Source organism: Lygodium microphyllum, chromosome 30, assembly GCF_053477565.2.
Source record: "Lygodium microphyllum isolate KBCC chromosome 30, Lygodium_microphyllum_v1.1.10, whole genome shotgun sequence".
Taxonomy (NCBI): domain Eukaryota; kingdom Viridiplantae; phylum Streptophyta; class Polypodiopsida; order Schizaeales; family Lygodiaceae; genus Lygodium; species Lygodium microphyllum.
Window position 1 is genome coordinate 20,844,643 of NC_141164.1, and position 144,179 is coordinate 20,988,821.

General features: G+C 40.5%; 1 protein-coding gene across 3 annotated transcripts; it reads left to right on the forward strand.

Annotated features, from left to right (window-relative positions):
• The first annotated feature begins 4,698 nt into the window (after positions 1 to 4,698).
• Positions 4,699 to 106,182, forward strand: LOC148009612 (putative plastid-lipid-associated protein 4, chloroplastic). Of its 3 annotated transcripts, none has more exons than XM_087673155.1 (9): positions 4,699 to 4,832; positions 22,282 to 22,362; positions 22,546 to 22,698; positions 22,843 to 22,887; positions 56,617 to 56,707; positions 104,328 to 104,428; positions 105,575 to 105,638; positions 105,714 to 105,871; positions 105,950 to 106,182. In XM_087673155.1, the coding sequence occupies exons 1-8, from the start codon at positions 4,746 to 4,748 to the stop codon at positions 105,839 to 105,841; spliced, it is 750 nt and encodes a 249-aa protein (XP_087529281.1). In that variant the 5' UTR covers positions 4,699 to 4,745; the 3' UTR covers positions 105,842 to 105,871; positions 105,950 to 106,182. The 3 variants fall into 3 exon arrangements, with proteins under 3 accessions (XP_087529281.1, XP_087529280.1, XP_087529279.1); XM_087673153.1 differs by having other exon boundaries at positions 4,701 to 4,832; positions 105,724 to 105,871; XM_087673154.1 differs by lacking the exon at positions 22,843 to 22,887 and having other exon boundaries at positions 4,700 to 4,832; positions 105,724 to 105,871.
• The last annotated feature ends 37,997 nt before the right edge of the window (positions 106,183 to 144,179 follow it).

Consider the following 144,179-nt stretch of genomic DNA (forward strand, 5'->3'; position numbering starts at 1 on the left):
TGTGGCTTGTGTTTGATCCCCATGGTAAAGTGATCACCCCTTGGGATCGTCAATATCCAAGGGCTACTTCGAAGTAATGAAATGATCCCTCCACATCCAAAGTGGAGCATATGGAATTAAACTCATTTCAATATTGGCCGATTTTCTTAACAAGGGCACTGTGATATTTTAGCTGCAAAAGTACAATCGATGAAAAATTAGCCTCAACGTTGAAAGCCTTTTGTCATGACATATGAGGCTCACCACCTGGAATATGCATGGAATTTATTCGATAAAATTGTGGTCTACCATGGGTTCCATTTTCTTTATGCAATAGAGGGCTCATCACAACACTATCCAGGTGTGCTCCTGGTCGTGCATGGCAAATTTGATCTAGTCCTTGTCAAGAATGATGTCCATGTCTACTTTCTAGTTGTTGAAATTCTATTTAAAGGGGAGGTACTATGGTTGGTAAGCCTCTATGCATTGAATGATTCTTCATCTAGATGAGATTTGTAGGACTATCTGGAAGCTTGCTTGTCTCTTGGTAGACCAAGAGTATTGATGGGAGATTTCAATGTGTGTTCATCATTTGGAGTCTACCTCCGATTAGTTGATGATGGATGCACCTGAGTGTCATGCATGAGATAATGTTGAAATATTGTTTTGAAGCAGGACATTTAGTCTTGGTTCCACCCATCAAATTAAGGTTTTACTTTTCAATTGGCATAGTGCTCTACCACATGGTCTCACTTGGATCATATATATGTCATGCACAATGATGCTTTCCTACCAAAGATTGTGGACATCCAAGTGTTGCAACAATATGCTTTGTCAAATCATTTCCCTTTGCACTTTGACATGCTTGCTCATCCTGTCACCCCTTTTGTGAAACTTAGGGAAAGGCTGCCATTTTGTTTTAATTCTTCTTATTTGAAGCACCTAGTCTTTAATGGTTATATGGAGTAGCTAGTTGATAGGTTTTTACTCAATTTCCCCTCTAGGGACAATGACTCTTTTGAGCAATTGCTCCATCATTTGTAGAGGGTTGCCATTCATCATGGTATCCATCATGCTTTTCTTTGTAGGTAGCATTGGTAGGTTGCTAAAGCAATGCTAGTCTTGGTTCACTCTTTGATAATTGATTCTCTAGATAATTTGTTTCTGCTACCATTGGCTACAAGGTTGACAAATATCATTTACCTATTCTAGTTGAGATCATATCAGCAAGCCAAGTTGCAAAGATTGATTGAGAATTTACAAGATGCTTCATGTTAGTCGCATAAACATTTTTGAGGCTTGTATGCCTTTCCTACTTAAGAGAATATGGTTTTGTCTACACAATGCACATGGCACGATGGTTTTATAGATCCACAATCCATGTGCATATGTGTGGAGAGTATTTCCTTGACCCTTATTTGATCTTCTTCTCCTTCTACTCAATAGACCACCCAGGCCCGTGGCTTTCTATGCCCTGGTTAAAGATCAAGCATTGCTAGATATGCATGATCATTTGGATAGAGATATTTGTGCAAGAGAGGTCATGAATGTTTTGTTGCATTTGCCCAAGGACAAAAGTCTAGGATGGGATGGCTTGACTAAAGAGTTTTTTGAAGCCTACGTTACTAGTCTAGCGAAACCTTGGTAGCCATGTGCCAACATTTTTGGGAGTCTGGAATTATGTCTAGCATATGGAAGGTGGAAGTTATTAAGCTAATTTCAAAAGTGTTACCGCCCTTGATGTTGAAAGATTGCCAACCCATTTCTTTGATGCGATCTATGTATAAAATTTTCTCTAAAGTCATGACTAATCACCCATAAGCACCCTAATCATATATGGATTTATAAAGGGTAGGATTATTTTGCACAATGTACGGAATGTTCAACTAGCCATTGACTATGAAAAGCATTCTAAGTTGGAAATCATACTGGTTCAATTGGAACTTGAAAAGGCTTTTAATTATTTGTGTTAGTCTTTTGTGGCAGAGCTCATGTATACTATGGGTTTTGGTTCATGCACATCTCGTTTGATACACACTGCTAGCATGAATGCCTCTCGCAGGTCATGCTAAATGGTGGGGTCACTAAGCCATTCACTCTTGTTCACTCCATCAGACATGGTTGCCCTTTGAGCCCCTTATTCTTTACCCTAGCGACCCATTTGCTTTTCTCCATGCTTTCTCATTTGGTGGACATAGGACAACTAACTGGTCTCTCTCTTCCCTTTGACAACCATTTTGTGGGCCAACCATTAGCAAATGAAACTTTCATGGTTCTTAAAGCAGAATTAGAGAACCTCCACAAGGCTTTGGACCTATGGAAGCTTTTTGGACAAGCCTCTAGTCTTTGTATCAATGCAGCCAAATGCTCCCTCAATAGATATTTGTGGCCTTTATAATGGCAACGTATGGTGATTCACTATGCAAATGTTATGTAGCATCTAGGCTACCCCATGGACATTGATAGTTAGCCCAAGAAATTGTTGCAATGGATTTACCACAAATTGGAGGCAAAGTTTCTTTATTCGAAATCACAGGCATGGGCTTTCTATATCCACCTTAAATTGGCATAGTCAATTATGCTCCCCACACTCACTCGTTTTCTATCGCTCTTCCGTAGACAACCTCTACATTGAGGGTTCTTACTAGAAACATTTGCTTTATGCTATAAAGAACACTTTGCATGGGGATATCTTGGGGATCTCTTATAAGAGCCATGCTTGCACTCCTAAAAGTATGGGTGGTGAGGCTATTCTAGATGTGCACACTCACATGGTTGCTCTTCGATGGTCTCTCTTTTGTGCCATATGTATTGATCGACACCCCTGGGTCTTTATTGCTTGGTTCTTTTTGAAAGAGTGGGGCATGGTTCATGGTAATATGACCATTTGCGGTTCTTGGTGGCAGGTTCTTAATGTTGATGCTCCGCTTTCCTTATCTTCCTCCTTGTCAGTGACTTAACTTGTCTACTCTTGGAAGTTGGTTCTTCAAAAGGCCTAGTGGCACCTCATGGACAATTGTTTGGCCGCTAACTCATTTCAATGGAATTGCTGGCAATGTTCAAGTTGATTTTGTGGGATGGGAAGCAAGAGGCTTTTTGTCATAATTCAATCGTATGGCATAACTAGGCTTATCTTTTGTTTTTGATGTCACTTTGGTGAATCACCATGGGTTGATATATTTCCACACTACCACAAAGGCTTTTTCAAATCCCTCGAGGTTATAGGGACTTGTGGAACCAACATTTGATGCCATTGCAGTCAAGAGAGCCCTTGCTTGCCCTCAATTATTATTGTCCTTGGGGCAAGATTGGGACCTTCTAGGTGGTTGACTCCATTTGGAAAAGGCTTCAACTAATCGAGTGTATCACCTTATGATTAGGGACCACCATTGGCTGCTTGCTAAGGCCAATACTGTTTGGGGCTTGCATAAATCTTTAGTATGTCATGGTTGGTGGGTTGCCTCTTGTTGTAGCACTTGTAAAATGCTACATTTCCAATGACAAATATTTTTTCTATCTCACCAGTGCAGAATCTTCTTGCCACTACTTTCTTTCATGCCCCTTGGCACATAAAATTTGGACCTCCTTGTCTGCTATTTGGAGGATTGTGGTTGGTAGGCCATTGTGCCCCTTTGATTAGGTCTTTTGCTCAATCCAACCCATCCAAACGTACATTCCATATCCTCCCTTTTGTATGTGCATGCACGTTGCACATCACCCATGACCTTTTAGAGAGCATATTTCTCTACCCACAAGATGCTTGGCAATGGAGGGTTTAGTGTTGTGTGCACATGCATACTTTGAGATGCCTAAAAGGCCATCATCACAAGCTCTATCAAAGAAGGATGGAGGATTTCCACAACAAGATAAGGATCCTATTGCGTGGGCCATCTAAATCTTGTGTTGTATGGGATGAGAGGGAGCTTGTATTGGCATATGAGTACACCTCTCAAGGCATAGCAAATCATATGCATGACTAGTCAAAGGAGAGGTTGCCTTTAGGAGGCATCTAAACATAGTGATGGAGACAACACATTTGATTGCATATTTATTATAATGGTATGCATTGAAATAGGTTGTAGGTTCATGCTCTTCTTTTATAATACATGTGTGTGCATGCACGCAAGTCATATATACATTGAAAACACAAACATATCTACACATGAGCATAGTTTCACATGTCCAAACACATCTAAGCACAAAAGCAACCACATCCACATGTGTATATGAGATATTGTAGCATCCACATACAAATTGCAAAGTTATGTCATTTGTAGCGTGCCTCTCTATTTTTTGTGAGTTCCCCTTGTTTACAAAAGTGAGTGAAGCTCAACCTTACGAGCTTTGCAGGCTTGCAAGTTGCATAATGTTAACATGTGTGACTGGCAACAAACACTTATCATCTCTCTCTACTCCTCTCATAAAAACCGAAAACTTATAATGCATCTCAAAGCCTTGTATACACCTATCATCTTTTTGGCCTACTTGGACAAAAAGATGCCTAACGTGATGTTATCTTGGCTGTTGATTACTGATATTTTAGGATCCCATAAGCTTCTACATATTACTTTTATTTTACTTTAATACAACTTCAATGCCTTTGCTTGAAAAAAACCAAAGATGTATCATAATGGGACCCTTTTCTACTTCCATTCATCGCACTAGGTGGCGCATTTTCGAGCGGTCTCAGTTCCACCTCCCAGGTCGGCACATAACAATATAAAGTGGATAATATAAATTAAATTAAATCTAGCTTTATACACTAAATGCGACTACCGACCCTCAAGCTTCAACACTTGGGAATCGGGATGGCTGCGTCCGTATCTCGCTGGACGACGATCTTCTCGGCCAAGGTGACTCAGAAAATTGAGAGAGAGAGAGAGAGAGAGAGAGAGAGAGAGATGGCAGACCTGGTGGTCACGCATAAACGAGAATGCTCGCCTGTGGCGTGCAGTACAGGAGAAGTTTCGCCATATAATGTCTAGTTCTTGCACAAGAAGTAACACTTGACGTCGGTCATCTATGAGCTGCCACGGCCAGCTCTAGCCTGTCATTTCGAGGACCCTCTTCAGCACACAACAAAGAGAAACCATCCGTTTGCCCAGCCTTGTCGGTCTACCTGCACGCCTTCAGCGGTTTCTTCATCTAACAATTGGCCTTCGGGATTCTGATGCCTTCCCTATTCCAGCGACGAGAACGAGGATTATCATTCATAGATTATATCACAATAGATGTCTTATCTAACAATCAGAGGCTCTGGTCTTAAACCTGCATGCTTTGGTCTTAAATCGTGCATAGTATCTAACAATAGTTGTCTCATCTAACAATCAGAGGCTTTGGTAGTTGTTTTGCTCGATCGCTGGTCTGCAGAGTTCACGTTGACTTCAAGCCCCTTATTTTCTCAGGTCTTTTAATACATTGGATGGAACTATGGCCTGTGGTAAAGCACAAGATTGACTACTGTTCAGGGAGCCATGCTTAACAAGTAATATTTTTCCTCTATAAAGCTGACCTTTACTCAATTAGATCACCTAACCACAAAGTTCTGGTGTCAAACGGATCCTCAATATCTGTTACAAGTAAGTTAGGACATTGTTTAATAATCCTTGCTATTCAGCCAAAGGTTTAGAGAAGCAGGATTGTTGGGATTTTTCTTTTACTGCCATTATGTTTGTACTGGCTGTTTGCCGTGTGATTGGCTTGTTTATGAGGAAGATATCAATCGAGTCAAATTCTTCAACTTTAGGAAGGTATGAGCTTGTTTTTGTTGATCGGAAATTTCAATAAACTCACACCTATGGGGTGTTAGAGCTCCTAATGTCCGCATCTGACTCAAATTGAGATTCATAGGCAAGAGGCGAGGGTGTATGACACGCAAGACTGCTAACATTGCTTGTCAGTTTTCTTGGATGTGGTAGAAGCCCAAAGAAGATGGAATAGATCCAAGGGTGGTAAAAGAAGTACCAATGTTGAAGAAGTCTATCGATGAAGAAGCTCCTCATGATCTTAGGAATCCCCCTTTGAAACACAAGGGGCAAGAGAATCCATTTGCTTTATTGATATTGTTTTCTTCTAAAAGGGTTGGAGGGTACGGAACCACGAGAGGAGATGGAGACAGGTGGGATGGAACTTGTGGAATAGATGGTGTACAATTGGGAATAAGTGTGGCTATGGAAGACTGCTACGGAGGACCTTGACCTTGTACAACGAAAGGGAAATGGAGCGTGTGAAGTCCTTTCTCTTGCTAACTTGTCATTGCTAAAATGACTCTTGAAAACAAGATGGCCTGCTTGGTGAAGACAACTCGAGTATTGAGTCTAGTAAGGCTATAAACTAAGAGGAGTGGGAAGCCCAAGTATGATATATAGGACTTCTGAAACGGAGCTTGATTGATGGTTAGACAATAGCGGCAAAGTGCCAACACCGCTGATAGACACATTTAACAAATGTCACCAACATTGACTATACCCTTTGATGGATGAAGTTCTTGCAACAAATCTCCTTGAGGAGTCATATGACTCGAAGCTCCACTATCAATAAGCCAAGGTCTCGTTGAAGCCGATGAAGAAGACTCCTCCATCTCATGGATGTGAAGGAATATAGACTTATGTGGAACAGCCGTGGTGAAGAAATAGAGGAGGACTCATATGTTTTTGCTCCATCCTTCGCTCATGGACGAAGGTGAGGGTATTTCTTCCAACACCTCTCCTCGAGATGAGTGCCCTTTCCACAGTGTGGGCATTTAGGCTTCTTTGAATCTGTATCAGAGCATGATGAAAATTTTGAATGTTTAACCTACTTTTTATTCTTATTCTTGGTCTTCTTGTCATTCTTGTTACCTCCTTTGAAACTTGTAGTAAAAGCCTTAGTAAGGCTAGATCCACTAGTATCAATCTCCTGGAGTCACTTTTTGTGCTCCAAAACAAGCGGAGCTAGCTCTTTCCATAGAAGAGTTTCTTGAACCCTGGAGGTGAGCAAGTTGCGGTAGAAGACATCATACTTAGGAGACAGCAACTGAGTAATGAGAATCATGGCCATGTCCTCTGATGAAATCATCTTGCCACGGGATGCAAGCTCATTTGGTGCGTCCTTCATCTTGTTGATACGATCCTATATAGAAAGGGAATCATCAACAGAAAGCATTTGAGTTTCTTCTCTATGGTGATATGTTGGGTAAAGGTCTTCTGATGGTAGAGAGAAGAGAGCTACATCCACATCTCCTACGTCCGAAGTCTATGTACATGCACAAGGATAGAGTTCTGCAGACTCATGAAGATAAAAGATCATGCTATAAAGTTGAGCCAATCCCAAAGGGTTACTTGGTTCATCGTAGAATCCATGCAGGGACCCTCTAGATGGCAGATTGGGGTAGTAACAAAGTTTCATAAATTGAAGGTGTCAAAGATGCACTCCACTTTGTGGGACCAAAGGGAGTGGTTCACATCATCAAGTCAATCTTCTTTGGGGAGAAAAGGAAGCACAAGTACTTGAACAAAAGAGGCCAACATAGCCATAATAGGACTTGTAGCATAGGCACGATGAGATAGATGTAGAGAAGTAGGGGGAAAGGGGGGCTTTGATCTTCTCGACCTATTAGAGTGAGAACAAGGCTTTGAATCTTCGGGACTTTGATCTTTGGGTCTCTCTTCATGACAGTTTGATTGATGTGACCGTGTGTGGTCAAAAGATTGAATGGTTTCCACATTGGAGTCATCAAAATCATTGAACCAGTGGTAATCCATAACTCTTCAAGATCTACAAACACACTAAAACTCTGTGTTTTGGTGTTGGATTGCCTGAACAGAGGCCCTACAAGGGGTTGTAGATGTCCCGCACACTTCATGGAAGGCTCAAACAATGCAAAAAAGTAAGTTGAGTGTAGACTTCTCTTCGTAGAACCCCGAAATCCTCACTTTGGCGATGATACGATGTGAGAGTGAGCAACAAAAGAGGAAATACGAACATGGAGAGAGAAGGGAAGAGAAAGACGCAATAAAAGAAGAGAATGGAAGGAGAAAACTTGCACTAAATTGAATGAAAGTTGGATACAAAAGAGGACTGATTAGTCCTTGCACGCAGCCCAAGGTGTTAGTGAGGACACCAGATTAGGCTGATGATGGAAGGCAGCTCTGGAAGATGGAGAAGAGTCCTTGTATGTTGGAGTTGCTGAAATATGCAAAGAGTGAACTTGTGAATGATGAACCAACTAATTTGGCCTACTATAAATAGCCAAATAACCCAAAAATTTGGCTGACCTAATGAGTGGGGTGCCATAAATGCTGGCCAACCAGCTTAGAATAATAAAATAATCAAGAAAATGCAAATTGCCATCATAAATCTTGGTCACCCCATCTTGATCAATGTGAATGCCATCTAGACCCATTGAAAAAGAAATGCATTGAACTAGAAAACAACCAGCTAGTGTGAACACTCCTAAATCCGAACTAAAAGAAATGCATTCTCTAAATAGAGTTGCCTCCTTCATCAAAATATATAATAGATTGAGTGTTAGAGCTCCTAATGTCCTCATCTGACTCGGATTGAGGCTCATTGGTGCATGAGACACGATCGCTAAACAGATGGCGACGTGATGACATTAGCTTTTTGCACTTTGTAGAAAGCTAAAACATGACACACGACCACTAAACAGATGGTGACGTGATGACATTAGCTTTTTGCACTTTGTAGAAAGCTAAAACACAGGTTGGTTTGGTAGAACACGTAGTTGTAAAAGGTTGTGATGATGAACAACATGCAACAACTTTGAGATGGTGGTGATGGGCTGGGTACTAGGAAATGATGGTCCCTAGTTGATAGTAATGTCCTCCATGCAAGGTGGCAGCCTCCATATGATGGTGGCAGTAGAATCGCAGATAGATGGTAGCTCTTGATGGGATATGGGTGATAGAGGAGATAGGTGGTGGTTAAAGAGTGAAGAAGATATGATGATGGATGATTGGGGATAGAAAAGGATATCCATAGCATGCTCTATTTGTAGAGGATTTTGGAGCATTTGTTCTACTATTAAAAAATAAAGCCTTTTATTTTTGGTAATTAGTATTTAGTTACTTTTTGGGGCTATTTTAAGGAGAATAAGATAAGCATTAATGCACAATGATTTTTTATTAGTGTATGCCTTAATTTTTAGTGGCTCAACACTCCTTAGGCCCAAAAAGGTCCCAAGATGAGGAGAGTCACTTCTTTACCCTCTTTTGTACTTAAAAGGTCCCATCTCAAAGAAACCAAGGCATTGAACCAAGGATGCCTCAATGGGCTGCCCAAGGCCCTACCATGATCACAGAGGCAATGTGTATCCTCTTTTGAATAGCTCAATTGAATGGATCTTAAATTATTCTCTCTTTTCTTTTCTTTTCAAGGCAATATATGAACAATAAGACATTTAAAGAGTTATGAACCATAAAAAGAACTATTGTAAGGCAAGGGTATCAGTGATTAAATAGAAAAAGAAAGTGATGAGATATATGAGGGTAAGCTGTTGTGGAACTTTCCATAATGAGACAGCCATAGTGAGATTGCCAATGGTAATTGCATTGTATATAGTGGATCCAAGTCAACCACCCTTTGATGAGGTGAAAGGGAGTATGCTTACATAATGCCAATAGTTTTTACCTTGGATGGATGCTTGCTTTTACAACTTTCCTCCATTCCAAGGGCTTCATTTTAGATTAATACAATGCAAATGCATGGGAGATGCAAGGAACAATATAAGTGTTATGCAAAACAGAATGAAATGCAAAGTGTAGTGGCATCATGCGAGCAACTCTTTTATAGAGAAATTGTTTACTTGGCCAATCACCTTTTACAAGTACACCTTTTACAAGTATGACTATGAAGATCCAAACAAATAATGATACGAGTACTTTTGAATCAATGAAGAAGGTGACCAAAATCTTGTAAGCACCAAGAGAAGAAGCTGCGCTTGTTAGAACTCATGTTGTGAGTCTGTGCATGCCTGATGGGCTGGGCACATTTGTTAGGATTTTAGGCATTTTTATTGGGGGCATTTCATGTGGTTTTTTGGCATTTTATGCCAGTCGGCCAGCATTTAACGCTGGCCGACCAGCTGCTGGTTATGGCCTATTTTGGGCCTATTTATTGGGCGGCGGCGGCAGCGGCGGCGGCTGCTGCTGCTGCTGCAGCTTGTAGCTCCCTCACCCACGGTTTGGGCGTCGTGTTGATGCGCGTTGATAGCTCCACCCACCCTCCGTGACATGGTCCCTTACTGAGCCCATGCAAGCTTGTAAATGCTTTCTACTTATGAATATGACTTGAAGCCCCCAAGATGGGCCCTTTGGTAAACCTCGCGTCGTGTTCTATTCTGTGTCGCGTTCCTGACGTGTTGAGGTGCCCCGTGACGCGTTCCGGGGTCAAAATGCAAAAGTTCCAGAAAGGGTCTAGTGCCGCCCCGGGGCCTAGACGGGGTCCCGAAAGGGTCCCGGAAGGGTCTCTGAGGGTTGGACCATCACACTTGGTAGCTGCTGCTGCTGCTGCTGCTGCTGCTCCTCCTCCTCCTCCTCCTCCTCATCACATACAATCATCATTCTTTAGGTGGACTTCTATTGGAGAGAGGAGCCGGTGTCAATGCCCATGCAGCTAGTGATTCACTATTGTACTTGATTGTTTCGTGTTAGGTATATGGGTTCAATTTCCTGAGTTCATCTCTAAGTTCTGTTCTTTGTTGTGTTTTTCTATTTTCTTTCTCGTGTCTTGTGTTTAGCAGTTTATTTCAGCACTTGTCTATGCTTCCATTGCTGCACCGCTTCTGATATGGTATTGGATTGCAGGATTTGGGCTCTTGCTGTGTGCTTCTCTACTGATTACAGGTCCTTCTCCATGCTGATTAGGTGCCAGTTTGTTCCTGCAAATTGACTTGCTTGCTGCTAGTTATACCTGCGTTTTTCGCATCTATTGCAGTGATAGCATCCTCTTGAATTTGTGTTTTCAGGCTGTGCTGCCATTCCACCCCTTGGCGGTCCCTTTACTGTTACCAATTGCTGATTTCTGCTCAGCATCTTTGCAGTTTCAGATCTGATCTTGGTCTTGTGCAGGTCGACATTGTCTGATTGATTTCTTGTAATTAGCTTGTGAATACTACGTGTAAACTCTATTTTTGTGCAGTTTGTGCTGTTTGGTTGGCTGTCTTCTCTGTTTGTATACCTTCTCCCTTCTATCTTCTTTTCTTATCCTCTCCTAATGGCCCCTTCGTGCACTTCTACAGGTGTTAAGTTGCATGGTCTTGTCTATCTTACATGGAGTGTTGTGATGAAATCTTGGTTTATGCAAAAGCAAATTTGGTACATTATATGTGGAGCTATTCCTCGGTCTCAACGTCCTTTTCCTCTTCCTGAAGGTTTTGATGAGGACAACCATGAGGAAGCTGTGCTTACATGGGATCCGGATGATGCACATGTACATTTTGCACTGCTTTGGGTATTTCTAAAGAAGTCTTACCAGTAGTTATCTCCTGCAAGACATCTCCCGAAGTATGGTTGAAGCTTCAGATGTTGTATGAGGCACCTTCCACCATGTGTGTAGTGAACCTTTATGGACAGCTTTAGCAAATGAAGTTTAGGGAAAGGGACACCATTCAATTCTTTTTGCTTTGTGTTACACAGGTCCAGGACCAATTTCGACACATGCAATCTGCCATTCCAAAGGCACATCTCGTGGGAACAGTACTCTACAAGCTCCCCCTAAAGTTTAATGGAGTGGCGAATGCTTTGAGGGTACAGATGTCTACACATGTTAGCTTTACATATATGTCCTCGATGCTGCTTGAGCATGAGATATCTTTGTGTTTACAAGGGAGGCTTTTGTCTCATTATGGAGGTTCCAGTGAGGCCTTTATAGCTTCAAAGAGGGGTGATAGGAAGAAGAAGTCAAAGGCCTAGTGTTATCACTGTGGTAAGAAGGGACACTTGCGAAAGGATTGCAAAGAGTTAGTAGCCTCACGAAAGGAGGAGGAGAAGAAGAAGCGGGATATGGACTCCTCTGACAAGTCCTCTTTTCCTCAGACTCGGACTTCGATCCTCCAACTAAGGAGAAATCCAAGGCATGGAAGGAATCTGCTTCCTCAGATCGAGAGAAGGGCTTGGTGGCCCCTTCCTCTAATGCTTTCTAGTCCAAGTGATGCCATCATCCCTCACAACTCTTCAGTGCTAGAGAGAGAGTGTGCGAGAGGGCTATGAGATGGGGCAATTGTGCCTCATCTATACAGGTCTACAGGTGCATAGGTTCTAAAGAGGGACGTCCCTAACACATCAATCGAAGTTTGGTAGATTCAAATCCTAGAGTTGGGATTGATATCTAGGTTCATGATAGGTTGTTATTTGACATAGAGCAGGGTTGGCTTCTAGTCTTGTTCTCACACGATGGGACACTTTGGCGGCGGGGAATCCATGGTCATATATGTTCAGAACCATTTTTGATAGGATGGTCTTGTATGCTATTGCGAGACATTGATGACGGACATAGAGACATGCTATGGGTCTCCTCTATTTTCAAGGGCTGGTACGATTGATATCGACATTAGGTTCTCTTTGAGACAGCTTGGTGGTGGCTTGATCACCCACTACCTGGGTATCTAGGGTTCTACTCTAGTGGTTCTAGTTTGTATGGACTGTGATGAGACATTATCATTGTATCATTGTATTGTATTAGATTACCCATGATTTGAGAGAGGGTGTTAGCAGGATTGTTAGCTTTTCTGTGAGTTTGTGCATGCTTGATGGGATGGGCACATTTGTTAGGATTTTGGGTATTTTTATTGTGGGTATTTCATGTGGTTTTTGGCATTTTATGCCAGTTGGCTCACCGTTTGCTGATTATGGCCTATTTTGGGCCTATTAATTGGGCTCCTCCTTCTCCTTCAGACATATAGTCATCATCATTCTTCAAGTGGACTTCCATTGGAGAGAGGAGTCAGTGTTAGTACCCACACAACGAGTGAGTCACTATTGTATGTGACTATCTCATGTTTGGTATATGGATTTCATTTCTTGAGCACATCTTTGAGTTCTGTTCTTTTCAGTGTTCTGGTCATTGAGGGGCAGTCATGGGGGTCACCACTCCCCATCATCCCAATGTTGAAGGCGAGAGTAGACCAATGCCAATCTACTAATGAAGGTAATTAAGGATTAAGTAATTGAGTGGTTTGGTCAAGATGTCGTGTCTAAAGATGCCAATCATATCCAATGCAGTGTCATCTCCTAGTCTAACAAAACTTGTAACAGTACAGTAGCTGTGAAACCAATGGTGACGTGGGGTAACATGGAATGAAGCTCCTGAATCTAGAAGCCAACATTGAGAGTAAGTAGATGGAGCATTGGTCAATCGAGTAGCATTAAGTGAGGAAGCAACAATAATGGAGTCATAAGAACTGTACTCCAAGGCATTTATCGCCTCTATCTTCACATTGGACTTAGGTACAATCTCAGTGGACTTCGCATTTGCATGCACTTTCTCCTTGCCTTTCTCGTTGCGCCTATCATTGCGCATTTTATGGCACTATGGCGTAATGTGACATTGCTGCCCACAATAATGACATATCAAAGAGGACTTTTGATTTACTACAAGATTGCCCACAAGACTCAGAGTCTAGTTGGGCTGTGAGTCTTTACCACTGTTATTATTACTATTTCCACCATTACTACCTCTAACTGTAAGTGCATGAGAGGTACGGGATGTATCAATATTCTTCACGTTTACTTTTTCTATAAGTAAAGCACTCTCTATATCATTGCATTTAAGACCATCCTCAGGAAGATTAACACTCATAACAATATGAAATGTGTCCTATGACTCTGGTAGTGTGACAAGCAAGGGTAAAGACTTTATGTTCTCCCTAAACTTGATGCCCTACGAGATAAGCTGGCTAAAAATAGAATGGAGCTCATTCAAATGAGTAGACATAAGGGTGCCCTCCTTCACATGAAGGTCCACAAGCTGCTTTAACTAGTACAACTGAGATGTAGGACTCTGCTTGTCATAAAGATCACATATCTTCTTCCATAAATCGTTCGCACCACTAGAAGTAGAGATAACATTGAAATACACTTTCTTAGATAAAAGGAGTATGATAGTACACTTGCACAACTCATCCAGTTCATCCCAATCTTCTCTACTCCCAATTTTCTAGGTTTATGTCCCAAGCTTTCAATGGCCTAATCTGCTTCTTCTGCACCAATGCCTATCACATTTGCGTCTTCCAATATTGGAAGTTGTTACCATATAGCTTTTCAATGTTGAAAATAGCACTATTGGCTGATGCATTGGAAGTACCTGTGCCATTATGTTTACAAATGATTGCAAAGTACAAGAGTATGGGCTACTGTAATTACAGCAAAACAGCCCCAAAACAGAGCCAAAAGGGCAGGCAAGAGGTGGGGAACAAAAGATTCTATAGCTGTCCACAAACAATAGGTAGTAGAGTGCTCAAACAAGGCATCTGCGCTCAAAGAAACTGCTCATAAACAGTATTCAGCATTGCTGTCCGTAAAACTGCAGTAAATAACCATACATTAGTAGGCAAATGACCAATGGAGTAAGCTCCCATTGCTAGGAATATTTGGGTAGCAATCTAGGATATAGAGAATGCAACTAGTAGTGTAGCAACCGAGTACCAAGAATTGTCAAAGTATATAGAGTGTTAGATACGTAGATGTATACAACCAATGTGTGTCAAGCATCCACTACTAATAGGTATAGGGAATCCAAATGCTCAAAAGCAAATCAGCCCACAAGAGTCAGCATTTGCAAGAACAATGTATGCGTATATTAATTGATCATGTACATAGGTAGGAGACTCCCACTGTCTCTAAAGATCTAAGCTCTACAAGAAAAATACATGTCTACCCCATTGAAAGTGAATCTGGGATGTCCAAGAGCCAAGCAAAGCTGAATACATAATGCTTATAACATCTGGGCAACCAAGTTACATGATAAGTACATTTGGGAGTATATACATCTAATATGTCTCCAACCCACAAGTGAAGAATCATTGAAGCAAGTGCCCAAAGCCCAAATACATCCAACGGAGCTTGAATGCAAAGCTCAAAGTGCATCATAAGCATATCTGGGCACATAGATTAATGCCACAAGCATCCATATAAGTATGTAGAGTATATGAAGCACTTGTAGGCATTCAAAGCATAGACTTGTAACGTGTAAGCTTGCTGGTTACTATGTATTGCAGCAAGAGATCTTCAATGGATTGAGCAAAGGAAGCTCAAATCAATCCAAAAGAGCATCCACAATGATCTAGCAGGATCCTAGCATCAATACATAGGTGTATTACCATCAGTGAAGTTTTGAGCAATGAAGAATATGCTGGCCACAGGTAGTATATGGCAAATGTTTCAAACATTGAGGCAATGGCTGAGATCTCCTACTCCAAGTAGTACCCAAGCTGAAGCAAACGAGCCTTGAGAATGTTCCAACCCAAGTGCTAGGAGGCAATAGTTAGGTGAGGAGGCAGCTTGTAGATGAGGTGAAGAGGCTTGGAAAATATGCGCAGCCTGCATGTTTGCTGCTGGTCACTTTGTTACCAATGCTAAAGTTCAACAAGCACTCAGCAGTGCTCAAGACATCCGTAGTGAGGTCTTGGAACAAGGTAGACAAGCTGGGAGATGGAGGAACTCAATGCATACCTCGAATGAATGGAGCAATGGCAGAAAATGATCGATGATACTCTTGGAATGCCCACTTTGATACTAGTTGAAAGGTGGAGCGGAAAGTGGAAGCATGGGCGGAAGCAAGAAGGGAGCAAGAGCTATGGAGGTTCAAGCAAGAAGAGAGAGATCAGTGTGCAGGAACTCCAATAGTTACAATGTGTGACCTACATTCCTTTATTCTATTGCTACTAAAAGAATTAAAGAATAAAGAGATAGTGATAGGTGCTGGTCACTTGTAATGTATAGGTGTGGGTACTATATATAAGTAAATGTAGGCAGCTAGGCACATGCGGCCTTTAATCCCCAATAGGATAGCAAGAAACACCTTCCAAATGGTGACAATGGGGTGGGTGGCAGAAAAACTATGATCTCCAGCTGATTGTGATGCCCTCCATGCATGGTGGCTGCCTCTAGATGATGGTGGCAGTATAAACACAGCTAGGCAGCAGCTCTTGGTGAGGTATGGGCAGCAGAAGAGATGGACGGTGGCTGAATACTAATAATTGAAGATTTGATGATGGATAATCAGGAATAGAAAAGGATGCCCACAACTTGCTTTATTTATAGAGGATTTTTGGGCATTTTCCTTGCTAAAAAATAAATCCTTGCATTGTTGGTAATCAGAATTTAATTGCCTTTTGGGGCTGTTGAAAGAGAATAAAGCAAGCATTAATACATAGTAACTATTGACTAGTGCATGCCTTTACTTTAGTTGCTCAACACCTACAACATTGCTCAACTTCTTTGACTGGGGTGGTTAAGGATCCTTATAATACAAGAACACATGGCTCATTTGTGCCATATCTTGTGTGATCACCACACTTGAACTCTAGGTCTATAGGTTCTCTTGTGTGTACATTAGAATAATGTGGGCTGGTGGTATGGGACACCAACCCTTTTCATGGGACTTGGTCCATTATGTTGTTAGTCCTAGGCTTTAAGATGAGTATGCTTGGCTCCATGGCTAGGAGATGAGTTTGATGTCAATTCCTCTATGTTTCATATCTATGTATGATGTGAGTTTGGCATGTGTCATGATTTGTGTATAGGTCCGGATCTAAGTGCCAGGTACGCATTTTAGAGAGACCTAGTAGGAGTCAGATGTGGATGTATATATGTATTTCACTAGGTCTATAAAGTTCTTAGTTATGCAGTCTTTTCTTTTTGTAGACATTTGTGTCAAAGCTTTTGAATGGTATGGTACTTCTATCTTTTGTAGATGTGCAAGGCATAGAGGCCTCTTTGTGGGAGTGGGGCATGGAGTTAGATACCACTTACAAGGAGAGGGTGAAGCGAAGAAAGGACAGCACACCATAGGGTTAACTCATAGGACAACTCCCAGGACCATCGTCTCTTCCGTGCCCATCATGGAGAGATGATGGTCACTAGAAGAGAGAATGTGCTTGAAATGCAAGCTAGAAGAGCACAAGCATGTGAGTGATCTTAGTTGAGGCAAAAAGAGCAAGAGCTTCATATATGGTTGGTGCAAGGAGCTATTAGTGATGCTGCATTTGACTAAGTCAACCATGAGGACAATGGCGCAAGCTCAAAGTCATTAGATGCGAGATCCTTTTGGCATGTAAAGTACAAAACATGGGTAAGTAAAGAATGGGCCCTACATGGTCATTGGCTTAGACACACCCTTAGTGATGATAAACGTATACCAAGGCTAGATGGGTGTACATGTTTCTATTGTAGAAACCAATGAATACCATGGACTATGTCACTCCTGATGAAAGGCACATCCACAAAATCTTGACCCAAAACGACCTTACTAAACTTGGATTTGGATGTCTAATGAAATTAGATGAATGGTAAATCGCATTCCTCAATGGCCGACCATGGCCAAGAGTTGATGGCAATCTAGCTTATTGAGTGGCCTTCAAGGATATGACATTTGCTCTACCACTGTCAAGTACAAATGATGTTTTTTTGACCATTTAATTGACCATAAGCTAGAAGTAGAAGCACAAAGCCCAAAGGCCTTGCACTTTTGGATAGTTTCGTGAGAAGTTGGCCTTTCTTCTTTTGGTCAAGCCCATTAAGGAAGCATTGAATGTATAGGAGCTGAAACTATGTTGAGATGAAGGTAATTGGTGTAGCTGTGGGCTGGTTTGCTGCCTTGGCTGCAAGCTTAGGCATTGGGCCTTCCCATGTCCCTACATTGTGGCAAGAAAACATATATATGCTATTCTTGGTTAGTTCACCTTAGATATCCCCTTGTTTTTCCCTCCTTAGCTTTCTAGTTTGGCATTAAGTTGGCAATTGGAGACTTGCTCCCATTTCCTTATTGGGACGAGGAATTGTTTCCCAAAAGTGGGGTCTTAGCACGAATGGATTGTTGTGGCTTAGTCTTTAGAACATGTGGTGTATTGGATGGTGCTTGCTTGGGCTTGCACTCTTTTTTCCATCAATTCACATCTCAAAGTTTTGAGCTAGCTTAACAATTCCTTGATATGTCTTGGGCTCTAAACTACAGAGATTTCATTGGATTTGGTGGTCAAGATGAAACAGTCTTGTAGCCCAACATCAAAGCTTATTAGTAGTTTAAGTTGTTTGTTGAACTCACTTTAGCCATGAAGTATCCAAGAGGTCATAATCAAGAAACAACTAAAATAAGGCATTTGAATAATTCTCATTCTAGAAGTCCACAACTTCTATCATATTATGATGATAAGACAAGAAGTAGTTTTCAACGACACACAAAGGGCCTTAATCTTCGGAATGCTGCCCCCCCCCACATGGCTCCTTGTGCTAGCTAGGCTTTATTAGTTGAGAAACACAAAATAATTGTATAAAGATTTCCTATGTGTTTCATCTTCCTTTATCTTTGCACCTCCAAAAGTCTGAATCAGCAAAATATTGGTTTCTTGCAAGAATGAGATTGTGACTCATCTGCCTAGCACAACTTGAGATTTGCCGGAGGCCCGGACTCTAAAAAATGTTGTGTTCTAAAGCTGCTATAATACGGCAGCAGGTACACAAAGAACACTAGCACCACAAAGCACACTCAAATTCATTAACATTTGCCTTTTGCTGATATTATTGTAATATTGCAGGCCACAAAAAGAATAGTTCCACACAAAAACCTCAAAACTCAGGCTAGCAAACTACAATTTGCTGATGAGGAGCTCGAGAGCCAAGTCAACGATCTTGGCAAGAAGAATGAGAGGAGATCATGATTGCGGCTTCTCACTTTTTCATGCCTTGTCTCCTTTGGGCTGTTATCACATTAAAGACCTAAAGACCCTCATTTCTTCCCCCTTTCTCATTACACTTGTTCTTAGCCTTCATGTAAGTCCTGCATTTGAAACTAAGGAATATTCATGTATTAGCCATGGAAATTTTTAAGTGCCCAAGAAACTACTCTCTTTCACATGCATTTTTGATGAGTGTGACCATGCACTTGCAGTTATGACATGTTGCAGAAGTGCTATATTGAAGTGGGACACACGCCTATTTTTCTTAAAATAACTAAAGATAGGAGCAAAATTGCCACAAGAAGATTTCATAAAATGGTAATTACTGATTTTATAATGCCTTTCACATGGTGCCATATTTGCAGCTATGTGGCATGTCTTAAGCCTTATGTGCTCATGCTTTGCCTTCATTTCCAAGCTGATGCACTCTTGCTTCTTAGCTTTCTCTTGGTGATATCTAATCCCAACTGCTCTGTTACAGACTTCGGGGGTTTGGCCCCCTTTTTTTATGACAATGCCTTGAACAAGTTGCTCTCCTTCTGCATTTTCTTTACGCTTCTTCTAGAGCATGTTCATCAACTGCTCCATTTGTGCCTGAAGGAGTTGGATTTTTGTTGGTTATAGGGTTCTGACTGAGGGGATGAGGTTGTTGCTCTTATGTCCATGCTTGAATGCAAATGGAACATCTACCAGGGCGGCTTTTTTTTGTTCAGCTCCCTTTTTTTCTCTGCACGTTTTTTGCAGCTCTCTTCTTTAGATTGCCTCTTTCAAGCCTTGAAGCATGTTTGATGGCCTATCCGGCTGAAAATGAAATGAGTGTAGTTTTAGAGCATACTCATACACTGCATGAGGTCCCCAATAGCATGGAAGGATGCCCCCCCATAGGAGCATTTATTTATCTTTCTTTGTTGGAGAACTGGACACCACCATGACTGAAGCAGTTGGTCAACTAGAGTGGACAACAATCTGTTAGCAGACGTGTGTCCACTGTCTTGTACCATCATCTCCTGGTGCTTTAGGCTACTTTAGATGGAGGGCACATAAGTGCATTTCGAGGACCTACATTATGGGCGTTGCCACTTTATTACTACTTGTGGCCTCAGTCTGGCTACACACACACACACATTATCCATCGTTGATCCTTGGTGAGTGATTAGCCAGCCCTCCTCATTCTTTCACCCTCCTGCTCCTATCTGGCGCCGATATTGACGTGTATAGCTGCATGTTGGGGCTGACCTTTGCAGCCTTGTATCCTACAGCCAATGCAGTCAGATTGTTCCGTCTCTCACCTATGTTCTCTTTCTGTCTCCTCTTTGTGTTTGCTTTCCTTTCTGCTATGCACTCTCACACAATCAGCCTGAATGCTCAGGCTTGAGCTCAAGGTATGCTGAACACAAATGGAACTTTATTTGGGACTGTGGGAGTGAGGATCTGATCATGCAATGGATGATGTTGGACTGATGAAAAATGCAGTGGTTGGCAGCAATGAGGATGAAAGCTCTGCAGGATGGCAGTGGCAAAAATATGAGGCTGTAAGGGTCATAAACAGCAGGTACACCACCTCAAACAGCAGCAGCAGGTTGACAAACACACCCTTAAACCACTTTAGAAGGGCAACATCACACTTTCTGGCTGCGAATGAGTGCAGCTAGAGATAAATTCGCAATTGGGTGAAAGCTGGGCTGGGAAAGGCAGTAGGGGATGAGTGAAATTGTCAGAGAATGCAAAAATGAGTTGGCACCAGCTGCACAGCTACTGAAATGCTGCAGGGACAGCCACATGCCAAGCAACGAGCTCAGTGGAGCCTTCCAGCATAAAATAGAGCAGATGGAAGCCTAGTGCTGAATGGAACAAGGAGAGTCCTAGGTAGTTGCCAACGGATCCTTGAAGCCTTAAGATTAGCACACATCCTAAAGCACAAAAGTGCAGAAGCCTTATGTGGCTGCAGCAATGTCCTTTACGAATGGGGTAGCTAAGACCAGGGAAGATCAGAATGGGAGATACAAGTGTGTTTATAAATAGACAAATGTGGACTGCCAGGTGGGTTAGTCAATGACTGCTGCACAAGGACCCAAAAGTGTAAGTGGGCAAGTGCATTGGCTGCAAGCAATTGGTCAACTAGCCCAAAGTGGCAAAAGAAGTAGCCCTACCCTATATACTTGAATTTCCCCTAGAATCTAGTGGAGCTCAAAGGTAGAGCTTAATAGTCACATGCAAATGGAAATGGCAACAGCAACGGCCAACCTTGCTCTAATGTGATGGCAACAAGTCAGGATTAAGAAGTGGAAACTCTCAGGAAATGACCAGGAAAAGTTACACCTTTACGCTTCTTCAGACTTTGCTATACAACATGTGAAAGTGAAGAATTTTCGAAGCATATTGACTGAACTTGAGAAAGGCAGTTGGGTGACATGTATTGATGCCCTGAATCAAAATCCATGTAAGTCCAGGTCACCCTTGTCAAAAGGTCAGATCATTAAAATAAGGAATAACTCCAGGTTGCACTATAGACCTCCCAACTGGTTATTCATTCAGGCCTTAAAGGGCCTTAAAGGGCCTTAAAGGGCTGCTTAGCAAGATATCTTGGTTTTGGGTGGAGTGCTTAGGAAAGCACAAGAGAAATATTGGGCCTGGTTTCATATGGCCATATTAACTGTTTGACTGTGTCATCAATGTTGATGAAAATCTATTGTGCCACTATTATCCCAATGCATGTCCAATATATCATCCCAACTCCAACCGATTGACGTTCATTTGCCAGGTTTATTACCGTGGTCATACTGATGTGTATATACCACATGGTAAGGGCACTTTGTATTTTGCCTTGGGATACATTGTCCCTAGGGGATCTATTAAAATATTTTTGGCTCTCTGAAAAAGAAAGTAATAACACTATGCATTCCAGTTTGTTTGTCACCCAGTCCACAACATCCAATACCCACGATGCATCCTATGCTGCAACAAATTTTCACAAAGAAAATAAGCCTGATTCGATAAGCCAACATGGCATCCTGCCAGCCTGTTAAAACTGTACATATATGCTGCTTTCTCCAGCCAATCTGAGGCCCTTTATTGACTTTGTTTTTCTCTCTCTTGTTTCCAGTCATTTCCAATTCACAGGTGAAAAGTTGTTTAAAGACAGCCATATCATCTTTTGCCTTTATTCTGTAGTTGTTTTCACTAAATTGAGTCTGTGCCAGTCAGTTGGAACTTCAGTTTCTTTCCACATCAACAATTTTCAATGTAGACTTTGAAGGACATGGCAAATTATATGCAACAACTGGATTACCTTTTCTTTAGGTCACTTGCTAATGTGTCACAAGCATTTTTCCAGTTGTTCTGATTTGCTAACAGGTTACATGCATTTTTCAGCTTTCATCCTAGTAATATATTTTATTCTTTTTGTGAAGTTTGACAGTGACAAGGGTTTTTGTTCTCCATCACAACATACTGACTTGGTTTGCAGTAATACCAAGGATTTTAAAAACCTGGTAAGAGTTGTGATTGGAAACTCTTCTGGCTAAAATTTAGAGCCTTGAAGCTTTAAAATGTTTCCACTTAGCATAGTTTAATTTGATACTTTAAAAGGACAATGCTATGTCCTATATTCAAACACAAGTTAGTTTGAACATCTTTCAGACTTTTGATGCTCTTTCCTATTGCCATTGTTTAAGAAAATACTGAAGGACAGACTCTTGTCCAAAACTACAAAATTAGACCTCACTGCAGCAGCTGGAAGGGAGTTCACTGAACAGCTTCAGGTGCTGAGCCTGGAGGAGGCAAAGCAGTCTGTGATTCGTGCTGTTGCTAACACCAACCGTGGAAAGGTCTTTAACTATGCTCCCTGATTTGCTGCTGATTTAAGATATCTTCTCACTTAACAAGAATTATTTCAAGAGCTGCATATTTAATTGCATTTTTCAACAGTCTTAAATCGTCAATTCTTTCTCTGCTGTAATGATGAACTTCAGGACACCACACCGGAACAAAGGAAAGAGATTCTGAAATTGATTAATGTAAGGCTTTTATCTTCCATTTAAATTGTTGATTTGGACTCACATTGGTGCTTGATATAAGATAAACTCATATGATTCATTGAACAACTTTGCTTGCAACACTTCTCAACATTTTCAAGCTTCAAAAGATGGAGTTTAAAATTGAAGGCTAATGCTTGATTGGCATTGCAAGCAATTGTTTTTCATGAGTCCTCACACTGCAGCAGTTATGGCATTGACTTTTGCTTTGGAAAATGCATTATTTAATATCTAGAAATTGGATGGGACAAATTTCCCATATTGAAAAGGACATATTTACAATGTATTGTCGTAAAAAAAGTAGGTTAAGCCTATCGAATGCAAAGGAGAAAGGTGTGAACATTGTTAGCCTGCCTATTTTAGTGTTGTCAGTTTGTCATCTCCCGGTTGTGAGCTCCTATCAGAGTGTGATGGAGACATGGGAGCTCTAGCATTTTAGTGTGCATTTCTCGTGTTTTAGGCCCTTTTTCTATGTTTGTCAGTTGGTTTACACCTCTTGCTAGTGCCTACCTTTTCCAAACTATTCAGGATGCCACCTCATCATTTGTCAGATTTTCCTATGCAGTCGGACTGAATTTATTGTAGCCCCTGGATTATTTGCAGCAGGTTGGCCAGATTTAGGGCCCTTTTTAGCAGGTCAGCCAGATTTGGTGGACCTCAGCTATTTATAGCTGGCCACTCTTCACTTTGGCCATCATCTTTTGCAGGTTGCTCCTCTGACTTTCGCAGCCTCCTCCGTCTCCGGTGCTGCTGTTGCTGTTGTCATCATTTCTAGCCTGAACCAGTGTTTTGCTGATAATGCAGCCTATTGCTTGGAGGGGACAGTCTACCTAGTGCTAGGTGTTAGTTTTCATCATCGCTTTGTTGCAAACGTAGTCTCCTCTTGGTGGCGACAGCTTCTCAGTCAAGCAACCTTCCTCTGCTGCAAATGCAAGTGTATCTTGGCCAGGCGACAATCCTTTTCAGCAAAATGCAGCAGTATTTGTGAGGGTGACATGATATTTCCCCTAGGCGGACCCTCTACATTGACTCCATTGTGATCCCATAGATGATTCCTCTTGTTTCAGGGCTGTCTATAGGTAAAACATAGTTTTTTGTAGGTGTTTGCAAATTATTGAAGATGTCTCATCACCATTTTTCGGCTTTAATGACTCAGAGGATGAGGTCTCTCATCATTTCTTTGAGAGGTGGAGAGATTATTGTGCTAGTTTGCAGGAAGCTCTAGAAGAACGGAGGTCACCAAGCCTGTTTGTATGGAAACCTTCTCCTATTCCCTCCCCTCATGTTTCTCACAAGACCTGACATCATAGTCTTAAGATGCCCCTCACGGCACCCTTTGTGCAGGTGCCCGTGTTTCCTTCCTTGCCCAAGGAGGATTGATTGGATGGTTCCAACTATTATTTGTGGTCATGTAAGGTGGAGTGTATCCGCCACACCTTCAATCTTTGGGAGTTTGTGTCTCATCCTAATATCCCGTCCCATGGAGGATCTTGCTATTGGATTGACGATGGATTGCGTTGCCTTGTGGGATTGGCTCAACTCTCGAGCTAGATCCTCTCTATTTATGAGCTTATAGTATTGTATCCTTGTACATGTTTGCGGATTGAAGATTGCTGTGGATTTTGGAAGAAGCTTGTGTCTCTCTACCATTAGAAGACATTTGCTCACCGTTATCCCTTGAGAAGAAACTTCGGATGCTCAGTGTTGATGATTCTCCTTCCATGAAGGACCACATTCACAAATTGGAGGATATGAGAGATAAGCTTGCATCTCTCGGACGGACTAAATCTTCCGAGGACATGGCCATGATTCTACTGACTTAGTTACCATCTCTAAAGTTCGATGTATTCTACAAGAGTCTTCTTACTTCCAGGACCTAAGATACACTTCTCTAGGAGAATCTTGTCCCACTAATATTGGAGCATGCTGAGTGGCTCAGAGATATAAGTAACCATGGATCTAGCTCCATGAAGGCTTTTACTACAGGTTTAGGGGGAGGGAAGAAGAAGGGGAAGCCCTAGGCTAAGAAGCAGTAGGACAAGAAGGATAATTCCAAGGATGAGAAGAAGAAGCAACCCAAGTGTCCACACTGGGGGAAAGGGCACTCATCCTGAGGAGAAGTGCTAGCAGAATTCCCCCCATTTGAAGCCCAAGGAGGGGTCCAAGGATTCGAAGGTCACACCCCCTACGACAGAGTCTCTCTCTTCGGACACTTATTTGAGGTGGAGGATATGGTAGTTGCTTCTTCTTCGCAGGAGAAGCCTTGGCTTGTGGATAGTGGGGTCTCTTCCCACATGATTTACCACCAGGATTGGCTTCAGGACATGAGATCCAGAGCGGGATCCGTCACCATTGGTGATAACTCTTCAGTCCCTGTGAGTGTAGTGGGGACCATTCCCTTATTGTTTGATCGGCATTCTTCTTCGGCCGAAGTTCTCTATGTACCCGATTTGGGCTTTAACCTTTTGTTTGTTTACGGTCTTACACAGCTAAGTACTCGAGTCATCTTTACCTAGAATTCAGTCACATTGGAGGATGTATCTTCAAGAGTTGCTGTATGGATAGGTACACGAGAGGATGGACTCTACACACTCACAGCCCTTGCTGTGAGGTCTTCACACGACCTTGGACTGCTTTGGCATGCTCCTTATAGGTATTTGAACCTTGATGCTATTCAACAGGCTTCTTAGAAGAAGATGGTGGAGGGACTTTCAGATTTCCCTCTTATTCATACCCTATGTCCTAGTTGCTTGAGGGGCAAGCAACATAGGCAGCCCCATCCACAGGTTCTTACTCGAAGCACTTCTACCTTGCTTGAGTTGGTTCATACGGACTTTTGTGGACCTATGGGCACGGCATCCCTTGGGAAGGCCAAGTACCTTATGTTGATTATTGACAGCTTTAGTCATTATGTGTGGCCCTATTTCTTAGAGTACAAGAGTGAGGCGTACTTCCACTTCTACAAGTGGAAGGTGTTTGTAGAGAAGCAAACCTCCTTCAAAGTTTATGGTGTCCGAGTAGATCATGGCGGTGAGTTTTGTAGAGACCATGGCATTTGGGTGGAGTATTTCCATCCAAACACACCATTTGAAAATGTTATTGTGGAGTGTGCCAATCGGACCATGCTTGAAATGGCCCGATTGATGTTGGAGCACAAGAGTTTTCCCCATTCCTTATGGGGTGAGATAGTGGCTATGGTGGTACATATTTGCTATAGGTCACCTACTTTGGCATTGAAGGATATGACTCCCTACTAGGCTTTCTTTGGGAAGAAGTCTTTAGTTTTCCACTTTCGCATCTTTGGGTGCAAGGCATATGTCCATGTGGACAAGAAGAACAGAGGGAGCAAACTTGACTCTAAGTCTAAGAAGCTTATCTTCATTGGTTACAATATGACCACAAAGGGCTATAGGCTCTATGACCCGAAGACTCCAAAGATTGAGGTGAGTAGGAATGTGATCTTTAATGAGGTTGCGGCTTTCAAGGATCATATTGATGGTTCTTCAGTTACAAGTGGTTCTTCATCATCGATTGATCCCCCTTATCGGCCCAACCCCTCCCCTTTTTTCCAAGTTACCCCTTAGCACCCCTTCTTCGCTTGCGACTCCTTCCCCTTCCTCGCCTTCTCTCTCACCTTCTCCTCTTCCATGCTTGATGGCTTCTTATCTACTACTTCATCATTGATTATTTCTACCACTTCCCCATGTCCTTAGTTTTCTTTTGGGGGGATTGAGCCATTAGATGGAGAGTCTTCTAGCAAGGGGTAGTGTCTTCCAAAGACAGGTGCTTTATAGGTATTGGGGTTCTCTTGGTCTCCTTCATAGCAAGATGGAGCCTATTACCATTCCTTGATGATTAGATAATCATTGTATTACGAAGGCCTCATAGGTTTATGGGGATGAGTAGAGCCGGGGCTAATGCCTTGTCTCCTTAGGGGTGATGTCTAGCTGGATAAAATAATTAAGGATGGTTGGAGTGAAAATAAAAGTTACCGGAAGAAAAATGTTTAAGTATCACCTTGTGAGGCATTCATAGGTTCTTGGATACTGAATCAGGACTTGGGGTTGATATATTGTTCTCCTTGGATCACTACGGTCAACTCCCTCCTTTTTACATGCTTGAGTATCAAGTCTTGAAGTACATAAAAAGTGATGAATCAAAGTATCTGAAAATGAAAGACCAGACTATAGGAGTCCTTGCCTAGTAATTCACGAACTTATTTGCACATAAAGAAACTATAAAGAGCATCAAGCTGCTTCAAAAAATAATACATAGCAAAACACAAACATAGCTCTCACCCAACCCCCTGAAAAAATCAAGGCATGAAAATCTACAAAGGATAGACCAAGTATAATTTAATAGAGATCCAAAGCTAGTCGCTATAACCAAGTGCTCCAACACAGACAAGCTAAAAAGAACTACCAAAGAAGTCGTCCTAAGTGGTGGTCTGAACTACCTACCTACCCTAGGTCAAATGGACGACTGGGAGCTTAGAGGCTCATGCAAGATTTAGATATTACTCAATTTCTTGAGATGTCTCTTGGCCCACACAGTCTAGCTAGGCTTTAGGCCCGACAGGGTAGTTCACTCTGTGTGAACTATGCCCTTATGCCACTAATTCTTTAGGACCATGAGCCTACTATAGTTGATGAGGCTGTTGCACAGGATGTTTGGTGAAGTGCTATGCAGGCTGAGCTCGATTCTATCAAGCGGAACTAGACTTGGAAGTTGGTTCCTTGTCCGAACAAGCGGAAGGTGATTGGCGTAAAGTGGGTCTATAAGACCAAGTATCTTGGAGATGGGACATTGGATAAGCGTAAGCCACGTCTTGTTACCAAGGGATTATTTTGAGACTTTCACACCGACAACTTGGATGTCTACTATTCGAGCTATCTTGGCTTTAGCAACTCATCACCATTGGCTAGTTTATTAGATGGATGTGAAGCTAGCCTTTTGAATGACATCTTGAAGGAGGAGATTTATGTCTCACAGTCTCCTGGTTTTCTTGTGTAGCGAAAGAAGGACCATGTTTATTGGTTGCAAAAGGCCCTCTATGGCCTGAAGCAAGTTCCTAGGGCTTGTTATCAGTGGATTGATTGATTTTTCTTGGAGTGTAGCTTCTATCGATCATATGACAAGATTGAGGAGGATAAGTGTGTCTTAGTCATCTTGTATGTTGATGGCCTCATTATCACAGGGAGTGACATCCAGGAGGTTGATCGGACTCAAAAGATATTGAGACAGGAGTTCGACATGATGAAACTTGGGATAGCAGCAGGTCGGCTAGATTTAGGGCCCTTTTTAGTAGGTTGGCCAGATTTGGTGGATCTTAGTGAGCTCTTGTCAAAGTTTGATGGAGACATGAGAGCTTTGGCATTTTAGTGTGCATTTCTCAAGCTTGAGGCCCTTTTCCTATGTTTGTTAGTCAGTTTACACCTCCTGCTATAGTTGTCAGGTATGAAAGGTACGATATTGAAGAAATACAGTACTAAATGGTACCTTATGATTTTACAAGGTATGGTGCGATATTAGTACAAAAGAAAAATAACATGATTAAAAAAAAACCATAAATCATTAAATAATAGAATACATGTTTAAAGTGGAAATAGCCATTTCATTACAAAATAAGATGAATACATGAGGGTGGCCATCACAGTTGTATGGGTTGTGCACAACATGCGATACAACTAGAGTCTAGTACATAACATGGTCCTTGGATGATGCATCATAATGGCATGTGGAGTAGATACAAAAAAGAGAGAGACCTATGAATCTATGATGAGGCATCATCATCATCATTATGAGACACTCTCATACTCATCCTCATTGATGAGGTTACCATTATTATCAAATGATGGTTCCCTATGTGCCGGCTGTGTAGACAAGGAGGGGATGTCATCATGAGGTATGGGATGTGAGCTACTAGAGCCCTGCTTTACTTATGTCTGCAAGCCACTCGAACCATCTCTCCTCCATATTGGAGGGTGCTGAATGACCATGCCCTTGCTACCATCTACTCGAATTCTTTGCTTACAAGCACACTGATTGTGAATGTCACGAGTATCTATTGCTATAAGTTCTCTATAGAGTTTGCAAAAATCATCTCCTCCTTGTCTACCTCCTGATGTATACTCAAAAGAGTGTTGCTCGTCAACTTGAATTTATCAACATTCACCTACACAATGCACATAAGATTGTAAATGCTAAAGTCTAAATTGTAAAGTATAAACTTCAAAGTTTAAAACAACAAATTTTAAATTTTATGGCTAAGTGTTTACTTGCTTTGGACTACCCATGCTCATCATAGCCCTCATCATGCGTAATTTAGTGCAACAATAGACTAGCCGCTATAACTGTCGTGTGCTAAGCTGATTGTGAATCTTTGTGTGAATGAGAGAATAGGCACTTCAATTTCTCTCACATGCACCCGAAGAGAAATCCTAAGCAAGGACTCTCATGGCTAAGGGCTGAAGGGTCTCCAATGTGTATCCAAAGTTTTGCCACCAAAATAAAGGCTTCACAAGCGACTCTCTCCTCCAACAAGTGGGAAAAGCAAAAGCCACATACCCTTTTTGATCCGCACTAGCTTCAATACTGCATTGTGGTCATCCATAGGGACCACATGAGTCAAATAAGCAAGTTTGTTTGAATGGAGCTCTCTATCATCCCTGACCACCAACGACTTGTGGGCCGGATATACCAATGTACCAAAACCATGGATGGGCTTATGCATCCATGCTCATCTTCTCTTTGCTACCTGCACACTGTGTCTTTGTGATCATTGTGCAAGCGCGTGCCTCCACCAATGCCACTCTAAAGAAGTGAATGAGAAGTCCCATGGTGGACCCCTCGCAATCACTCATATTAACACTCTATAAAAGGAAGTCACGACAATGACAACGGCATGGATTTTCTGCCAAAGCTGCTCATTAAGGCAGAAGCGCTACATGGCTTTGGTCTCCTTTGTCTCATGCTCATCCCACTCATTCCATAGAGTGGACACCACTGTCTACAAGGCGGATTGTACCTCATAAAGGCGCTTGAGCAACAACCACATGTAAGAAAACTGAGTCAAAGAAGGCTTCTTCAACTCGAGTATGTTATGCTCACGATACATCGCAATCACCTTTACTTTTACTGTGAAGAAGGTGACAATTGATGTAGCTTTGCAGCACCTGCAACCATAAATTACAAGCAAGCAACAATACTTGAGAGGTTAGAGAGAGAAAGAGAGAGTTGAGCCTTTCAAGTTCCAATTTTCAAGATTCAAGAATGAAGAGAGATGGGGGTTAGGGGAAAAGAGAAAATTGAGATAGATATTAGAGAGAATAGGGAGATAGATAGTTATGCATAAATTATAATGAAAGAAAGTGAAACAAATTTAAAAGGCAATGTACATCTCATGATAGCTTGCCGAATGTGGTGGTAGATAAATGTGCCCGTCATTTTCCTCCCCCTCTTGCCGGTATCTACAGCCTGCAAAAAGTAAGTGCCGAGTGGACATGAGACACGTATGTTGATGATGCCCTGTTTCTTAGGATCTCCCCATCCGTCGGTGAGAATGGAGCAACCATATTTTATCCGTGCGGCCCGAATAGGATCAAGGGCTCTATTAATCCTCTCCTTCTCTTCATCAATCTTTTTCATCCTCATGTTATTGTATGTGACATTGGTCAATCCTTCACATGGACCCACATTGGCAATGGCTTTTACCATATTCTTCCATTGCTCTTGCTTTAGGACATTGAATGTAAGATTATACATAATCACCGTGTGTGCAATTTCGATATTCGCAAGTCTAAGAAAGGCAACTGATCTATGCACATGACTGAGAGCTTGAGAGAGACGATGTTCTCTTCGGTGCTGCATGAGGCTCCACTCTTTATCTTTTGCCAAAGCTAGATGTGGATGTGGAGCCCCACCATCCTTAGTAGAGGCCTCTCTCGCATCGGTTGAAGATATGCCCACATTTGATACTTCCTCATTAGTAGGCATAGGAGTTGGTGCTGATTTGCTGCTTCCTCCTCCTCTTGTGGATCCCCCTCTCATCTTAGCGAGAATCTCATCTACGATGTTTTGAGGAATTTCCTTGCATGGAGCAAATTGCCCCCTCATCTTGGAAAGATGTTGGAGAAGCCAGGTTGTACTACTTGTATAGCGCTTCCTGCAATACTTGCACATCTAATGGTAGGAGTTGGACTTCTTTGTGTCTCTCTCCACATGGATCGCATGCGAATTGAAGGCCTCGTGCTTCTCACAAGTCATGGTGCCGATGACGGATGGAGAGGCCAAGGGGAGAGAGAGAGAGAGGGAGAGTGAGGTGCTTGAGTCTTGACTCTTGAAACTTGAAAGTTGAAACTTGAAAGAGTAAGAGTGAGAGAGAGGGGATGGGAGAGGCTTGAGCCTTTAGCCTTGATAGGGTGTGGGAAAGAGGAGAGGGTGAGAGGCTAGAGCTTCACGAATCACAAATCAATTCAAGATCCAAGAGAGATAGATGAGAATGGCAAATGCTTACTGAATTGGTATGGAAGCATGGAGGAGAAGAGCACCTTTTGTAGATGAGAGAAGGGTTAAACAGTCAAAGAGGGGTCAAGAGTCAAGCATGGTTGCTAGTTGGATGGAGTCCAAGCGGGGTTGGGGGAGGAATGCATAGCTAGAAAAGGGGGTGGGCTGAAGTATCCAAGGCTTCCCAGTCCCCCAAAAGTGCCACACATGAGACACATGCATGTGGAATGCGGGGAGATGCGGTAGACATGGTGGCCAATAAAGGCCTATTTTGTCATACAAAACTATACGAATACGTACAATTCCATACCGTGGACAGTCTGTACGATGTACAAGTGAAACTATGGCTCCTACTAGTGTCTACTTGCTTCCAGACTGTTTGGGATGGCACCTCATCATTTGTCAGATTTTCCTATATAGTCGGACTGCATTTATTGCAGCCCCAAGGTTATATGTAGCAGGTCTGCCAGATTTAGGGCCCTTTTTAGCAGGTCATCCAGATTTGGTGGACCTCAGCTATTCATAGATGACCGCTCTTCACTTTGGTTATTATCTTTTGTAGGTTGCTCCTCTGACTTTGGCATCATCCTCCGTCTCCGATACTGTTGCTGCTGTTGTCATCATTTTCAGCCTGATCTAGTGCCCTCACTAACGCCTCAGGTTGCATGTAGGGATTGATCAGTCCTCCCTTTGTATTCAGCATTCGTTTTCAGTTAGTGCAGATTTCTTCCCTCTTATTCCTATTGTCTCTCTCTTTCCTTTTCATCGTCTTCGTGTTTCTTCTTCCATTGCACACTCTCACAAAAACATGGATAGAGATGTATGGGATGTGATAGATGAGCTCGCATACTCTACCATTATGCTAAATCTCTCTAAATCAGTTTATTTCAATGTAAAACACATTGAAAGTGGTACATCAGGAGTTTGGAAAAAGTAATCTGATCCCTATGAGAAAGAATGTGTTGCATCATAGGTCTATGTTGGGTATGGAGCTTGCATGTGTGACCAGCAGGCTATGGCAAATGGAACTCCATGGAGAGAGAGAGAGAGAGAGAGAGAGAGAGAGAGAGAGAGAGAGAGAGAGAGATTCATTGGACCTTGTACCCTTTTTTTTTGTAATTAATACAATTACCTTTCACAGAAAAAAAAAGAGAGAGAGAGAGATTCATTGGACCCTCTTTGCACTTACTTGCATCGTCGAGATGTGTAGACGACTTTAATCTCTACTACTCCCAAGGATCCACTGCCCCCGAAAGAGCCACAACAACTTGCATGTGATCCATCAGCCTTGTTGGCCTTCGACACGGATGGTCCTTCATGGGATTGCAAGTACCCAGGTTCTGCCTCCCACCTTGCAGATAGACCTTCCTCCTCATGGACCAATCCTCGAAGGCCCAATCCTTTTGCACTGCTAGGAGACTTCTTTGAAGATGGTGTACTGGAGGCACTAGCAAAGAAGGCCCATGCCCATGCGGCAAAATCTTGACAGCACGCTTGATTTTATGTCTATTGAGTCCTAGGGTGCCTCTTGCACACTTGTTCTTTTGTGTCTATTGAATCCACTTGTTCTTTTGTGTTTGTTGAATCCATTGTATTCGGTTTATATATGATAGCCTAAAGCCACCCTGAACTTTGTAATCTTGTGATTTTGTACTTTTTTCCATAATTAGTATAAACAATGCATTACAACCTTGCAATGTGTTCATTTTTTATGCCACTTGGGCATTTAGTGGTATGTTGCAAAACTTAAGGGACTTCTCCAATGGCAGCTTGACCTTCTACAGCATGCTAATATCTTGGTCAAGGATGATTTACTCCCTTGGTATACAACAATCTCCTTTGTTCGTTTGCCGTGACTTTGTATCTTTTATGCATGATGGACTAGAGCCATCCTGCATCTTGCAGTCTTGCAATCTTGTACTTGTATTTTTTTGTAATTAATACAATTACCTGTTATGAGAGAGAGAGAGAGAGAGAGAGAGAGAGAGAGAGAGAGAGAGAGAGAGAGAGAGAGAGAGAGAGAGAGAGAGAGAGAGAGAGAGAGAGAGAGAGAGAGAGATTTGCATGTATACAAATTGAAGAAAATAGATTGATAATGATAGGTAAGATAAGTGAGATGAAAGTACAAGTGATAGGGGTTGAATATATGGGCTGAGGTATTTACCTACACCTTTGATCCTTATTTAATGCGAAGTGATGTAAAAGGTGTTCACACCTAAATACACAATTTTATACACAATAACGTGTGTTCACACATAAGAATAATAAATCCAACAAATTCCCCTTCGGGTCACGGATGACTCAACCCGTGATATGAAACATATGGAAAATGAAAAGAGAGTCTTACCTCAAAGAGGCAGTGTCTAATCCCGTACAATGATTCTGGAAAAGGAGATACATAAGTAGGAGAGATACAACACGAGGTAGGCCATGACATGGTCTACCAAGAAGCTCAGGGACCAAATGTAAGACATGGTTCAGAGGTACGTGTGCATGGCTTAGAGGTTGATCAAAAGCCTACATGGGTTAGAGGCATTGTGCACATGACCAGAGGCCAAATACATGGGTATAGCTTTCAGGATAAACTCAGAGATCATGTAGGAAGTGATTACAATCTCTCCTAGAATATAGCTCCTAATAAAATCATAAAAGAAAAGTACAAATCTTTTTGGATAAAAATTCGAGCAGAGTACCTCACACAATAAATGCATGTGTTTGGAAAGATCTTAACACATGCATTGGTATGGTCAGTGTCTAATTCCAAAACACATTATTTATTTATGATCTTATTTAAAACACATTGATAGGGTTTATTATTGCCAAGAGACAATGATTGAATAGATACATTAATGGCCTTATCAAAAGTGGTAGGTGGCTCGTTAGAGTCACTATCAGATAAGGTATTAGCAATGACATATTGGGCGCATCGCTTGTCTTGCTGCTCGTCTTTCTTCTACAAGTATTAATCAATAGTGTGACCAATATGCTTACAATATCGACACTTGGGTAGTTGTTTTTTGGTGTGAAAGGCTGTGGGTGCTATGCCAATATCTTTATTGCGCCTTTCATTATCCAAAATGATGGCAACCATTTCTTTGTGTATCATTTCTCAAGCCACCTTGAGAGCTGCCACAATTTCATGGAATTGTGCTTCTTTCGTGTGTGCTCCTCAATGTACGTTGTGCGAAATTAGGCTTTCAGCTTTTTTGGTACATGTCAAGTGTTTAATTGATGCAATGTGCGAATCCAATGAAAACAATATAGTGCAGCATACACTTTTCCTGATCTTTCGTGTGTTTAGCAGCCATTTTAGCTGGTTTGTTTTGGTCTCTACAGCATCCTAGATGTGTGGTTTGAGGGGTAGCAGGTTTGGTGAGTTAGTTTGGGTCTCCATTGGGATAATTGACTAATGGTCGGTGATCGTAGTCGTTCCTCGACCACCAAGTCGCGATTCGTGAGTCTGGTGGCCCTATGAGCTGTTCCACGCATTGGGGGCCTACTAGCTTGAGGTTAGCCTCTACTTGCCCTGGGGTGAGGCCAATTTGCCAAAATTTGGATTCTATACAATTTGTCCGAGAGACAATGTCCGAGTGCTTGACTCGGACCGTTCGAGTCAGACAGTTTGAATGAATGGGCGCTTGATTGTCTAAGGCCGTATAAGCGAGTGTCCGAGTGGACTATTTTGGGGTGTCCAATTTTGGCTGTTTGAGGCCGAGGTTAGCTGTTCAAGGTCGAGTGGCGGTCTGAGGCTGAGTAACGTCGTCCGAGTTTGAGTCTAGGACTCAGACCTAGTGCAGAAGATTGCATTCGATGACTCAATGAAGTCTATGTTTTTTATTGTCTTTTATTTTTTGAAAGTCTGCATACTTCTAGAAAGGCTATTAATAATTCTACACCTGCTATGGATTGATTAGTGCTAATGTGGAAAGTAGCTTGCTTATGGAAGAGGTGAATAGGAAGAATAGTATAAGTTCGAGGAGGTCTATAATGTGCTTATAGTTAGAGGGAGGTCAAACATAAAGGGGAAATCTTATGATAGGGGGAACCCAAGAAGTAAGTCTCGCACAAGGAAAGACGTGTATTATTTGCATTATAATAAAAATGATAGTGCAAGTTTCAAGAGCTCTAGTGTGCTTGCAGTTAGAGGGAGGTTAAATGAAAGGGGGAAATCTTGTGATAGGGGCAACTCAAGGAGTAAGTCTCGCACAAGGAAAGATATGGAATGTTTGCATTATAACAAAAGGATCACATAAAAAAGGATTGTTTCAAATGGAAAAGCAAAATTAAGGAAAGCAAAAGTGAAATCAAACTTCCTTCTGAGATAGGATGGTAAATAATTTGATTAAGCACTAATTATAGCAAGTATAAAATTCACGTAAATTGAAAAAAGTACGCTTTACTACTTTAATCTTGAATATTGGATATCCGATTGGCCCCAAAATTTGCACCCCTTGTAATATTTTTTAATCTTATATTACAAATGGAAGGAGTACAACTGGGATCCTCTGATCTCCTCCACTTATCCAAGTGCCTCTTGCTGTCAAAATTAACTAGCAAGCCTCCAAACCAATTCGCCCCCTGATTTGCTTAGGGATTGGCCTTCACCATGCTGCTTGAAAGATAAATTCAGCCTCAAATTTGATATTGACTGGATAGCCTCTTGAATCTCCTTGAAATTCCTCAATTTCAGCTATTGGAATTCAAGTCATAGAACCTCAATTTTAAGCACGCATCTCAAGACAGTTGTCAAAACCCTAGTTTCTACTATAAATTAGAGTTTACAATAGAGATTGATTGAAATATCTTCCTCTGATAGCTCAAATTATTGAAAAATGTTGAGATAACTTAAGAGATGGATGGGGGATGAGAGAGAATGCTATAGAGAGAGAAATATGAGAGTTTTATCGCAAGAAATGCTGAAAAGCTACTGCTGACTTGCCCAAACAGATAGAAGCTTTCACCCACAGCTTAGGACCACCAGGACTCCTATCCCCTCCTGTATGTTGTCACCTACACCAAAAGGACCTTGGGCTGCTGTCACCTGCTCCTAGAGGTTTCAAATTGCTGACACTTGCTGTAGGACTAATCTATGGTGGTTGCAAATCACATCAACAACATCTCCTTGCTCTCTAATAGCCTCCTTCTCTCTCACAATGGCTGGAATAGACTTCCACCAGCCCCTATAAACGTTTTTTCCACTTGCATGGATAAGTTTTGCCAAGTGATAACCTTCTAATTCCATTTTTCAGCATTATCTAACTTATTTTAGTTCTCAAAAAATTAATTTCACCAACCAATAATTAAATTGGCCAAGCCAATTTGCCTCCTAAGTATCCCTAAGCAAGTATTGGCCCTTACATCGACATTAATTAATTTATTAATTAATACCTAGTTTTTAATATCACCACTGATATTAGTGGCTAATAAATTTGTCTAGGCCCAAATGTGACACCGAGTACCACCTAGTACCTAATGTCACTACTAACATTAGTGGCCAATAAATTGGTCTAGGCCCAAATGTGACACCATGTACCATCTAGTACTTTTTAGACATAACTTATTACAACTTTTTCCTTTGACATCCATTGCATTCTTGGGGTGCTTGGCCTATTTCCATGAAATAACTATCATGTGCATCACATGTGCTAAACAACCTTGCACATTGGATTAATATCTTAATCAAATGTTATTGGCAAGATTAGAGTATCTCAAAATTTCACGTCCCTGTGACAAACCACCTCTTTGAAATCCCCACAAGTGTCCTTGTGACAGACCTTCCCTTTAAAATCCCTATAATCGTCCTCAATTGCACTGCATTGTGCCAAAAGAAAAGCATACTGCACTGGAATTTCCATAAGGCATCATAGTCACAACATTTGCTACTGTTGTCTAACCATGCCACATGCAACAAACCTTGCTGAAAATTTTCAGTCAACATAAACATGATGTAAAATTGAAAATCAGTCTAGAATTGTTGCTAGAAACCCATTGGATGCATTCATAACCTAGATTCTCAATTGTTTTGACTTCACAACCATTATAAAGCATATTCTCAACATAAACCATGGCTGGAACTGTCAATGGCATTTACTAACATGTTGTTGTCCATGGAACTGATTATAAACCATTGAAAATTGAGCATAATTTGATCATAAAATAATCACTTGCTGATTTGAGAATTGATTACAAATTGTTGCAAATGTGACCCCAAACTGATTGCGAAAACTAATCAACAATTGATGCAAAACTAATCCCAAAAGTGACCTTAAATGGTTCTCAAACTAATCAACAACTAAGCTGAAATTGATCTCAAAATTGAGGCAAAAGGACATATCATGGCTGCCCCATGATTGCATGCATGCCTTGTTGTCCAAAAAGCATTGGATTGGCACTTTCAAGTTGGCCTTGCATGTGCATCGATTGCCCCACTGGCATCATTTGCTTATGCTTACCACCCACATTTGAAACATCATTCTGTTGTATTGGGTCTTGCTTCGGTGCATCTTGCTGTCTCGAACCTCTTGAAGATGATTTCCTCTTCCTGTCTTTACTACTCTCCTTCAAGGATTCAAAAAGTGTATAAATTGAGGATCATTTGCCAATTGCATAAAAATTTCAGTTGTTGTCCTTAGTTGATTTTTAAACTAGTCATCAAATATCTCTTCCTCTTGCTAATCATTAGCTTCAAAAGGCCTAGAAGGACCCACATTTTGGTCTAAACTAATATTATTTACTTTCTATCAATGATACGTACCTTGTCCAAGATCAGACACTGCATTTTTCCCAACACTTTGTGAATTTTCAGATTGAGAGGCATCATTTCTAATTGATCCCATTTCACTATCTGAAGACATTCTTGCTGTGATGCTTAGTTGAATACAATCCAAGTACTGGAGTAAAGGTTCTGACCTTCAATCAGGTACCTTGAGCATACCAACTCAAGAAATGGATGGTATCTCAGCGATGGAACTATGAAACTAGCCTTCCTCCTCCTTGGATAGGGTGGTAAATAACCTGATTAAGCACTAATTACAACAAGCATAAAATTCACGTAAACTCAAAAAAGCACACTTTACCACTTTAATCTTGGACATTGGATACCCGATTGGCCCTAAAATTGGTGTCCCTTGCGGTATTTCTTTATCTTATATTGCAAATAGAAGGAGTATCCTTTGATCTCCTCCGCTAATCCAAGTGCCTCTTGCTGTTAAAACTGACCATCAAGTCTCCAAACCAATTTGCCCCTTGGTTTGCTTGGGGATTGGCCTTCACCCTGCTCCTTGAAAGACAAATTCAGTCCTAAATCTAGTATTGGTTGGTTGGCCTCTTGAATCTCCCTAAAATTTCTCAATTTCAGTTGCTAGAATTCAAGTTCTAGGCCCTCAATTCTAAGCACATATCTTGAGGTGACTGCCAAAACCCTAATTTTTGCTGTAAATTAGGGTTTACAACAGAGATTGACTGAAATCTCTTTCTTTGATGGCTCAAATTGCTAGAAAATGCCAAGATAACTGAAGAGATAGTTGGAAGATGAGAGAGAATGCTATCGAGAGAAAAATATCAGAGTTTCATGAAATGTTGAAAAGCTACTGTTGTCCTGCTCAAACAATCATAGAAGCTGTCACCTACAGGATAGGACCACTGGAAAGACTGTTATCCTCTCCTGTAGTTGTCATCTACATGAGAAGGACCTTGGGCTATTGTCATTTTCTCCTAGAGACTCCAAAGTGCTATCATTTGCTGAAAGACTGGTCCATGGTAGTTGCAAATCACATCAATAGCATCTCCTTGCTCTCTAATAGTCTCCTCTCTCACAATGGCTGGAATAGACTTCCACTAGCCTCTATAAACTTTCAAGTATCTTTGGGCAATTATTAGCCCTTAGATCGGTATGCCTAGTCTCTAATGTCAACACTGAGATTAGTGGCCAATAAATTGGTTTAGGCCCAAATGTGACACCAGGTACCACCTAGTACTTATTACAACTTTTGCCTTTGACACCAACCGCATCCTCGAGGTCTTTGGCCTGTTACCATAACTGCCATGTGCATCACATGTGCTAAACAACCTTGCACATTCGATTAATATCTTAATCAAATGTAATTGGCAAGGTTAGAGCATTTGAAAGTTTCACATCCCCATGACAAAAAGAGTGATGAGATGGCAATAAAGAGGAGAAACAGAATGCAAAGATTGAAGAGATTAAGATGATAAGTAGTGATGATGGTGATGTGCTGTATGTCTCTACACTTGGAGACACACTCTTGGTTGCTATTGATGATGACATGTATCAAAATTGGATTCTTGATTGAGGGGAGATTGATAATAATGGAAAGTATGCTACTTATGCATTCTAGAACTTTTGTGATATGTATGATGTCAAGAGGGAGTTGCTTGATTTTGAAAACCCAACTCAAAATGGGATGGTAGAAAAGATAAATAAGACCATACAAGAAAGGATTAGAAGTATGTTGTCTAGTTTGGGTCTCACTTATAGTTTTTAGGTTGGAGCTATTAAAATAGCTATTCTTTTGATTAATTGGTCACCTAGCAATCCATTGGATGATAAAATTTCAACAGAGGTGTGGTTTAGCAAGAAATCCTCTTATGATCACTTACGAGTGTTTAGATGTGAGGCTTACATGTATATCTCTAAGGACTAGTAGAACAAACTTAATCCTAAATCCATGCAGAAAAAGCTTGATCCTAAATCCATGAAGTGCATTTTTCTTGGATATAGAGATTTAGGTGAGATGGATTACCGTCTTTAGGATTTTGAAGCTTAGAAGATACTGTGTAGATATGGTGTCATTTTCAACAAGGATAAGATTCATAAACAATCCATAAAGACAATTGAGATACATAGAATAGTGTTTTAGGAGGATAGAAATCGACCAGATGAGCAACATGTACAGCTTGTTCCATATGATACAGGATTTAGAGAGCCAAAAAATGTTGAGATGGGAGTGCCATAATGAGATGGGTAGCCTCACATTAGGCAGGATAGATGGTTAGGAAAACTAGAGGCTTAAGCCGAGGCAACTTTGAGATGATCTATGAGTCTCTAGGCCTTGAGACATATACACACCATCTCTAGATTATGTCATGGTTACATATTGTGGAGAGCCTTTATGTTATGCTGATGCTATGTCTAGGCATGATAGTCATAAGTGGAAGAAAGTTGTATAGTCAAAGATGGACTCTTTGTTCAAGAATGCTACTTGGGAGTTGGTTCCTTTACTTAAGGGTTAGCATGCCTTACCATACCAATGGGTCTATAAGCTGAAAATGTAAAGGCGTAGACTTTGATGCGATCTTTTATGAGTGGTTAAGATGACCACTCTTTGTACAGTGCTTGCATTGGTTGCCAAAGAGGATACAAAGCTTATATAGATGGATGTTAAGACAAGTTTCTTACATGGGGATTTGTATGAAGATATCTATATGTAGTAACCAAAGGGCTTTGTTATGAAAGGTAATGAAGGATTGATATGCAAGCTCTACAAGAGCTTCTATAGGTTAAAGCAAGCTTCCAAGGAATGATATCACAAGCCTTCATGAGGTTTGAAGGATACACTAGGAGTGAGACCAATTATTGCTTATACACATGGAAGGCTATGAATAGTAGCCTTATGGTATTGATCCATTATGTGGATAACATTCTTGTTTTGTTGGGAAGTCACTCATGGATGTGGATGCATCAAAGAAAAGATTGCATGAAACCTTTGATATTGAAGATTGGGGGAATGGAGGTCACATGCTTGGCATACACATTATTGTTGGATATGCTCAATGTCCCACCCTTGTAAGGTGCCACCAATGATCCATGGTGCTCTAAGTTGTAAGGCCCCCATTATGAGTAGAAGCCACATGTGAGCCCAGGACATTGGTTGGGTCCTAACTTGTATATTAGATGAGGTCAATGTGATTGGATGGCAAAAAGGTGACCTTTGTGGATTTAGCCTTTGGGTTAGATAGAGAAGTTATATTGGTAGTAACTCAAGACACAATGCATTGAGTTGCGGGGTAGTATTTCTTGGCCGACTAGGGAAGGTTCATAATATGGTTGGGGACAGGCTAACTAGACTACCTTCGCGTGTTATAAAAGGAAGACCCCTCCAAAGCCATCATCAATTTATCTTTTATCCAGTGAGAGTTCTTTCAACTACCCTTAAGCTCTTCGTCTATCATTTGTTAGGATCGCTATCTAAGCTTCATAGTGGAAGCATAGGGATGGGCAAAGCCATTTTGTATTAGATCGTTTTAAATTTAAGCAATTTTTGTAATTCTCATATTTGTTGTGTGTTCTCTACTCATTGCTCAGATTCTGTCTACTGCACTGTAATTTCTACAGGGTGTCAGAGCCTAGGGGACTTTGAGAAGTAAATAGCATGCAAGAGGCAAAGGCTTTAACAGTGAAGAGGAGAAACGTCATTTGCTACATTAGGTAGCAGTGCTGGTGCATCAGGTGGTGGTGGTGTTGTACTGATAATTCAAAAACTGAGGATTTGTCCACCAGCCTTCAGTGAAGGCAAGTTAGATGGTACAAACTACACTGTGGAAGTTTAAAATTACAACTATCTTTGATTCTTATGAGCTTTTGGAGACGGTGCTTGAGACTAACCCAAAACCACAATCCACCCCTGACCCATCAAAGTTGAGTGTTATGATTCCTCCAAATGTAGGTATTCTATGGGCTTGGAAATGAAGGAATGCAGATGCATTGTGTGTCTTAGTTACAAGCTGCTTTGATAGTGTTTTGACCTTGATTCAACATACAAACAAGGCATCAGAGGCTTGAAATGTACAGAGGAGTCCATATGAAATGCAAAATCAAACAAGAATTCAGAACTTGGAGAATCAACTAGCAACAAAGAAGTTTGCTAAAGGAGGGACAATTGAAGCATTTATTACTTGGATCAAGAATCTGCGTGACCAGATGATTGGCATTGGGATACAAAAGACTAGTGAGGAGCTAGCTTAGAGGTGTCTTCGGATTTGTCCACCAAAGTTTGATGGATTGGTAATTGCCCCAAACACTCAATTGAGATTCCAAGCTTTGGCATTTGAGGAATTTTATGTACTACTAATGGAGGAGTTGCGGCTTAAAGCTTGAGAAGGTAGCAACAGTGGAGATGCTGTATTCTCCCCAATGCAAAAGGCAAAGGTGGTTCGTCTACCAATGGTGACAAAAAGAAGGGTGGTCGGAAAAAGTTTCAATGAGAGTGCTTTGTTGGGAATAAAGGTTCACTGTGCCTTTTACCATGTTCAGGTGTGAACACACCCTTTCACTTTCTGTACTTTATATATATTCAAAACCTAAAATGTTGTACACAAGTCTTTGTACCAAACATCAAGTGTCGAGCTAACTCTCTCACTCTACTACTCTCAACTATCTGCACCTTCACTCTCAACTCACGAACAACCTTCACAACAAACTGGTATCAGAGCTCACAGGCTGTGCACACTTCCCGAAGCCAATGACAGTCGTCAAGCCGCGTGACAAGTGAGCACGAGCTTTAGGCACCAGTCGTCAATGTTCGGCAAGTGTAGGAGAGGCAGTCGACAGGTGATAGGTTGGTGCGCGACCTGCACACGACCTGTGCAAACTTGACCAGGGTTGCTTGACCTGCACGTGACCAGAACTAGGTGAAGACAGGCGACGGGCGACCAGAACCAAGCGGAGACATGTTGCAGGCACACGGCGAATGGGACAGGCTGTGACCAGACAGGATGGGCATGAAATCCGTGACCAAGTGGGTCACGAATCGAATCCACTCCTGAGTCAAGGTTTTTTTAAATATCTGATTTTTTTTCCCCAAATTTCTCTCCCTTCTCTACTAGCTAGTTTGCGCGTACAAGCAGAGAGTATAAATCTGTGCACATATGATATGCTCTTGGAAAATTAGGGCTTTTCCTAGATTTGGGGACTTTAATGCAGAAGTGGACAATCTGACTCAGAAACTGTGAAATCAGTGCACAATTGCCCGTGAAATTTTGGGCCTTTTCACATTTTAGTGAATTTTCTTCAATTTCAATGAAATTTGTGCACACTAGACCCGAGAAATTTGGGGCTTTTGCCGAATTTCATCAATTTGTGCAAGATTTGCCTGGTATATGCACTTGGGTACTTGAATTGATGCAATTTGAATGGATTATCCTCTAAAAATTTGGGGCTTCTGACCCAAATTGTCAAATTTGTGCTCGTGAATGCCTTTGGAGCAGAAATTGCAGTGAGATTTTGGGGATTTCACATGTAACTATTGGCTTGGTCTCTAACTGTGTTAGAAATTGCTTGAGGAGTGCAGCAAACAACAATTTTTAATTCTGAAAATTCATTTGCAGATCTGAAATTTCTGCATTCTTGGGATTTTCATTGCTGGTTGGTACTCTTGTGCACTGTGGTCACTTGTGTCATATTTGGGCTTGCCTTTGGTGATTGACTAGTCAATTTGGCATTGCAAATTATGGCTGGAAACAATGACAACAGTAATCTTCTGCACATTAAGAAGCTTGAGGGTGCCCATATTTTGCAATCTGGCAAAAACAATGCTATAATGTCTTGGTGCAGAAGAAACATGTAAAGCCCATCAAAACAAAGGGAATGAAACTAGTAGACATGGAACAAGACAAGTGGGATGACTTGGATGAGCTTGCTTGCTCTACCATTGAGCTCTTAGTGTTAGACAACTTGCTCTTCAACATTGAGAAGCTGAATTCAGCATATGCAATGTGGCAAAGGCTTGAAGAATTGTATGCTCAGAAAAGTGCAACTAGCAAGGTTTATTGGCTGAAAAAACTGATGGACTTTCACATGAAAGAGGGTACAGCCATGTTTGTACATCTAAATGAGTTTAACTCAATTTTCAGTTAGTTAATTGCTTTGGATTTTCATATTGATGAAGAGTTCAAAGCTACCTTATTGCTATGCACTCTACTTGAAAGTTGGGATACTTTCGGAAAAGCTTTGAGTAATTCGAATGCTCAGTTGTTATACTCTAATGTGGAGAGTTCTTTGTTGATGGAAGAAATCAATAGGCAGAATAACTCAACAAACAAGTCTTCAAATGCATTACACACTAGAGGTAGATTTCAGTATAAGAGCAGTTCTGAAAATAGAGTATGCAGCAAATCTTGTGGAAAGAATGTGGAATGCTATCATTGTGGCAATAAGGGGCACTACAAAAGGGATTGCTTTCAACTGAAAAAAGAGAAGGGCAAAAACAAAAACAATGAAGCCAATAAGGCTGAAAACAAGGACAACCAGTTTGTCAAAAAGAGCAATGTGAAAATAGAAGAGGTTAATGTAGTCACTATGATAATGACAGTGATGGTGATGCACTTCTAGCTTCTTCTTTGGATACACATGCATTGATTGCAGATTTTGAGGATGATATTCACACTTGGATACTTGATTTAGGTGCGTCCTTTCATGTCACACCCCATCATGAGTGGTTCTCTGACTACAACGGTGCCGTACGTATTGTCCACTTGGGGGATAACTATGCATGTAAAATTGTAGGTATTGGCAGTGTGAAACTGAAATTTCAGCATGGCTCCGTGTTTGTTTTGCATAATGTGAGACATATACCTTAGCTCAAGAAGAGTTTGATAAGCATAGGGCAACTAGATGATAAAGGCTATTACACCACCTTTGGGGATAGCGAATGGAAAATATGTAAGGGCTCCCGTATTGTTGCCAAGGGGTTCAAAAGTGATACTTTGTATCCTTTGTATGCATCTACTGTGCGTGATCATGTTGTCGCCATAACTGAGCAACCAAGTGTTTCTTTGTGGCATAGCCGGTTGAAACACATGAGTCAATCTGGAATGAAAGTGCTCTCTCGTTTGGGTTATTTATCGTCTTTGAGATATGCTGATTTTGAATAGTGTGATCATAGTCTTTATCGTAAAGATGCTCAAGTGTCACACAAAAAATCTCTTTCTCTAAAGTCTTCGCCCTTAGAGCTAGTACATTTAGATGTATGTCAAATGCCAGGATTATCTCTAGGGGGAAGAAGTATTTCAGTACCTTTGTTGATGATGCCATACGCAAAGGATTTATCCAATTCGGTCGCAAAGATGAGGCCTTGGATAAATTCAAAAAATTCTTGGCACTTGCTGAAAATGAGACCAGCAAGATGTTAAAATGTCTTTGTGCTGACAATGGTGGGGAATATTTGTCCAAATTCTTTCAAGACTTTTGTGATAGCAAAGGGATTAAAAGGGAGCTTACGACTCCTCATAATCCGCCCCAAAATGGTGTTGCAAAGCGTATGAATAGGACCATTCAAGACAAGGTCCGTACAATGCTGTCACATGCTGCATTACCCCATAGTTTTTGGGCAAAGGCTGTTATGACACCCGTACACTTGATTAATCGGTCACCAAACAGGTTTTTTGGGGGAGGAGTTCCCCAAGAAGCGTGGTCGGGCAAGCCACCTTTGTATGCACACTTGAAAGTGTTTGGCTGCGAGGCATTTGTGAACATACACAAGGAAGAATGCAGCAAGCTTGAGTCAAAGTCTTGTAAATGTATTTTCCTAGGATATGGTGATGAAGGTGAAATGGGGTATAGATTATGGGAATTTGTTTGCCATATGGAGAAAGGGTACTTTCCACATTCTTTATCCAAGTGGAGACAAGCTTCTCATCCTGCTCGCTAGAAATTTAGGCTTATGAATTTGTTTGCCATCACCAGTTATTTCTTCTTGATAAGGGGGATTTGGAGACCCACTAAACCTGTAGACCGTGCACACAGCCCCAAACTAGCATCGAGAGATTGAGATATCAACAAATGTTAGAATGCTTCAAATGGTCTGAAAGTGGCCATTGGTGCAAGATGAGATGGAGAAAGGATGAAAGAGGGTGAAATATGTGGAGTAGGTGATTACTCCTATTTTCATTGGAACAACCCTCCATGCACATTGGAAGGAGAAGAAACCTTCCGACCTATGCTCAATGCCCTCTTGCTACCTTGTACCCTTGAGCTGGTGGCCAAGGCATTGAAGACTTTGTTTATTGAATCTAGAACAACCACGTGCTAAAGGCAATCCTATGTGCCTCCCCATCTCCACGACTTGCCCTTGAAACTGGGTGACTATCAAGGTAATCAAATCTTTGCTCCATGTGCCTCCTGTGTTCATGATCTAACCTCAGAACTAAGAGACCATCAAACGTGAATATTTGATTCGGTTTTGTAGAAGAGTGAGCTCTTGATTCTTTACATTACATTGTTGGACATCTTGAATGGGGCACCAGAGCACTAGCTACTAGGTCACCAAGTTGTAAATAGCCCCAAAGGCTAGGGCTACAAAACATTCTATCAAAAGGAGTTTTGTAACCTTTGTAAGTTCTTTAGTCATCTTATAGATTTAACATAAAATGTAAGAGGGTTTTATGCCAGTTGGGGGCTATGGTTTGGCAATACTCATTTGACAGTGGCTTTGTTCCATTACCTCCAAATATTTATCCAAGCTTTGTTTCAGCTTGGCTACTTTATCTTTCTTTATTTTGGAGTGTTCTTGGCCTTTTGAGCAGCAATAGTTGGCTACTATTTCTTTTACTGGATGCACACAGATTCATGTATCATAGTATTATTCTTAAGGCTTGGTGGGTAGCTCAAGGAGTAGTATAACAATCAGACAAGGGTTGTTGCTAATAGCTGTTGTTGCTAATAGCTGTTGATGCATCTACTGCATCTTCAGTCTGCTAATACTACATTTTGTTCATCCTCAACCTCTCCAAGCCTTGCCACAGTGAGCTGTTTTCTTGACTAAAACACGAATTATTCGTGCCGGTTGGGTGAAGTGTGGGTGCTCCATCCTCTGTGATGGATGGAGTGACGGAAAAAAGAGAGAGATTATTAATATACTTGTCAGTGCTTGTACTATGTACTGCTTATCTATATTTATATTATGATGTTTACATCTCACTAAGATGTGTATTTATCATTATGTTGTGCAGATGCATGAGCTTTAGGATCGATTGACGCTATGCAGGTGGGATTGAGACATGTAGGTTTAGCACACAAGTCTAGTAGCTTCAAGAGCGATTGTAGATGGAGGTCTTGCATACATGCATCTCATAACATTGGGCAAAGCACTACTTGCATTTGACAGGCCATGTTGCATGTGATCCATCTCACCATTGCATAGAGCCTAGTGTAGCCTTATATCCTACATCTCCTACAAATGTAGCTACCGGATGGGCATTGGATAACAATGTAGTATAGAGCTTTTGTGATTTGACATGTCATTTACAAGCACATCCGGCAAGCCATTATAGAGGTGGGTCTACATTCGTGAATATTTTATGTTTGATCTTTTATATTTTATGCTTCCTGATCGTCAAGTATTACGTACTTGTAGGGAACGATAGGCCAAACCTCGAGATATTGCAGTTGGTAGCAACACACAGGTGGGGATTAGGACCTATGTGAGTTGTGGATCTAGAAGCTCTTCTACTCCGATTACTCGTGTTTTAGAGGATTCTCTTGTTCAAGAGCTAGAGTATGATAAGCATGGCAACCTCCTTAGCGATGGGGTTTTGTTCCATACACATTAGACATCTAGTGATGACTATGAGTCTCATTTGAGTGGCAAGTTTGAGGACTCGTCTGACTAGTAGCTTTGAAACTTGACTCTTATGTGTATTTGTGATTTTAGAAAGGTAAAACTAAGACTCTCATGTTAAACTAAGTAATATTTACTAGACTATCCCTTAATTTTCAATGTATTTTTTAATGACCCTACAAAACATCGGATTTTATTCGACATTTTTTTGTGTACGTTTGGTACTATACTAAGTCCATAGATTGGATGGATCGGAGGATCATACCTAACTACCTTGGGATCCATAGATGGTGGTGGTGTAGAAGATGAGATATACCACTCTTAGAGACCATGATGGATGGAGAAGGAAAGGGTGTTAATGGCCCCATTGTGATTGCTTTGCCAAGTCAAGTCTAGACATCATTTTGGCTAATTGAGGCTCTTTGAATCTTTGTGCCACATTTTCAATTAAAATGTTAAATTTGGGCAAAATGGCCGAGGTTTGGGCATGGACATTGATATTTGATTTTTTGGATTAAAATATTCTTTTTATGCAAAGAAAAGCAAAGGAAAGGCAGAAAAAATGCGACTCAATTTTGTGTGCCATTTTTGGGAAGATGGAGGTGGTTTTTGAGCAGTCTTGGCTTAAAAGGAGAGGCGTTTTACAACATAGTGGTAGTTTTCTCTCTCTTCCTTGCATGCATACATGTAAAGACAAGCTATTTTCTCATCTCCTCTAGACATGATCAAGGCAGAATTGCAGAGTGCAAGGCTAGAAAGGATTACATTGTGCTAGTAAAAGATGGGCTGTTTTGGACAATGTAGACTTGCTGTCTAGGGTTGCATGTAGGTTGTGTTGTGGTTTTCTCTATCCTTAGTGGGCACCATTGTTGCGGTTGGTAGCTATCTTGCATCACGCACATGTGCTTTTTTCAGTTTTGCACAAGTTTGTTGCAAAGGATCGATTGTAGTCTCTCTTCTATAAGCAAAGGTAGGACTGTCTAATATTGTGTAGGGCTGAGTTGAAGTGTTTGGGATTTAGAGTAGATTTGTTGTCAGATAGTGTGCATGTTGTGCATCACTTTCTCTCTCTAGAAAATTAGGAGAAAGAGAATTGCACGCAACCGATTTATTTCTTGCCCCATCGCTAAGAAAATCTGGTCATTCTTGTCAGCCGTTTGGCGAGCGGTGGTTGCTTTCTCGCTACGCCCCTTTGATTGGGTTTTTGTGCAGCCCAAATACCCCACACAGGCACAGCCACATATGAAGATCGCTTTTCACTTTCTTCGATATTGGGGCTGTTGGCATAACTGGACCATTCGGAATGCTTTTCTTTTTTATTCCGCCTATAATGTTCAGCGGCATATTGCTAGGCTTAAGGGTCTCTTGTATTGGTAGATAGATCTTCTCCAGCATTTTGACATGCTCTCTCGGGAGGACTTACGTCCCTGGCATATGGCAATTTTCTCTGCGTCTTTGCCATGACTTTGTAACTCTTTGGTCGTCTAGTTTTTGTAGAGAGACAGTGTGTGCTTTACACATGATGGGGTAGAGCCATCGTGTATCTTGTAATCATGTAAACTTGTACCCGTTTTCGTAATTAATACAATTACCTTTTACGAAAAAAAAAGAATTGCACACAACTTGGAAGGTGCTGCAGTCTCAACTATGGTGGCCCACACTTTTCCATGATGCCACGCGATTCGTCAAGCATTGTGACGAGTGCCAACTGACAAAAGTCCCGATTCGCAAGGATCAGATGGAGTTGACCCCAATTATTGCTCGACAACCCTTCGAAAAATGGAGAATCGACTTCATAGGACCCATCAGTCTTGCGGCGCAGTACTCACAAGCCAAGTACATCATTGTGGCCACGGATTACCTCACGAAATGGGCAGAGGCAAGAGCCACACGTAAAAACGACGCTAGGACAACTGCCAAGTTCTTATGGGAGCAAGTGATTTCGCGATTTGGTTGCCCCATTGAACTGGTCAGTGACCAAGGCACGCACTTCATCAACGAAGTGATAGCACATCTCCTGTCCACCTTTCTCATTATCCATCTCAAATCATCTCCATACTACCCTCAGGCGAATGGTCAAGCAGAATCCACGAATAAGATTCTCGTCAATGTCCTAACCAAAGTAGTCTCAGTCTCACGTAGAGACCGGGACAACAAGCTTATGGCAGCTTTGTGGGCTTACCATACAGCTTATAAAACGGCTGTCGGTCAAATCCCGTTTAGGCTGACCTATGGAACAGAAGCAATCCTACCCTTAGAATTCTTTGTTCCTAGCCTAAGAATAGCCCTTCAAGAACGATGGGAAGGGAAGGAGGCATGGACGCAACGCTTGGTCGAGCTTGAAAGCCTATCAGAGACCCGTCTTCTAGCCACCCATGCACTTATATGTGAGAAGGCCCATCGCAAGAGTTGGTTTGACAAGCATGTCAAGCTGCGCGACTTTGAACAGGGCGACTTAGTGCTCCTCTACTCCGTTAAGGGACATAAATAGAAAATGAAATTTTGAGGCCTTGGACCCTTCAAAGTTCGTGTGATTAGCCACACAGGCAATGTCGAACTCGAAACCTTAGACGGTGAGGGAATAGGCTTCTTCAATGACAGTCGTGTCAAGAAGTACTACCCTCCCACCCATCCTTTGCACGAGCCCCCGATGTTAGAACCGCTTGTCAAAGTACGAGTGGCCATAATCACTGAGATTGATGACGAGGATGAGAAAGCTGTAGAGCCCGCATACCTCCATATAACGGTCATTGCAAAACAAACCTGCGCTTTCAACGCTTTGATCGATGAGGGAGCAGACTTCAAGGTCCTAACTCACGATCATTGGACCAAACTTGGCAGACCACCACTTCAGCCCACGAATGCTAAATTAAGCCCATATGGGGCCCATTCCTACGCACTCCTCGGCAAGTGCAAAGTAGCCATTTCTATTGAGTCTGAGACTGTCGCAATGATTTTTTACGTGTTGCCAAATACTAAAGACGCAGGCATGGAGTCGCTGCTAGGGCGCACTTTCAAAAAGCAGACTCACTGCAATGTTGATTATGAGTCGCAACGCATCCACCTCGCAATAGGCAACGTTCGCATTGTCACAGCTTTCAGCAAGGGCTACGCGACTTCATCACTATCCGCAAAGCCACCCATAGAATTCTCCATAATCAAATCTAAGGAGGGGGGTAGTGCGCGGCTGCCACCTCCCAGAATTCAGGAATCACAGCCCGCAGTAGCAAAACATAAGGCTCAACAGCCTAGATTTCAATGGAAGCCTAAGCAGCCGCAACCGTCGCTTAGGAGTCGACGCTCCTATCCTCATAAGACCAAAAACTCTAAATCTAGGAGGCCAAGACGCAGTCACAGAAAGCGCCGCATGATCAAGCAAAGATGGGTCCCTAAAGCCCTCTTACGTGCGCAAGGCTACTACGAGGGAAATACCTGGCTGTGGATCCCTAAGGCCCACACGGCCAAAGGTGCCATTCATACACCGCCCTCAAGCTGGATCAAACCGCATTCCATAAACCCTCAAAACCACAAGGCGCAGTGCTCTCCTGAACCACAACCATCCGCCTCATCCACGCCTAGGCCCAAGAGAGTCCCACAAGTCTACCGGCCCAAACCGCAGGCTCCGTCACAAGAGTCATCACCCGCCGAAGTCAATCCACCTCCCCAACTCCAACCTGAATGCAGCAGCCCGTCCGTCGTGGTTGCTCCTAATCCACTCAACATCCAAGCGGCCCAACCACAAACTCATGAACCCTCCCAACCGCCCATCTTCGTTGTCAAAAGCTCTTGTTCTGTCAAACCTCAACCACCTGCTGTCGGCCTTACGCCCTCCTATGAACGAAAATCCTTTTTAGCACTAGCCGTTGACCTCGCTGAGGACACCGGGGATGACGTGGTGGATTGTATTAAAAGACTAGATGACACTTTCGTGTCACTCGCGCTAAGCTACGACCGCTTGGACTTAGGTCTATTAGAAGAACCCTTTGCAACTAAAGTGCAAAATATGCCTTGCTCTTGGGAAACCTTTGAATTCGCGTTCGCAAAAGCTTCTCGCTCTGTTGCTGAGTTGCTTAATAGCGAAATCTCCAAGGAGCAAGCCATCAAACAGCGCCTTATCACGTCATACGATTCATGAACCACTTCTGCTATCACTGACCAAGAAATCGCGGAGTTATCACAACTCGCTGATAATGGATCACCTTTCTTAAGGCAGTGGTACACTCTTAGGTTGCAATGGGAAGTTGAAGGATGTCGCATAATGACCAACGCTGAGCAATGCCGCGCCATCAAAACAGCAGAGTATGATCCCACTTATGTCGCGTCCACCTCGTATAGAGTGTTAACCACTCTTCGGAGCCGACCCATGAAAGAACACATCAAAGGATACCCCTATCTCGATCGCTTATTGACTGAGGAAGAGTTACACATTACTAGCCGTGTCGACTCTGGTGACTTCCTCACAGATGTTCTCACATACATCACACACGTGGGAATTCGACCCTTTGATTTGGACCGCGAAGCTCAATTGGAATACAATCCAAATTTCTATACTTGGCTCCTTCACAAGTAACTCCTACACCAACATGCCGAAAGCCCTTGACCTTTTGACCCTCCATCCTAGGAAGGATTCTTCTCAAGATGGAAGGGGAGGGGGTAAGGTGAAATGAATCAGATGAGAAATGAATCAAAGGGGGTAAATCAAAGCAAAATCAGGGTGAAATGAATCAGATGAGAAATGAATCAAAGGGGATAAATCAAAGCAAAATCAGTGAAAAACATAAACATATATTATGAAAAAACGGATGGGTAGAAAAATGGGCATGAAAACTTTGAAGTGAAGGGCAAAAAGTCCAAGTCTGAAAAGGAAAATCTACATTGCTTCTTAATGAATTCATTCAAAAAGCATAGAGTTTTTCTTTTCCAGCAATCAGCGAATTAATATGTGGAAAGCACTAATGAAAGTTACAATTTATGGCAGGAACATAAAATGTCGCAGCAAGACCGCGCCCACCGACTCCCGTTCACAGATGAGGAAAGAGAGCAATACCGCATCTACCTAGAGAACCGCGCCTTCAGCCAGCTTAAGTTTCGAACCATCCACAACGTAGAAGTTGTGGTGGCCAAGGAGGAAGCAGCTAGGAGGGTAGTTGAACAATGCAACCTCACGAAGTATCTTGAAAAGTTCTCGCAAGAGCCGGACCACCTGAAGTGCGTGGAGTTCCTCAGAACGTACAACCCAGATCAAGAATGTGGCACTGTGACGGTGGGCAGAGGAGAAAATCAAAGCAGGTATAGGTCCGCTTAGACCCAGCCTTGGTGGAGAAGGCTTTGGGATTGGAGCCAAAGACGGAGAGGAAACAGAAAAGGGATGTTTATGCCATGCTTAAAACGAAGAGGAAAGATGTGCTCACAAATGACGGCATAAGCATCCAAGATATCCCCGACGCAGAAGCCAGGATGCAAGCAAAGCTGATACATGTGCTCTTTTCCAGCCAACGCTACAACTCATTGATGCATCGAATTAGCGTACCTATGCTGGAGAATGTAGTAGCCCATACCCTAGATGAAGTGGACTGGAACGGGTATGTACGAAAAACGATCGACCAGGCAGCCAAAGCATTGGCCCTAGGAAGTGTGCCAGCAAGAGGAGAATCTCTAGCCTCTAAAGCTACAGAAAGAAAGAAAGCCTCCTCCAAAGCCTCCTTTATCGAGTATGGAGGTGTCTTGACTGCACTCATCTAGGAGGCAGTGAAGGAAGCGCAGGATGTAGAAGAAGGAGAATGAGAAATGCCAAAAAGGTCGCCTCCTCACTAGGACAAGGATAGGCCCACCGATAGAACTGAGACAGAGGAAGAAGGGGAAGAACAGACAAGCAAAAAGATAACCGAGAAGCCCAAAAAGAAGACAACGCAGAGAAAGAAGAAGGATGACGAAGGTAGAAAGAAGGAGAGAAGACTTGGAAAGGGCAAAGAAAGAGTCCCTAAAAGAGGCTAAGGAGAGAGAGAGGAAGAAGAGACAGGAGGAAGAGAAGGAGAAAGAAGAATTACAGAAAGCAAAGAAGGCATCGAAACAAGAAGCAGAGGAGAAGAAAAGAAAGGAAAAAGAAGAAAAAGAGAAAAAGAAGGAAGAGTAGAGAAAAGTAGAGGAGGAAAGGAGAAGAAAGGCTGATGAGGAAGAGGAAGAACTAAGAAGGAAGGAGGAAGAGGACCTGGCTGAAGCCACATGCCGGTTCATCGAGCAACAAAGCCGAGCTGATGAATTGGGAAACTTGAGCCCACATAGAGAAGAAGGGCGAGAGTCTAGCACATAGGTGCCAGAGATCGTGCCACCTGCAGTCACTGAGGGCAAGGGCAAGGCCCCAATTCATCCAATTCCTACCCTCCTGGTGCCTTCCACTGAACCCACCACCATCACCCCTAGCATCTCGACCAGTGCCGACGTGTCAAATTTCGTGGCATGGATGCAATACTTCATCAACGAAGAGATGGCCCAGGGACAGAGCACAAAAACTACGGCCACAGGACAAAAGAGGCTAGCTACTGATGCGGAATCCAGGCAAGATCTTAAACGGCAGAAGGTGGAAGCCTCAACCTCACCCATCCACACAACAATGATGCCATTGGCTAACTACGACGAGTACGTCGCCGAGCTGCTCTCCCAATTGGAGAAAGCTAAGGAGGAACGCAAGATAGCCGTGGTTGAGTTGGCAGCTGAGAAGAAATCAGTAGCCACCTTCTAGCTGGATAAAATGAGGATGATAGCCATGCAGCAAAGGGAGATCGCAGATCTCAAACAAGAAATAAAGGCTAAGGATGACAGGGAGGAGCACTGGAGACAACAGCTCGAGAACGAAACCCCTAGGTAGCAAGTCTACACTATCCTAAGTAGTGCATAATTGTTGTTAGAGCACAACAAGATCTCTTTCAACCTTGCACACTACAATTCCACCTTGACCACATTTGGAGGAGATGAGAAAACAGTCTATCTTTGCATGTATGCTTGTGGTGAAGAAATAGAAAATTGCCACTATGCTGTAAAAATAGTTTGTCTTGGCATGTATGCTTGTGGTGAAGAAATAGGAAACTGCCATGATGCTGTAAAAATAGCCACAACCTTTTCCATGCATGCCATCACTACCTCAAAAACTATCCTTGTTTGTTCAAAATTGGCACACAAGCTTGACTTACATTTTTTCAGCATTTTCCTTGAGATTTTTTGTATAAAAATGTATTTTAAATCCAGAAAAATAAATTTCAAATTCAAGACCCAAACTGTGTCTCTATTGTCCAAATTTAATATTTGAATGAGCCAACTCCAAGACAGGTTAAGCCTCTTGAACCTTGAGTCCTCCAACATTGCAGATACCTAACTATTATAAATGATGAAATGTCCTCTACTAGATAAAACATCTTAAGCTCAAAAATTAAATGATGAAGCCTAAGATATGTGTCACCAAGATGTGTTTCTCTAAGTTCGCAATTAACATGTTATTAAGTCCTAGCTCTTCACGGAAGCAAGACATTGCATAAGTTGTGCAAGGCATGGTCACGTTCGTCAATGGTAGGGGTTCAAGAGTTGCGAGCTAGAGATTAATCCATTATTTAATGTGCAAGTGTAAAATGCACATTTCACAATTTGGCAAGTTGGACTGATTTAGATGGGTCAGTGACATAGATACCTAATGGTCTTTACTTTACCTTAGGATGAGGTGCTATTTCATGGAGAAGCAAGGGTAGCTTGGAAAGGCAAAGTATAGGCTGCATTTGTATCAGCCATTAGCTGCCAAGGTCAGTGTGGTATTGAGATATTGATTCTGTGTGTGTGTGTGTGTGTGTGTGTTTGTGTTCACACACACACACACACACACACACACACACACACACACACACATTCCGTGAAGGGTAGTTGTATTAGTTACCAAAAACTCAAAATTTAGAAGTACAACACGACAAGAAGTACAAATGGTCTATACAATTGACAAGGAGACCGATGAAATTCCATTGTGCCAGGAAAGCAAATCCTATCTAGGAGAATATCTGCTAGCTCAATGGTGTCAAGCTGCCAATGGATAAGCCCTCTTCCCCTCTCCCTCCCCCTCCCCCTCACACACACACACACACATGCCCTTGCACGTGTGTGCACACACAAACTAAAGTTTGAATCGTAAAGGAAATAGTTATCTAAGTAGTAGTGTATGGCTTTGTTACACAATTGCTATACGAGATTATAGAACATGCATACTATCTACTAAGATCCAATTTCATTTGATGTGGTATCCATAGAGATATGTGGTTACTTGAGAGGACAATTTTATCCTGCATGAATGTCCCATGGCTTAGAATGGCCTCTTGGATGTAGCAATTTTTAAGATAAAGATTGATTTGTCCTTGTCATGGAAAATTTGTTTGTTGTCTTGTTCTTCATAGTATTGTTTCTTGATTGGAGAAGTTCAGTGGATTTATGCTCGTGGCTTCAAAAATATTTTCTTATGCCAAAAATTCCATATACACTTCCTAACATCTTTAAAATGGAACTAATTGATTGATGTCAATATGTAGGTTGAATTGAAATTTGTGTTGTCAAGAGAAAATTATTATCTTCATCTAAGTGAAAGCTCGTATCTTTCCTTTAGGTGCTAGAATTTGCAAATCCTACAAAGGATCCTGTGATGTCACCCTTATTAGTAGGGTTTTGGTCACTTCTCTACACAGCCCCTGTGGATGGTATGAACTTGAGTTGTTTATATTTTGGCCCCTATGGATGGTACGAACTTGAGTTGTTTGCTTTTGTGATTCATTTGTTTTTAAGAAACATTTTTGCACTTATATCTAGTAACAATTAATATAGACAACTACTCTAGCATCAAAATCATTGGTTAGATTGATGAAATTATTCTTGTGATTTACTCATGGAAACATGAAACAGGAACTGAAACGGAGAACGGGGATGTGGGAATGGGAACAACATTAAAATTTTTAAAATTAAATTTAAAATAATATTTCATTCATAATTCATGTGGAGTACTAAAGCCAATGTCTATAATCCACAATGACAAATTAATATTTCAATCAAGTCATGTAGTGCCGTGGGCAGAGCCAAGACAGGCATGTGAGTGAGAGACAAGCAAGCTATAGGTGACGTTGGTGGGAGCCAGGTGGTAAATTGGGGCAATCGATTGGTCACTTTTCAAGTAAGTTCTATGCCATGTGGCATTCCCTGTCACTTTCCCGACAGGGAATGCGGCATGGAATGCATTCCCTGCCGTGTTCCTTGTCACGAACGTGATTGGGAACGTCCCACCCAATAGGGATACGATTTGGAATGGATTTCGGTCCGAAACAGCATTTTGGCATCTCGGGGGGACTGCTCCGACCGTTCCTTTTCGCTATGGATTTACTATTCATCTAGGATTGAAACTTTCCCCTTGGTTTATAGTGCCATGGAAAGTACATACTATTGTAGACCAAAAGAAAAGTCATATCCATCTTGGTAAATTGGAAATCATTATGCAAAAGGACCAATAATATATTGACATGAAACTTGGCTCTTGTAAGGAAGGAAAAATTTGTGTAATGTAGTGGGAGTGGATTAGCTGTGCTGATTCAAGGAAGAGTGCATCATTACATCCAAGGGAGTAAGTCGGTTGTGCCATGCAAAATCCTCTACATTCTATTGTAACAAGCAATAATTTTCTATAATATTTGTAGTACAAAAAAAGCAAGAACCATTGGAATATATTGCAACTCGAAAGAGCAACAACAAGAGGGAGTCCATCCACCAGCATTCTCCAAACAAAGACTTTGCATTTGAAGGGTGTTTTATTAAGCCAACCCACCATCACCATGGATTTCCACCAAGTTTGGCCTTTGTGGAGGCCCCAAAGGGAATTTCCCTTATGTATCAACCATTCTTGATCCTTAATAAGAAAATGGTATATCTGATTGGTGAATGTAAAGAAATACCTGAGTGCAAAAGATAAACACAAGTGTACAACAAAACACAATGATAGAACAATAGAGCTCAAAGGTGAAGAGAAACTCAGAGTGAAAGAAGAATGAATGAATGCTTAATGTTGTAAACACACTATGCAAGAGTGAATACAAAATGTTGATCCTCCTTATCTTAGAATGGACTGGGGTATAGATGAATTGGAGAGTGCGTCATACTCTGAATGGATCCCAAAATACAGCATGCAGCCTTTAGCTCAAAGTCAGCAGCTGTTGTAAATGGCTGTAAACAACAGTGCAGATGTGGTAGTGTATGAGCAGGGTGGCAGCTAAAGTGCTGGAGCTTGGGCTACAATTGACAAGACGATGTCAGAAGTGTATGGACAAGCTTGTGCAGAAAATGCAGGCTGTACAGCAGTTACCAGGTAGAGAAAAGCTCTGACCACGCAGCAAAGAGTGGAAATCTGCAAATGCAATAGTAGACAGAGGCTGGATAGGGCTCTTGGCTGGTAGACAGCATCATGAACTGAGATATCCTCTGTGAGGGGTGTGGACAGTAGTGGAACATGGCACCAATAGTAGTTGAACTTGCAAAACAAAGGATGGATAGAATGGTTGGGCAGCCTTCTATTTATCGATGTGAATCCTCCCAAAGTTTGGGTCTTCGCTTATGGGACATAGAAACTTTGGTAATTTTTGCGTTTGGGGGCTCTTTTAAAGAGCTAATTAAGGTCTAACTAGTAATTCACCTTGTTTGGTAATTGACCCTTTTGTAGCTTAACAATGGATACGTACTCTAGGAGCAACCATCCTTTATTTCTCCAAACTTTCTAGGAGCTACATAGGTCAAAGCACAGAAAGGGCTGCCAAACATATAAGGATCCTGAAATGGTTTTCCATAAATTATGGTATCCTTTGAGTACAACAAAAGTCCTTTGCATTGGCCAAAATGACATCAAAGTTTTCCATGTGTATAGAAGCACATCAACAATAGAAACTAGCCCGAGCCTTGCCATTCTGTTCACCTTGGGTCGAGCGTCTTGTTTTCCTTACCATGAAACAAGCTCAGAAGTAGCCAACATTTCTGCTTGTAGAGAATTGGCTTGCAAGTGATCATTGCTTGGATGCTAGGAAGACTTCTCAAGCACCACTTTTCATGAACAGACTAGATGAGTTAGTAACATCAAAGATTTAGTGTTGGCAGGCTGATCAACATTGATAACATGCCACCATGCGGCTTGAATTCAACTATTGCCATGCATGTTACTCCTACCTTCCAGAAATAATCATGCTATGGAAACCCAAGGTTGCTGAACAACACAAATGGCTTCAAACAAAGACCATTAAAGTGCTATCATGTTTGTATCCACATCTACAGTTGCTACTTCCCCCATTTTTTAATGTGTACATATATGATCCTAAGAAATCCAAGTAATGCTAGAATGTGTGGAGTCCTTTTTTCAGAGTATGAAACGAATACATCATGTGATTTCCCACATGTTGGTCTTCAACCAATATGGCAATGGCAAGTAATACGAAATCATGGGCATCATGATTTTCTAAGAAATCTTTATACACACATGGAAAGGCCATGCTTGTGATTTCCAATAGGAAAATTTGTCAATAATGCAAGTGGATATCCAATCAAGTAATTCCTTACACAAGACTTGCATCCCCATGGGATATTCCAAATGTCTAGTAATATTACCTTGTGTTACTGCCTCCCTTTGCCATCCCAAGGCTAGCAAGTCTCGTTCTATGTAGCTGATGAGAGCTGATTTGGTGGTGTTAATATGCAATCCTCAAGCCAATGCAAACAAGTCCTATATGTCTATGGCTTTGTCAATGTTGTCCTTTATTTGCTTCCAAGAACACACCTTTCATCCCACCTTTTCCTAGTTGGAGGCATTGCTCCTAGTACGGGGCAACCTTGTGGACTCTTCCTAGCATTGGTCTTGTGATTCTAGGCATCATTTGAAGCTCCTAGCATCAGCCATTGATTCACAATTTGTGACAGTTTGCTGTCATACAGTTCAAGACAACACTTCACTTATTGTTTAGAGGTTACTTATGCTTCTTGGGATGTCTATTTGATGCCGGATCATCTAGGCATGTTATGCCAATGTATTGGAGTGCTATGGGACTGATTTGAGCACTCTTTTGCTCATTTTTAGAAAGGTTTTTTACTGCTGTAATAAGTGGGGCTGAATGCTATTTTATCAATGAAATCATATGCCTATTTCTTTGGGGTGCTTATTGACTACGTAGGTTGATATACTGATGCTTATGGTTCATGTTACATGCTTGGTTATGCTTCCGGATTGTTTTTGTGAGATTGAAGCTTTGAATCTTGACATTGGCTGTCCTTAACTGTTATGCACGGTTGTTTGATACTCCAATAAGCGTTTTGCAAGTTACTTGGGTTGCATGCTCCCAGATATATGCTACTTGGATCTTGGATGTATGGATACCTTCCACATGATGTTTTGAGCTTTGTTTGCTCGTTTGGCATTCGACTTTTATTCTAGTGGGAGCCACTACTTGACACTTGGATATTACATTGAGCATTTGGATACGTAGTTGAGCTTGAGGATCTTTCAGTGAGACCCTGGGACTTGGTGACATGTCCATGCTCTTGTCATGCTTTATGTGCACAGTTGATGCTTAGTGGGCTGATTTGACATTCCTTTTGGGCCGACGCCTATCTTTGTGACGATATTGTTAGTGAAGTATACATCTTGGTTGGTTATGTATTGAGCTTCTATTACATTGCTCAGATTGTTGTGCCTTCAGTTGGTCTCTTTTGTTACCTGTGAGGCCCACTCTATGCATGATGGTTATGCCTATAGGATGTATTCTAGTTTGACACATTGATTCTTTGACAGTTCTCAGTTCTAGTCACATATTCCCTCATTGTAAGTTGGAGCTATTCCTTGGCAGTTGCAGTTACAGATTACTGCATTGTTTATGTGAGTAGTCACCTTCATTTGACAGTTCTTTGCATTGAGTTTGTGGACAGTTTTTTATTCACTCAGTACCCCTTGTTTTCAGCTTGATTTGGCACTGGTTTTAGGGCTGTTTACAGTAATTATAACAGCCTGTTTTGACAATTTATGCATTTGTTTTCCTTCATTATGGCTGGTGACTCGAGTGATAGTGTTATCTTCAATATTGATAAGTTGGATGGCACCAACTATAGCTCTACTACTGAAGGCCCAAATCTAGCAAGTTTTAGTGCGGAAAATGCAGGTTAGGCGTTTGAAACATAAGGGTGTCAAGGCCGAACTTATTGATCGAGAGGATTGGGCTGAATTAGATGAGCTATGCAAGTCCATCATCATATTATCCCTCTCTAAGCAGGTGTTCTATAATGTTGTCTCTAATGGGCCGTCCACATGGAAATTATGGTAAAAGATTTACAATGTCTATGACAAGCAGAGCCCCGCTTCTTAAATATATTGGCTGAAACAACTCATGGACCTTAACATGAAGGAGGGCATTCTATGTCAGCCCACTTAAATGAGTTTCATTCCATTATTAGTTATTTGTCTTCATAGGGGATTGAATTCCAAGGCACTCTTTTTCCCTTGTTCCTCTTAGTTGCATTGCTTGAATCATGGGATACCTTTTATACTGCTATGTGTGCCAACATACCTACTAATGGGTTATAGTTGCAGGATGTACAGGATGCACTCTTGACTGAAGAGGTTAACAAAAAGGATGTCGATGCTTCCGGCACCTCTCATGTTTTAATAGTTAGAGACAATAATGGTAGGAGCGGTAATGACCGTTGTGGGAGAAACTCTTAATAGTCTCGCTCTTAGTCACATGGACAGTCTCATAGTAAGTCCCATGGCCGTAAGTTCTCATCGACTGCTCATTACTATAGGAAAGTAGGGCATATTCAGCCACAATTCCATAGGATGCATGAGAAAAAGTGCAAAGAAAAAGGAAAGGGTAAAGTACAAGACAAAAATGATTATCATAGCATTGTCCTAGTAAGTCTAGTGTTAAGATTGAAGATATTAATGTTGTACAGACTGATTTTGATGATGATTTCATACTTACAGCTTCTTCTATTGATATTTCACAACTAACTGATACTTTATTAGGGTATACTTAGTGTTGGTTTCTAGATTCAGGGGCTTCCTTTCATGTGACCTCTCATAGAGTGTGGTTTCACTCCTATCGTAGTTTGACTGGATTTGTCTGTTTAGGTAATGACTTGGCACTCAAGATAGTTGGTATTGGTAATGTCCAGTTGTAGTTTAGTTTAGGTTGTATATTTACTCTTGGTGATGTACGTCATGTACCGGTTCTTACGAAGAGTCTTATCTCTATTGACACTTTAGATGATGCACATTATGTAGTTTCTTTTGGTGATTCCTCATGGAAGTTTACCCGTGGAAATCTTGTTATTGTATGTAGTGCCAGGTCCAATATTCTCTACCTCTTGCTTGTATTTGGGTCAGTTGACCATATTTTAGAAGTGAATGTAGTTCCACATGTATCTCTTTGGCATTGTCGCCTTGGACATATGTCCTTAAAAGGAATGAAAATGCTTACCCGTTTGCAATATCTTCTACCCCTTCACTATAAGTGCTTTGAGTCTTGTGATCGTTGTTTATATGGCAGGTAGATGTGAAGAAAACTGCTAGGGTTTACATTGAGGAGACACAGAGTATACGACCACGATAGAAACACAAAGAGACGGACACAGACACAGACACAGAAAGCAAAACTCAAGCCCTAAATTCAAAACTCAAAACTCAAAACCCAAACACAGAAACTCAAACACAAACAGAAGATGGGAAAGAATAACACAACTCTGAAGTGAATGAATAGTGCAAATGAATATAAGAGTGTATAGATACTCAAGAGCAGAGCAGTGTGTCGGAGAGTGGCATCCATCGGAGACGGATCCCAAGTCTGTGACTACCAGTCGGACTGCAAGATAGAGAGGATGTAGCAAATGCAGGTCTCAGGAGGACTTGGAGCACCAAACGCAAGCTGGATAGATGACGAAGAGGGCTGACAATTGTCGCCTGGTGTGGAGAAGTTGTCATCTGATAGAGGAAGCTGTCACCTAATGATGGAGATGGGCTGCCAGCTGTCATCTACACACTGGAGGAGCAAATGCAGTAGTAGGTGTGCCAGTAGTCTGTTTGGTTGGAAGCCATGTGTGTGTGGATCGATGACTGAAATCTGCACTCAAGGGTGTGAAACCTGCACAGACAGAATAAGACTAAATGGGAGCAGCCTATCTATTTATAGATGTTGAAGGGCACCTCAAAGAATTAGGGTTTTTGGGGGACCATTGAAACTCTCTCGGACCGCTCCCCTTTTTAGGGCTTTTCATTAATTAAGTGTGTTTTGGTGCTGTTTAAGAATGCTAATTAGCTGAAAAGTGTGTTTTAGCTCAACACTCTCTCTTAGGCCCAAAATGGAGCCGAAAGGTTAGGCCAACCACTTTGATTTTTACTTACCCCAAGGTGTTCCACCTGAGAGCAACCAGGGTATCGGACAAAGGGTACATGTCGGCTACCCAGTGGGCTACCAAGACTATAGAGGCAATGGTTTTTTTACCAAGGGAGTCTAAGTAGTCACCCAAAAGAGGACATGGCATCGGACAAAGGGTGCACGTCGGCTGCCCAGTGTGCTACCAAGCCCTACGAAGGCAGGTGAAACCACATTGAACTTTTTTTTGGTTTTAAGTGTGAGTTAAATGTTATGGGATGTGGCTGATTGAGTGACAGTGACCCAAAAGACAAAAGGGTACACCCAACACATCACAAAATAGTACAAGCTTACCCATCCACTCAAGGGTGTCGATGATGAGGAAATAAAAAGGTGATGAGGTATCCTTGTGATGGAGTATGGTGGTGTGGTGACAACAACTGCCGGTGGAAACAACTTAGGATCCGCTCAAGTGGTGCTCTGCACAATGAGATACAAAGTATGCTACATGCTGAAGAATGCTCATGCAGCACGTGTCACTTGGACAGTGTCCCTCGTGGAAAAAATTTTCACTTGCCCAAGCACCTTAGTACAAAGATGATAAAATCATGCAATGCAAAGGGGAAGGTATAACAGGGGGAAAAAGCTGATGTCGAAGATAAAGTGCTGAGGCCTATAGGATACCAAGAAGGGTAGGAACCCTCTCTCAACTTGGATGTAGATGCCAAAGAAGGAAGAGGAGCCTAATGTCAGTCTTCTATGGTGTTGAGAACCATAAGGAATGGAAGAAGATGATGAAGATGAAGTGGATGAAGCACCCCTTTGGAAGAGCAAGGTAGAAGTGACTGCCATGATAGCATCAAGAGAGATGCTACACGATCTGCCTTGGGAGGGGAAACCGCCATGTTGGAAGAAGAGCAATCACTCCTAGGATGATGAAACCATGAAAGGAACGATGCACATCCCCACGTCTCGAGCCCAAGTAGGACCAAAGCAATTTGCAAGTTAGCCCTACATTGAAAGACAAAACCTTGCAAAAGAGATGAGAATGTGCAACACAGATGTTAGTGGTGAGATGCTCCAAAGCAAAACATAATAGAGAGAAAGTCTAACTGAAAAGACAATGCAATGAATGTGTATGTGTGTGAGTAAATGCAACGGAAGACTTAAGAAGGGAAAAGCTAAGGACAATGAATCCTATGGGCCCCACTCTAAGAGTGCGAAAAATGGATGCTATACTGACCTAGGGTATCCTAAAGGGCCTAGAGACATGCTAGTCAAAGAAGGTGTCTACCATCGTGTACCTCCAGGAGCAGGGCTCTGCTAAGGGAATGCCTGACGAGGTGTAGCCCCACCGGACTGTGTAGTTGCAACAGTCTGCTGAGGCTTTTTAGGTGGAAGACATTGGGCCTTGGAGTGACACTCCTCGTCCACATGGCTTGCTCTTTGGCAATGTGTAAAAAAACCGGTTTTTCTTAGGGAGTTGCTACCAGATAGGTCTAGATTCTTTGGTTCCATCTGAGAAAGAGGAGTCACCCTTTGATTGGCTTGCCTTCTCATCTTGCGAGTTCTTGCCACTGTTGGTTTTCCCTCCCGAAGAAGAGGCAACCAACCCCCTTTGCTCTGAATAAGGCTATGATGAGGATCTCTTATGGACTTGATCACGCAGCCTCGCGTAACGCAAGAATTTGCACTCAAACTCGTAGAAGGTTGGCAATCGAGGCTGTGAGATGATGTGCTGAATGAAATTGAAGCATTTTTCAAGCAACTTATTCAAGAAGAACGTAACTTAATCGTCATTTGACTTTGGAGAGCCAGTAGTGGCTAATTCGGTGAGTAACCACCTATATTCGGCTAGCTTGACTTTCAGATCATCCCCTTTCTTAATAGAGAACTCTTGAAGCTCAAAGTCGAGATTTATGTGCCGAGTACAACTCGGGCCGCATATTGATGGAGAAGGTGATTCCAACACTCTAACGCGAGCATGAAGTGTTGTAACTAAGAGTGAAACTCAAGAAGCAATCCCTACATCAGCTCAACATTGGTTGTGGCATTGCAGGCTTTCCATTGACGGAGGTAGTCAGGGTGAGCTAGTCGAGGGTTTCGGCATCGGCTCTAGACCAATGACGAGGTCCCAAAGACCCTAAGACTCAAGCACTTGTTGCATGAAATTCGACCAAGTGGTAAAATTTGACCCATTAAAACGAGTCTTATTCGTGAAGGCATTCTTGGCCGTTGCAACAGGAGTGGTAGTGCTCAAAGATGGGTAGTGTGAAAAAGTGTAATGGGGGTAAGATGGGAGAGTGGAGTGCACTTGGGAATGGGCCCGAGAGTGCCCACCAAGCATGTGGGTAGTATCTATCCATAGGTAAGGATGGGCTAACTAGACATGGGCATGGTAGCCATATGAGCAGCTCATGGTGGAGGTGGGATGGGAACACGTGGAGCAGAAGATGGAAATCCTTGCACAGGTGTAACCCAAGGTAAGTGGGATGACGCACCATAATCCGAGGATGGAATCCCCTGCATCTGAGTGGTCATGTGAGAGGTGAATATGGGGATAGTGAGGGGACTGCACATCACAGCTGTCCCAGGTGCTACGGGTGTGCTGATTTGTGGAAATGTGAGAGGCATTGTGTTAACCCCTAACGAAGTATCATGGCGCAAAGAGGTAGAGAATGGGGTAGAGAAGGAGAAGGTGCTAGGAGTGGAGATGGAAGATCCAACCCCTAGTGTGTGTGAAGTGGATGTGGAGTGTAATCTGAGATTTTGAAAGGATGAAGAGAGATGATCAAGGATGGAGGTAGAAGAGGGTGGGATGGGAGGGAAGTGAGAAGTGTGTTTTACATGCTCAAATGAAATAGAAACTGTAGATGTACCTAAATTCTGTTTGCTTCGTGAGCCCCCTCTATTAAAGTTCACATACGCAAAGCCATTCGGATCCTGCACCTCAAAAGAAGAAACAAGCGAGGCTTTTGATTCATTCAACTCAAAAGGATTGTACAAACCTAACATTGGACTTGGCTAAAATGATGAAGATGGATCGCCAGATGCTCCAAATGCCGTATGTCCTTCATGATCAAAGAGGTAGCTAGTCTCATCAACCGGTCCAAATGTGGTAGCAAAGCTTGTAGGAGTGTAAACATTATCGTACTTGTTGTGATAGTACTCCTCAAAGTCCTCCTCTGTCATGTTAGTGAAATCTGGAATAGGAATAGAAAAAGAAGGTGAAGGTGAAAGTGGAGTGTCGTCCTCCTCACCGAGTCCATAATGCCGTTTCAGGGCCTCCAGTGATGGAGAAGCCCGATAGGACATCATAGGAACTGGAGAGGAAGGTGTTTGGGACATTGTGATTCTGTTACAAGTCGTATTGTGTGCCTCACACAAAGACTAGCTCTCCACAATATATGCAGGATACTCTTTAGAAAAGCATTGGCTCTGATATCATGTGAAGAAAACTTCTAGGGTTTGCACTGAGGAAACACAAAGTGTATGACCACGACAGAAACACAAAGAGACAAACACATACATAGAAAGCAAAACTCAAACCCTTAACGCAAAACTCAAAACTCAAACCCTTAACGCAAAACTCAAAACTCAAACCCCAAACACAAAACTCAAAACCCAAACACAGAAACTCAAACACAAACAGAAGAAGGGAAATAATAACACAACTCTGAAGTGAATGAATAGTACAAATGAATGTAAGAGTGTACAGATACTCAAGGGTAGAGCAGTGTGTCGGAGAGTGACGTCCACCGGAGACGGATCCCAAGTTTGTGACCACCAATCAGAGTGCAAGATGGAGAGGATGCAGCAAACGCAAGTGTCAGGAGGACCTGGAATACCAAACGCAAGCTGGATAGATGACGAAGAGGGCTGGCACTTGTCGCCTGGTGTGGAGAAGCTGTCGTCTGATAGAGGAAGCTGTCACCTAATGATGGAGATGGGCTGCCAGCTGTTGTCGACACACTGGAGGAGCAAACGCAGCAGCAGCAGGTGTGGCAGTAGTCTATGGGACTGGACAGCCATGTGTGTGTGGACTGATGGCTTCAGAGTAGTCTGTGTGGGGCTGGACAGCCATGTGTATGTGGACTGATGGCTGAAATCTGCAGTTAAGGGTGTGAAACCTGCATAGACGGAATGAGGCTGAATGGGGCCAGCTTGTCTATTTATAGATGTTGAAGGGTGCCCCAAAGAATTAGGGTTTTTGGGGGACCACTAAAAATATCTTAGACCACTCCCCTTTTTAGAGTTTTTCATTAATTAAGTGTATTTTGGGGCTGTTTAAGAATGCTTATCAGCTAAAAAGTGTGTTTTAGCTCAACAATGGACATAATACACATAAAAGGTTTGGTATGACATGCATGGGTGAGCCATTGGCTCTCGTTCATTTGGATATATGTGGTCCCATGCCTTGCAAGTCGTTAGGGTGGTGTAAAGTATTTCGTTACTTTCATCTGACTCATAAATACAAAGCACTAGGTGGTTTAGAGAGGATATGCTCACAAGTATAGTTCCAAGAACCCCACACCAAGATGTGGCTCTTTTGATACATTGGTCACATCCATACTACTCTATGGGGTACAAATATGGGGGCCCATTTTTGACCATCGTAGTAGATCAAGCCGAACTTATGAGACAGATGGAGGTCAATGAAGAGACCACAAGTGCCCATGATATCGAGGATGATAAGATGTAAGGCCTCGGTTCCACATGAGATTAATAGAGCTGAGCTAGCAGCTATACTGATTGTGCTAGCGGCTCTCACTCAATCAATCACATATATACACATATAGCTTATGGCCCGTACACAAATATGCTTATGGCCCGTACACAAATATGCACAACTGGCTCTTGAGTCCTCTAGACAACTTGCTAGAGAGGGTGATGCTTCATGTTGGTATGCATTGATGTTGGCCTAGTTTGAGCGGTTGGAAATGGAGGAAAAGAGAAAATGAACACAAGACAGTGAGTGAGCTGAAGCAAGAGTATAGAGTATACTTGCTGAACTGAAAGATAGAGTGAAAGTACAACACTAAGTTAGGTCATGGGTTGACCTAACCAGCCTTCCACAAACTAACTAGAGTTAGGCTAACTTACTCTAGTCCCTAGTATCACTACTTCAATGCCAAAGACACTAGGTACACACGTACACTAAATTGACACTTATTGGCAAATTCTAACATCGCCCTGCAGTTTCAATGTGATGAAGTACAAGGATGATCAATCACCAAAGGGTAATACATTTGAAGTACAAGGATTATCAATCACCAAAGGACTTTTGAAAAGCCTCAAACTGCTCGTGTGGTAATGCTTTTAATGCTTTTGAAAAACCTCAAACTTCTCTACAACATTTTCTTGTGTGGGTATATACATCAAGCTGATCTCTTCTACATAGCATCTCTCTTTGACATAATGGTAATGCTCCTCAATGTGTTTCATGCTCGCACAAGATTTTGTGATACTGCAATAGTACTCTGACTTTCATAAAAAATGGGTATAGGACCCTCCAATGGTACATGTAGATTAGGCAACAATTTGCACAACCATACACACATTCTATTGTTGTCATGAAGGCTGCCATATACTTGGTCTCACAAGATGAGGTAGTCACTGTAGGTTATTTCCTACTTAGCTATGGAAAGCATAAATTGCCTAGAAAGAAATAGTGTTCACTAGTAGATTGCCTAGTGTTTACGTCACCAGTCCAATCTGAATCACTGTAAGCCCTTAGATGCAAGTCTCTCTCCCTAGAAATAATAATGCATGTGATTGAGTACCTTGCAAGCATCTGAAGATTTGAAGATCTGCTTAATAGCTTGCCAATGTTTTGTCTGTGGGCTATGCATATACCTGCTCACCTAAAATACTGCATACTGAGTGTTAGGGGATGTGTTGCAAAGATAAATAAGATAGCCAACTGCTTCGCTGTAAATTGCAACTTCAAACATCCGTTTACCATCATGCATAGACAGCTTTAAGCTTGGCTCCATGGCACTACACATAGGTTTGCAATCTTGCATGTTAAGCCTGTGTAAAAGCTTGTCCATATACTATGATTGTTACATGATGATGCTATGCTGATTTTGGGTGAATTGAATCCCCAAATAGTAGTGTAGGCAGCCCATCTTTAGGTCCATTGAGCAACATGTCATCCACATAAAGAATGATAATCAGCAAGTCCCCCCTTTTGTTTCTTAATGTATAGGGTGGGACCAACTAGACTATGTTTGAACCCTTTGCTGGCCAAATATGCATCAATTTTAGAGTACCATGCGCAAGGAGCTTGTTTGAGACCATAAAGAGCCTTATGCAACTTGCAAACCGTGCTCTTTTCCCTAGAAACCGTGTAGGTTGTGACACATAAACATCCTCATGTGATTCCCATTCAAAAATGCAGTCTTAATGTCCAACTAATATACTTTTCAGCCATATTTTGCAGCCATAGTAATCACACAACTCGCCCTACTTATACGGGATGTAGGAGCAAAAGTTTCCTTATAATCTATGCCCTTCTTTTGTGCATAGCCTTTTGCTACTGATCGTGCTTTGTACTTGTCAGTAGTGACATTAGCCTTGTCTTTGAGTTTAAAAACCCATTTCATGTCAATAGCCTTCTAACTAGGTGGTAAATCCGTAAGATCTTACGTAGAGTTAGTGGCAGTAGAGTCTAACTCTTCCTGCATGGCTTACTTCCAATGTACATCTTGTTGAGCTTTGTCCAAGGAATTAGGCTCATCATCATCTAGTAGTGTACTCATAAAAACGTGCTCATCACAATAATCTACTTCCATAAAATTAGTCAAATGGGCCCCCCTTGCATCATGTGCTACATTCATAGTAACCTTTCTAGTGTGCTGAGATAAGGGAGCATCCATCCTACTCTCCTGGAGAGTGTGTAATAACTATCTAGGGAGTGTTTTGGTTGCATTTACAGCAGCCCTTTCATTTTTTACTGCATCTTCCACTACATGAGACAAACCATCATCATAACCCTATAGTTGGGGAGCATGTGGTGTAGCAATAGCTTGCTGTATTATGTATATCCGGCCATTAATAGCAGGCATGGACTCCAAAGAAAGTGGCAAAAGACCCTCAAAGACATCACCAATGTCATGGGTGGCTCTCATCTGAAACTGATTATGTGAAAATGTAGCATTTTCGACAAATATGACATCCCTATTGACAAAAACTTTCTTCATACATGGGTCATACAAGTGATAGCCTTTGCTCTCCAAATTGTAGCCGATAAATATGTATTTTATAGCCATGTTATCGAGCTTTCCATGAAGCTCTTCGGGAATATGTGCATAGGCTATGCATCCAAACACCCAACAGCAATCAACTTTGGGTTTCTTGCCATGCCAAGCTTCAAATGTTGTGGTCATCTTTAGTGCCTTTGTGGGTGTCTGATTTAATACATGATTCACACACTGAAGGTCTTCTAGCCAAACTTATGAGGCAGCCTCTTGCTTTTCAGCATATGAGTCATCTCCATAAGTGTCTGATTTTTCCTTTTAGCAACACCATTATTGAGGTATCATTCTAACAGGGGCTTGATGCGTAATGCCATTGTTAAGCAAATATGTCTCAAAAGCACGAGACCTGTGCTCCCCCCCTCTGTCCATGCGAAGTGTCTACACTTTTAAGTAAGTTTCAGCCTCAAGCTTTACAACAAGATGTTTGAAATGCATAAATACTTTTGATTTTGCTTTTAGCCCATATACCCATATATACCAAGAGTAGTCATCAATAAAGGTGACAAAATAAAGATGACCCCCAATCGCATGTGTCCTCATGGGACCACAATCATCGAAGTGAATAAGCTGCATTTTCCGAACAACACACATTGCACCACCTTTCTTGAAAGCAAACCTGTGCATTTTTCCCAAAATACATTCCTTGTATGCATGAGGAGGTGGGTCTCCAGCGAAGGCAATGCATCTACCATTTGACACCTTTAAAGGGTCATCAGACAACCAAAACTCATGTATCCATAGTGGCCATGCTAGAGCTCTGCATTTTGCATTGCGAGTAAAAGAGTAGCAACCGCAAGAGCATCATGAAACTATCTATCATACATATCCAACAAAAAGAGACCCTTATATAGGGTGCCAGATAGCCTAAGTGCTTAATCCATCTCTCTGTCTTTGACAATGCATTTGTCATCTTTAAAGATCACCTAAAACCCATGCTAATTAAAAGAAAATATAGACAATAAATTATTTGTAATGCCAAGCACAAACAAAACATCTAGAAACATGAAATCGGAACCTTTTGCAATAGTAATCATGACTAAACTAATACCACATACATCATAACTATTGTTGTTTGCACATGTAACATGCTGCCTAGCAAGGGCTAAATGCAAAGAGGTAAAGAGACACTTCTTGGAAGTGATATGCTTTGATGCCCCATTGTCAAAATACCATGTGCATTGCATTTCAATAGCATTAAATGCTGAATCAACTATCAAAGGATCAAAATTGCATGTAAGAAATGCATAGTCCTTCACAAAGGTTGTTGAAGCATCACCGTTAGTAGATTTGCTGGCTGATGTTTTGTGGACAGCCAAACTAGAGTCCTTTTTCTCTTTGGCCAATTGCTTCTTGCATTCATCAATATAATGACCGAGCTTCTTGCAATAATGACATTTCTCTTTTTTCTTGGACTTTTGTGTGTCTTGGGCAGCCTTATTTTATGGCTATCCAACATCAGTCTTTTTTTGCTGATTTTTCACATTTTGCTTGACTTAGAGTGTATTTGTTGCTGCACTCCACAAGCAATGACAGCTACATTTAGAGGCCAAGGCACCAATTACATGTGAAATCCCCAAAATTTGACTGCAATTTTTGCTCCAAAAGCATTCACAGGCACAAATTTGACAATTTTGGTTAAAAGTCCCAAATTTTAAGAAGGAAATCCGTCTAGATTGCATCAATACATGTACCCAAGTGTATATACTGGGCAATTGTTGCACAAATTGAAGAAATTTGCAAAAGCCCTAATTTTATTGGGTTCGATGTGCACAAATTTTAGTGAAATTGAAGAAATTTCACTAAAATGTGAGAAGCCCCAAAATTTCTCGGGCAAATATGCACAAAATGTGCAATTTTTTAGTCAAATTGTCTTGTCTTGCATCAAAGTCCTCAAATCCGGGAAAAGCCCCAAATTTCTGGGTCAAAATTGCACACTCTGCTTGTACATATGAACTCTTGGCAAAGGGGAGAAGGAAAATTTGCAAGAAATAATAAAAAATTGGCAAAAAATGTATGTTAGGTGTTGCCCGCTATATGCGCTGGCCTATCAGGTAATTGTGCATCTCGACTCCGTCGGCTACTGGACCTGTCGAGACTAACTGTGCTTGCATCGTTGCTTGTCACCTCTGACTTGCACGTGTACATGTGATTGCCGCCTACTGCCTAACTATTGCCGTCTAGTCACGTGTCACCATCCTTAACCTGTCAGAGCTTATTGCAGCCTTGTCATAGCACTCGCCTGTTCTTTGCTCCCAACTCACATGTGATAGTTGACCAACTCATCTACTCCCAGCTTTGATACTAGTTTGACGGCGGACTTGCTAGGATCGAGACAGAGTACAGGATAGATCGAATGCAGAGTTCAGAGTAGGAAGAGTGAGTTGAAGGAATGAGAGCACGACACAATCAGTATTTGGTACAATGATGGAGTGTACCTTTAGGTTTAGATAATATATAAAGTACAAGAGTGTAGGGGTGCGTTCACACCCGAACACCGTAAAAGGCACGATGAGCCTTTATTCCCAACATTAACGCAAATGAGCACCCATACGACTCTATTCAAGGGTCTCTAACAGCCATATAGGGACCGTTTTGGCTGTATTTGTAGCCCTTTCTTGCACAACTGCATCATCCATTGCCCTAGGAGAAACTGAATCAACTGGAGGCTGATTTTGGGCAAGTGGGGCAGGTTCAGCTTGCTGTAATGCATCTGTTTCTGCATTTACAAAAGGCACAGATCCCAATTCAAGTGGCAAAAGACCCTCAAAGACATCACATTCTCATAGCTAGCTGGTGTTTCAAACTGATCATGGGAATAGGCTGCATTTTCAGCAAAAATGACATCTCCATTGACAAAACCCTTTTGAGTGCGAGGATCATACAAACAATGGCCTTTGCTCTTTGAACTGAATCCAACAAAAATACATTTAAGTGCCTTATCAGCTAGCTTCCCACAAAAGCTCTTTAGGCACATGAGCATATGCTACATGTCTAAACACCTGAAAGTAATCAACCTTCAGTTTCCCATCATGCCATGCCTCAAAAGTAGTGATGGTCTTAAGTGTCTTTGTCGGCCTATTAAGTACACAATTGACACATTGTAGGCTCTCAAGCCAAAACTTATTTAGTAGCCCTTTACTTTTTAGCATAGATCTGATCATCTCCATGAGTGTGTGATTCTTTCTTTTAGCCACTCCATTCTGTTGAGGTTTCATCCTCCTAGTGGCCTAATGTGTAATGCCATGCTCAAGCAAGAATGTCTCAAATGCACAAGACATACACTCCCCCCCTCAATGTGTGCATAGGGTTTGCACCTTTAAACATGTTTTTGCTTCCAATTTTGCAACTGAGTGTTTGAAATGCATAAATACATCAGATTTGGACTTCAAACCACACACCCAAGCGTAGCTAGAGTAGTCATCAATAAATGTAACAAAATAAAAATGACCACTAAGTGCTCTCATTCACATAGAACCACACACATCAAAGTATATGAGCTGCATTTTTTGGACAGCACGCATTGCACCATCCTTCATAAAGGCAAACTTGTGCATTCTACCAAGGATGCAACCCTCACAAGCATAGGGAGGTGGAGTATCCAAAGTAGGCAAAGCATTAACCATCAGACACCTTTGAAGAGTCATGAGATTGCCAAAACTCATGTGACCATAGCAAGTATACCAAAGCTGTGCATTTTGCATAGTGGGAGTAAGTGTGCTAATTGTGAGAGCATGAAGAGATTTCTTCTCATAAGTATTAAAAAAAGAACCTTTGTATAAATTCCTTGATAAGCAAAGAGCATAATTAAGCTCTCTATCTTTGGCAATGCATTTGTCATGTTTAAAGTGAACTGAAAGCCTTGTTTATTAAAGGCTGAAACTGAAAGAAAGTTTTTAGTAATCCCAAGCATAAACAAAAGATCCATAAACTGAAAATCCGATCCATCTGTAGCAATGTGTACAACTATACCAATGCCACATACACCACATCTAGAGTTGTTCACACAAGAAACTCTCTTTCGTGCAAGGGCTGATTGCATGGATGTAAACAAACACTTTCGTGAAGCGATGTGCCTAGATGCTCCATTGTCAAAATACCATCATGTATGCTGTGTTTCAGCAACATTAAATGTTGAATCAGCCATCACGTCATAGCTGCAAGTTAGAAATGCATAGTCACCCTTAAACAAGTTGTCCTTAAACAAGTTGATTGTAGCATCACCATGTGAAGACCAAGTGGCTGATGTTTCTTGGACAGCCAAGTAGGGGTCCTTTTCCTTTGCTAACCTCTTGCGGCATTCATCTATGTATAAGCCCGGCTTTTTATAGTAGTGGCATTTTCCCTTCTTTTTCCCTTTATCTAAATCTTGGGCAGCCTTACCAAATGACTATCCCACATTAGCGTTAGGCTGGTTTTTCACTTGTTTTTTGCCTTTGCCCTTGCTTTTATACCTAGAGATCATAGCTACATCACCCAATCTCATAGCCATGGTCTTCCAAGTTTATTGCTCGTGCAACAAGAGGCCAGTTAATTCCATGAATGTGAGGGGTTGTTGTGCTCCCCTCAAAGTCAAATTCAGTGAAGTGTGAATCCAAGATAAGACTCTGGAAGACAGTTCAGGGTGATCTTGATCATCTCCTCATCAGTCATCACCTCATCAATATTCAGCAACTGCTCTCTCAAATCCTGAATGTAAGGTGATCTGTTGTAGTATCACCCTCATCCATGTGTGCATTTGCCAATTCTCTTCTCAAATAAGAGATTTTGGTCTCATTGCATGTTACAGACATCTCCTGAAGGATTTCCCAAGCTGCCTTTGAGGTCTTACATGACTGAATATGAGATATATTTGTTCTCTCGACTAAAAGGGCAATCAAGGATAAGGCCTCTCTGCATCCTTAAATTCCCATTTCCTTTGTTCTTCTGTAGGAGGAATGTGGGCAGCAGCAGGGGCAGCTTAGTGTCCTCTAGCCCCTCTTCACAAATCCTCCCGGTCTAGTTGAATTGCCAGTCACAAAATCCTAAAGACCCTTGGCAACAAGCAAATTGCGTACATAGTTTTTTCATATGTGAATCAAACGTCAAACGTAAACATGTATGAAAGTACGATTCGAGTGTGATTTAGACCCTAGACCTGAATTATACAACCCTAATTTTCAAACATATTTTAACAAATTATGAGAAGAGTACGAAACTTACAAGCATCTTTAAAACAACTTTGAGATAAATCATAATAGAGACCATGTGCCTGTTTCAAAATAAAAAGATAGCCCAGATTCTAGAGAACAAAAGCACACAATGCACAAATTTCCAATTAAAATAGTGAATAGACAATGGACACTAGAGGCATACCAACTGCATAGTAGGTATTGGGTACTCAAAACTGAGGGCTGAAAACTAAAAAAATCAAATCCAAAAGTAAATCGTAGTTTGTAACAACACTATAGTTATAATTTGTGGGTACTAGACATGACTAGCAACTAGTCACTGATCTACTCATCGTCTTCATCATTGTCAACATTGCAATCTTTCTTCCCTTCCTCCTTCTCATCATCATCATCACCATCATTGTCATCATCATTCCTCTGATGCAGACCAAGCGAACTCAAGCTAGGAACATCACTAGTGATTGTCCCCCCGTGTGAGAGTGAGGTTACAATGTCCTCTTTCTCCTCTCATGTTTCCTGCAATGCAAGCAATTTGTTATCATCCTTCTTCTTCTTGAGCATATTCAATGTAACCTCCCTCTTTTCATAGCCTTGTTTCTTAATCTTATTGATGAGACGAAGATTTATATGAATGTATACAAGCTGCTTTGTATGTTTTGGAAGCAACCTATTCATTCTCTTTGTTTGAAAAAGTGAAAATGTGCTCCAATTTCTCTCATAAGGGAAGGCACAAGAACCTTGTGAAAGTATTCTTATAGCCAATTACTACAATTTCGGTGTGCATGCCCCAGATGTCTTCCACCATTTAATACCTAGATGCATTTTTTTCTCATCTTTTACAATTGGCCAAGCAAATATAACTAGTTCTAAATTGCACATCTCAAGCTCATCACATAATATACCCTACATATCCACATCATATTTTGTATATATCTCTATCGGTGTCATCCATCCTTCATGCACCTCTTTGTCACTGTTATGTAAAATATTACACGGCGCAGCGAACAGAATCTGAGAAAGAGATAGAGAGTACACAACAGATAAGAGGAGAATCAGTAAATTCTTTAACTTCAAACAAGTGATACAAAGATGGCTCTGTCCACCCGTGCGCTACCACTGAGTGAAGCTTAGATGGCGATCTAGACAGAAGATAGGTGAAGAGCTTAAGGCTAGCTGGAACAACAACTCTGACTGGGTGAAAGATGAGTGAGAGATGGCTGCGAAGGGGTTTAGCTTTTATAGCCCGCGAAGGTCGTTAGGTCGGCCTGCTGACCGACCTACCATATGAGCCTCCACTAGTCGGCCAGGGAATATTCCAGGGAATATTCCCTTTACCATCGGGCCGGGGGCGCTGCCCCCGGACCCCTGCCAGGGGGGCCGCTGGCCCCCTTGGGACCCCCCAGCCAGGGGCCGCTTCCGCGGCCCCCGGACCCCACAATAGGGGCCCCTTTTAACTCCCTTACCACGCAACTCAATGCAATGTGCCTCGAGTTGCTACCAGCTTAACCACTCCGTCTAACCCAAAGATTAGACCCACAACAGTCACCTTTTTGCCATCCGGTCACATAGACCTCATCTGATGTACAAGTCAGGACTCAACCAATGTCCGGGCTCACATTTGGCTTCTCCTCATAATGGGGGCCTTACAACTTTGAGCACCATGGATCATTGGTAGCATCTAATGAGGGTGGGGCATTGATCATATCTAACATGTTAGGATTCTTTGCTCTCCAAATAGGATGTGATACAAAGACTGCAGCATGTGAAGGTGAATGCATCATGTCCCATCTATCCACACAAAGCTCTTTAATCTCTTGTAACATAGCACTCCTAGTTGTCGAGAAATGACTCAACAACCAGAGAGAGAGTAGAGTTTGTAGGATGTGTGGCAAACACTGAGAAGAGAAGAGAAGAGAAAAACTGAGATGAATGACATGAAATAATAAAATGAATCGATATAAGGGTGCTGTAGCATGAAGGATGCCCTAGAGCAAGGAGACTGTCGAAGAATCCTTGGAGTTTGCAAAGTTTAAACATAGGGATGAAGAGGTTTCACCTGAAATAGAGAATCTGCCATCGAAGAGGAGCCTCTAAATCCACAACGCAAGGATAATGACTAGTGATGCCTAGAGCACGAAGACTGCTGTCAGAGGATGAGTGGTCTTTGAATTTGCAAATGCAAGCTTGAAGAGTGACACCAGCTGCTGGGGAGTGACGTCGAGGAAGACAGAAGAGCTAGAAACTATAAAGGCAAATGTAGGCAATCTCTAAAGGTGGAAGTGCCAGTTGAAAGAGTGGCATCTAATGGTTGGAAAGTGGCCAAGAACCAAAACACAAATGTTTCGAGGGTGAGAGCTGCCAAATGCAGGAGAGAACAGCCCAAATGCTAATGCCTGCTGGAGACGAAGGTCACCAGCTGTATAGAAGACACCGAATGCAGCAAATGCAAATGAATACAATCTCCTGATTGGCAAATGCAAAGGATAGGGGTTGAAAATCTGATGCTTGGTTATGGTGGTAGACGCTAGTTGAAGGAGGAGAGTAGAAGATGTTAAACACAAGAAATCCACCCTCAAGGTGTTGTCGCCATGATGAAGGGATGGTCACCATCTAAAGAGGAAGAAGCCATTGCCACGATGAACACTACCCAAGGAAGCTGGAGACTGGCACCTGGCAACAAGGATGAAGATGGTGGAAGGAGGAGAGAGGGATGTCTTTCTCACGAAGTGAGTGAAAGAAGTGGGGTGTGGTCAAGAATGAATGGGAGGTGCCGTATATATAGGTATGAACAGTCAGGAGTCTTGCCTACTGAAGTCTCTCGTACAGTGCTCCGACACTCTTGGAAGATCCTAGAAAGCCTTTTTGGGGCTAGAAACTAAAGCCAAAAGTGGGAATGAAGAAGGGAAACTGTATGGAATGATGTGGTTTCTCAACAAGCCCTCTTAGGCCTAAAAAGGAGCACAAAAGAGGAGTGAGATGAAGAGAAACAGATCCACCTTGTAATCGGAGAATGCTACTGAAAGGAGACCCATGAAAATAGTCAAGAGACAAGATGAGCAATAGAACGTGAAACAACCCCTCGGGTGAGAAGGCACTAGCTCCATTACACCATGTTGGAAGGAATACAAAGGCTTAGTCACAAAGTTGCTACTAAAAATCCAAGGACCCCAATCGAAGATAGATTCTCTAGAGATTAAGTAGGAGTAGAAGAAATGATTTCCAAAAGAGAGTCACTCCTTGAAAGTAAAGGATGGTGGGTTAGGAACTTTGAGAGTAGTAGGATCCCCCTCTGAAGCTCCTTCTAAGAGAGATGGGGACCCCAACTCATGGATCATGGACTCCGAGGCATTTGAGGACAAAGGAAGTATCATAGGTTGTGTCGAAGAAGGTATTGGGGGCTTGGAAGGAATAGAAGCCGGAGAGCGCCCAGAGGTGTCTTCTTTAACTTGAGGAGAAGAGGGTGGGGTAGAAGGAGGCTCAAGGTGAGCCAAGCAATTGTGGGCTCTCAATGGAGTTGATTGTGAAGGAGATATGGGCCATGATAGCCGTTAAACCCAAAAATGGGTGGAGGAAACCTCCGCGTAGTGTGGTGGCCTTTAGGAGGACTTATGGCTTCAGGAGGTCTTAAAGCCTCCATCTACTCATGAGGACTTAGTGCATGTTGGATGCGGCTTATTGCCTTGAGCATCGTAAGCTGAGAGGCGATGCAGAACAATCTCTCAAAAAGGAGAGGTAGCACAAGGAGTGCCTAGGGGAAGATGCATATACTCTGGTGGGGTAGGGAGCAAAGGTCGATGTCGACAATCTTCGGGGGTGTGATTGTTCTTGCCATAGTAGAAGCACCCAATAGATAGGCAATCTATCAGTAGAGATGCCATGATACAGTAGTGCCAACCTGTAAAAGGGAGGGTGGGAGGGAGAAGAAGGATATCTCCCAATGACGCAACGGAATAAGGAAATCAGATGTGGATGTCGAACTACAACTTGTCTTTGCCTTCATTGATGCAGAGGATCTTTGCAACTCACTAAGCACCTCTGGCTCTAATACCGTGTCAAGAAGTGGCTAAGCAACTAGAGAGATAGTAGTGTTTGCCATACACACACTGTGTTTCTCTCTGCAAACCCTATTGTCTCTCTAGTTGCTCAATCATTTCTTAGCACCAGTTATTCCTGTTAGACAGTCATTTCCTGGACAGTCGTACGGTTAGAGCAGTCATACGGCCACAGTGCCACGTCAGCACAGGTGACACATCAGCAGTCGGACAGTTTTTCTGCAGTCAGCTGCATTTAATGCAGCCAACCTGGTGCTGGGCATTTGTTATTTCTTGGCTATATATAGCTAGTTGGTGGCACACGCCTCATTCATTCATTCATTCTGATCTTGATATCTGTCAAAGTTGGTCTGCTGAGGTTGACGGAGATCGAGGTCTTCAAGGCGGAGACACATGCAAATATTTCCTCTGCCCCCGTGTATATTTCTGCACTCTTATATAGCATACTACACTGCAGATTTTCTGCGTTAAACAGTCTCCTTTTCTCTCTCTCTCTTCTCTCTGTGTTCACTCTCTCTCAGTCTTTGTCCTATGCTTCCGCATCGCTGCACTCTGACATGGTATCAGAGTGGTGAAGACGGATTGACTGAGTGCTAAACCTACTTGAAGAGGAGAATTCAGCGCGACACAAGGCTGCGTTTCCAAGATTCGAGGGCGAGCGGGAGGGCTGCGCATTGGATCAAGGCTGAAGCGAGCGTGGGCGTGCGGGAAAGGAGTCCAACTTGTGAATTTGTTGCAAGTTATTGTTGTTCGAAAGGGAGGAAGGCTGTGTTTTAGGCCTTCTATTGCAGATTTTACCTTTTCATCATCTCCGGCGGGTGAACAAGGTTCAGGCAGCGGAGGAACCAGCCCTAAAAGGCTGCGTTTACACAGTCAGATGGGACTGATTTTGTGTTTGTGCAGGCATTGCAGGTGAACATGACTACAGAGAGTGATTTGGAGTTCAGGGCGATCATGGACAGGAAGATGCCTGTCCTACCAGCTCTTCCATTGGATCAGAAGCTTGATGGTGACAATTACTGTATCTGGCGGGTGATGATGTTGGCCATTCTGGAGTCTTATGATTTGGCGGAGCTTGTGATGGAGGAGATTTACAGGCCCTTGATGAGAGATGAGTCCAAACTCTCTTCCAATGCTCGTGCGGAGTTGACCAAGGCCCAATCTCATTGGGACAAACTAAATGCCAGGATCCGGTTGTACATTTGGTCGAGTTCCAGCCATATCTCTCGAGCCACCATCAAGTGCACCATGATGGAGCACCGACAGACACCTCAATTTCCGTGGGCCGAGGTAGTGGCTACCGCAGTTCACATCCTCAATCGATCTCCCACTTCGGCCGTTGAGGATGACACCTTTTGAGGCTTACTTTGGGACCAAGCTTAATGTCTCGTTATTTTTGGGTGTGGCGCTTATGTGCACATCCCGAAGACACAGTGTGACAAATTTGAGGCAGCTTCCCGACGATAGGTTTTTGTTGGCTACAGATCTCAGTCCCAATGTTATCGTCTGTTTGATCCCGTCAAGCAGGATGTCTACACGAGCCAAGATGTGCGGTTTGTGGAAGTTCCGGCCACAGAGGGGGGTGAGCACCCCGTCCTGGCTCCCGAGACTATTCCTTTGAAGCCAGAGTCTTTTGATGGAGATTCTTCGTCTGATTTAGAGTCTTCCCTTTCACCGGCCACTCTAGTGGAGCTTCCGCCGGTGGATACATCCGAGTCTTCAGCAGATGGAGAGCGATGGAGCGAGGTTTGGCCTCCTCCCTATTGGGCCCGTGACACACTCGGAGATTCCGGGATCGAGGGGGTCCCTGAGGAATGGGAACCACAGGATGGGCTGCGGAGGTCACGGAGTAATCAGGCACATTCTACGGAGCTTGTTTGCTCTAACTATTGTTTGCTGACCCATGTTATGCAGGATCGAGAGCCCACTTCAATGAAGGAGGCTTTGCAGTCTGATCATTGGCGGAAGGCTATGAAAGCCGAGTTGGAGGCTATTGAGAGGAATGGCACTTGGTCTCTTGTGCCTCGTCCCTCTCACAAGAAGGTGATTGGCATCAAGTGGGTCTTCAAGACCAAGTACCTTAGCGATGGTTCTTTGGATAAGCACAGGGCTCGCCTTGTTGCTAAAGGTTTTGCTCAGCACCCAGGCATTGACTTCCATGATACTTTTTTCCCCACTACTCGTATGGCGACTATTCGAGCTATTCTTGCCTTGGCTAGCTATAGGAGATGGCCTATCTATTAATTGGATGTGAAGTCGGCCTTTCTTAATGGTGTCTTGCAGAAGGAGATCTATGTCGAGTAGCCTCCTGGCTTTGGATCCTCGGATGCGAAGGTTTACAGGTTGAAAGGCGTTGTATGGCCTCGAGCAGGCTCCGTATGCATGGAACGAGAAGATTAACTCGTTTCTTCAGTCAAAGTTGGGATATCGGCGCTCCAAGGTCGATCCGCAACTTTATGTGCACACTTTTGAGGCTAGTCGTGTGTTGTTTGTGTTGTATGTTGATGATTTGATTCTGATAGGGGATCATGCACAGACGGTCCAAGAGACCAAGACAGCTTTACATGAGACGTTTGAGATGACGGATTTGGGGCTTCTTTATTTCTTCTTGGGTCATGAGATTTATCAGTCTCAAAGGGGAATTTTCATCTCTCAGCAGAGATTCATTCAAGAGCTCTTGGTGACTTTTGAGATGGAGACTTGTTGGACCCTTTCTACTCCTATGGATCCGAACTGGAAGGCCACTTCACGCTCAGATTCTCCCTTGACGGATGCTTCCCGCTACCGACAGTTGATTGGATCCTTGATTTGGCTACTCAACACTCGTGTCGATCTTTGTTTTGCCGTGGTTCTTTTGGCGGGGTTCATGAGTAAACCCAAACAGGTGCATTGGCAGACTGCCCTGAGGATTCTTCGGTATTTGAGAGGGACCTCTGACTTAGGGATTTCTTATCTAGCACGTACAGGTACTTCAGATCTTGTTCTTGCAGGTTGGAGTGACTCGGATTGGGCTAGCAATGTGGACCACCAGCGGTCTACTACAGGCTACTGCTTTTCCTTGGGTACACATGTCATCTCTTAGAGTAGCAAGAAGCAGCCTACAATAGCCCTTTCCTCTACTGAGGCGGAGTATTGGGCTGCGTCTTCTACCACATGTGAGGTTGTGTGGCTTCGGCGCTTGTTGGAGAAGCTTGGTTGCCCCCAGATTTGTCCTACTCTTCTGTAGTGCAACAATGAGAGTTGCATTGCCTTGGTACGAAATCTTGTATCCCATGGCCAAACGAAGCACATTGACATCCAGTATCACTTCATACAGGAGAAGCTTCTGGATGGGACCATTGATGTGGAATATGCAAGATAGAGGATAATCTTGCAGATTTGTTCACAAAGGCGCTTCCCCAGGCTCTTCTTCGGCAGCATTCCAGACCCCTCAGTCTTTTGGCCTGTCCAAGAACTCAAAGGGGGTGTTAGACAATCATTTCCTGGACAGTTGTACGGTCACAGCAGTCGTATGGCCACAGTGCCACGTCAGCAGGCAGTACAGTGCCACGTCAGCAGTTGGACAGTTTCAGTCTGCAGTTGGACAGTTTTTCTGCAGTCGGCTGCAGCCGACCTGGTGCTGGGTATTTGTTATTTCTTGGCTATGTATAGCTTGTTGGTGGCACACTCTCTCATTCATTCATTCATTCTGATCTTGAGATCTGTCAGAGTTGGTCTACTAAGACTAACTGCTCTCGGGCTGACAGAGATCGAGGTTTTCAAGGCGGAGACACACGCAGATATTTCCTCTACCCCCGTCTATATTTCTGCACTCTTATACAGAATACTACACTGCAGATTTTCTGCGTTACATTGTCTCCTTTTCTCTCTCTCTCCTCTCTGTGTTCACTCTCTCTTAGTCTTTGTCCTACGCTTCCGCATCGCTGCACTCTGACAATTCCAAGGTATCCATTTTCTCTATCATTTGACCTGTCATCTTATACAAAAGCCCCATAGCATCTCCTTCTCTATTAGCAAGATGAAGGATTTTAAGAATGGATGCACAAATCCTTACAATTATCTTGGCATCATTTCAAAAGCTTGCTCTCAAAACAATGCCAACCACTTTCATTCCCTTCACTGTATGTGAAGCTTTTTTTCTTGCCACAAAGGTACACTAACAACTATAGCACGTAAGCCATTGTAGTATCTCTCATCCTATAAATTCACCAACATGATAAGCATATAAGCAAGGCATGTAGCTGATGGCTTCAATAATTCTTTCTAGCTGAATTGGCAATACAATGTCAATATATATGCTTGCGCATAACAGATGTGATGGCTGTGATTGCTCTAATTCACACATTGGCAATCCATGGAAACATCCAAAAATGTCAACGCTGAAATGTGTTTTTCAAATGTCTACAAACATCTAAAAACAAATATGATTGTGCACCATGAAACTCCACAAGGAGTAGTTGGTGCCATCCAATTCATCCTCCTGAGTGAGGACACCCAAAATGTTGCTATGGTCATTGTGACCTTGCTGAGGCATTGCTGCAATAAAGTGCACAAACTGCAGCCAAGCACTTCCAAGTGCAAAATGTACTCACACGAGTATCCAGATCCCAACATGGATAGATTATGCAATCACTAAAGTGTCCAAAACTGTCTCAAAGCAGAATTTGCCTATAAATGTCTTGAAAAGCATGCCAAAACTGTTCAGAACAGCAGTACACTGCTGTAACTCGGAATGTGTACCCAAAAAGTCAATCTCAGCAATTTAATATTGTAAATCCCCAAAATTTCACCAATTTCTGTGCCAAATGTGTGTCAAACAGTAATTGAATGCTGTACTTGCACATGTTTGCTGCTTCGAGATGTGTAAACGTCAAAAGCCCCAAATTTCCTTGAAGAAATTTCAAGAAATAGAATAAAATTTATATTTACAAGTTTAGAATTCAGTATAATGTCACCTTGGGATGTGCATAAACAGCAACCAGCAACTGGACTTAACTTTGGGATGTGTATCAGACCCAAAAATCAGAAAAGTCCCAAATTTCTCACACCAATGTCGAAGAAATTGCACAATGTTGGCAATTTCAGAGGAGATTCACTCAAGAGAGCTCAATCGGGCAAAAGCCCCAAATCGGGCAATTTCAGAGGAGATTCACTCAAGAGAGCTCAAATCGGGCAAAAGCCCCAAATTTCCCTGAAGAAATTTCAAAAATTGGGCAAGTCGATCAAAAATCCCCAATTTTCTTGGCATCGAGTTTAAAAAATTAAAATTTTGTTTGAAATAAAAAATGAGACGAGTAAGATGGATGAGAAATTGCACAATCTTTTGAAAACCCCCAAGTTTAGAAATCAAGGTTTCTACATTTTTTTAAAGATTTGCAGAAAATGACAGGTGAGGCTGAGAAAATGGTGGGTAGGGCTGAGAATATCACGAGCAGGGATGAGAGAGGTTGTGTGCAAAACTGCGTATGGGAGTGCGTACAGGCTAAGAACAGTAGTAGCTTCTCCTCCAAAACAACAAATCCTCCCTTCAAAATGGTAGCTCCTCTTCCTTTGTTGACTGAGTGGACTTCGCGTGGGTAGCACCGACTGAGTGGTGACGAGACAACATCCACGTGTCTAGCTTTCATACCAATTGTTGGAAATTGAGAGAGAGAGAGAGAGAGAGAGAGAGTGTGTGTGTGTGTGTGTGCGCACAAACACAAGATAGTGACCAAGAGTGGGCAGCAATCCCACACTCAAAAGATGTAGGTACAAAAATGATAGAATGAAAGTACAATAGGTCTTAAGTAAGTTAAACCTATTCCTAACTCAACTAGAGTTACACTAACTCTAGTAGTAGTGACAACTTATTTAGTTGTGTCCAAACCACATACTAAAACATTTGGCACCACCCATAATTGACCAATTCTGGCAAGGGACACACATCGTTGGTATGCAAGATGTAGTCATGGTTCAAGACACGCGTGTTAGAGATGGATGCACTCCCACCATTATAGTACAGTTTGGATTTTCCATACTTAGATCTTACTCATACAGAGTGGAATACAATTATAAGGTTATACATTATGAAGATTGACATGGATCATACATAGGTGCACCCCCTAGAGCCCCTTGGTATAAAGATGACACAGTATCGGTGCCATTTCTTACACATGTTAGCGGAGGGATACATTTTCAGGGGATCATACATGGACATCCATCTCCCATGGGATATGTAGTGCTATTGGACAACGAACATCATTACTCCAGCTTAGGATTGAGACAAGATGGTATAGACATGTTTGAGGATGCATGCATTTGCAAGTTATGCCACCAAGAGGTTGAGTTTGAGGAGCACTTCATTTGCGACTTGTGAGTGTACTACGTATTATAGATCAAAAGGAGGTTTCATTGCCTCTCCATAGGGTGATGGAGTATGAGCATCAAAGATACCTAGGATTGTTCTTATTGAAGCTCCAAGAATACAAAGAGAAGCTTCTAAGGAGTAAGATAAAGACAGAGATAGAGATAATGAGTGAGCGGGTTCAGAGTCTTGAAATGCTAGCTCCAAAGTAGGTCACTAGATGCTAACAATATAGCAATGCTGCCACACCATCCAAGAGTCAGAGGGGTCATAGTAGACTAGACAGCCACACTCTGCAGAGCATGGCAGCCACCACTCCTTCACATTGCTCGACATCCTTACCTAGCAGATTCAAGCCATCTTTGCTCACCATTAGAGACGAATACCTCCCCTTAGTGGACTCAATGACTTGGACCATTTCATGATAGATATTCTTGCCTTAAGGAGAGTACATTGTTTCTAGAGTCATAGTTATTCACTTTTCATCTTCATTTTCATTTTCATTGTTGTTCTCGAGTCAAGACCACATGGTCAAATGTACTCATTTCTTTGTCTCATAGGCCATTTTGGCTTTTTGGAGACGTAAATACATCTTTCTTTCTCTCTCCACACACACACACACATGGGCGCGCCCAACCCTGCCAACAACACCCCCCTCCCCCCTGTGTGCGGGGAAATTTCTTGTTGCACTAGAGATATGGCACCTCTACACTAGGGATTTATACTATTTTCTAGGGCAGCCATGGATACCACACCCCACCACAATGAGGTCAAACATGGGTCATTTCTAGATACAAAGCCTTGGTGTAAGTTGGTTTGAGAAGATTAGGCTACCTTGAATAATGTGCTTGTACTTAGAGCCATCATAGAGTAGGGATGGGAACATAGGAAGAGAATTTACTGCTATTTTGTGGATTTTAAGAAAGCCTTTGATACTGTACCACATGCCAAATGAGGAGTACCAAATGAAATGCAATCGGGGATATATGCATTCTTTGAGTCCATCTTAGGCTGAGTACAAGCACTAGAAGGCATTTGTAATAGAGTAGCAACACTATTTGGGTGAAGCAAGGCTGCCCACTATCACCTATACTATTTGGACCCTACATAGACGAGACAGCAGAATACATAGAAAGAATGGGAGGCTTACAACGACATCTAGATGCATTATAGACCTTCTATACTGACAGATTTATTGGTGAATCTAGGGAAGAACCAAATTATGGTATTCAACAGTACTTTTGCTTGGGTGGCTAGATCAGATCATAAGTATACTCTTGGTGGGAAGCTCATTGACATTGTTCATATCTTATGTGTATCTAGGCATTACTTTTATAGCACCATAGTTCTCCATGAGATGCTGTAGATGCTAGATTGGCATGTGGGTTTGCAGCCATATGGTACCCTAGAACAACAATGTGCAAACATACAATTCCAAGAATCACACACTAAACGAGATGGTTTGGGCATTACTTTTAGAGGACCACAATTTTTCATGAGAGGCTTAAGATGCGAGATTGAAATGTGGGTTTGCAGCCCTAGGTGCCGTAGAACGACAATGTGTGTGGAATGCAGCCCATGGAGAGACCACTAGTGATGATGGTAGCACGCATCCTGCAAAGCCTTCAGTGCCACATGAGATTATCAAAGGAGAGTGCAAAACCTCCTGTGAGAGAGTCTCTCTTTCAGGAAGTGACATTCTTTCATCAATTATGGAACCTCCCATACTAGAGATACTCTCACTTGGCACTTGTGTCTTCCAAACAAGTGGTGGCTGAAGGAGATACATGCTGCTGATATCCCCAGATGCGCTTCTGGGTGAGCTTACATGGGATCAAGATTGAGGCTCTATGACCTTTGAGTATAGTCTAGATTGTCTTCACACCAATTGAGGATAGAGACAAGGGGATTTAAGGACATACCCCAAGAAGATCACATGTGCCAGCTATATTGACTGGAGGTTGAGTTCAAGGGACAAAACATCTACCAATGCATCGTGTATTACTAGATCAGGGGGAGATAACACTGCCTCTTTAGGGAGGGTTTTGGACCTCTATACTGGATCATGGAGTTTTGAGTATCAGAGATATTTGGGACTATTTTTATTAGAACTTCCCTTAGAGCTTTGGAAGAATAGGGAGACCCTCATGAGAGACAGGAAGGCAGCATGATTGGACTGACCTAGACAGAGAATGGTGATTGAGTTCTCTTCTAGTGCAAGCAACAATACTAGTAGTAACACCATGTGAGAGTGAGCAACGGATGCAGATCATGAACGCAGAGAGAGAAGAGAAGTGATACACAAAGTGAATGCAAAGAAAGAAGGAACGAAACTGATCTTATCTTAGACCAAATACAAGGCTGCTACAGTCACGTCCTGCACACTACTGGACAGCTCCAGTGAAGGCGCAGAAATGTGGCAGGAAGGGAACAGAATCTAGGCTGGAACGAGAGGAGAATGAAGGCAACAAACTGGTGAACGTGATGGATGAAAATGGCAGCAGCCTATAAATAGGCAAGTCCTCCAAATCTCACCAACCTGCTACCAAAAATGGCTGACTCTGACCTGCTGCCTCTAAAATGGCAAAAAATTGGGCCACCTGGCTGCCATATGGCATTGCTGCAAATGCAACTCCAAATCTGGAAAGGAATTATCACAAACAGCCTGAAAATGTATTCTGAGAATGGACACGAGTGACAACATGTATGTACACGATGACAATGTCAAAGCTCCTCCATCTTCATTAGACTCTGATGGAGCTTACAAGTAGGAGATGACAACATGAAATACAGAGAATGGTAATGTCCCCTCTCAAATATTGGGGGTGGCTGCAAGCCTAGGAGGTGCATACAATGAAGCATAGAAGGCAATGGAAGAGACTTGGTGAAGACATCTGTTGCATCGTCCGTAGTGGGATAGTAGACCATCTCTAGCTTGGACTCCAAAATATGCTCTCAAACATGATGATTCTGAACTCTATGAGCTTCATGCGGGCATGAAACATTGGGTTCTTTGCAAGAGCCAAAGCACTCCGATTGTTGACCTGAAGAAGAGTAGGGTCTGCCTGAGGGAATCCAATCTCCACAAGCATGTGGGGAAGCCACACTATGTCTTGAGTTGCAGAGCATAGAGCTTGATTCTCAGCCTCCATCAATTAAAGGCAATGGTAGGCTGCTTCTTACTGCTTCATGAGATAGCACTGGATTCAAGAGATGGATCATACCTGTTAGTAGATCTGCATGTGTCAATGTTGCCATTCCAGTCTGAATCACTCCATAAGTGAGAGTGGTCTCCTCTCGATACAAAATGCCGTAGGAATGGATCCCTTGTGAGTACCACAACACATGGAGCACGACTCACTAGTGAGCTTGAAGGGGAGTCTTCATGAATGAAGATACTAAGGCTACCATAAAAGAAACAGTGGAGCATGTATGGATGAGCAGTATGAGAGACAACAGCAGGTAGTATCCATGAATGACGTATCACTATACAAGATAATTTGGGCTTGGGGTCCATGGGGCATGAGATAAGTTTACATGAAGACATGCTAAACTCTGAAAGCAACAAGATGTGTTGATGCTGGAAATGAAAATGCCCTGAGGTAATCGGTAAACCTGAAGACTGAGGAAGAAATGAAGGCCAAGATCTATCATATCAAACTCTTGGCATAGGATCTCCCACATGTGCTCCTCCAGCTCTTGTGTACCACTACATGTAAGGATCAGATCATGCACATAAAGGATGATGAATACACATTGTTTACCCTCCAACCAATAGTAAAGTTGGGATCCTGGTTTGATCTCTTTAAGCCATGTTGAAGAAAGAAGGGGTTGATCTACTGAAACCAAGCCTTGGGAGTTTGCTCAAGGCGATAGAGAGCCTTTCACAAGCAATAGACATGATCCTCCATGCATGGCACAGTGAAACCTGGAGACTGATACACATAAATCTCCTCTTGCAGGATGCCATTGAGGAAAGCAGACTCGACATCTATCTAATACACGAGCTATAATGACGGATTGCAAGAGCTAGAATGGTTTGGATGCTAGACATTCATGCAGTTGGAGCAAAAGTTTCGACAAGTCCAATTCTAAGTGAATCCCTTGGAGCAAGCCTCCGTTTGTGCTTGGTCCAAGGTCCCATCTGCCAAATACTTGGTCTTGTAGGCCCACTTCACATCAATAATCTTCTGCTGATGCAGAATCAAATCCCATGCGACCTTTTGGTTGATAGAATTGAGCTCTTCTGCGTAGAACTACACCAAGTATTCTGTGCAAGAGCCTCGTAAAGAGTGATAGGTTCCCAATCCTCCAAAATCCTAGTCATCAAGGCATTACTCAAAGTGAATGCCCAGTTTGCTATTGTAGTCTGGTTGATCTCTGAGGATCCTTAGGCATTTGTGACCGGAGACTCTCGGGTCAAATGTTGGAACCATCCAAGCTGATCGTGTAAGGGAGGTGGTGAGGCCTCAAGAATCTATGAAGCACTAGGTAATGTCAGTTCTTGATGGATGGAAGAAAGATACCTCTCTAAAGGCTGAGTGATCCTTGAAAAAGACTGAGCGATAGTAGAAGCCAGAGAGGGACGAGGTGGGGATGGTGCTGAGGTAGTAGGGTGACGAATGTGTTACTTGGAAGGAAGGGGTGGTGCTGAGGTGGGAATAGGATGGGGGTAGCTGAAGAAGATTGGGGGAAGGGGGGAAGAGGATCCAAAGAGAAGAAATAGCCTTATTGAACACAACATCTGAGGTCGTCAGCAGCCTGCCAAAGTCAGGGTCATAGAGTCAATAGTCCTTCCTAATCTGGTTGTAGCCAACAATAAAGACATGCTGCTTGGACTTGGCTTTTGGTTTCCCCCTCTTGCTCTTGTTGACACACACAAACATGCAGAAATGGGCACTCCGAGATCTTCCACCCAATGAAGTCCTTATATGGAGTCATATCTTGTAATGCAGTTGTCAAGGACCTGTTGCGAATATGTACCACCATCGATACTACTTCAGCCTAAAGGATATGGGATAACCCTCTACTTTACTACACCATTCTTTAATGGCGTGTTCAGTATTGGCAAACTCCTTACACATGACATGCTGCCTATAAAACCTGCCAAACTCATGAGAAGTGAACCTTCTACCTAAATTGGTTCAAACTCCACAAACCCAGAAAGCAGTTTGATTCTCCATGAATGTTTTCCACTCCCACAATTGGGAATAAGCATCTGAATTGAGTTCCTAGAAATAAGCCTAGACATATCTTAAAAAGTCATCAACTAGGAGCATAAGATAATTGGTCTTATCCAATGATACAGTGTGCATGGGGCTGAACAAATCTGTATGGACAGGCTCCAAGGGTGTAGAAGCCCTATGAGTAGATGCTTTGGGCATAGGTGCTCGATGTTGTTTGCCCCTCAAATAGTAAATAGATGGAATCTTGGAAGGAAAGTTTGGCAATTCTCATACCATACCCTTCATGCTGGCCTATCAAACAGAATCAAAGTTTAGGTGTCCATAGAAGGGATGCCATAGAATCCAAAGCTCTAAAGAACAACAGGAAGCCAGGGTAGTGAGCTTGTACATCCCACTCTGCTGAGAACCAAACCACAAAACAACACCTATAGAAGTAGCCTCCAATGTAACCACCTCCGTGTAAACAACATGCGGGTATCTAAGTAAGGCCATGAATGGAAAGAAGATTAAAGCCCAAGTTTGGCGCATAAAGGACTTTAGCTATCGAATCCTATTCGGAAGGAAGTAGAGGAATAATGCCCACACCTTGAACAAGCATAGATGAATTGTCACCCATGGTGACTAGGCCCCCTCTATCATGGAGATCTTGGATCCAGTCGCCTCAAAAGGTCATGTGACTAGATGCTATGTTGTTCACCAGCCAAGGCTTCTTCGGTAAAGAAGAAAGGGGGGTGTCATCCACCTCACATAGATGGACAAAGATTGAGTTCAATGTTGTGGCTGGTGTAGCCTTGGAATCCTTCTCTCTGTCCTTCACCCAAGGTTGAAGGTAAAGGGCACTTCTTTTGGCATTCTTACACATCCCATAGTGTGGGCACTTGGGATTGTTGGATGTAAAGCCCCTTTGGGTGTAAACTCCCATTAATCCCGTGTGTATAAACTTACGGGTGTGAACACACCCTTTACTTGTACCCTAACATATAAATACATTTTTATTCTTTGTGTACCGTGCAACACATTGATACACTCACATTCGATTCTCTCAGCTCTACCCCTGCTCATCCTTGTCTCGCACTTCATAGCACTCACGCTCAACAAACTAGTATCAGAGCATTGGTTACAACGTTCACGCTTCCAAAGAGTGTGCCAGGTCGTGGGACTGGCAACAATTGACAGGTTGTGGCCATGTGCTGCAGGCAAGTCGTGTGCAACACAACCAAAACCTGCAGGCGACCAGTCTTTATGACTGATGCAGGTCACAGGCAATAGTTGACAGGTAGCAGGTTGCAGGCAACAGTCCACAGGTAGTAGGTTGCAGGTAACAGGGCGACCAGGTTGACCAGCGCGACGGGCTGATGGGCCAAGTAGACTCTGCACGATTGGCAGATGGGGCCAGCAAGTAGGTCAACGATTTGAAGAGTTTTTTTTTAATTTGGCATTTTTTCTCTCCTTTCTCTATCGTGTGTTCACGTGCACAAGCACACAACACCATTTTGGTTGAAAGTTTTGGGGGTTTTTCTCGGATTCAGGAACCTTGATCTAGAATAGGACAAATTGACTAGGAAATTGCAGAAATTGCACACATTGGCTCCAAAAATTTTGGGGCTTTTCTCATATCAGTGAAATTTTGCATAACTGAGTCAAATTTGTTGACATTGGTGCACATTTTTGACCGGAGAATTTTGGGGCTTCTGCAAGATTTTGGCAAATTTTTCTTATGTTGCCCGTTTTATGCTCTCGGGTTCATGTATTAATGCAATTGGTGGAGATTGGTTAGCAAAAATTTGGGCTTTTGCTGAAATTTGAGAATTTTGGCCAAAAAAAAAAAAAGATGTCTGAAATGTACATTGGGAACATTGCTGAAGCAATCTTGGTGCTGTAAGCAGTGAGACTCCCACTTGTGAAATTTTGAAGAAATTGCAGAGAATCTTGTTTTTTCTAGTGTATCAGAAGTACTTGGTCACATATGTATGCAGTACACATGTTGGGCAGCTCCCATTGAGTTGATATATTGCTGAATAGTCATGTTGCAGCAGTCTTAGTGATCACTTGCAAATCTAGGATTGTTGTAGATGTACTTTTGGTGATACTACTGAAGTGGGAGTCACCTGGCAGTGATATATGCTTGGAGTATATGCTGAAATTTCAGTTATACTGCTGAAAGTCATCCGTTCTAGGTTGTACATGTACTTGGATCGAACCTTGCTCTCATTGACTGAAAAGTTGGGCTGATATTAGCTGAATATTCAGCTCATTGTTTACTATCATAAATTGCAGTATTAATCTTTGGGTGCATTGCTGAAAAATGGCTGCAAATGCTTTAAGCAATAGTGACACTAAATCCCTTCTTGAAATCAAGAGGTTTGATGGCACTGGTTTCAACTTGTGGAAGGATAGGATACAAGGCATTTTGTTTCTCAAGGATTGTGATTATGCTCTTTTGAAAGTCGAGCCTGCAGCTATGACAAATTAGGATTGGGCAAGACTCAATAAGAAGGCCATTCCATACATTAAATGGTTGTATCTGATGATGTACTGACAGACATTAAACATCTTGATACAGCCTATGCCATGCGGAAAAAGTTGATGGACACTCATGAAAATACAACTCCAGTAAATAAAGTGCATCTCATGCGAAAGTTGAGCCTGCAGCTATGACAAATTAGGATTGGGCAAGACTCAATAAGAAGGCCATTGCATACATTAAAATGGTTGTATCTGATGATATACTGACAGACATTAAACATCTTGATACAGCCTATGCCATGTGGAAAACGTTGATAGACACTCATGAAAATACAACTCCAGTAAATAAAGTGCATCTCATGCGCAAGCTTTTAAACATGGAGTTGGATGAGTCTTAGCCAGCATTGGAGCATTTGAGTGCTTTTACAGGGATTTCGAGCCAATTGCAGGACTCTAGTTTGCAGCCTTTAATGATAAATTGAATGTATTTGCTTGTTGATGACTTTGCTTGATAGTTGGGAGTCTCTGGTTGTTTCATTGAGCAACAACCATGCTTTAACCTTCAATGGTGTTAGAGACTCTATTCTCAATGAGGAGATTAGAAAAAAGTCTAGTGGAGAAAGCAGTGGTTTAGCCTATTATCTTAGAGGCAGGTCAGAAAAGAGGAGTAATGCAATAAATAAATGCAAAAGCAGGAATAAAAGCACAGGCAAATAGCAGGATGTCACTTGCCATCAATGTGGATGTTAAGGGCATAAAAAGCCCTATTGTTGCTACTACAAGAAAGAGCAAGAAAGAAAGAAACAACAAGAAAAGAAAAAGAAAGATGATAACAACTCTCCCTCAAAAGAAGTTACAAAGGCAAATGTTGCATCTAGTGTGGTCATTGAAGAGTTCTGTCACACTTGAGAGATACTTGTTGCAGTCTCATGTAATGATGTGGATGTTATGGCAGCAGCAGGTGATATGCACATCACTAAAAAGGAGGTAATTGATGCCTTACTTTCAACTCATGATGGGCTATCTCAATCATGGATAGTGGACAGCGGTGCCTCTTTTTATGTTACTCCCTCTTTGGAGTCATTTTTTGAATACAATGCAAGTTGCTTAGGCAAGGTTTATTTGGGCAACAATTATACATGTGAAATCAAGGGTATAGGTACCACTCACTTGGCCCTTGAAAATGGTCAAGAGTTGATTTTGCAAGGTGTCAGATATGTACCTAGCATTAAGAAAAGTCTACTATCAGTTGAGCAGCTTGATGCAAGAGGATATTTAACTAACTTTGGTGGTGGATCTTGAAAAGTCCACAAGGGCTCCATGTTGATTGTTAAAGGTAGTAAAAGGGGGACTTTTTATTATTTACATTGTAAAGCATTACCTGGCAAGTTTTCGGCTGCTAAAGTTAATTCACAGATGGAACTTTGGCACAAAAGACTTGGCCATATGAGCCAAAAAGGCCTTCAGGTTCTCTCCTCAGGGAGATTTAATGTTAAAGGCTCTGGTCTCGACTTTTATAATGATTGCATATGTGGAAAACATGTGAAGTCTCCTTATTACTCTGATGTTGTTAAGAAGTCCAATGCTCTTGACTTAGTACATTCTGATGTGTGCACTATGCTTGTTAATTCACATGGAAGTGCACGGTACTTTGTCACTTTTATTGATGTTTTCAGTAGAAAGTCATGGGTATACGTATTAAAGAGCAAAAAAGAAGTGTTGTACACCTTTGAAAGGTTTCATGCTTTTGTTACTACACAGAAAGGGCTTAAGTTAAAAACTATAAGAACGGATAATGGGGGTGAGTATGTTTCTAATGAATTCAAAAAAAATTATGAGATGCATGGCATTAAGAGGGAGTTGACAGCTCCTTACAATCCTTCATCAAATGGCGTGGTTGAAAGATATAATCACGCACTTTGTGAGAGAGTGAGATGCATGATTCAAGTGGAGGAACCAGGAAATCATTGAATTTGGGGTATTTTCTATCTCCATTAAAGTGAGTAAAGGGCAATTGATTGCCCGAATCAAGGGGCAAATCAGATTAAAGACTTGTTGGTCACTTTGGACAGCAAGGGGAGTTTGGATTGAGAAGGGGATCGGGAGAATCCCATTGTAAATCAACTTCTTCTTTAATAAAGCTAAAGAAATACCGAAAGGGGCGCCAATTTTGAGGCCAATCGGGTGTACATTGTCCAAGATCAGAGTAGGTAAATTTGTATTTTCAGATTTGCATTAATCAAGGATTTACCACCCATCGACGGAAGGAAGCCTGGTTTCATATTTAATGAGGCAAAGTTGTTGAAAAATGCTACACATGGTGACCTTGACAAGAAGGTCAAATTTCAACATGAATAGCCAGCCATTCAGCAACCATTAGCTGAAAATTCTGTAGCTTTTGATTTTGAAAATGAGTAGCAACCTTTTGTGCTACAACCAAAAGATAATGGACAGCAAATTGATGCACATGATGGAATAGGACAGCAAGAACATGCTGAAAACAGGTTACAGCAGCAAGAAAATGCTGAAAACCAAGCACCAGATGATGGTGTGCACATACTCGAGGATGTAGGCCCATAGCCTATCAATAGAGATCATTGGGTAATAAGGTCTACACATGTCAGAAGGTAGCCACAAAGGTTTCAGCCATCCTTGGATTGCATTTTATTGACTGATGAAGGTGAGCCTTTGAGACATTTACAGAGGCACAGTTATGTGAAAACAAGAGAAAGTGGGAGCTTGCTATGCAGGAAGAGATGAAGTCTCTGTATGTGAATAACACATGGGAGCTTGCACCTTTGCCCAAGGATAGGAAAGCCATTCCTAATAAATGGGTTTATACAATGAAATGTATTGATGGATCATGGAAAGCCAAAATACAAGGAACGTTTGGTTGCTAAGGGCTATACACAGAAGGTAGGCATAGACTTCCAGGAGGTTTTTTTCACCTGTGGTGAAGATGACTACGCTCCGTGTTTTCTTTGCTCTATTGCATCCTTGGATTTAGAGTTGGATCAAATGGATGTGAAGACTGCTTTTCTTCATGGTGGCTTGGATGAAGAGCTATACATGAAACAACCAAAAGTTTTTGCTATTCCAAGGAAAAAGCATTTAGTTTGTAAGCTGAAACACAGCTTATATGGACTGAAACAAGGCCCTAGACAGTGGTATAAAAAGTTTGATACATTTATGCTCAGCTATGGATTCAAATGTAGTCATGTAGATCATTGCTTATACACTAAAAGGCTGATGATGGAAGCCTTATTGTGCTGGTCTTATATGTGGATGACATACTGATTGCAAGAAAGCATAAGAGTACTTTATATGCTCTTAAAAGGTAACTGAGTTTAGCCTTCTCAATGAAAGATTTGGGAGCAGCCGAACACATTTTGGGCATGCGCATTAAAAGAGATAGAGGGTAGCACTTATTGTTTCTCTCACAAGACAAGTATATCAGCAAAGTACTTGACAGATTTAATATGGCTGATGCTAAGTCTCTTGGTATGCCTTTACCACCATACACAAAGCTTAGCAAAGGCGACTGCCCAAAAGATGATGCAGTTGCTACTGCTATGAAGGGCATACCTTATGCATCGGCTTGTGGTTCTTTGATGTGCGCCATGGTTGCAACTCGTCCAGACACTGCCCATGTAGTGGGAGTTGTTAGTAGATTCATGTCTAACCCTGGCAAACCACATTGGGAAGCAGTGAAATGTATCTTTAGATACTTAAAAGGTACAGAAGACACGTGTATATACTATGGAAAGGGTATACTAGAGTTGCAGGGATTTTGTGATTCGGACATGGCAGGAGATCTTAACACTAGAAAATCTACTAGTGGGTATGTTTTTACTTTGGCTGGTAGGGCTATTTCTTGGTATTCTAGGTTGCAAAAAATTGTAGCACTGAGTACCACCAGAGGCTAAATATATTTCAGCCACAGAAGCTTCTAAGGAAGGTATTTGGCTTGGCCATTTAGTCAAGGATTTTGGTCTTTCTTCATGTACTCCAGTGCTTGGTTGTGATAGCCAGAGTGCAATATGTCTGGCTAAGAATGCCATGTTTCATGCACGTATCAAACATAGATGTTTAGTATCACTTCATTTGACAAGTCTTGGATGATGGCCTTGTCACACTGACTAAGGTCAAAACCCAAGATAACCCTACAGATGTTCACACTAAAAGCCTTGCAAAGGCTTAGTATGAGCATTACATTCAACTAGTGGGAGTTGGATAGTTTAAAGCATAGAAACATGAAACAAGGAACATGAACGGGAAACGGGGACGGGGACGGTGACTGGGATGCCAAACCTAGGGAATGAGGATGTGGAAACAGGAACGGCATTTAAAAAATTAAAATTCATGAAAAAAAAAATATTTCACTCATAATCCATGTGGACTCTGGAGTGTTAAAACCAAGGTATATAATCCACAAGGACAAATCATTTTAAGTTTTAACTTTAAGATATCATGCATCATTCTAAAACTACTCATTAGAGATTGAATTGCAACTTACAAGGTTCAAGAGGTAAGCTATTCAATTATAAAATGCATAATACGTATGCCATAAATGATAAAACAATGAACAATGAACTAAACTTTAAAGTCTAAGCTGAAAGAACATGCCTATGGTCCCATTGCCAAAAAACTTAAAAGATTACATATATGAAGTCTAATCTTTGAAAGAACATGCTCATTGCTCTAAAAAAAACTACAAATATAAAGTCTAATCTCTAGAATGAAGCAAAATGCAGCATGCCAAAATAGCCCAAAGGGCAACTGCAAGACTGCAAGTACAAATATAATATCGGCATGGCACAATAGCCTAAGTGTCACACTATCATCAATGATCATAATATCATATACAATGTACATGTGTCATGTATCATGATACTCATGATAAGTAAACTAAATCAAAGATCATCATCATGATCTGAGGCTGCTCTCGCTACTCCTGAAGTGCCAGCCTCATCATCATGTGTACCATGAATTGCTGCATCTCCCTCAACATCAGCATGTGTCTCCTCTTCTTGCTGCATCTCTCACTTTGTGAATGGATTGGGCTTTGTTGTCATATTGTTACATTACATCCTCAAATTAGCACTAACGAATACTAGATCGTTTGCCCTCTCCACACCAAGACGGTTCCTCTTCTTTGAAGCAATGCGAGCGTATATACTCCACAATTGCTCCAAACAAGAGAAGCCAAGTGACTGACTCAAAATACAGATGGCTAGTTGCTACAACTCAGGACCATCCAAACCATAGTCCTCCCACCACAAAGCTGCCCCAATCTTACAGCGATCCTCCTGTGCATCCCCATAACCAAAAGAACCCTGAAAGCTCCTTTAACATGAAAGCTGATCTCTGATATTTCGTCTAGTGCCATGATCAGGCACTAGATGAGACAATATAAGTCTCCATACATCCATAACCTCAGTGTCATTCTCCTGACCCTTTCCTTGGAACTCAGGATCCACAACAAATGCAGCTGCATGCATGGGTATGCTATAGGAGTTCCACCTCGTCACAACTAAATGACGCATCTCCTCATACGCCTCATCATTTGGTGCCAACTCCTACAACTTTTCATTCAACCTAATAGCCTCATATACCTTGCCAATGCAAGGTTACATACCATCCATAACCCTCAATAAATGCACAATAGGTGATACCATAGCATCTATCCGCTTTACATCATCCCAAAAAGTGGAGTTATTTGCTTTCTCCAAGCATAAGATACATGTAGGAGTATGTGCCAATGTTGATTAGGTGAACTCATCACTAAGAAATAACTACCTCAAGGCACCATTGCATTCTCTTAATCTACCTAGCATCAAGAAGTTAAAGGCAAATCCGGTATCACAGTATGTTAAAAGTGTCTTCTTCGACCGCAAAGAGAAGTGATGGCGAAGAAACTGGTGATTCAAAACAAAGCTAACCGTTTGAGCTCCTTGCTCTATGACAGGTGCAATCCATGACAAGTTACCAATACTCTTTAGTAGGTTGTTCAAGCAATAAGCCATACAATATGAAACTGTGATATACTGATAATATTCCTAGATAATAGAACCTGCTGCCCTATTTGCGGGCCCTCCATCTGCAACAAATCCCATAGCATGCTCTGGTCCAATAAACTCAACACTTGTAACCCACTTTGTTGCAAGTACATCTGCTGACTTTCTTGTCCCCGATGGATCGTGTGAAGATATGAAATACATTTCCCCACGAGAATAAGCAACCATACCATGAATGGATCACTTGCGTGTATCACTCCAACCATCAGCAATCAAGGAAACTCCATTTTTAGCCCACATGCTCTTTCGGTCTCTGATGATGGGGGTACATACGAAGGGCCATACTCACCAATCTTCTTGCACATCAATTTAAAATACTTTGACTTGGCTGCACGAAATTGAATGTGGTCATGATAAAAAAAACGTGCCATTGATGTATCCACCTTTTCCTTCTTCTTGGGATCCCAACTAGCATCAAGTGTGCTTTGTCTATGTGCAACATGTGGTGTTGTTGATGCCATGGCTGATGCAATGCCTGCAGTAGGTATGGAGGTAGCACTTCCTGATACTGACCCTGCTCTAGACACATCTAATGGTGATGGTGTCACAAAAGTTGCAGGGTTAACTGCAACATGTTGTGGTCTAGATGCAAGATAAGCTTGTTGACCTACTACACGGTCACGAAGCTCCCTTTGCTTCTCCAAGGTCACATTTGGACAAAACTGTACCTGTGAATTTGGCTCATGTAGGAGATGAGCTCGGACCTGATTATGCATAAAATGGAACAAGTGGCAATCAGTATTCCATATTTTAATATTTAAGTAACTTTGAAAAATTAAAATCAATAAAAAATCGAAATACAAATGCTCGGCTCAATGGATTACCTTGTTTGCTCCACTAGTTCGCTTGTATGGGCAAAGCTTGCAAGTCCATGTTCGAGATCCTCCACCACTCAATGGGCAGTCAATATTTACTTCTTCCCACCATGATTAGTCATCGAACCTTCTTCCTCGACCACTAGCCCGACGAGCGGGACTGGAAGATGAAGCCATTTCAAGCTGAAAATTGAAATAAAAATGGCCGAGAGAAGTGAGAACTCGAGTCTCGAGAGAAGGGATAAGGCTCAAGAGTCAAGAGAAAAGGGAAAAGGAGAGAAGGGAGAAGGAAGAAGAGAAGAGGAGAAGAATGGAAAACTTGGAACTTGAAGAAGAAGGAAGACTCAAGAGAAGAGGAGAAGAAGGAAGAGAAGGGAGAAGATCCAAGGAAGAAGAAAGAAGAGAAGGGAAAAGTGAAGAGAAGAAAGAAGAAAGAAGAAAGAAGAAAGAAGAAAGAAGGAAGGAAGAGAAGGAATAAGAAAGAAGAGAGGTTGGAGGCGAGGCAGGAGGAGATGGTGGCGGGGGGACTGGCGCCTGGTAGGCACCGTGTGGACTGGTCACGGGGGGCGGAAACGGGATCAGGCGGGAGCAGCAGGCAGGAAACGTACGGCATACGATCAGGCGCAGAGTCACAGACCATTGCGGGCGGGAGCAATGGCCGGCCAAAGTAAGTGGGTGCCACGTGGCGTTTCCTATCCCATTTCAAACAGCTCCGTTCCCTGTCTGAAACGGGACAGGAAACATTCCATTGACTTGCAACGCGTCCCATGATGGCTTCATGCCAGGGACGGTGATTCCACGTGCCGAGGGGCCGTTCCAGCCGTTTCATGTTTCTATGGTTTAAAGGTACCACTTCGGGCCTTTAAGTGGGAGGTTCTTGGGTGTAAACTCGCATTAATCCCGTGTGTATAAACTTACGGGTGTGAACACACCCTTGTACCCTAACATATAAATACATTTTTATTCTTTGTGTACCGTGCAACACACTGCTACACTCACATTCGATTTTGTCAACTCTCAGCTCTATCCCTATCTCGCACTTCATAGCACTCACGCTCAATAGGGATGACCCTTGAACTTTTCACCCTTATTCTTCTCATGTTCCTTCTCCTTTGGTTTCTTGCCCTTTTTCTACTTTGGACCACTCCCTAATGATGTACCAGCCACAAAGGCATGACTGGTTGTCCTTGCTCCACTTAATCCTATCTCCTTATGTTATGGCATGTTGCTCCAATTTCGTGGGCATAAGCTCTTCCAATGTGATGGTGCCTTGAAACTTGGAGGTGAGGAGACTGGGGTGTAGAATATGTCATGTTTCGGCGACGAAGGATGTGATAGAAGGGTCACAACCATGTCCTCCAAAGAAACTTTCTTCCCTAGGGATGCAAGCTCATCCTGTATCTCTTGTATTTTCTTGATGTGGTCCTTCATGGTGGGCAAATCAGCAATTGAGAGCTGTCGAAGTTGCATTTCAAGGTTCATTGGACGTGTGAAAGGCCGAACCCAATATAGAGAAGCTAACCTTGTCCAAACGTCTACTTTAGAGCGGATACATCATACACATACAAGAGTAGGATCATGACAACTCATGAAGAGGAATGATTGGGCTTGAGAGTTGAGCTGGTCCCAAATGGCTGCATGATTATTAGCAGATCCAATGGGAGGATTTGTTGTGAGGCGAGTAATGGGCAAGATGATAAAATCCCACAAGTCAAAGGTGTCAAGGATGCACTCAACCTTACATGACTACAAGGCATAGTTGGAGCCGCCTAATTTCTACTTCTTGGGGACATAAGTTTTGCTCAAGGATGCGGGTGTAGTCAGACTCGAATCGGAGTTGGAATAGTTGGAGCACTTAGAAGTACTTGAATACAAGCAAATGGGATATTGATCTACTGATTTGATTCCAACCTCTCGAAACTAATGGCTGATAAAAAAGTTAACACAGCTTTCGATGCTCCAACCATAAAAAAATGTTGACTCAGAGACAGATGGGATTGATGAATCCGACCCTAAAATTCCACCACCCAAAAAGTCTCACAAGGCAAGGCAAAACTTCTGATCCATCTTCAGCACAAACATCTCAAGAACATAACACAAGACAATGATTCCAAAGCTGCGAGTTAGAAAAAACCACAAGATCTCTTCAAATTATTTACAAAATACAAGAAAGGAAATCGAGTCAGTGTCCTACTTGGCATCAAGTGATTGTAGAACTGGCGCCTATAGAGCATGCCATGATAGCAAAACGAGGACCCTTGGTCCCGAGGGTAGAAGAGGGGATAGAAACTCAAAGGGACGGTGGGCGGAAAGGAGGCCGTGCTCCGTGTGCCATGACAGTATGACAAGGACCCTTGGTCCCCTAGAAGATAGAATGGAGAATAGAAACTCAAAGGGATGGTCTTTGCGATGATCCTCTCGATCTACACAATCAGGTCAGTCTTCATGTAGATCCTCTTGATCTCGAGAGTTGTAGTGGCAGTCTTCACGATCATAGTTGTTACTTTGGCGATCCTCATGGTCTCTGTCATATTGACAACCCACCGTTCCTACCAATCATACTAGTGTGGGAATCATCTCCCAGGATGATGAAATCGCAAAAACTGTGGTGCTGGGCTATTTTGTGGTGAATCTCGCATTTACATTGGCTTAAGCCTTCAAGCAGATAGTCCTTGAAAGTTGGAATCGTGTGAACCCGTTAGGAAGATTATACCTTGATGACGAAGCCTAATAAGAATCGATTTAAGGGAGACTTGTGAATCGCTGCCAGTGGGTATCACCCAACCATAGCGTAGTATTGTGTATGCATGTGACATTTCAGTTGTCTGCATTGCAGCACAAATGGGTGTTACATGCACAGCTACTAGGTTGTGCGCGAAGTACGGAATGAGGAGAAATAAAGAGGAGGGAAAGGTGTAGTGTGGAACCTGATGGCGAATTGGGGGCAGTGTTCAGAACCCCGCTGCAGTTACTTTAGATTTGTATGTATATATAACGTAGTCACTTTTAGTGGTTGCATGTCCTGCACAGAAGTTCTTACATAATATCCATGTATGTGAGCACATACTTTCATCATCCTTTTCATTCACATGGGCTAGTATTGTATCAATAGTTTGATTCTTTCATCACGAATTGCAAGAACAAGAGCTAATTGGAATACTTATGTGCTTCTATAAAATAAAAGCAGGTAGATGTGATCTAAACGTTTGACAACTCAAAAAGCTCAGAATCAATCTCTTTTAAGTTAACAGTTCCATAATACATGGAGTGAACCGCTTCTATACCCTTGGAAGGGATTTGTGACTAAGCCCGCTTCTGTAAATATTCATGCATTTTCATATTCGCTTTGATATTTAATATAATTATCACTTCATTATTTTTTTAATCAATTCCATAATACATGGAGTGAGTGTTTCCTGAAAGACCTTATCTCAAAACCAGCTGACAACTTTTGGCTGCAAGTGTCTGATTCCTATTAAAACCCTTTGTATGCACGGTCAATCAGCTAATCATGAACTTAAGTGCTTAAGTGCTTCATATATTCAAAGAGATCTCTTGTTCAATTTGCAGAAAAGACTGCGGATAAATATGCAGGAACACAAGAGGGTCCCTTTTTAGCACGAGTCAAGCCCCTAGCTTTTGGTTCAATTAGGCAAACTCGAAGTTCTCAGGTAGGTGTGTGTGCGTGCGTGCGTGTGTGTGTCTCTCTCTCCACCCCATCCCGCATTCCGAAAAATATAAAAAAGTACGTAGAATGCATCAAACATAAAGTATGCATTCTAACCAGCATGTAAATAATGTCAGTGAACCTTAAAGTGAGGTACCGCTGTCCGCACCAGTCATTCAGTGTACTCAACATGGTATTATTGCTAAGGTTGCGTTGCTTTCTATGGATAAGTTGACAGTGCAGGAACAATCATGTGTCTATCTTTGCCCGATGGTCATCTGGTAGCACAAGCTTATGGTGATAATTCCTTTATCCTGTCTGCTTTTACTGTGAGATCTCTAGACATTCAAGCCCTCGTACATGAGGTACCACGGTGAAGGGCAAGTGCAGCTTTTCATATGTGGTGCTGATGTGGAGGCGAAGATTTTCTCACCTTGGTTGAACTGTGGTAGCCTCCTAAAACTTTTCATATGTGGTGCTGATGTGGAGAAAAGATGTGTTAAAGGGTCTTACCTTTGTAAGATTGGCGGTTTAGACAAAAACTATGAACTTCATGTGCACCCCAGTTGCTCATATGCCTCATACATGAGGTACTCTGTTTGCCTAAATGGTTTATTTAACTTCAGCAACAGCAACTCACTTTTAATTAACCGATTGCTTTTAGGCGCATATACTGGTAAGCAATAACATTTAAAGTAGCTCATTTTTAGTAACAGTTATGTTTTTTTGAAATTTAGCGATGCAATCTGCCATATGAGAGAGTGCCATGTGGCATGGTCACTGCAACCCTTGTTACCTTCAACCATGAACACAGAAATTCCCCATGGTTATAGGGGAGGGCGTGGTAGGACTGCAGAGGGGTTGCCACATCAGAAAAGTACATACTATGGTTACTTTTTTGAGAGAATGGTACCTCATGTGTAAGGTGTATCATGGAGATACTATTATGGTTGATAAGAAGTTGGGGACTGTGGTATTATTGAATATAACCTAGGACATTATGTATGCACATTCACACATGAAATGATATTTTTTCACTTCAGTATACAAATGCCCATTGCCATGCGTGATGTATGTCGTGTTCCATGGATGCTTGTTGTTTGCTGAGCATCTAGTGTATCATAGAATTGACTTTCAACGGTTTGTCCAGGTGATTGACGTTGAAAATGGTGTGGCCAGGAACATTGCTGATTTCACTTTTTATGGGACGGATGGTAAGGCTTAGGCTTTTGTGATGCTGAGCTATTGTCTTGATTTTGGCTGTTGATTTGTCTGTAACGAACTTCTAGGTATTAACAGGTACATTGACAATCAATGGCAAGGCTCGTCCATCAACACTCAACGGCAAGGAAACTGTCAGGCTCGATGTTACATTCGAGAGTTTCACTGTGAGGATTGGCCGTTGGAAGTCTCCTGAAATTTCATTGACATGGATCAATCCACAGGGGTGAGCAACTGTGCCAGTCTTATGTCATTTCAGAGTCCATAATATGATGTACTCAGCTCCTCTCGCCATTTCTTTTAGATGGGTTGACACTACATTTCTGGACGAAGACTTGCGAGTCGGCCGCGGTGACAAAGGATCCATTTTTGTATCTGCAAGAGCCAAAAAGCAGAGGATCTAATCCTCTGAGCGGCTACGCAACATACCTCAACTTTTAAGCACCCCGCCTACATTCTCTCAGTGCTTCCTCATGGTTTTCTTCAAAGTCTTTGACAATACATTATCAATGAATAAGATACACATATTTTTTCTTTTTTCCCTCTTGTTTTTTAATGCATTCTTTGTGTACGTATGTGTGTGTGTGTGCATGTGCATATATATTTATATATGTATATGTATGTGTTTAATACATGTATCTATTTGTATAGTCTTATGAGTGTCTTATCTCTTGCTCTCATCATTTTTATTTTCTCCTTTCTTTCTTTTACTTCTATCTCTGTCTTTTTTCATCTCATATGTGTGCATATATGTATATGCACGTGTATGCATTGCATGTATATATACAAAAATATGTGGATATGTGTGTTTACATATGTAGGTGTGTGCATGTTTGTAAGTGTATTTTAAAATATGTGTTCATTCTTCTCTATAATTTCTCTCCATTTTTTTTCATTCATATATATGTTTAGATGTTTACAAGTGTGCACGTATTTCATACATGTGTCCATTTGTGTGGTCTCATAAGTATGTGTACTCTTCTCGTTATTTTACTCTTCCCTCTCTATTTTTCTCTCTCTCTCTCTCTCTCTCAAATATGTGTATCTGTATCTACACATACACACATTTTTTTCTTTTTGCATCTTGTTTTTGCTATGCTTTATGTATGTATGTATGTTTTGCTCTCCCTCTATCTCTGTCTATATATATATATATATATATATATATATATATATATATATATATATATATATATATATATATATATAGTCCACATTTTTTTCTCTTTGCATCTTGTTTTTTCTATGCTCTGTATGTATGTGTACATGCATGCATGCGTGTGTGTGTGTGTGTGTGTGTTGTCTCATTGTATGTATATTTGTGTGGACTCATATGTATGCATATTTATGAGACCACACAAATAAACACATATTAAACACATATATATGTGTTATATATGTCTTTGTATAGTCTCATGTGTCCTCTCTCCCTTTCATCATTTTTATTCTCTCCTTTTTTTTTCTTCCTCTTCTCTCATTTTTCATCTCATGTGTGTGCATATGTATGCATGTATCTATATGTATGTGCATATATATGCATGCGTCTATATGTATATACACATATATACATGCATATTTTTATGTATGGATATGTATGTCAGTATATGTGTGTATGCATGTATATAAGTGTGTGTTTTATAAGTGTATTCTCTCTCTCTTTTTTCTCATTTACGTACACGTTTGTTTGTATTTATATATTTATATGTATACAAATGATACACACTTTCTTTTTTTTAAATGTTGTATCTATGCATGCATGCACATGTAGATGTAAGTATATATGTGTATGTATGTATACGTGTGTTTAATACATGTGTCTTTGTATGGTCTCATAAGTGTATATTCTCTTTTTTTCTCATCTTTCTTCACCTTATATGTGTGCATATGTACATGTATATATATGTGTATGTATGTGTATGTATGTGTGTGTGTGTATAGATTACATACATATGGGCATGTACATGTTTGTTTTTGGATGTGTCTACATATATACGTGTGTATGTTTGCAAGTGTTTTATAAGCATATTTATTTGCTCTCCTATGTGCTCTCTCGTATATGTTAACATGTGTATATGAATGTATGCATATATGTATATATGTGCATATGTGTTTACACGTGTATGCATGTGTATGTATTATTCATGTATTTTTTATAGTTTGTATATTTGTGTGGTATTAAAGCATGTACACATTATATGAGTATGTTCAACCATTGAAATTATTCTCATTCCACAGCTTCAATTGAAAAAATTTCAACTCTTTTTATAGTGTGAATGTCTTTAGAGTATGTATATATTGTATATCCATGTTCAACCATTAAAATATCATATCATTTCATATGTGTATGTGAGCTAGTGAGTGAGCAAAAGCCACTTACAAATTTTCACTTGTCTTCTTCCTTTTCATGATTATATCCTACATTCAATTGAGAGAGAGAGAGAGAGAGAGAGAGAGAGAGAGAGAGTAGTTTATATTGTCCACAGAATGCTAAATTATGATCCATGGGACCTTTCTAGATATACAATGTTTCTCCTCCCCCATGGTAGAAAAGGGGTAGCTACGGTGAAAGAGCGATCTATGCAACGTGGTTCTTCCAAAAGTGTAACATACGGGTGATGAGAGCCCCTAACTTCGATATAGGAGTAGTGGTCAAAAACTGGTGAAGTGGCCCTTGTAAAGGGATATTAAAGTCAGCTCGTATGTGTGCATATGTTGGGCATGTCATAATCATGTACTCCTTTGATTCTACTCTTTGTAGTCCACACAACTTGCATAACCTCGTCTCTCTTGCTTGTCCACTCCATGCATGTGTCTCAATCAATAAATTGTGTGATCGAGTTCGAAGTCGTACAATACTCTATCTAAATACCATTGAGAGTGGGTTGGCTATGTATAGCTGCATGTGTGTCTCTGCCTGAGAGAGAGAGAGAGAGAGAGAGAGAGAGAGAGAGAGTGTGTGTGTGTGTGTGTGTGTGTGTGAGTGAGAGTGAGTGAGTGAGAGTCTGTGTGTGTGTGTGTGTGTGTGTGTGTGTGTGTGTGTGTGTGTGTGTGGTGCATGCGTGCGTGTGTGTGTGTGTGTTCAATTAAAAGAGTATATGTGTGTTCAATTGAGAGAGAAAGAGAGATGATAGAAAATAAATATACCTCCCCCCTTGCCCCCCCAAAAAAAAACTCATCCTTCAAAGAAACTTTCTTTTTATTTCTTGAAAATCAAACTTTTCCTCCTTGTGCTATATAAACTTGGGAGCCTTTTAGTTGGTTTAAGATTCCCAAGAAAATCTCTAAATAATATATAAAATAGATAAGGAGCTTCTAATTAGGGAATAGAGATCCTAGAATTTTTAGATTGTGTAATGAAAAGAGCTTAGTTATTACTTTTAACAAATGTATTCTAATAATTTTTAAGTACGTACCAGATCAACTACTCTATTGTGAGACCTAGAAGGTGCATCCTTTTGTGAAGTGGAATGTTGTGAGATTTAGGAGCGTAGGGCCATATTAATTTTTGGCAAGCAAGGAAATTTAGCTTGGAGCATTGTAGGGTGGAATATTACATCATCATAGTGTGATGAAATGCCATTTGTGCTTAATGGCAATTAGTATTATTGTATATTGTGGTTTTAAAGAGTTTCTCGATGTAATTATGTCTTATAGTTGAGTTCAACTATTGCATCTCTTTTAGAATTAAAGGATCTCGACCTACACATGCAAGTGTGCTTTGTGGCTCCAATTGTGGGTCTCTTTCCTCATGTGTAAAAGACTATGTATGCCAAACTAAGGGTTTTTATGTATACAAGCTAAATGCTAGTGATGCCATTTGTAGACCTTATGAGCGATAGATATTTCTAGCATTCACTTACCATATGGATAACTAGGTTTTGCTAACAATGTTTATAGGGCCTTTGCCAACTTATAGCTCTTTTGTAATTTTATGTACAAGTGTGCATGCTTTGGAAACAACTCTTGTACAAAGGTTTTTGTTTTTGTAACTACATTTTTCTCCAGCCTTTTGGTTCTATAATGCAATGTGCAAAATTTATTCATTATTGTGATGGTAGACATGCTTGAAAATTTTATCTCCAGTATTCACCAAGTTGTTCGGCATCTCAATGTTTTTTGTAGATATCTCAACTATCATATCCAATTTTAATTAAAGGAAAATTTTGAATTTTCTTTTATAAAATATTAAAACTCAAAATAGAATTTGGCAATTTATGAAACTTTTGCATTGTCGCAAGAATGAATAGACCATTTTTTTAATGCGATACCTTTTGGCATATTTTATTTTTATTCGGCAAACTCACTTGGCTCTACTCACATGCCCACAAAGCACCCCCAAAAATCACATAGCCAAGATTTGAACTCATAGTTGCACTCGACAAAACCAATATTCCTGCCAATTGAGTGACCACTTCAAGGTCGGAAATAGGGTCATCTTTGCAAGTCAAAAAAACCATAATAAATTAAGGCTACACAAAACTCCTTATATCGAAGTAGGGAAGCAAGGAGGGAGGGTATTTTAATCAAGAAAAAATAAGAGGGAAGCCAAAAGGTGACCGTTGATGAACTCGCCAACATTGCGAATGTCACCCATGAGGGTGGGTAAATCACACATTGTGGAAACAACTATGTAAGGGCTTTTATGAGGGCTTTCATAATTACCACATGAGCACTAATCCCACCTTCATGGCTAGTGGGCCACCTTGTTGGCCATCAACTTCTGTGCCATTATATGTCCCCTTGGGTTGGTTACACATCAAATGGTAGATGCCCAACCCTTGCTCAAAGTGTGGGCACGCAATTTTGAAAACTGGGTGTAGACATGGGCACAAAGCCTTTACACACCAAAAGGACACATTTTGCACACAAAAAAAGTATTTTTTTTTAAATTGGCTAAAAAAGCAAAAAGTGCACCCTTGTCCATCACTTTACAAATTGGGCAGGGGAGATTCCACATCCAAAAGTGGGTAAGGAGCTCACATGTTTACCAATAAACAACAAGCCATGTCCTCTCTGTTGTGTAAAGAAGTGTGGATGCCCAACCTTTAAAGTGGTACTTTGATTGGTTAACACTTGCAAAGTAGACATTCACCATTTGGTGTGTAACTTGCCTTAGAAGTTAGGCCATCTAGATATGGTCTTGTAACTATTTCCTTGTGATCATCTAAAAGTGACCCCTTTCACTATGTAAAAAGGGCTTCACACATGATACACTTTGCTAGTTTACTTGGAATGTAGAAAATGATGTCATGCACTTTGTAACTATGCCAAAAGAGGAAAATTTTTGAAATGTTAGCTTAGTTTGCTCACCAAATGTCTATTACTTTAGTAAGCATCCTTGAGCACACACTCTAAGATAATAATAGCGCACACACTAAAGCACATGATATTGCACAATAGAGCACATAATGAGAACACAAAAATTGTTTGTGTAAGGATACATATGCTTAGGGCACAAGAAAAAACACATATCCTAACTTGAAGGTTGGGACACATAGGACTACTACATGTAGAAACTAGGGCACCAAAGCATAATGCTAGCACAATCAGACATGTATAAGTGCACCAGGTACACACAAGCCATTAGCACACACCCTACACCTAAGGTGAGAAGCTCTACATGCATACTAGGGGGAACCTCTAGGTAACCACATATGCACAATCCTTAAACTCATTAGGGAGATATCATAGGCTATTTCTATTAGGACATTTGGCCCATTATAGCCATAGCCACTCTAGGTCCTTGGCTAGATCCCAATCTACTTTTTCACCACCCTTGGACACTTATTGTTTCTTCATACCACTCTAAAGCAAGCCATGTACATTGCACATTCATGTATAGTGCACATTTAGCTTGTGTACCCTCTAGTGAAAACCTTGGATACCCACAAGAGTTTCATCTTTAGATTAAGCTTAATCCTTGAACCCTCATGCACTTTTTGCAATCCTGGCAAAATCACAAGTTTTCGGCCCATACTTCACTTGCACCTTTTAAGGATGTGCAACCACATGCATCTTTGACCTTGGTGGGTTCTAATCCGTCTCAACTCACCAAGGATGCATGCGCAACACCCCTTAGCACACTTCACTTAGCCAAACTTCTTGCACAATACATAGGACACTCCCCTTTTAGCATTAATAGCTTAGGTCACTTTGAAATCACATGGTATCTTACATGTTTTATAAGGTGGACTCCTCAGGTTAACCTTCAATGATAGTACAAAAGTTTAAAACCTTAAGTTTAAACCATGAAAAGGGACTCATCTCCATTCACCCACCTCCCTTCTTCCAATAAGATTTTGGCATCTATAGGACACTTTATAAACAGGTCCTTTACCAATCACACCTCTTCTCGTCCTAGCTAGCCAACTTTGCTCCTCTTCTTATGGCCATTCGTTCCACCTCCTCCTATCACCACACATCCATTCCACCTTATCCTCTTCTTTTCCATGCATCACTTTCTTTCTACTTGTCTATCCTCACTTCAACACTACCCCCGCCAATTCTTAAACTCATTAGGGGATATCAAAGGCTATTTCTATTAGGACTTTTGCCCCCATTATAACCATAGCCACTCTAGGCCCTTGGCTAGATCCCAATCTACTTTTTCACCACCCTTGGATGCTTATTACTTCTTCATACCACTCTAAAGCAAGCCATGTACATTACACATTCATGTAGAGTGCACATTTAGCTTGTGTACCCTCTAGTGAAAACCTAGGACACCCACAAAAGTTGCATCTTTAGATAAAGCTTAATCCTTGAACCCTCGTGCACTTTTTGCAATCCTAGCAAAATCACAAGTTTTCGGCCCATACTTCACTTGCACCTTCTAAGGATGTGCAACCACATGCATCTTTGACCTTGGTGGGTTCTAATCTGTCTCAACTCACCAAGGATACATGCGCGACACCCCTTAGCACACCTCACTTAGCCAAAAGTCTTGCACAATACATAGGACACTCCCCTTTTAGCATTAATAGCTTAGGTCACTTTGAAATCACATGGTATCTTACATGTTTTATAAGGTAGACTCCTCAGGTATAACCTTCAATGATAGTACAAAATTTTAAAACCTTAAGTTTGAACCATGAAAAGGGACTCATTTGAGGTCCATTCACCCACCTCCCTTCTTCCAATAAGATTTTGGCATCTATAGGACACTTTATAAAGAGGTCCTTTACCAATCACACCTCTTCTCGTCCTAGCTAGCCAACTTTCCTCCTCTTCTTATGGCTGTTTTTTCCACCTCCTCCTATCACCACACACACATTCCACCTTATCCTCTTTTTTTCCATACATCACTTCCTTTCTACTTGTCTATCCTCACTTCAACACTACCCCCACCAATTCTCATTACACACTACATTTAGTTGTCCATTTGTCCTAGCTCCATCGACAACATGAAGTTTTTGAAACCTTAAGTTTAAAGCATGAAAAGAATCTTCTCTAAGGTCCATGCCCCCCCTTTCTTTCAGAAAAAAAATCATCATCTATAAGACACTTTATAAGAATGTCCTATTCACTAGGGATGCCATATCCAATATCACACACAGGGAACAATAGCTAAAGATGACATTACTTCCATCATAAAAAAGACTCAATCTTCTTTCTCTCAAATCCTATACCTTTTTTCAACTTGGCAGAGCTTTCATCAAAATCACTTTAGCAAGGGTACTTCAAATTACATATCTTTGGGAAAAATTTCCATGACCTTTTCCATGGATAAGTGGATTATGTACTTTGTATGGTGGTTCTCATTACTTTCTTTACCTAAAATTGTGGGCATGCTTTTGTTTCTTTAGAGGATGTTTTGCCTTACTCATTTGAAAGCTAGAGTGGAAGATTTCTTAAAAAGTTTTGGTGTGCAAAGAGTGGAAGATTTCTTATAAAGTATTGGTGTGTAGATGCATTTGAGTTGGAGCAATGAAGTGTAAGTATGAAGTGTGGTGTTTATTTTGGATGGGTACCAATCAAGGTGGTCTAGTGAAAAGTGAAGTGTAGAAAGAATTATTGTTCTTCATCAACATGAGGTGTTGATTTCCAAGGAAATATTCTTTCTAAAGTGTACACGTGATTTCATAAGCTAAGTAGGGGGGATTACGACCTTAATTTTATGCAAGAAAAATGACAAAATTTGGTCTACATTGGCAACATCCAAGCATTTTCTCTTTTCAATTCTTTTAATTGTGTGCTATCATTGTGAAAATTCCTTGGAAATTTTCCATGGCTACTTGGTGGGTCCACATTCTAAAGCCATGATCTTGATAAATTGTGTGTTTCTTCCAAAATATGAAAGGTTATAAAAGATTTCAATTTCCACCTTTTCTAGCCTCCTTTATAAATTCTAAAAGAACTTTTAAGAAATATAAAAGGTGGCTTAGGAATTGTGTGATTTGAGAGGAAAAGGTGCTTCAACCTCCTTCTCTATCTCTTCTTTATCATTCCTTTTTCACGTCTCTTTCCCTCTCTCTTTCCTCACATAACTGATGCCTCTACTCTCTTGTGCTATTCTTGTTGCATCTATGGAAGAAGGAGAGTGTGAGGTTGAAGATAGTGACTTATCCTTTGTATGCCATTTTTTTATGTGAGGCAATGGTTTCTTGGTGAGAAGTAATGTTTTCTCGCAAATTTTTGAAAGCATGGCATTGTAGATGTCATCAAGAGACCTCTACAACCTTATTGGACAAAACTAGTATAAAACTTAGGACTAAGGTCCCTTTTTGAATAACTTGATCGATCAAGTTTGTCTTTTAAAACCAAAGATATATGGATAATATATTTATTTCGGAACCCTTCATAACCTAGTTGGTTTGTCATAATGCAAGATTTAGGCTTGAGGGTCCTATTCCAAGGACATTAGCCTAAATTTCACTCAATTTGGAGGTCTATGGCATGAGGATTCAAATTCTCATATGAAAAAAAATTGATGTGATGTGTAGGAAACAAATTTGTTGACAATGATCAAAAGCTACACATCTTTTCTACAACCTTAAAATATGAAATAGCTAGGTCGTACAAAAATTTGGATGCACAAAGTAAGAAAAATTACAATGTCTATGGAGAGTGTGGACTAGTACATAAGGCATATGCAAACAATTATTTGTGATATGAATCAAGCTCCTAATAAGTCTACACAAACATGTAAGTTCATAGGTGGGCTTAACCCTAAAGTCCATCAACATGTGAGCCTATAAAGGCCTACTATTCTAGCTCATGCAAAGAATCATGCTAGCTAGTGGGAAGAGGGTCAAATTAGTCAATAATGATAGAATGAATTATTTGAAGAAGCTCATATGGAGTAGGGCCTAGAAATGTTTCATAAGTAATGGTACCATTGGCACCATTTTATGTGGAACGTTCAAATATATACCAAATGTACTTCTAAATCATTGTGCATCAATGCCTACATATATTGTGCAAGAAGGGATACCATCAACACCCCCAAAACAATACCTTGGACAAAGCAAAAGTGGCTGATATAATTGCTAAATCCTTAGGAAAATGCAAAGATGAGATAATGGGTGTGGTCAAAGCTCATTTAAAGGAGATATACTCATTAATTAGTCAAGCTATTGCTTCACATCAACAAACTCCAATGATATGAACAACTTATCAATAGTATTTGATATCTTTATTATACACCTCTTTTTAAGTATAGTATAGAGAGTCATTTTGAACAGAATTGTCCCATATGAAAAAATGACAATAATGAGTCCAAAGGGAAGCAAACTACTACTACTAATCCCTCAACCTCATCAGCTAATTTAGTGGAAGTAGAAAAAAATAATCAAGAATTTTGTACTAAATCCAGTTTGTACCTCAATGATTCATGCTATCACCAGGGCACAAAAGAAATATAAACATTAAACAATAAGTAGAGATAGCACCTACCTATTGAAAAGAACTCTTATCAAAAGTTAGTAAGGTGCAAAAACAAAAATGTTAGTGCTAATGCACCTAGGGCATATGCTCAAGGGGGGGGGGGGGGGGGGGGGGGGGGGGAGGTGTTCTGTCATGAATATATGTGTATATCATGTGGGTTCAAAATGAGGTTTTTAAATAAAAATTTTATACATTTTTTAAACATATAGAAAGGTGCCATAAAAAGAGGTTATTTACAGATTGAATTAAAAAGGGTTGTGTTGTATTCAAGAAAATTTCATAGATAAGGATATTTATAAATAGCCCTTGAACCAACGTAATATAGAGAATATATATGTACTGAACCCCTGAGGGTAGGTATAAGAGCATCTAGGAAAAAGACAACCAAAGAGATGAAGATAGTAGATTTGTTTATGAGTCCAATAATAACACTACCATCAATGCACATATTTTGATGGATGTATAACTTGATGGTGGTGCAATTGTGAAGTTAATAATTGAAAAAACAATGCATGAGCTAGGATTGAAAACTTTAGAGCTTATTTGTATAGTTTTCCATATGGCTAATCAAATAAAAGTGAGCCCTTTAGGGTTATGCAAAACCACAACTCCCTTGTTTTTTCATTTGCTTATTGATATCAACCACATCCAACAAAGTGTAACAATAAAACTCAAAATGAATCAAATGGTTTTTATTGAAATTGTTGGGCTATGCATTCATAGAATAACGTATCATTCAAAGTTAGATTAGACTTGTAACATAAGAGTGTCCAAAAAAATTTAAGTAAAGTTATAAGATACATTGCAAGTAGATTTAGACTTTCTTACGATACATTGCAAGTAGATTTAGACTTTCTTACAAAAAAGAGATATATAAACCCTAATTACATAGAAAACATCCTCAAAGTGCATGGGGCTTGCTCTTGAGAAGTGCACATCTTAGATGATTAGAATCTCCTTGCGACAACACATATGTGATACATGGAGTGAGTGTACCACAAAGGAATATTGTAACTACATTGCCAAAAACCTGTAATGATAAACTTTCAAAGAAGTAGGTTGCACATCAAGGGCAATGTTCTCATGTGCAAGAGGATGAGCCTATGTGGCGATTTATCTAAGTTAACATTGCTAAGAGCCTATTAAGATAATCTTTCAAAGAAGTAAGTTGCCTATCAAGAGCAATGTTGTCCGGATGCAACTAAACTCTCATTCTTGTGAGCAATTAACTTACATAATCCATCTTCTATACGACGTGTATTGTTAATAAGGTCTTTCAGCTTCTCTTCATGATCATCTAAAGATCCAGCACATGGCCACCAATATTTATGGATGTATTCATATATGTCTCCTATATAACCCCTAATTCCTTCTAACTTGCCTTGTATCATTACTCCATCAACAAGGTTCTCTTCATATTTCTCTTCCAATATTTTCTCTATCCTGTGTAGATGGTCACCAATGTTCTCGCTAAGAGAAATAGAAGCTTTTTGATACCAAAGTAGTGTCTTCACTTGCTTTTCAATCCCATCCAAGTTATGAATGATCCTCAAGAAACCAATAGAATTATCATGCCAACATGCATGATGAGTTGACTCTTCCTTCTGATCTCTTTCATTTTGCGTATATTCATTTGCACATTAGGAGAGCGCTTTACAACATTTGTTGTGGACACATTCTTATTTGTTGTAGAAGCCTCCATACTACATAAAACACATGGTTTAACATTGAGGTGTATATAAACTATTCTTGAAATTTTGAAATAGTGAGGAAACTTAGAAGGCATTGGATTAGCCTTCTAATGCATAAAATCTATTTTTGAAGAAGTTCTAAAGTCTTAAGAGGCTATATTGTTTAGTGATATTCTAAACGAATCTCCAAAGCACCTTACTTACTTAGCTCATATAATGAATGTTTTTGATATTGTACTAACATCAAATGATATTTTTTCAATCACTTGAAACATTGTATGATCATCAAATGATATGCTTTTGATTACCTAAAAGCTTCTATGACTGATGTGAATAGTTGACATTGATTGGATTTCCACCATTTTGGCTTGAAAAGGTGAAAGAGTTCTAGTATAACTATCTACACCTATACTAAGCTAAAGAAGGTTATCAAGCACTCAATAAAAGTCCTTTTAGGTACATTGGAAAAAAAGGTGACCTTATTTTGAGTTTTAACCTTCTAGAATCAATGCATAAAGTCCAAAAGATCAAGCAACATGTTTCTTTTGACTCGTCCTTGAGTTAGGTGAAAAATGGAAGATTTGGTGGTATCAAAAGCAAGTATATATGGGTATGAAAATAGCAAGGATTTCAATTATGACACAATCATCTATGACATAACTCAGATAATTAACTATGAGAGAACCAATGAGGGTTCTATGGTTCTATCCATCATGATTGACTCAATGAAACTCTTTATTATTATAAGTTTTCAACTAGGAAAGTTACGAATTCATGAGTGTATCATTATCTATTTCTAGAATACTATTGTTTAGGCTCCTTAGTTAAAAGAAACAACATAGTATTTAATATGCCACTTTTTTATGTATTTGTACATGGAAGTGGATAGAAGTTTGGCTTTTCCATGGAATGCTCATCACAATGTGAAGTAAAACGATCATGTCTATCAAGAATAAATCAACAAAGCTTTAGCTCTAAACATAGTAGACAACCCAAATCCCAATCTCCAAGGCAATGACTTTAGTAGGCCACTCTTAGGCTCAAAGGTGAAAGAGTTCTAGCATAACCATCTACACCTATACTAAGCTAAAAGGTCATCAAGCACATGATAAAAGTCCTTTTGGTGAGACATTAACAATTTATTTATAGGCACATAAGTCTTGTTCAAAGATTTAGTGCCACAAATATAAAAGATATTTTTGACATATAGTAATGGTCTACATAGAGATGGATGTTTATTTATTCACATGCCTACATGAAACATGCTAAATGCCAAGCAAATATTGTCTAACATGCCAAGAGTTTTCTAAGATCACACTATACCTATCTTCTTTATCCTAGACTGATCTTCATTATCTAGTGGAAACATGGAACCAATAAAGATTCATCTTCTAGCTAGGTCTAATGTTCGGATGAGAGGATCGATAAGTATTACCTACTCTCTTCTTCTTTAAATAATGAAAAATATTCTATCAATCAAATTTTTTCACCAAAGCATTTCAGATGCATTAGAAAAAAAGGTGATCTTAATTTGAGCTTTAACTCATAAGAACACATAACTCACCCTCAAGCTTTAAATTTTGCTTTTTCCTTGGGGTTCTTCTTTTATCCAAGTTTGCCTCCTTTAGATGCAAGTAATTCAAATCCATAGGAATTTCAATAGAAATTGTTTCCAAATGGGATTGTTGGGCATAGAGATTAGATTTGCAAGGGATTTCTACATAAAGGGTTTTTCAGTTGTCCAAGGAATTTTAGAAGGATTTCTTAATCAAAACATTTGCAACCACATTTCCTTTGCTATGTTTGATTTCCAAATCAAACTCTTGTAGAGTTCTAATCCACCTTTTTGCCTCATGTCACTCTCAAGTTGGGTGAATACCCATTTCAAGCTGTTATGATTAGTTAATAAAGTGAACTTCTTGCCAGCAAGTAGTGATACCATAAATGCAAGACATGGATGACTATTAATAGTTCTAAGTCATGGGTGGTATAACTCTTCTCATAAGGTTTGATCTTACAAGAGAATTATGATATGGGATATCTTTGTTGGATTAAAACACATCCCATTGCAAGAATGCTAGCATTTGTAATAACCTCAAATTCCTTGAAGCTAGGTAGCTTTAATATGGGAGCAGTGATGAGGCATTTCTTGGCTTTGTCAAAGCTTTCTTCCTCCTAACTAGTCCAAGTGATTGGAACTTACACCTTGAGAAGCTCTGTAGGAGAGGAGATGTGATAAAAGCATAGTTCTTATTGAAAATGATTCCATCTTATAAGACAAAGAACTTCTTGAACTTCTTTGATGGTTCAAGGTGGTGGCTAATCTTGTATTTATTTAACCTTAGCTAGGTTAATGACTACCCATTAATTAGGAACAATAAAATCTAAGTATTCAATCATTTTTTAGAAGAATGTACATTTTCTCTCTTTATGTAGATCTATGTGCCCTAAGGGTTTCCAAGACTATCTAGATATGGTCAAGGTATTCCTCTTTTGACTTTGAATGAGTCAAAATATCATCAAAGAATATAAGCAGGAAGTTATCAACATAGGGTCTTAAAAAAATTCTACACTCATCTATTTAAAGTGGCCAAATCATTAGTCAAATTAAAAGATATTACTATGAATTCATAAACACCATACCTCATACTAAATATAGTCTTCAAAATGTCATCCTCTTTGATATAGATTTGCTAGTATCTAGACCTTTGATTTATCATGGAGAAGAACTTGGCATCCTATAAAGAATCTAGATTATTGATTGTACCTTGATTCAATCCTCTATGATATTTAGAGACCAAGGGATCCATTCTCCTTCTTTTGAATGAGAACAAGAGTGCCCCTTAAAAAGACAAAAGTTTGTGTATATATGTATTGCAACTTAACCATTGTGGGATCCTCTAAATTTTGTCTCTAGAATCATAGAACCACAAAGTTAGATGGTCATAAATCTATAGAAATCTAGACAACTCCCTCCTATCTAAATATGGAGCTAAATAAATAGAGTTATAACGGTTATCTTGAAATGAAGCATGAAGAAGATTGTTCTTTGCATCATGGAGCATCCATTTACCAAAGGGTTCCTTGAGATTCGCTTAGTATAGAGAGATATATAAATTGTTATACGTAACTAGATTATGCAACCAAATTGTAGTCCTGAATTGTGAGAGTAATAGTAGATAGTGAGACACCATCATAGAGGTGTACTATTGAGAGTATACAATGGTGCTAAGTATAGCTCACACTCTCAACATTGTATGAATTATTACTTTAATGGAGCTATTTTAGCTCATTAATGTTAGTTTTGGGTTCGAGGATCAATATTGAGTGGTGATGAGTGTAGTTCACCCTCTCAACATTGTATGCATTATTATATAAGAGCTAGTTGAGCCCCCCCTTAGCGGCATTAGTTATGGGGGAATTAACTTATCACTTGTACATGGCAACCATAGTTGCCCTTTCTCTATTGAAGTGTTTCCTTGACATTGTCATTGTATTGCTTGTTGCTATTGTGTCTCATTTCCTCTTCCTCGCCAAATTTTGTTATGTTTTTTATTGCTTTAGGTAACTCTCTTCTAGGAATCTTGTGGAATGATCCAGTAATTGCTCTCTATTTTCTTAGCTAGTTTTCTTATTCTTATAAGAACATTTCTAAATATTGTATTTTCTCTAGATAGTGTGTCTTTGTAAATTGAAAACATGCTCTTTTGTTTTGGAATTTGATAATTTTCTTTATTTCTTATTTAATAATTATACATGATGCTTCTTGCTCATCTTCTAACATCTCATCTACATTTCTAGTCATTTTTGTCAAGAATCGCATGGTGGGGAGACTTGCTCAAGAAGCTCACTCAAGAGACAAGAAGAGAGATGGAGGCCAAAACGCTTTCTTGCTGGTTTCTTCTTATTCTTCCACACACTTTACAATGTACACAAAGTATAGATAAGATACAACATAAAGGAAAGTGGCCTACTAAGTCAAACAATGCATAACCGACTACACTAGTCGACTAGCGCTATAACTATGCCACCTGTAAATAGGTGTAACAACCTGAATATAATAAGTAATGAGTCAGTGGCCATGTGAGAGTCATAATGACCACCAACGTGCTAAGTGTAGATGTGTGGACCCATCTAACCAGGCGGTCCATCATTAATGTCCGCATGTGTTGAGCTTGTCATCTCAACACTCCCCCTCAAGCTCAACTGCATCTCTGCAACTCCAAGTAAGCTTCGAAACTTTTGAAGCTTCTCTGTACCCAATGTCTTCGTGAAGATGTCAGCTATCTAATCCTATGTGCTAACATACACCAAGTCAATCTCACCTGCTAGTACCTTCTCTCTCACAAAGTGGTAGTGTACCTCAGTATGTTTTGTCCTGGCATGGAACACAGGGTTCCTAGCCAAATGTATACCGCTCATGTTGTCACAATAAATGACAACTGGACCTTCCACCTGTAGATCTAAATCAACCAATAACTTTTGCAGCCATACTACCTCACATGCTGCAATAGCAGCACCTCTATACTCAACCTCTGTACTCGACAAAGCAACTGTAGATTGCTTTTTGCTGCTCCAAGTAATTGCTGCACTACCAAGAGAGAACATGTATCTGCTGGTAGATCTTCTATCAGACATACTACCAGCCCAATCTGCATCTGTGTATCCAAACACCTGTACATCTGTACCTGCCTCATAGAAAAGTCCATAATGTAATGTGGACTTCACATATCTCAATATGCGACTGACTGCATCCAAATGTGGCTTTCTAGGTACTTGCATAAACTGACTCACAAGACCAACAGTGTAGCTCAAGTCTGGCCTTGTAATGGTCATGTAGATCAAACTCCCCACTATCCTCTTGAACATAGTAGGGTCTTCTATCTCATCCCCAACATCAGCACTCAACTTTACATTTTGCTCCAACGGAACTAAAAGTGGTTTGCATGATGTCATACCATACTTGGACAACATATCCAAGCCATACTGTCTTTGGAACAGCCATATACCATCATCATATCTGATCACCTCAATGCCAAGGAAGTACCTTAGCTCACCTAAATCCTTCATCTCAAACTTCTTCTTCAAAAAGTCCTTGACTTCAGCAATCCCACTATCACTATCACTATCACTATCACCTGTAATAATCAAGTCATCCACATAGATGACTATGATAACCAAACCTGCATCTCCCTTTCTCACATAAAGTGAGTGATCAGCATCAGAAACATAAAAGCCAATATTGACAAGATACTCTCTGATCTTGTCAGACCATGCTCTAGGTGCTTGCTTGAGCCCATAGAGCGCCTTCTTCAACCTGCACACATACGTGGGATTCTCTAAATCTTCATAACCTACTGGTTGATCCATATACACTTCTTCCTGCAAATCACCATGAAAGAAGACATTCTTCACATCCATTTTCTACAACCTCCAACCTTTGGCTGCTGCCAAAGCAATCACACATCTGACAGTTGCCATCCTAGCAACTAGACTGAAGGTTTCATCATAATCTATGCCATATATCTGGGCATAGCCTTTTGCAACCAACCTAGATTTGTACCTACTAATAGAACCATCTGCATTGTGCTTAATCTTATAAACCCACTTACATCCAATAGCTTTCTTGCCCTTCGGCAATGATACTGGATCCCAAGTCTTATTGGCCTCTAATGCAGTCATCTCCTCATCCATTGTTGTATCCGAATGAGTATGACCAACAACATCCTCAAAACAAGTGGGCTCAACATCCTCAACTAGTTTCACCATATAAGCATAATGGTGAGCTGCATAACCTTCAAAACCAAATCTTTTAACAGGGTATCTGACCCTACTAGGTCTGCGAACCACCAGATCACTTAATGGAGCCTTTACATTACTATGAGCTCTCTGTACACCTGGTGACTTGATAGAAGGAATGCCAAGCTCATCATCTAAGCTCTCTGAGCCACTGGAGTCTCCATCAAGAACTACATCAATGCCATCTGACACTTTATTCTTTCCTTTGTCTTTACCTGTAGTGCTACTAGATTCACTTGAAGATGTAGAGCTACTCCTTAGTCTCCTAGACCAAGGACTACCAGATGATGTCTCTGGTCCACTAAGAGTTCGTGATTCTTGCTTTCAGCCTGCACATGAGTGTCATGATCATCATCATCATCATCCAATGCATCACCACTAGATGCATACCAACTGCTCATTTCATCAAAGATGACATCCCTGCTCACTCTGAACTTACATATGACAGGGTTATAACAACGATACCCTTTCTGCTCTAAAGAGTATCCAATAAAGACACATTTTTCTGCCTTTGGATCAAGATTCTTCCGTAGCTCATCTGGCACATGAACATATGCAACACAACCAAATACCTTCAAGTGCGATACATCAGGCTTCTTGCCAGTAAAGCATTCTTCAGGAGTCATCCCATGAACTACAGTTGTGGGAGTTCTGTTCATAATATAAACAATAGTATGAACAACCTTAAAAAAAAAAAGCTTAGGCATATTCTTTTCAGCCATCAAGGCGAGTGCAACTTCTGCAATATGCCTGTTTTTCCTTTCTGCAACCCCATTTTGCTGTGGGATATACCTGCATATGAACTGTCTCTTTATCCCATGAGACCTTAGAAAATCACTGAACTCATTCGAGAGGTACTCTCCCCCTCCATCTGACCTCAAGCACTTTACTTTCAAGAATGTTTCTCTTTCAACTGTAGCCTTGAAAGTTCTAAAGTGCTCAAACGCTTCACTCTTTTCCTTCATAAAATATACCCACAGCTTTCTAGAACAATCATCAATGAATGTGACAAAGTATGAACTGCCTCCAAGAGATACATTTTGTGTAGGCCCCCAAATGTCTGTATGCACAACATCAATGATATTTCTGCTTACATCTCTGTCATGTGAAAAGGGTTGTCTTGCCTGCTTACCAAACTGACATTCTTCGCATACCTTATGAAATTCTGCAACTCTAAATGTAGGCAAACATGTAACCAACCCTTTGGACTGCATTAATTTCAGCCTTTGTACATTTGCATGTCCAATGCGTTTGTCCCAAATTTCAATATCTGCAACAACACCTTTTCCTTTAGCATACATAGCAGCATTCATAGTAGGAATTCCAACATCCAGAGTAAACATACGTCCAACTCTACTTCCCATTGCAACTAACCTGCACTTGTCATTGAAGTCTTCTACAAAGCAGCTCTTTGCATTAAATGTGACTTGCAACCCTTGCTCTACCATCTGACCGGACTGACACCAAGTTCTTTGTAATAGATGGCACATGTAAATGCCTCTGAAAGACTCTTTGTCTTACTACCATGCAAGGACAAGGGAACTTTTCCAATGTGTGAAATTGGGTGGCATGAATCATCACCCATCTGCTTATAACTTGCATTTTGTAAATCATGCATCTCTCCAAACCATTCTACATGGCTGGTCATATGATTGGATGCACCTGAATCAACATACCAAACATCATCATGTGTTCCCTTTCCTGTAACAGCATTCAGCATATGCTGCATAACAAACATACGTTCATTTTTATCTTCATTCTGTCGTGAAGACGATGCATAGTTTCCTTGCTCCAACTTACCACTGTGAATATCATTTTTCTTAGCATAACATTGGGCTGCAATATGACCTGTTTTACCACAATAGTGACACACAATACCAGAGTTGTTAGAACCTCTGTTCTGCCATCCACCTCTTCCTCTAAAGCTCCCCCTACCTCTAAAGTTACCATGACCTCCTGAAACCTGCATACCGCCAAATTATTAATTCAATCTGTTTTGCTGGTTGTCACTACCACGTCCTGTACCATGGCCTCTTGAAGAGAACCTGCCACGCCCCCTTCCTGAAGTGGAGTAGAAAGCTTGGATATGTTTACCACTTCTTTCAGATGTCTCACTCTGCATGTTGATCTCTTCAGTGATCATAAGGGAGACCAACTCATCGAAATCTGGAAATGGCTTTCTGACATATACGGAAGTTACAAAAGACTTCCAAGCCTTTTCATTGTTAAGTCCACCCAAGGTAGATGACACCAAATCATCATCATCGGACATTGCATCAATCGCTGCCAAGGCATTTGCAATGCTCCTTACCTTCAGTGCATACTCATTGATAGACATCTTCCCTTTCTTCAATGTATTCAACTCTTGCTTGAGTTGAATCTTTTATGCATTTGTATTTACGGAAAATATACTTTCAAGTATGGTCCAAGCTGCATATGAATTCTCTGCATTTCTGATATGTCCTAGCATATTATTGTCAATTATTGTAGACAGCCAATACATGACCTTTTTGTCTTTTGCATTCCATTCCTTCCGTGCCTTTGTCTCTTCTGCAGTTGGGGGATCACTCACCTCCGGCTCCTTTTCTTCACCTGACACAAACTCGTAGAGGCATTTTCCAATAAGGAAGTTCGTGACACGGAACTTCCATGAAGGGTAGTTGTTCTTGTTGAGCTTCTCAATGATGGGGTTTCCACTGTTCTCTGCCATTATCACAAAACTAATACCAAACAATAAGCAAATCTTCTGCAACCTCGATCTGTAGTGCACAGCAATACACCAGACAACCTTTTTCACTGTCTACTCAACAATACATGCAATCTGCAAACCAGTTTGCAAATAAACCTTGTGTTTATTCGCTGGTAAATACCTTTGAACGTAAGATCTGAAATCTATAACCTGTGCACTTGTATATGGCAGACACAACTAAAATTGCAGGGTATCTCAAACTGATGTGTCCGCAACCTTGCGTCTCTAAAACGGGGCCCGAAATGACCTCGGATGGTCAAAATAGCAGCGGGAAAGCCCTAAAGGCCTAATCTGCAGAAAACACAGTGCTCTTCGCACACACCAAATCTCACTGCAATCTGAGATTTTTGCTCTGCTCTGCTTCTAGTGCCTCCACAGGCACTGTCCAAGAGAAAGAGTGAAAGAATAGGAGAGCTTCTTACCCGTGGTTTGCTTGCTCGAACCTTGCTTCTCCTTCACTTCAGCCTTCAAAATCAGCCTCTCTCAGTGGTGTGGCTATGATACCATGTCAAGAATCGCGTAATGGGGGGACTTGCTCAAGATGCTGCGCCGAACACACACAGAATGCACAAGGAGAAGCTCACTCAAGAGACAAGAAGAGAGATGGAGGCCAAAACGTTTTCTTGCTGGTTTCTTCTTCTTCTTCCACACACTTTACAATGTACACAAAGTATAGATAAGATACAACATAAAGGAAAGTGGCCTACTAAGTCAAACAATGCATAACCGACTACACTAGTCGACTGCTAGCGCTATAACTATGCCAGCTGTAAAATAGGTGTAACAACTTGAATATAATAAGTAGTGAGTCAGTGACCATGTGAGAGTTATAATGACCACATCGATGTGCTAAGTGTAGACGTGTGGACCCATCTAACTAGGCGGTCCATCATTAATATATGCATGTGTTGAGCTTGTCATCTCAACAATTTTCAAATTATCATTACTTGAACACATATTAATTGGTAAATTCTCTTCTACAGCACTTATCGATTGATCATTCCTTCACAATTCAATTTCCCTTGAAGGGTCATCTTTGTTATTTCTAGATGATGTTTGACATTGATAGACTAAAGCTTTCTCATTGTCTCTTCCTTTAAATTTCTCTAAAACTAGTATTTTGTCTAGATAGTTGTCTCTGTAAATTGAAAACATGCTCTTTTCTTTTAGAATTTGATAATTTTCTTTATTGCTTCATTGATAATGATACATGATGCTTCTTGCTCATTTTCTAACATCTCATTTACATTTCTAGTCATTTTCAAATTATCATTACTTGAACACATATTAATTGTGAATTCTCTTCTATAGCACTTATCAATTGATCATTCCTTCACAATTCAATTTCCCTTGAAGGGTCATCTTTTTTATTTCTAGATTATGTTTGACATTGATAGACTATAGCTTTCTCATTGTTTCTTCCTTTAAATTTCTCTTGCCCATTTACAAGCATACAATTTTTTTCATAGGGGACAATCCAAAGACTATCCATTCCACCTCCAGAGGAACTTCCTTAATTAAATTGCAAAAACAAATGCTACATCATGATGCCTAAAATATTATGTCTCTTGAAAGCTAGTTGAGAAATCTATGCAATCCTCATATATATCAAAATTAATTATTCTTCAATCACATCATTCCACTTTGAATCTTCATCCAGGGAAACCTCAAAGGTATGATATGCAAGGAATGGTTCCTTAGGTTGATTTCTCTAGTTATCATAATAAATGCTTTAAAGTGGCCTAAGAAATTGCTCCATTATGTCATCATTATTATCATTCTCTCTTGAAGACTCTCCTAATGATCCTTCCTTTTGAACAGGGTTAGATGATATCAAGGTTCCCTCCTCAAGATCCTCATCGTTTTGTCGAATATTTTGTTGGTGACTTTCTCTTCCTACCATGAGACAATCTAGGATTATCTCTTCTAAAGTTGAGAGCATACTTCACTATTTGACTTATCATCCATAACAAAATCTACTTTATCTTTTGAGTTTTTCAAAAATGCTTTTGAAATAACTTGTATTTTTACTCATCATTGCAAGATCCAATCCAACTACAATAGAATCAAATCACTGTAGAGAAGATTGTTAGATGAACATTTATAGGTTCATTTAATAAATTGTTTATACTTGCATGTAAGAGCATGGTCAGTGTGTAGTCTCTAATGCCAATATAAATGAATAGGTAGTTTGCACATATCTTAACATCTAATGTGTTGTTAAACATATTTATAAAAAATAGAAAAAATATTCAATCGCACTATTACTTCATTTTAGTTTTACTTTTATTGCGAGATCAAAAAAGGCTAAAGAAGGGCTAAGCAAAAGAACAATGGATAGACAAGACACAAGATTAGACCTAATAGCTCCCATATGAGAGATGTCATGCTTGAGAGCTAATATAGAGGTAGTACATTTTTTTCCTTACACACTTTTATTCTCCTCATAGAAGAAGGTATGTTACTATTGTTCATCTTCTCCTCCTCTTCTTTATCTTCTTCTTATCTTTAGCTCTCACATAGAGAAAGGAGCAAACAACTAGAAGGAAGCAAGTTCAAAGCTTGAGTAGAAACATATTGTTATTTTTCTTCTTCTTTGGTCTCACAATATGAATCTTATTCTTAATTTATGTGATACTACTATATTATATTTTTTCACATTTAGGTTTGTATTTTTTATAATAGCACTCTATGCAGAGCATTTTGTATAGAGTGCTCTTACAATAAACATCATTTAGTGACACATATAATAGTATTGTACTATAGAAATATAGCAACTTGCATTATTAAATGTGTTGATAAATATGTTTTGGATAGAGCACTCTTCTCTGTGCATTGTGTAGAGCTCTGTAGCGTCTATGTCCTCTATTCACTATCTAAACATATGCAATTTTTTGAATGTGTATTTTGTAGCATATTTTTTATTTCTTTAAAATTAATATATCTATTTATATTTGTTATGTATACAAACAAGAAGGGACAACAAAGCAAGAAGACATGAGGAACAAAAGGAATGAGAGTTGAGAGATAGACTAAACTGATATTTCTCTTTTTGTTTATTTTAAAAATATAATTTATTTTTTAAGTTTCTTCATAGCATAATATAATAACCATTTTTTTACAAAACTCTAATAGCATTTTGTGCATAACAGAGACCTAATACAATAATTGAGTGAATTGTACATTATAATAATAATTTGTTTACAAAACTCTAATAGCACTTTGTGCATAACATTGTGGATAGAGATCTAATATAGTAATTGAGTAAATTGTACATTATAATAACCACATATTTGTAGAACTCTAATAGTGTTGTGTGCATAACATTGTGGACAAAGATCTAGTATAGTACTTGTGTCAACTGTACACTATAATAACCATTATCTACAAAACTCTAATAGCGCTTTGTGCATAACATTGTGGGCAACGATCTAATATAGTAATTGTGTAAATTATAGAGAATATATTATCCACTGATTTAAACATGCTATCAAATGCGATTTGTGCACTATGAAGGGCTCTATTCTTTGTGCAGTATATGCAACTCTATGGTACTATCTTTTGTATCATATGTTCTATATCCAAACATATTCAATTTTCTCGATTTTTTAGTTTGTAACACATTTTTTAATGTTTCTTTTTTAAATTTATTTTCATTGCTACTTGTTTGGGTGTGTATTGATAGGAAGGGGCAAAGAAGTGGGATGGAACAAAAAACAAGATAAGGAAGCTACAATATATTTTTATATCATCACTTCTTTTTGTTAAATTTTAGATTTACTTTGTTTACATGTTAACTATTTTCAGAGTCTTTATTTAGAGTTTAGGTTCATATATTAATTTTCTAGCATCTTTGTATGGAGTCTCTAATATTTTTAATTTTTAATTTTGATGGATATATAATGTGTAATAGATGCATTATGATTGGATTGAGGCTACGTTAATCTTGTATAGATCTTTGTAGTCACTAATATTAGCACATTCTTCCTTAGGCTCACCAAAATCTACTAGACATTCAACAATTCCCTATAATTGTAGTGGCTTGCTTCGAATCTCATGGTCAAACTCTTACAAAGAGATTAACTACTTGGCTAGACAATCAGGGGGTTGAAGCTTGTTTGACAATAAGCATAATTCTCCTTGGTGAAAAACACCACCTTCTCGTAATAACGACTACAATGTTTAAACTTCTTGGTGGCAAATACCATAGACAAGCATACCTTCTCTATATAGCTATAATGAAGCTTTGAAACACCTAACTTTCAACTTGCAAAAGTGATTAGATGATAAAGCTGCACCTCTCAAATCTTGGATAAGCAGCAACTAATATTATGCATTGTTGTAGCCATGAGGACATGGAAAACCTCACTTCTCTTAGAATCTTTTAACATTGGCATTTTGGATAATTCCATTTTAACATCCTCAAATGCTACTTTACATGGTTTCATCCATTCAAAAACATTAGAGGCAACAAGCACTTAGCCAATGCAGTAATTAACCCACAATAGTATCCCATAGATGAAACAAATATTTAAACCTCGCGAAGGCTAGTGAGTGGGATCATGGCCACAATAATACATATTTTTTCAAGATCAATGGCAATGCCAATTGCACTCACAACATGATTCAATAATAAACCATAGGGCACCTCAAATATACACTTCCAAGGATTTACCGATAAACGCACCACTAATGGGACATGGACCAAAGGTTGAAATGTTACATTAATTTAGCAAATTTCTCATGATGAATTGCGGAGAAAGCGGGAAGAACAAAAAAGTGGGAGCCATGTTTTGGGGCTATTCTTGATTCATGCATGAAATATGTGCATCATCTCCCATGAAGAACTTGAGATATGGATCCCCCTTCTTCATCCTTATATGGTCATGTAAATTTCTTGGCCTGATTCAAAGGATTAAGAATACTAATTTTTTAGTCTTTCTCTCTCTTCTGCATTTTAGTCTTTGTCTCTCCTCCCTTCCCACATACATAATGGAAGTCCATGGAGGAGAGGTGAGAGTGGTATGAAGAAGAATGTGCATGGTACACTATTGGAGTCCATGGAGGATTTTCCAAGTGTGTTAACAACTATCTCAAGCATCAATGGACTTGGATTCCACATAGCACCTCATATGTGTTATGTCATATAAGCGATCTAAGCATAAGGCTTTTTAGCATTTCACATTTATTGTTACTTTTTTAAATTTATTATGAAATCAATATCCTTAAATTAAGAAAAATATAAAAAATATAAAAAAATCGTTAAGAATTACCAATAATTTGTAGCATGTTAAGAGTGATATAATAAACCAAAAAATATTTAAAAATTTCACATTCATTCTCAAAATATGAAAAAATAAGTTATTTTATGTGTAAATATGGTGGTTTGATAGTATGGGGTTGGCCCCGGTGCTGCTGTCCATTGTATCCTATTTGTGCCAAGTGGTTAAAATTTTAATAAATTTTGCTAAAATGGATCAAATTATGATGCATATCGTATATAGGTTGCTTATGTGTCATTTGTTTACTCAAGGATAGAATGAGTCGGGATACTCAGTGCCCTTGAGTTGGTATACCACCATCACATATCATTAGAGAATATGCATTAAAAAAACATGAAAAGATTTTGTGCTACACTTTCACTTTGTCTTCTTTATTAATAACGCTTGTGCACCTTTCATTCACTTCATGTATGCGAGTATTATTCACACACTGATGCATATCACTTATCTTACATTGACCAAGTCTATAAGTAAGATTCAAGCTATTTAATTACGAAGGTTCAATTGTATTTAAGTAAGAAAAGTGAAGTATTATAATCTGTGCAAAAAAGAAAAGAATCAACAGGTCAAATCCTTAACTGAGTAGCACACTTGAGATTAGAGGCCACGGTAAATCAACTGAGGAGAAGTCTATGTTATGTCTATATGGTATGCTAGACATCTTATGTTCAACACTTTTGCTTGGAGTTCAAGGTATTCAGTTAGTTGATTGGACTACAACGTAGTATGTTAGTGTTTAGAGAGAGTTCTTCTAGCTATAGCTAGTTGTTGATGGCCACAAAGCTGTGGGGGTTGGTTATGTGAGGTCAAGTAGCAGTGAGCTAAGAGTGTGAGAGAGCTACTATTGGGCCCATTTTAGGTCCCGACACAATGTAGTGTATACGAGAGAGTAATTTTCTCTATAGAACATAGAGTAATTTTGATAATCTAGTGATGCTTAGTATATGGTTTAATTTTGATCATTAATAGTTAAGATTTGAATTTACACAATGCATTTAATGAACCTATACCTAAATTTTGAAAATTAAACCATGCCTTCAACAAAATATGTTGATAACAGGTTTGATGGTCCCATGCTTACTTTGTTTTATTTGTTAGTTAGATCAAATCAATCATGCATGTGTATATAACTAAATTTTCTATCTCACTAAAAACTCTCTCTCTCTCTCTCTCTCTCCCTCTCTCTCCCTCTCTCTCTCTCTCTCTCTCTCTCTCTCTCTCTCTCTCTCTCTCTCTCTCTCTCTCTCTCTCTCTCTCTCTCTCTCTCTCTCTGGTGAGCTAAAAATCTTTATAATCAACATGACTGAGCTCTAAGTATTGACTCAAATACATGGAATTAATAATTATTGGTCAAAGAAAATTGTTTTCTCATCTTTCTAACTTTTTGGCATGCACATGTTCCATGAGCACATAATGTCTCCCCTCCCTCTCCCTCTCCCTCATGCTTTGAAGAAAACTTTGTGCTTGAGTAAGACATTAGTTGGCTATTGGAAGCCATTTTTTTGTTAGTTGTTTTATAGGTGACTGTGTTCAATCACTAATGATGATTTAGTTGGATTGCATACTTGGATTGGTTTCTCATTTTTGGATATTGTTTTCTCATCTTTCTAACTTTTTGGCACGCACAAGTTCCATGAGCACATAATGTCTCCTCTCTCTCTCTCTCTCTCTCTCTCTCTCTCTCTCTCTCTCTCTCTCTCTCTCTCTCTCTCTCTCTCTCTCTCTCTCTCTCTCTCTCTCTCTCTCTCTCTCTCTCTCTCTCTCTCTCTCTCTCTCTCTCTCTCTCTCTCTCTCTCTCTCTGACAACCAAGGGAACAAAAATATGAAATACAAATTTTCATAATCAACATGAATGAACATTCATGTTGATTATGAATAGAACACAAATACATAGAACCAAATTACCCTATTAGAGTAGAACACAATCTGTTGAACTGCACAAGGGGTCTTAATAGTCTAGTCAATCTTGGCAATAACTTAGGTGATTTCCAAACATCTTTGTTGTGTAGGGGTAAAAATGTGCTATATAGATTATGATGAATGACAAAAGTGCTAGAAAGACTATGATAAATGACAAAAGGGAAGCTTTAATGTTACATTAATAAGTATTTTTGAGCCACCAACCTTTAGATGTGTTGTATGCATAATGCATGATCAAGACATTCATTTAGGATCTAAAGCACATGCCATATACTTCTAAAAAACTAATAATATGTAAGAAAATTTAATGCTATTGTCACCCAAGGGGATATATTTAGAGTTGCCTTACTCTTTTGGGCTTTTACTAAATTGATTTTGATTGCTCTACACATGTAGTGGAGAAGGAAGGAAACACCTAGCAAGAAAAGGATGAATCAAGAGTTTGATTAGGTTTTTAGGGTCATCAAACAAGTACATTCATATTTCTTAGGTTGTGCTAAGATAAGTGTTCCTTTAGCCTTGAGGTTGCATTGATGCTATATCGATGATCTTATGGGTTTGTATTTTTTATCATGGAACATTATATACTCTCAACACTCATATACTTGTTCTACCATTGCCTTGGCACTTACATACTTGCACATACTTTGGTATTGTTTGGATTAAAGCCTTCGCATGGAAAGTGTCACTATGTTAGGGGTAAAGGCACCTATGCCTAGCCGCCCCTGTATTAGTTATACTTATAGTTCTCACACACCTTTACACTACATATAGTGGGCAACCATAACTATCAATTCATTCTTTATTCTTTTAGTGACATTTGAATAAAGGAAGGTTGGTCACACCTTATGACTATTAGAGTTCCAACATCTTGTGTCTCTCTCTCTCTCTTGCTCTTGCTCCTTCCACCATAGCTCTTGCTTTTTCTCATATGCTTCCACTTAGGACTCACTCTCTTCAACTGGTATTAGAGCCATTGCACTGGCATTGGAGAGTGCAATTTGACGTTATCTCAGCTTGCATTCAAATACCTACAATAATTCACAATCATTGCCAACCATAGCTTCAACGTTCAAGGTATGAGTTGATCTTTCATTGCTTCAACACTTACTAGGGTCCCTTGAGGCTTTTTTTAGGGCTTTGTTTGGCTTGCTTGAGCACTTTAGAGTGCATATGGAGCCCCATCATCACCAACATAACTAGTAGGAAAGGGAGCTGCAAACAATGTGTTTGCCCTTGCTGTCCCTATTCTTTTTCTTGGCCCACTCGGCTCCCTTCTCAACTCCTAGACTCTCATTTGAAGTTTCCCAATCAGTGTTGATAACCCTTGGCACTAATGCTCAGATTTGGCATTTGATTTGAGTTCCTCTTCACCCTTATTTTCTATTATTAGTAGTAGACTTAATGTTATAGGTTCGTAACAGGGCCTCTTTCACAGTTTGGAGCTCATACATATATTCATTCATGCCCCTGTGCAATCACACTAATGTTGGAATGTTATGGTAATGTCTTTTAATGCTATTGGCTTGGTTTGAGATTGCATTTATCTTACTTTATCAAAGATTTTCATTGCTTGAATATTTTAGGGAAGTAAGCATTTGATAGTCAAAGCTTTTGCCTATTGCCATTTGATGATATTGGGGTTATCTATTAGATGTACTAATATCTACGATGGATGCTACATGCTTCATTATGCTGGTTTTGAAGCTGGAACACATTGACATTGGTTGTCATTCACTATTTTAAATGCTACTTGATTGCTTCTTTGAGTGTTACTACTCAAAGCCTTGTAAACTACTTGGGTCAAATACTTCCGGATGTATGCTATATAGATCTTGGATGTATGGATGCCATCCCCACGATGTTTTGATCTTTGCTTGCTCATTTAACATTCAACTTCTGTTTGAGTGGAAGTTATTTAGCTTTATGTATTGAGCCACATTTGACACTTACATGTTGTACAGAGCATTTGGTCTATGTAGTTGAGCTTGAGCTTGTTACAATGAGACAATGGGACTCAATGTAACATGTACATGTTCTATTTATGATATATATATGCAGTTGATGCCTACTGGGCTGATCTCCATTTTGTTTTGGGCTATCACCTATTTCTATCATACCATTATTAGTTATATATTTATCTTACATGGCTATATATTGAGCTTCTAGTGTCATTGTGCAATTAGTTGTGCCTTTGGCAAGTTCTTTGGTTATCTGTGAGACCTAATATATGCATGATGGTTATGCCTATGGGTTGGATCTCAATCGGACACATTGACCTTTGATAGTTCTTGATGTTGGTTGCATATTGACTCATTGTGCTAGTTGCATTTCTTCCTTGGTAGTTGCGGTTTGCATTTTATCAATGATAGCTCATAATTGGCTTTGATTTCTTACTATTGTACTCTATTTTCAGCATGTTGTAATTATATTTTACTACTATGTTCATGAGAGCAGTCACCTTCTCTTGACAATCATTTGCTTATAGTTTGTGAATAGCTCATTACTTTGGTAGTATCTCTTGTCTCCTACTTGATTTGGCAATGGTTTTGGGATTGATTTGCAAGAAACTACAACAACTTCTTTTACCCTTCTATGCACTTGCTTGGTCTCATTATGGCCGGTGGTTCTCATGATAGTGCTATCTTCAATATTGAAAAAGTAGATGGGGCAAAGTAAAACTATTGGAAGACATAGATATGGTAGGTTTTAGTGCAGAAATTGCAAGTTAGACCACAAAAAATGAGGATGTGCCAAACCCAAAAATATTGAGGCCGAGGGTTGGGCTAAATTGGATAAGCTATGCAAGTCCACCATCATCTTATTACTCTCTAAACAGGTTCAATACAATGTTGTGAGACTGACAACAATCAAATTATATATGAGATTTGGACATAGATTAAGAATCTTTTTATGACAAGCAGAGTCTTGCATCTCAAATGTATTGGTTGAAATAGTTGATGGACCTTCTCATGAAGGAAGGGACTTCTATATTTGTATATCTGAATGAGTTTCACTTCATTATTAACCATTTAGCCTTCACAAGAGATTGGATTCAATCCTTTGCATCCTTCATTTTTCCTTGGTACTCCACCTGAGTCATGGGATACTTTCCATATGGCTCTATGAGCTAAGGATGTGCTAAAATTGTAGGATGTTGAGAGTGTCCTCTTGATAGAATAGGCGAGTAGAAATAATGTAGATTCTTCCTATACATCACATGCATTGACTATGAGAGGCCAGTAGGATGGATATGGCCATGGTAGAGACTCTCAAAGGTCTCAATCCATGACACATGGACAATCTTGCAGTAAGTCATGTGGCCATAAGTTTGATCTTACTTGTCATTATTGTGGGAAAGCTGGTCATATTCGATCACAATGCTATAAAATGCAGGAAGACAAGTGCAAGGGAAAGGAAAAGGGTAAAGTATAGGAAAAGAATGATGATGGTAGCATTGTGCCTAGCAAGTCTAGCATCGAGATTGACGAGACTAATGTGGTGTAGCTTGATGTGTCTGATGATCTCATATTGGTAGACTCTTCCTTGGATGTTTAACATCTGACTAATGCTTTGTCAGGATATACTCGCTATTAGTTGATAGATTCAGAGGCTTTCTTTCATATGACCCCTCATAGAGAGTGGTTTCACTTCTATTGCAGAGTATGATTAGATTTAACCATTTGGGTTATGGCCTGTCATTGGAGATAGTTGGTATTGGTGATGTCCTTGGTTCATGTAGCATATTTACTCTTCATGATGTATGTCGTGTACTGGCTCTTATGAAGAGCCTTATCTCTCCTAGCACCTTGGATGATCTAGGTTATATTGTCTCTTTTGGTAATTCATAATGAAAGATTACCCATGGGAATCTTGTTATTGCATGTGGTGCCAAGTCTAGTACCCTTTATCCTTTGCTTATATCTAGATCAGTTTGACAATGTTTTGGTTGTGGCTGCAATTCCATATGTATCTCTTTGGCATCATTGCCTTGAGCACATGTCTTTGAAAGGAATGAAACTTCTTGCCAATTTTTAGTATCTTTCATCCCTAGACTATAAGTATTTTGAGTCTTGTGATCATTGTTTATATGGCATGCAAACACGCAGTAGGCGCAAGAAATCTAGCATGAAGTATATGGGTGAGCCTTTGGCTCTTATTCATTCGGATATATGTGGTCCCATGCCATGTCGCTAGGTGGTGCAAAGAACTTTGTCACCTTCATTGATAATCACTCACATAAGGTTTGGGCTTACCATATTAAGCAAAAAATGGATGGTTTGTCTACCTTTTAGCGTTGGCTTGCTCTTGTTGAAAACTAGTCTCTAAAGTTTTTGAGTAGTTTTATGATAAGCACGATATTAACTGCTAGTTGACTGCCCTTACATCCCTCTCCAACATGGTATTGCTGAACACATGAATAGGAAAATTTAGGAGAGATTCTATAGTATTCTTAGCCAAGTAGGCTTAGCATAACAGATTTGGGCTGAGGTAGTTACAACTACCATACACTTGATTAACAGATCCCCTTGCACTACTATTGATTGCCAAGTTGTAGAGGAGGAATGGACTAGAAAACCTCCATTAATGCTCATTTGTGAGTCTTTAACTGTGAGGCATTCTACCATGTTTCTAAGGATAAGTACAATCAATTGGATCCTAAGTCCATAAAATGCATCTTAGTTGGTTATGGGGATGTAAGTGAGATGGGCTATTGCCTATGGGATCCATAAGCTCGTAGGGTTATCCACAACCATGATGTTGTTTTCCATCAAGAAAAGATGAATAAGCATCTTGAGCATGTAGTTGAGGTATGCAAGGTGCTCTTTCATGAGGAGCCCCCTGCTCCCATATAGCCTACATCAGTTGATGCTCCACTGGCCTAGGATTTGCTATTGTGCAAGATCAACCTATTTTGAGATGCTCTACTAGAGCTAAACGTTAGCCTGAGCACTTTATGCCCTCCATGGATTATGTGATGGTGATATATGTAGGTGATCCTCTCTCTTATGATGATAAATCCATGCAAAGAGATGATAGTCACTCATGGAATAGGGCTATGCATTTGAAGTTTGACTCTTTGTAGGAAAACTATACATGGGATTTGGTTCCTTTTCCTAATGGAAAGAAGGCATTGCCATGCAAGTAGGTATACAAGTTGAAGAGTATCCTTGGACACCCCAAACCTACTTATAAGGTGAGATTGGTACCTAAGGATTTTAAGTAGGAACATGATGTTGCCTTCAGTGAATTATTCTCTTGTGGTCAAAATGACGACTCTACGCTTAGTACTAGCATTCGTTGACTGCTAACCCTGGACCTTCATCATATGTATATAAAGATGGTGTTTTTACATGAGACTTGCATGATGAGATTTATATGCAGCAACCTAAGGGCTTTGAAAACAAAGTTAGGGAACACCTAGTGTGCAAGTTGAGACAGAGCATTTATGGCCTTAAGTAGGCACCTAAGGAATGGTACCACAAGTTTGATGCTTTTATGTATTCATAGGGATATAGCCATAGTGTTATGGATCTATGTTTATACATTAAGAAGGCTCATAAGGATAGCCTTATGATTTTGGTACTCTATGTGGATGATATGATTATTGCTAGGAGTGCTCATGATGAGCTCAATGCCTTAAAAACTCAGCTCAAGAAGAGCTTTGAGATGGACATGCCATAGGCCTCACATATTCTTGGAATGTGCATCATATATGATTGCTCTAAGGGGCTCCTTTATTTGTAACAAAAGGACTATATCTAGAAAGTTTTTTAGTAGTTTCATATGCGGGATGGTAAGCCTATTGGCTGCCCTCTACCTTCTCATGTGAAGGTTAGTCAGGCCGATTGTTCGTAGTCCTGATGAGCAAAAGGATAAGATGGCCAAGATCCCTTATGCATTTGCAATGGGTAGTTTGATGTTTGCCATGATAGCTACTCATCCTAACATCGCAATTATAGTGAGAGTTGTGGCTCCCTATATGGCTACACCTTGCACAACCGGCATTAGGATGCCATGAAGGGTATCATAAGGTACTTGAAGGGCACAATAAGTATGTGTATATGTTATGGTGGCTAGGATACCAGAGTCATGGGGTACATTGACTCTAATTATGCATGACATGTAGGTAGTAGAAAGTCCACCTCTCACTATGTCTTTACCTTTATTGGAGGTGCTATTTCTTGGATATCTAGGATGCAAAAATGCATGACTCTCTCTACTATGAAGGTTGAGTATGTTGTAGCCACTGAGGCTTCTAAATAAGGAGGCTCTCTAGCTGGGCTGTTCGGTGGTAGATCTTAGTCTCACTAATGTGGTCCCTACACTACATTCAAATTCTATGAATGCTATTTACTTAGCCAAGAATCCATCTTCCATACGAAGACAATGCACATTGAGATGTATTACCACTTTATCTGAGAGGTCATTGAGGACAAGTCCATTGAGCTTGTCAAGAGCTCAACTAACTAAAATCTTATAAATCTGCTCACCAAAAGTCTCTTAATGGAGTGTTTTGTCTTCCTTAGGAAGTTGATGGGCATTGGATAAGATTCCTCATTCTATTGTACTTTGTCACTTTTTCTTGTTCTCTCATCACTAGGGACGCATTCATCTTTAAGTGGGAGGTTGTTGGGGATAAAGGCACATGTGTCTAGCCACATGTGTATTAGTTACAGTGATAGTTTCCGCACACCTATACATTGCAGGTGGCAAGCACACATCACTATCACTTCATTCTTGATTCTTTCAATGACATTTGAATAAGTCACACACACTGTGGATTGTTGGAGTTCCCAATGAGCTAGTTGAATAGATGTTGATATAGATTTGATTATAATGTATGTTGATTGTGTTATGCATAATATTTTGACATCAACCAATGGTTGTGATGGTAGGAATCACCATAATATTTCAAATTTTGATCCTTGAAATGGTGGGTTATGCTCTATTTTACATACTTTGCATGCAATGGATGTTCATTCTACAACAATGATATTGCTATTTCAAGAGCTAGATGTGCATTCCATGGAAAAGCTTTCTAAAAAATGTGAGAGGTTTTTAATTAAATTATGGAGATGTGAGACTCAAGTACAAGGGTTGGTTTTGTTTTGAAAGCACTATTGTCAGAATGAAAATGTTGCTACAATTACAATGTCCATTGTAACCATTGCAAGGTTTATTAGATGGTATGCACCCTCAGAGTACAATATTTAAAAATAACATACAAGTATACAATAGTGCCCTTGCATTTGTATTACTCAGAGCTAATATTGATGAGCTACCTATTGTCAAGAATGGTTACACATTTAAAGTGCATGGCTCTAATGATCACCCTATAGGTCCTTTGCTTCCTAATATGCAACATCAAGAAAGGCCAAGGTTTGCGCAACTCTATGCTATTTAATCAATTGGTGGTTATGCATGATCTATTACCAAATTTTCTTAGGGAGCTTAAGTCTATGATGCATCAATGCAATATATATGCACAAGCTTTTAGGTCTGTGGATATGCAATTGCAAAATAATCCCGTGCAAAAATCAAGAATGACTATTTTTTAGTGTTCAAAGAATCAGTAGACAATACTCGGCTTCTACAACAATTGAGGTTGCAACTATCATGTAGGGGTAGAGTGATGAGAATACTCTTGATCTTGTTGAGATATTCATGTTTACACTTGGATTGGTCAATGTATTGCTATTTCAAACTTGCATAGAGTATATATACCAATGCTATATGTCCTCATTTTCCCTATGGATATTAATTGTTGGCATGTAAAGGTTTCCCCTTTTGTACTGTCAATGTTCCTATTAACATACATGAATTGTCCAATAAAAATGGTGTTACCCAAATGCAATTTTATGCATTTTGTGCATATTATATGGTGGTTGACTATTGCAACAGTTTACTATTGATGCTTATTGTAGTATAAAGTAGTGTAAGATAACTTGGTGTGCCAAAATTAGTCAGTCCTTGCGATTGGAGGCTTATGGAGGATTGGCATACCTACTAGGGGTAAACGATAATAGGCTAGTACAAATTTTTGGTGCCTCTATTGGTAGGAGGATAATTGTACCATCATCATTTACATGTGGACCAAGGCACATGTGTGAATTGTATCAGGACCCCATGTCTATATTGTGATGCAAGGGGAAACCTGACCGTCTTATAACAATGATATGTAATCCAAAGTGGCTAGACATGATTAATGCATTGTTATCTAAATAGAGTGCTTATGACCATTTGATTTTGATTGCTTGAGTGTTTCACCAAAAAAAAAAAAAAAGATTTGATGCACACATTGTTGCAAAAAGACCTCTTTAGAAAGGTTGTATGCTATGTTTGTGTGATTGAATTCCAAAAGAGGGGCTGCCACATTCTCATACTTTGCTAGTTTTAGATCAGTCATTCAAACTTCAGACCCTTCTGAAACGTGTCACTACAATAGAATGGTTTGTGCTAAGTTACATGATAGAGTTGAGTTTCTTACTTTATTCGAGATGATTTCAAAATGAAGCATTCATGATCCTTGTGGAGAATTGAATCCCAAGAGTCCTTGCATGGCTAAGGGGGAATATACTAAAGATTACCCTCAGAAATTTGTGGGCATGACAATAGTTAATAGCTCTAGCTATCCAATCTATCAAAGGCAAGATAATGGAAACACAATGATCATAAATGGTAATGTTATCGATAATCAATGGGTTGTTCCATATGATCCTTACTTGAATAGAAAATACAACCCATGCATAAATGTGGAGGTGTGCTTGATAGTAGTAGATATTAAGTATTTTTACAAGTATGTGTGCAATGAGCATAACCATGCAACCATCAAATTTTTTGCTGAGGTTAATTGGGCACAAAATGGTGGCAATGTTCATGAAGTGGACAAGATCCAGAGTTATTTGGATCCATGATATATTTCTACTTCCGAGGCATGTTGGAAAATCTATGATTACTCATTGCACAATGAAAAGCTTGATATATATCGGTTATAGGTACACTTGCCTGGTAAATATTTTGTGGTGTTTCGAGATACAAATAATATATTAGATATTGTGCAGAATGAAGACTTCCAAAAAACTACTCTTATTGAATGCTTTGTGTGCAACTATATTCATCCAGAGGCTAGGACTCTTCACTATCAAGATTTTCCAATGTATTGAGTGTGGAATGCATGGCAAAAGTTGTGGACAAAGAGAAAGTGTGGGAATACATGTTGTCAGATATATTTTGTGGCACCTACTTGTGGTGAGCTTTACTACTTGGGATTGCTTTTAACAAAGTGTCAACGATGTACTTCTTTTGAAAATTTGCATATTGTTAACATTATGATCTATGATACTTTTAAGAAGGAATAGGGGATGGAATAGGCATTACTGAAAACTATGATAAATTACATGTTCCACCTGGCATGGTGTTAAAAGGACACTCTATTGAAACCATGATTGATTATGTCTACAGTGATGTGTCTAGTGAGCATGACTATACGATGTATTTTAGTTAGCATGCTATACTTGCATCACGGAATACAAAGGTGGCTGCTCTGAATGATTATGCATTGTAGTGTGAATTGCTCTTCATGCCATGATTGGTTGGCATATACTCTTTTGAAAGTGGATTATTTTCTATAGACCTATATAAGGTTACATGGTCCCACTATAAAATAGTGGAGAATTTGAAATTATTTCACATCATCTTAAAATGTAGAAATACTCAAAGAAAGGTAATGGGAATGAGATATGCCTTAGGGGTAGCACCTTATAGAATATGTCAGATACCATGTGAGTTCAAAAGGAAGGGTATTTTATTTAGTAAAATTTACAAGATCATACTTACAAAGTTATTTAATTATATTTTTACATTTCACGTTGCATGTTGCATGATGTAGTAACGAACCCATTATATCATAAGAAAAATGCTTGTGAGAGTTGTTGTGTGTTTACATAATGATGTCAATATAAAAACTAAGCTCCCGGTTTTTATTGAAGTTGTACGTTGTGGATATGTTCAATGTTTTTGGATACATATGTATGAGGTTGAACACTAGAAGAAGTTTCAATACTCTCAAACTAATAAGTTGTTGAGGCATTGGTTTAAGCATGGATTCAAGGATTTGGGTTGTTTTGTGGCACTGCATCAACGTATATTGTTACGTATTGAATGGTTCACAAATATTGGACCGGGTATTGCTATTTTTAGAATGAAATGGTCTTTGTTAGTTATTATATATACTTATATTGTGATTTTCTTCAATTGCAAGTACCAAAAAGAGAGGTAAGACTATCATGTTTCCCATGCAATACCAAAGGAGACTATGGCATCAATCTCTACTTCATCTTCACATGTTTTCTCAAGGATGAAGATTTTGCTAATGATTCCTCCAAAAAGAGGAAGCTTTTTTTTTGTTAGGTTCTTTGCAGACATTGTCCTTTTTTTTTAGGCACCGTGCCATTTTTGTAACACTTGGAAATAGTCAGACATGTATAGATAAAAACTATGATATCTTAAACATGGCCTTCATGGCTTGCTAATGGAAAGAAGGATGTCTTATATCTTCCCTTCATGGCATTAACACTAGAAAGAGGCCAAGTTACTAGTTTCAAGCTCTACTTCACCTATGAATGTTATACTTGGAGATAAAAATGATTCCTCAAAAAAGGAGACAACTTCGTTTTGACTAGGTCTCATGGAGAAAGTCTTTTTGTAATGCTTGGACTAATATATACATGTATGTGTATATGTTTCAATTATGATTCCAATATAACGCTTTTGCTCAAAATACTATGCAAAGCAAGCTTGTTTTTTTACAGTCATGTTGTGAATGTCCTACTTAGAGATAAACATGATTCCTCAAAAAAAGGGAACTTTTGTTTTTACTAGGTCTCTTGGAGAAAGTCTTTTTGTAATGTTTGGACTTATATATATATATATATATATATATATATATATATATATATATATATATATATATATATATATATATATATATATATATATATATATAATCCATTTTGCTATATCACTATTGTTTCGAAATATCACATGAACCAAGGATGTATTTTCTTACAGTCATGTATGGATGCAAATTTAAAAGTTTCATGCATAAAAAAATTGTATGTTTATCTAGCATTTTGTATTATAAATTTTATAAATTACTTTTAGTTTTAAGTTTTGTGTGTGTGTGTGTGTGTGTGTGTGTGTGTG

What these genes read in the sequence shown, in the direction of transcription:
- LOC148009612 (XM_087673153.1), top strand. Translation starts at nt 4,746, where the DNA reads ATGCGACTACCGACCCTCAAGCTTCAACACTTGGGAATCGGGATGGCT. An exon ending in CCAAGGATTTTAAAAACCTG is followed by an intron (nt 22,363 to 22,545) that starts GTAAGAGTTGTG and finishes CCATTGTTTAAG; the next exon opens with AAAATACTGAAGGACAGACT. An exon ending in ACATGGATCAATCCACAGGG is followed by an intron (nt 105,872 to 105,949) that starts GTGAGCAACTGT and finishes CATTTCTTTTAG; the next exon opens with ATGGGTTGACACTACATTTC.